The 144,179-nt window shown below is 46.3% G+C and overlaps 1 protein-coding gene across 1 annotated transcript; it reads right to left on the reverse strand.

Annotated features, from left to right (window-relative positions):
• Positions 1–398: 398 nt before the first annotated feature.
• On the reverse strand, positions 399–84,846 carry RIPK2 (receptor interacting serine/threonine kinase 2). Its single transcript, XM_075316271.1, has 12 exons — positions 84,457–84,846; positions 55,413–55,566; positions 48,190–48,345; positions 39,042–39,193; positions 38,584–38,633; positions 35,170–35,331; positions 20,544–20,623; positions 18,883–18,972; positions 10,227–10,278; positions 10,055–10,141; positions 5,960–6,037; positions 399–3,174 (listed from the first exon to the last, which is right to left on the reverse strand). The coding sequence occupies exons 1-12, from the start codon at positions 84,717–84,719 to the stop codon at positions 2,888–2,890; spliced, it is 1,611 nt and encodes a 536-aa protein (XP_075172386.1). The 5' UTR covers positions 84,720–84,846; the 3' UTR covers positions 399–2,887.
• Positions 84,847–144,179: the final 59,333 nt, after the last annotated feature.

Genomic DNA, 144,179 nt, shown 5'->3' on the forward strand with positions numbered 1-144,179 from the left:
TGTAACAGATGTGTCATATTACAGACCTTGATATAAAATATGAAAATCAGAATGAAGATATTTGTGTAGGACTTGTGAGTAGGGAACTATTGAATGGCTTTAAAATAGCAATTAAATTTGGCATGCAAAAAATACAGCACCATTCACTCTGTAAAGGTAACACATAGGATGTGCTCTGCTTGGAGAAAAGTCCATTGAAAAATTCAGAGAAAATGGCACTCACCAATGGTGTCTTGTATCTTTATTTTAGATAAAACATAGCAGCTTGGATACATTGGGAGGGAGTTGATTCATGTCGGCCTACATTCACCAACTTCCTCCCACTGTATCCAAGCTGCTATGTTTTATCTAAAATATAATGAACAAGACACCATTGGTGAGTGCAGCTTTTTCCTACTTCAAGAATTTTTCAGAATGTAGATATGACTTATCATTGCTGCTTAAATCACACCTTTGTCCATAGGAGGCATTTTTAAGATCCCCACTACCACGAGTACAGACTCAGTCAGATCTCCAATATGGTAGCATAGGAATAAACTCTAAGTATTTAGTTACATATGTTAGACATTTTAAAATAATCCTGTTGCTATATATCTAATGAGTGTTTCCAACTGCAGATTTTTAAGGAATAATGTAGACACTGTTCAATAAGGAACATAATTTCCTTGATGTTTGAGTCTGGCGCCGCTAGATATGGTCAATCCCCGGTCACCATGACCCTCATAGCCGTCTCCACACTTGAAATGTTTCCTTATGAAAATTAGAGACCACGTTTTGGAATGAATTGGTTACAGCAGCCATTTATTGAAAACAAAAAAAACATATAACACCAAGTACTAACTTACAATAACAAAATAGGCCAGCATCACCTTGAGATAGATTAGGTTCTTTGTACCATATAGCTAATAGACATGTACAAAAACGGGAAAGGACGGGTATTTTTTTGGTGCCTCATATATACCTGTCCTAACTTCTTATAAAAGAATACATTTACACCAATTGTATCATCCAATGGATATTCACAGAACAATGACTAATGGTTCTTGGAGCTACAAAGATCTGGCTACCAAAAGTTCTAATTTGCCAGTTTTAACCCAAGCTATTTTTAGTGGCATCATCATAAGCCCTGTAAAATGAGTCTTAACATTCACAAGATGAACAAAATTGTTCTCCATAAATTCAGTGGCCCATACCCTCCCCAGATCGCCAGACCACTGCATTTAAACCAACCACAAGGTCCCAACAACAACAATCTCAATAACCCACATATAACCCATTTCTCCACTAGGTTAAGCCAATCAGACCATTGAGAAAATAAAGCAGGATTACCCATAAAATACCCAAGGCTATTCAAACAAATAGAGGGCATTTTTTTCTCCGCATCCAATCTTTTATAAAACTCTCCCCAACCTTGCCTATTATATTGCCCAACCTATTTGTTCTTGTCTCCATACACTACAAACCCCACTCATGTTGGGCCTGCTTCTATGCCTTTCTGCCTGGACTCCAGTTATCTAGGCAAAACGTTGTCCATTTGCAAGACCCATTTTTGACCAAGCTTTATGTTCCTGGCTGATGTCTTGAGATGTTGGTTCAGTATTGCCACCTAATCTTATTTCCTCATGATGCCATCTATTTTGTGAAGGGAACCAGTCCCTCCTGCAGCAAAACAACCCAACATGATGCTGTCACCCCCGTGTTTCAAGGTTGGGATGGTGTTCTTAGGCATCAAAACTTCTCCTATTTTCCTCCAAACGTAACGATGATCATTATGGTCAAACAGTTCAATTTTAGTTTTGGCAGACCACAAGACCTGTCTCCAAAAATTAAGGTTCCTGTGTGCATTGGCAAACATTAATCTGCCTTTTTTATGATTTTTTTTGGAGTAATGGCTTCTTCCTGGCAGAGTAGCCTTTCAGCCCATGTTGATACAGTACTCGTTTCACTGTGGATAATGACACAATCTTACCAGCTTCCGTCAGCATCTTCAAAAGGTCTTTTGCTTTTGTTCTTGGGCTGATATACACGTGTCTGACCAAAGCATGTTCATCTCTGGTACACCAAACTCATCTCCCTCCTGAGTGGTATTATGGCTGGACATTCCCATCTTGTTTGTATTTGCATATGTGTATGTAAACTTCTGGTTTCAACTGTACATTTGTGCATGGTAAACCTATATTCCTGAACTCTATAAATACATATGAACAGCATTCCTATTAGGAGAGCTTTGGAAAATGGCATACCTGTGTATTTCTTTCATTCTCACTGGCTCCGTAGAATGAATCTCAGAAACCTTTAATTGGAGTTAGAACTGTTCCAACAACCTCATCCTCCAGACATGACTCTAGGCATAAGACACTTAGCAGTTTTGTCTTGAGTAATCCTAGTAGGAACAAACACATTGGGCCATTTCTGTATCACCCATTTATTTTAGTGGAGTGTGATTGTCGACTACTGTACCACACATAAGAAATAGTCCCCAGTCTTCAGTGGGACAACCCCTGTACTGTGCAGAAGTGACTTTGCTTTTTTTTAGTAGCTGGTTTAGTAGATACAATATTATGTAAAGGTTTTAGGCAAGAGTTGTAAAAATGCCGCAAAGTAAGAATGATTTTAAAAATAGAAATGTTAATAATTTATTTTTTATCAATTAACAAAATACAAAGTGACTGAACAAAAGAGAAATTAAGTTAAATCAATATTTGATTTAATTTCTCTTTTGTTTGTTCCCTTTGTCTATTGTTAATTGATAAGATAAATCACTAACTCTTCCAGTTTTAAAAACATTCTTATTTTGCAACATTTTTTTCGCAATTGTCTAAACCTTTTGCACAGTTTTCATATTTACAGATTATTTAAATAAACACAACCTAATATGAGAATTTCCTCAAATTTCTGGAAATGGGCAAAGATCAGTTTGCCTATTTTCTTTCAGTTTTTTTACAATAATCCGGGCAAACAATTCTCCTTTCAAGTCACAGGTGTCAATAAGTTTTCTGACTTTTCCACTTCTTGTGCTCTTTGATTTTATCAGTTCATAATCTTCCTTGAAAATAGTCCCATGTGAAATGAGAGCATCCAGGCACTGATTCAGACAGGCGTCCGTCATCTGATTTATGATTTGATCTCGCTTTTGTTGGACCCACATTAGGGCGACTGACTCCTGTTCAGGATCTAGTAGGAATACATTATGACAATGATTAGGACAAAAATGCCAGCATAAGATTCACTCTATGTTCTATATAATGGAAAAAAAATAAAATATATTCATAAAGTACTATGGTGGTCTAGAGCAGGGGTGGGCAATTAATTTTCCCAAAGGGCCACATGATAGATCATAACTCTTGAGGAGGGACAAACCAGATGAAACTTATTTCTGCTCATTATTATTAATGCTTTATATTAATTTTTTATTACTTAATATTGAGCAAACTCTACTGAAATTGACCAGCTTCTACTGATAATGCTTGTTACGATAGGGCTAAAGGCCACTTTACACGCCTTTAGCCCCCGTCGTTTGTGCGTCACGGGCAAATCGCTGCCCGTGGCGCACAATATCGCTAGGCCCCGTCACACGGATTTACCTTCCTAGCAACATCGCTGTGGCCGGCGAACAGACTCTTTTCTAAGGGGGCGTTTCGTGAGGCGTCACAGCGACGTCACACAGCAGGCATCCAATAGAAGCGGAGGGGCGGAGAGCAGCCGCATGAAAGTCACGCCCACCTCGTTGCCGGAGGACACAGGTACGGTGTTGTTCGTCGTTCCCGGGGTGTCACACGTAGCGATGTGTGCTGCCTCAGGAACGACCAACAACCTGCGTCCTGAACCAGCGATGACATTTGGGAAATGAACGACGTGTCAACAATCAACGATTTGGTGAGTATTTTACATCGTTAGTGGTCGCTCGTACGTGTTACACGCAACGACGTCGCTAACAAGGCCAGATGTGCGTCACGAATTTTGTGTCCCCAACGACATCTCATTAGCAATGTCGTTGCGTGTAAAGCCCCCTTTAATCAAAACTATATAATTCACGGCTTTTTAAAAATTTTATAAAACACAATAAATCAAACTTCTCCTGTTATTCAGCCCTTGTATCTTGATGAACAGCTCCTAACATGATATCCCAAAGTCCACTACACAGTATGATTTCTCCACACAGCCCCTCATATAGTACCATGTCTCCACACAGCTTGATGTCCCATCATGCATTATGATGTCCCCACACAGCCGCTCACAGAGAATGATATCCCCACACGCAGTATGATGTCCCCACAGGGCCTCCCACGTAGTATGATGTCCCCAATCAGTATAAGGTTTCTACAAAGCTCCCCATGCAGTATGATGTCCCAAGCAAATCACGCCTCACAGAATAATGTCCCCACACAGAACCACATGCAGTATGATGTCCCTACAAAGACCACCTGTCACATGGTGTTTGGATCTAAACTCACCGAGTATCATGGCAGCATCTGACACTGTTCACACTGAAGAATCTGACACACCACCCTATACCGCCTTTGGTGCTTCAGAGTTCCACAGACAAGCTCGAGTGTTGACCAGCTGTGTTATCATTAGTGATCGGTGTTACAAAGTTAATTTCTGCTAGTTACCTCTTTTGATCACATGTTGTGGAAGACCTATCAGAGTCACTCCCCACCTTTTTAAGATGGTGGAGCCTGTATTCCTATGCCATCTATAGCATTTTGCTAAATTGGTCCATATGCTGTTGTATCCCAGTCCTGCTGGTGATTGTAATACTTTGTGCATGGAGTTTTTGTGAAGTTCTCCTGTTGTCTTGTTGTTTTCTCCCTGCTCTTATTTTCCTCCCTGCTCTTATTTTCCTCCTTACCTCTTAGTGTCTGTGCTGTGTTATAGAGTTTTGATTTTCCATATTTGTCTATCTCTGTTGGTTTTATCACACTTCTATCCTGACCCTCCCCTGGGGTAGGGGGTACAAGATTTGGGCTAATCAGGAGCAGGGCCAGGAAGGTGGCTCAAACATCCTCACCTTCAGAAGTATCTCTGAGATTAGGAGCCCCCTCGCCTGAGATTCAGTCTAGGAGCCTTTGTCCCCAGCTTTCTCCATAACCTCTGTGACATTATAATCGGCCCAACCCTTTTATGTTGCTGTACTAGCGAGATGTTTGTAGACCATGTTGCTTCAGGTGGCTGAGTTAAAGGAAGCTGTACTGTAGTAAGTTCAGCCTATCACACTTGAGCAATCTTTCTGGGTTGTTGGATCATCTAAACCTAAACTGCCTCTCCCTGAGAGATTTTCAGGGGAGCTCTTAGCCAATTTGTCACTTTCAGGGAGGTATGTAAGTGGTATTTTCATTTACGTCCCCACTCCTTTAGTGGTGCGGAACTGGGGGTAGAAATTATTCTCTCCTTCTTGAGTGGGGACCCACAAGCATGGGCCTTTTCCCTGCCTGCTAATTCCCCTGTTTTTATGATGGATTTTTTTTTTCGACACGTGGTCTTATTTATGATGGTTCGGATAAAGCATGGGAATTGATTCACAGATACCAGTCCATCAGTCACAACAGCGGATTGTGGTCACTGGACAGGATCGGGAGAAGTGCCTCTTACCTGGCAGCTTTTGGTTAGCCGATTTGGCACAGCGTTATTGTTGCGACGTGACGCAAATCAATTGCATCATCATACATCATCTAAACCCACCAAAATAGAGTTTTTCTACAATTGTTTTTTTTCTTTATTGGCTCAAGCAGCATGAATATATCAAAATGAGAAGTCCCTCACCTTCTGCTGCTCCAGAGTTTGAGAAAACCATAAACTGTACTGCTATTATAAAGAGTTAAAAATAAATTCATAGCAAACTCAAATTCAGCCGTTTGGTCCAGTCCTTCTCAAAAGTCCCAGTTTCTGATGTGGCCAATAGATAAAATGATTTGCCCACCCCTGTTTTATTGAGTAGTTTAACACCTACTATACTTACATAAATAGGCAGTATACTCTGGTTCATCTATTGGTTTCCATTCATCGCCTGATTTCAATTTCGTTTTCTCGTATGCATCTTAAAATAAAAAAAAAAAATATTATTTCTACTCATAGGATCATAATTAGTCTTTTAATAACAGTGGAAGCCCTATGTCTGATCCCCTACGGTTCAGAAAGTTCAGTAACGAATACACTCTCCTTCCTTTCACTTCCTAAGCAAGCAGTGTTTTTAAGCCTTAAAGGGACTTTCCAATTTTGGAAAACCCCTGAAGCCTTGCCACTCCTCCTTATCTTTGTTATTGTCATGGCGGCACGGTGGCTCAGTGGTTAGCACTGCAGTCTTGCAGCGCTGGGGTCCTGGGTTCAAATCCCACCAAGGACACTATCTGCAAGGAGTTTGTATGTTCTCCCCGTGTTTGCGTGGGTTTCCTCCGGGTACTCCGGTTTCCTCCCACACTCCAAAGACATACAGATAGGGACTTTAGATTGTGAGCCCCAATGGGGACAGTGTTCCTGATGTATGTAAAGCGCTGTGGAATTAATAGCGCTATATAAATGAATAAAATAATAATAATAATAATAATAATTGTCTGCAGCGCTGAAGTCCCTTCCAAAATGTTGCAGCCAATCAGTGAGTTCATTGACTGAGCAGTTGACTGGCTGCAGTGCTGTCAATGTGATCTCAGCGCTGTGGACAATAATGTACACCTGAGAGCTGAGATTTAGTGCTGGACCAGTGGAGGGTAAGTAAAGACTGTCCAGGACCTGGTGACGGTGAGTAAAGTACCTGTTCGTTTTTTAAATATTGCAGCCTGGAAAAGGGGGTTTCTGAAACCACATAATCCCCTTTAGGGATGTAATGACCAGCGGTCCGAGTGAGATCCAGAGAGTCACAAACCGAGGCCCAGGCAGAAAAGTCTCAACACAATATTTACTGGAAGAGATGGGGAAGAGGTTCAAAATAAAATGCGCATTCAATTACTCCCCAGTAACTACTATTGTACATGGCCAGGCTATACGCCGAGGTCAGTGTGTTAGCTCCAGAGATCCTTTCAATGTTTATCACAAACTGTAGGAACAAATTTAATTAAGGTTCACAGAAGAGAAAAGCAGCGGCACACTAAGGCTATGTGCCCACGGGGACATTGTCCTGCGGATATATCCGCAAGACATTCCGCAGGTGCTCCCAGAAATCCGCAACAGAACTTTCTCTGTTTCAATGCTGCGGATATACAGCGGAATGTCGTGCGGATATGGTACGGGCATTCTGCATTGAGGATACAGTACCATGGCTTCGGCACTGCATCGTCAATGCAGAACAAGTGCTGCAGTGATCGGGGTGCTCATACTTACCTCCATCATGCAGCACCTCGCTTTCCGGCGGCCGGGTCACTGTCAGGCAGCGTCTGGTTCACTGTGCTGGAGGTGGGCGGGCCTGAACTAGCTCCGGCTGTCACATGACCGGAGCTCGTGCAGGCCCCGCCCACCTCTTCCTTCCTGTACCTGGCTGGATCCACCGCGCTGCTGTCGCTGCCGCTACACCGGACGGAGAAAGTGACTCGGGTCTCTATCAAGGCAGGTAAGTATATGGGACCCTGCGGAGAAATCCGCAACAATAATTGACATGCTGCACATTTTTCCGCACGAAAATCCGCACGATTTCCGCTGCGGAAAAATCCGCAGCGTGGGCACAACATTTCCCAAATGCCATAGAAATGGCTGGGGAGTAGCTGTACTGCAGTTTTCTGGAAAATCCGCGGCTTTTCCGCGAGAAATCCGCGGCAAAATCCGTGCATTTTCCGCAGCGTGGGCACATAGCCTAACACATCAGCAGACAGGTTGTAAATCTAATGAGTGTAACCTAGTGAGGGTCTCTGGAAATAACACACTGGCTCACAACTTAACAATCCTATAAATTAAAAATACAAACACAGCATACAAGTGCATTAATTGTTTGGATACCCAAGTAGTAGTAAGTGGTAAGTTCCGGCTGCAGCCACTCCCAGTGATCTTCGGCAACAAAAACCATGAAGAAAAACAATAATCACACAAAAAGAGTCCGTGTTCCTGCCTGCAGCAGGGCCCTGCAGATTCCCAATCACAATACACTTACAGTTCTGCAGGTTTCATAGCACTGCTCAAGATGTCACAAATGCTCTGATCCAAGCTCCTTCTTCCCAGGCAGCAATCCACTTGATTCGTGAGGGTCCCGGCCGCTTGGCCCAGTCAGCGTCCGATCTCTGCAGCATCAACCACCGACCTCCATAAAGCTCTCAGCTCCTCACAAGCCTGCCGGAAATATTTCCTCCTCTTTTCCCACTCTTCTCTGCTCACAGACCAGCCACTGTCCTCTCTCACAAACACACCCCCACCTTTTTTAAGGAGGATTCCTTTGGGTCCCACTGCCCTCACAGTTCTCTCTACACACAATGAGTCACACACAAGAATGTCAGCGTTTATGTACCGCCCTGCGGGCTCGGCTGCGACAGCCGAGCCGCTCGGATCCGTGCTCGCACTGCGGGTGGTGGCTCGAGCCTCTCACGGACCCGGGGGTCACGTCCCTCTGCAAGGGAGTTGGTGCTACATGCGGGGATGTGGGGTGTTTGGATTTGAGGTGATAGTTTGTGACGCCACCCACAGGTTGTGGTGATTGTAGACACCACTACTGCGGTGAAGGTGTGGGGGCCCCCCGGGAGCGGTGTAGTAGCGCAGCTAGGTGTTGACCCCTCCGTGGGTAGGGGATGTTGGTCCCGGGGCCTGGCGGGCCGAGGCCCGGGTGCAGGGTGAAGTGTTGCGGTGCAGCGCGGTGCCTGATGGCACTGGTGTACTCACTCTGACACAAAACACTGGAGTCACTGGTAAACCAAACGGAGTGATGAACGGGGCCCGCAGCCGGCTGCAGCTTTTCCCAGGTTAAGTTGGTAATGTCCGCCTTTCTCCTGCACCTTTGTAAGTGAAACTTGACTCCTGTGCCTAGCGTGTATCTGTCGTAGGAGCCCTTTTGCCCGCAGATGCTGGCCCTTTGGATCTCTGGCCCTTGGCGGTGGCACTTATCCGGAATGGTTGGGCTGTTGCCTTCAATCGGGACTTAGGTGGGAATGAACCCCTGAGGTCCAGACCGCAATCAGTTAATTTGACTATGGTGGTGGCTTATAGCCTTGTTCGGGGTCTGAGTACCCTGCCTGGTGCTCCGGTATCCAGTTGGCTCCCCGGTTCGGTTCCGGCAGGCCACTACCCTGTCCCGGTCCCTTACGGTTCCATCGGTCGTATTCCCGGTCTCCTGCAGGCGGCCACTACCGTCTGCCTCCTTGCCAATGGTGACTGGGCTCCAACCCAGCCACCGGGGTAGTCTTTGGCAGCCCTGAGCACAGGTCTGCTTCTGGACACAACCTCCTCCTTCACTGTCCAAAACCACACACTACACTGACTTGAACTTGACTACTGGGTTCCCGCCTCCAGGCCTGTGAACTCCTCGGTGGGTGGAGCCAACCACCTGGCTCCACCTCCCCTGGTGTGGACATCAAACCTGGAGGGTGGTGACAAGGCTTTTTGTTTGACTGCTGTTACCTAACTGGGAAGGGGGTGTGTAGTGTTGTTGTGTCTACCTGGGACGACCTGGATAGTCCAGGGCGTCACATTTACAGCACTTTGCACACTGTTACAAGGACACAACAATTTTATTGTATTTCGTTAGCTATTGATGTTCATTTTTTCCCTTTGATGAATTCACGCTTTCTGGCAAACCACTTCACCACTTCCTCAGTCAATAGTGACCACGACTTCTAAGGGATGAAGTGCAGGGATCGGAGTACTTCTTCCTTCCTGCAAACACCTGCTTTATCACATGCTGTATCACGGAGCTATTCTCTTCATAAACCACAGTGGGAAAAAGATATTTCCCACTAATAGCATCAAGCTACAAACAGCGTTTCCATGAGAAGGCAAATATTTGCACCATAGCGTGCATCACTTTCTTGAATTGACATTGATATGGTTCTAATCTATGTGTTACCTGCCAATGAAAGAGTTGAACCCTTGATCTAAATGTTAATAATGCAATGACATCCCTGATATTACTAGTGTACAATGATACCTGTCCATGGCAGGTCACCCACATCCGGGAGGTGTCGGGAGCCACGTCTGGTTTCTGAGTCATAGGTTGGGGAACACTGCATGAGAACTTTAATAAAAACAATAAAAAAGAGTTGTAAGTGTCTATAGTACATTGCCCCTTGACTCAAAAGGATTTTCTATTAAATACTTACCATGTGGATGTGAAGATGAGGAAGTAGAGCCAGGCCAAACCGGGCTGGGCATCTAATGCAATGAAAAGACCAAAAAAACTCATGTGACAAATAGTCTCATACAGAAATGATCAGTAAAACTAATTTGTTGCTGAAAAATCTTTCACAGTGGCATAAGACAGCATTAGAAAAGATGTAGGAGCTCTTCTCACCCTATAGGCCCCACTACACGCAACGACGGATCTAACGATATATCGCCGGGGTCACGGATTCCGTGACGCACATCCGGCATCGTTAGCGACGTCGTTGTGTGTGACAGCAAGGAACGACCGTTAACAATGGAAAATACTCACCTTATCGTCCATCGTTGACACGTCGTCCCTTATTAAAAAATCGCTGATTGTTGCAGGACGGAGGTTGTTCGTCGTTTCTGAGGCAGCACACATCGCTACGTGTGACACCCCCTTAAAACTGAAAGGGAATCTGACACCAGATTTGGCAACTATAAGCTGTGGCCACCACCACTGGGCACTTATATACAGTATTCTAACATGCTGTATATAAGAGCCCAGGCCACTGTGTAGAACGTAAAAATGATTTTATAATACTCACCTAAATGGTCGGTTCGGTGCAGACTGGTCAAATATGTGTCTCCATTCTCCGGGTGTGGCGCCTCCTCTTTCGGCCATCTTTGTCCTCCTTCTTCTGAAACCTGGGTGCATGATGCGTATTATGTCATACACATGCGCCGACATTGAGGGCCTGCGCAGGGCAGCTCAAAGTATTGTAGTGCGCCTGCGTAGGACCTCAATGCTGGCGCGTGTGCATGACGTAGTACGCATCATGCACCCAGGCTTCAGAAGAAGAAGGACAAAGATGGCCGAAAGGGAGGCGCCGGTACTGGAGAACGGAGCCACGCCTCCAACCAGTCTGCACTGTACCGACCCTTTAGATAAGTATTATAAAGTCATTTTTATGCTCTACACAGTGGCCTGGGCTCTTATATACAGCATGTTAGAATGTTGTATATAAGAGCCCACTGGTGGTGGCCGCAGCTTATAGACACCAAATCTGGTGACAGGTTCCCTTTAATAATAAACACCATGCTGGGCTAGACCTCGGTGTGTGGAATAGGCTTAGGAGTTGAGCCTGCTTCACACACTGCTGGTGCCAACTGTTATACAGTCACTATCTTCTGATCACGGACAGTAGCAATTAAGTGAAGCAATCAGTCCCTCACAAATGATCACTGGGTGCCACTGGACTGTCATGCTGTCATGGCAGTTGTGAGTCTGCTAAAGGCATCCATGGCTGCCATGCTGATCCATTTGTGAAGGTGAAGCTCATCAACAGGCTGGGCTTCATGGTGCTGCAGGATAGAGCAAGCAATCAGACAATTGTTGGCTCAACCTGTGGTGACTAAAACTAAACCATAAACATGAAAATCAAAATATATTTGAAATAAAAAAAATTAAAATTCACATCCAAAAGTCTGACCTATCAAGGTGTAAAATTATTTATCCCATAAATAATGTTAAGTAAAAAAGATTGAAATGCCAGAATTGCGTTTTTTGTTCTGTCCACAGACTCTTTTCTAAAATTGCAATAAGGAAGCTGAAGGAAGAGATGAAGCAATCGCAGCACCACTAAGAATTAAATTAGTGATTTTTATTTCTCAACGCGTTTCTGCGAATACTTTCGCCTTCTTCAGGACAAAAAAAAAATCACATATCAAAAATACAATAGAAATTATTAAATCATTATATTTATCCAATAATGCTATCAATAATAAAGTCAGCTTGACATGTAAAAAAACAAGTCCTTACAACAGTCCATTTACAGAAAAAGTATTTTTTTTTCTTTTACAGAAGTCTGATTTTTTTCTGCTCCACTTACAGTACATCACAAAAGTAAGTACACCCATCACACTTTTGTAAATATTTTATTACATCTTTTCATGGGACCACACTGAGGAGATGACTCTTTGATACAATGTACAGTAGTCAGTGTGCAGCTTGTAGAACAGGGTAAATTTGGTGTCATCTAAATAACTCAACATACAGGCATTAATGTCTAAACTGCTGGCAATAAAAACGAGTACACCCCAAAGTGAAAATAGCCAATTAATGCCCAAAGTGTCAATATTTTTGCGGCCACTATTATTTTCAACCACTGCCTTTACTCTTTTGGGCATGGAGTTCACTAGAGCTTCACAGGAGCCGCTGGATCCTCTTCCATCCTCCATAACTACAGCACGGAGCTGGTGGATGTTAGAGACCTTACGCTCCTCCACCTTCCATTTGAGGATGCTCAATAGGGTTTAGTTCTGGAGAGGCTTGGCCAGTCCAGCACCATTCATCTGTTTCTTTAGCATGGAGTTGTGTTTGGGGTCATTCTCATTTTGGAATACTGCCCTGCTGCCCAGTTTCCAAATGGAGGGAATCATGCTCTGCTTCAGTATGTCACAGTACATGTTGGCATTCATGGTTTCCTCAGTAAACTGTAGCTCCCCACAGCCGGCAGCACTCATGCAGCCCTAAATCATGACACTCCCACAACCAAGACACACTTGCCTTTGTACTAATCCCGTAGTTGCCACCACACTGCTTTACACCATCTGAAACTAATAAGTTCATTCTAGTCTCATGAGGCCATGTGACATGGTTCCAGTAAGCCATGTCTTTAGTCTGCTTGTGTTCAGCAAACTGTTTGCAGGTTTTTTTGTGCATCATCTTTAGAAGAGGGTTCCTTCTGTGATGACAGCTATTCAGACCAATGTGTTGCATTGTACGTCTATTTTGAAAAGACAACCTCTGAATATGACGTGAGCACATGCCCTCAACTTCTTTGGTCAATGATGGGAAGGCCTGTTCTGAGTGGAACCTGTCTTGTTAAACCTATGTATGGTCTTGGCCACTGTGCTGCAACTCAGTTTCAGGGTGTTGGCAATCTTCTTAGTTTAGACCATCTATATGTAAAGCAACAATCTTTTTTCAGATCCTCAGAGAATTCCTTGCCATGAAGTGCAATGTTGAACTTCCAGTGACCAGTATGAAAGAGGATGTGAGAGATAAATTTTGTGTTATCACATCTGCTCTTCATTCACACCAGAGACCTCCTAACACTAATGAGTCACATGACATCGGGGAGGGAAAATGGCTAATTGGGCAGAATTTGGCCATTTTCAATTAGAGGTGTACTTACTTTTGTTGCTAGCAGTTTAGACATTAATGCCTGTGTGTTAAGTTATTTAGAGGAGACACCACATTTACACTGTTATACGAGCTGTACACTGACTACTGTACATTACAGAAAAATGTCAGATCTTCAGTGCTATCTCATGACAAGATATCATAAAATATTTACATAAATATGAGGGGTGTACTCACTTTTGTGATATATTGGTGGTTGCTCACTCACCCCAGTCTCACAAGCTCGTTGCCTTGGAGTGACCCTCGACTCTGCTCTATCCTTCAAGCCACACATCCAAGCCCTCTTCAACTCATGCCGATTACAACTCAAAAATATCTCCCGGATCCGTGCTTTCCTTAACCAAGAATCTGCAAAAACATTAGTGCATGCCCTCATCATCTCCTGCCTCGACTACTGCAACCTCCTGCTCTCTGGCCTACCTTCCAACACTCTTGCACCCCTCCAATCTATCCTAAACTCTGCAGCCCGCTTAATCCACCTCTCCCCTCGCTACTCCCCATCCTCGCCACTCTGCCAATCCCTTCACTGGCTTCCCATCGCCCAACGACTCCAGTTCAAAACATTAACCATGACATACAAAGCCATGCACAACCTGTCTCCTCCCTACATCTGTGACCTAGTCTCCCGGTACCTACCTGCACGCAACCTTAGATCCTCACAAGATCTCCTTCTCTGCTCCTCTCTTATCTCCTCTTCCCACAATCGTGTACAAGATTTCTCCCGCGCATCCCCCATACTCTGGAACGCTCTACCTCAGCACATCAGACTCTCCACTACCGTGGAAAGCTTCAAGAGGAACCTCAAGACCCACCTCTTCCAACAAGCCTACAACCTACAATAGCCCTCAGTCCAGTAGACCACTGCACAACCAGCTCTGTCCTCACCTATTCTACCATCACCCATTCCCTGTAGACTGTGAGCCCTCGCGGGCAGGGTCCTGTCTCCTCCTATACCAGTCTGTCTTGTACTGTTAATGATTGTTGTACGTATACCCTCTTTCACTTGTAAAGCGCCATGGAATAAATGGCGCTATAATAATAAATAATAATAATAATAATATTGTAAATAATAACCAAAGCACATAGTTTTTGGCGTTGTTGACATCGTACTGCTGTGAGCAACAATGTTGCCAGGTCAATTTTACCTTAAGGACGAATGTAAAAAAACAGTACAGTAGTAGAATTCAGCGCTTTGTTTTTTACACAATTTTAGCACGCTTTGGAAATTATTTCCTTTTTTCGCCAGTATTTTATATTATAAAATGAATGATGTCATTCAAGAATACTAGAGATGAGTGAATCTGAGGTTTGGTTTTCGAACCAAACTCCAAATTTAAAAATCAAGGTTCGGGTTTGGAGTTTGGATGCTGTACGTGCGAACAAAACTCGCGCGAGCATCGCTGTGCTCAGGTACGCTCGGTGCTCAGCCCTGTGCGAGCCGCTTGCAGTGTTTGAACGGCTCTCACTAGGGGTAACAACAGCGTGATCGGATGTAGTGTGCAAAAAAAAGTTTGAAACTCCCCCGGAAGCAATCTGCTTATGGCTGGCTGTACGTGAACAGAGACTCAGACTAAATCAGTGACTTGCTCCAGGGTTCGGGTCACGTTCGAGCCTGTGGAGCTAAATTAGTTTGCTGCCAGCGAACCGAGCCGCCAAATTTTCACTTATCTTTAAGGACTACAACTCATTCCACAAGAAACGATCCCTTGTACGGCTGTGGTGACCGACAAATAAAAAGTTTACAAAGTGGATTTAAATAATTGGTCCCGCCATGATGCACGAGCGCCTGTGCTTGGTTTGAGCAGTCATTCTGTGCTGACAGAGGTCCTTTCAATAAATCCTAGCCCATTGTATTCTTATATTTTGGATAATTTTGGCTCATGTGACCATATTTTAGGTGCTGCTCATGAAAAAATTGACATTACATTGACAACATTAGGACCAATGTTATTTAATTGGGCCGTTCAGATAATTTTTGAACAGACCGAATTTGCGTTTAAAAAAATTGTTCCATGCATTAGTTTCTTCATGTTTATGAGTGCACAAAAATACCCGTAGCCTTTGTTTAGCATCCGATTTTTAAGGATACACTGCAGTTCTTATCAATGGGAACTGTACTTGCTCTTGTTAATTTTTTTAACTGCTGCTATAAAAATCAGATGCCATATACATTACACACTGGCCACCATGGGGTTAAAAACACCAGTTTTGTTTCTAGTTGAAACTCCCTGTGATTCAACCTTCCTCCATCCAGACTGATATTAGTTCCATTAGTCTAGCGAAACTCGGTTTTCATTGTGTAAGTCTTTGTCGTGTGATGTTCTCAAAAAATATTTTTTAGGTTACTGTTTTGAAAGAAAGTTCTTTCGAGGAAGTAATAAAAATGAAGAAGTATACATGTCGCGGGCGGGGAGGACACCGCCGCTGCGCTCGCTGACGCTCGGGTCCGGCGCTGATGCGGCTGCTCCCACCAAGGACACTATCTGCAAGGAGTTTGTATGTTCTCCCCGTGTTTGCATGGGTTTCCTCCGGGATTCCAAAGACATACAGATAGGGACTCTAGATTGTGAGCCCCAATGGGGACAGTATTGACAATGTATGTAAAGCGCTGTGGAATTAATAGCGCTATATTAATGAATAAAATTACTATTATTATTATTACTTACGGGTTAATCATGAAAGCTGTCTCATAGACGCTGCCATGATTAAGCCTGGACTTAAATGGCAGTGATCCGCTGCCATTTAACTCCTTATTACCTGGATTGCCACCGCATCATAGCAAACTGGAAGAGTCAGGGACACTCCAGGACTGTTGCATAATGGATGCGACAGTCCCGGGGCAGCTGCGGGTTGATATTCTCGGCTGCAGGGGGAAGGGGGGGAAGGCATTAACCCTGGCCCTCGCTTTCCCCAGCCTGAGAATACCGGGCCACCGTTGTGTGTTTACCTCGGCTGGACGGTAAAAATACAGTGGAGCCCGCGTTGGTTTTTTTTTATATGCACGTTTGATTTCTATGTGTATTCTATATGTCTGTGTGTGTGTGTGCGCGCAATATGTGTGTTTACTATATGTCTGTGTCTGATATGTGTGTTTACTCTCTGCTCCGCTTCCTCTTCCTGTCATAATGACATCACTTCCCTGCAAGACGCAGGCAGCGATGAACATTATGTCCTGAAACCGCGAAATACCGCAGGGAATAATGCAGGAAAACGCAATGAACCGCACATAATTTGCTGCCTGCGTTATTCCCTGCGGGATTTCACGATTACATTACAGTCAATGGAGTGAAATCCGCAGCGACGTGCGGAAAAGAAGTGACATGCAATTGTTTTTGCTGCGGGAATACCGCAGCAAAACATGCAGCTGTCAAAATCCGCCTAGTGCGCACAGGATTTTTTTTCCCATAGCATTTGCTGGTGAATCACTGCAGAGTTGTTATGAACATTTCCTGCAGCGAAACATGCAGCAAAACCGCAGGAAATCCATGGCAAAACCGGCAAGTGCGCACAGGGCCTAACATTTCTGCAGTCATTCCCCAGCAAAACCTATTAGTATAAAAAAATGCTGTGTGCACACTGAGTTTTTTTATACCTGCGGGATTTCTGCTGCGGAATTAATGTGCATGTCACTTCTTTTCTGCAGGTACCTGTGGTTTTACCATTAATTATTGGTAAAAATGTGACACCCTGGCTGGGCCAAGTAGTCACTGACAGCGCCCCACATTACACCTGTCCCTCATAGGTAACACACAGCCAAACATTTAAACCCTAGTCACCTCCCTCAGGTCTTGATGGACACACCAGGGGGCGGAAACAGGCGGTTGGAAGACGCCCACCGAGGAGTCTCAGACAGCCTGAGGCGGGAAAGTAGGAGTCTAGTCTAGTTCAGACAGTGAAGTGGAGAGTTCAAGTTGGAGAGGTGTGTGGGCTGGAGCTGTGTGCAGCTCCAGCAGAGGCGAGAATCCAAATTGGACAGGTATCAGGGTAGGAGCCCTGGTACCTTTGGTTAGGAGGCAGATGGCGGTCTCCATCTGCAGGAGTCGGGAAGACGGCTCGGTAGAACCTAGGTGGACCGGGATATGGTAGTGGCCCGCCGGTACCGACCCGGGGAACCGACTCGGAAACCGGAGCACAAAGGGGGGTACTCAGACCCTGACGCTAGGTCCAGAAGCTACTGGGGAGTAGCTAATTAACTGATCGCGGCCAGGACTAGAGGTCCTGTCCCACCCAAAGTCCCGACTGAAGGCAACAGAGCAATGAGGGGGATAAAAGGCTACCGCCACGGCTCATCCCACGGGCAAGCGTCTGCGGGCAACGGGCTCCTTAGGCGACCACACGCCGGGAGCGGACTCCTGAAGTTGCAAGTGCAGATAGTCCTCCATCAAACACAGGTGCAGGAGAAAGACAGAGACCACCAGCTGGGTGGGGGACCAGACCGCAGCCGGCTGCGGGCATTGACCACCATCATCTTGGTTTACCAGAGACTTGTGTGTTCATTAATAGTGAGTACATCAGCACCCTTCGGTCGCCCATCTCTCTGCACCGCCAAAAATCCCCCCAACGGGTCCCGGGGCCACCATTCCTGCCCACGGAGGGTTTAACAACTTGCTACGCAACATCTCTCCCGGGTGCCCCGTAACTGCAGCGGTGGTGTCCACCTTCACCACATCCCGTGGGTGGCCACACGAACTTAACACGGCTCCGGCCGTACATCTACGTCCCCAAAGCACCATCCCCTTTTGGGTTGAAGTGACCGCGAGGCCCCCGGGTCCGGAGACCCTCGAGCCACCCACTGAAGGTCCGGATCCGAGCGGCTCGGCTGCCGAGCACGGGGCGGCACAAAAACCTGCAGGGACCAACCTGCAGAAAAAACACAGAACTTTCGCGGCAAATCTGCAGCAAATCCGCAACATCCCGTGGAATTTGCGTGCGGATTTCTGCTGCGGGTGCGGGATTCTTCCAGATATCTGGAATTTTTTAAAGAAAATTCAATTTTCTAGTGCGCACATAGCCTAAATGACTAATAGTTGCTGAGCAAAAAACAATAAAACAGATTGCACACGGACAGCACACGGATGACAAGTGACAAAAAAATTGTCCTACTCTCCTGGATGAGAATGGGACAGTTTTTTCATACACTCGTGTGACCCCAGCCAAATAGTCATTCACTGCCAGAGTTGCGCGAACATGATTAGAGGGAGGATTAGTCTGGGCAAATCGCCTCCCTGATTAGTCACCTAGTAATTTCCACAGCGCGAACACCAGATTTAAAATTAATTTTATATTTATTCATCAATCGTCAAGACACAAAAAGGGGCAAATTAGATTGAAGGAAAAGGTTGAAATATAGACATTGAGGAGGTTTAGTGGGGATTATGGCACTGACTGATTCCCTTTAAACTTCTCACCCTGACATTCTCTATTCCTTTACTCATTATCATACCATGAAGCATGTTATAACCTACCGAACAGCCGCTGTGTGAGGAGATGACTGGATTTCTATATTCCTGCACAGGTTGACTTGACTTTGAGCTACTCGTAATATTGATTCTTGACTGAAAAGAAAAATATATATTGCCATAAAATAGTGATCTGCATTTACTGGTTAGAATCTTAGTATCAGTAGGACATTTTATGTTAAAGAAGCTATCCCACCCAACGTGATGAATGAATATGATCCAACCGCTGAGCTCTCCATGGTGTTGAGAAAGTGTGAAGGGAGCATACGTAAAGCACATGCATGACTAATGCGCTATTCACTTCCATGGATATGTGACACCCCAGGGCTATGGAGTACTCGTTCCCGGGCCGTATATGTACGGGTATGCTGTGTCACGGTTGTGTAATGGCCAATGCCCGGTTCCGTGACCCTGGGGGTCGCTTTTTAAAGGGATTATATACAGGGGAGATTAAAGAGTTTATACTGTGACACCACTTGCGGGTTGCGGTTATGGTGATGGAACCGCTGCACAGTCTTTTACCGCTGGGGCTGATGGTGATGGCAGCCTGAATGATAAGCCCACCGCAAGTAGGGCCGTGCCCCAAGGAGTGGATGTTGGGATCCGGCGCAGAAAGAAGGGAGACCACACTATGAGGATGCAGTGCAACTGTTGTTTAATCACAGCGGTATTGAGGCTGATGCACTGAGGACGGCTGGTTTCAACCCCTGGTCCTTTTTGTTCCAGTGCCGGTGTGGCTTCTTTCCCCGGCACCTCTCACTTGTGGGTAGAACCCCATGGCTTGGAGCGTCTGGGGGTACCCTACTGTCTGTCGGCAGTCTCTGGTCCGTACGGAGGGCAGTGTGAACCCTGTAGGGTTCGGTGTTCTGTTCCGGTCTCTGGCTCTATCTTTACTGCTGGTGCCCAAGGATTCTTGGGTCAATGAGGTCCTTGATGGTCCCCTCACTGTGCAGGTATTAGTCAGGTAGCCTGAAACGTTCGCCTGACCTAGGGCCCTGTGCCTCGTCGGTGCTCTGGTTCCAGGTGTTACTTGGCTGTACCCTCTCTGGCAGCCACTCTCCTACGCCACCTAGGTCACTGCTACATGACCCCATCTGGAGCCACGTCCGTTCCATTCAACTGTCACTACCGGACTCCTCACTGTCTCTCTCCTCCAGCCCCTGGGGTGTCATCTAGTGGACTGGACTGGACACACCCCTCGGTGGCCATCCATTGGGGCCCGGACTAGTCAGTCACCCATGATTGGGAGAGGGAAACTGGGGTTTTTATTAGGGATGATCGAATACCTCAAATATTCAGCTTCGCAAATATCTGACATATAGGTCGCCGCTATGTATGCAAGGTGTCGATTCATATTGAATTAATGATGCCCTATAACTTTGTAATTCACTTTTTTTCCCTATCTGATTCCGTTTTCAAGATAAAAATGCTAATTCCATTGTTTTCCACCAGGTGGTGCTATAGGTGGTTTCATTGCGTAGCGCATGACTACTTTACTATATCTAGACACCACTTCTATGCCTATAGCTGCCGCCGTTCTCAAGTTAATAGCGGTGAACAGGATATGGGTGAACACACTGTATACTAAACACAATGCCATGGCCAGAGCTGAGTGGAGGGGTGTAACGATGTATCACATCATTTAGCGGTAGACAGTAGTTACTTACTTTTTTAATTTGCAGTATCCCCTCTAGCATTAAGATATCATCATATTTTTTAATCACCGGCTCAAGATCCAGTAGACATTCTGAAAAAAAAAGTCAAAACAGAAAAAACTGTTATTGATCCCTTCACCACTGTTTTCACCTTAATGCCCGGGACAAATTTTACATTTCTGACCAGTGACGCTATATTGTTGGTATATGAAACAGTTGAAGGACTTCTTTGTTTGTGTGAAGGAGGACTTTGTGCTGATCTAACAGCAGATGTCGATGTTGTTTCCTTACTCACTGTACTGTAAAAATTCTTTTGTTTTCTTCTTGGTTTCACTTTCTTTCCCTGATGCAATGCTGTATGACTGTGCTTATCATTACCTCATCTTCTTCCAGAAGTAAAGAGTTTGTTATTTCATGTAATCTGCTCTTTGAACTTTCTTCTGCAACTGGGAAGCTAGAAGCTGTGCTGCCATGGCAAGGACCGGGCTCTCGTGATGATGTTGCAATGGCACTGATCAGATGGGAGCGCCATTGATCATGGCATTTAGGAGGCTAAACAGCTTAGGCAGGTGCTGTCACGTAAGCCAAGCTCCCAGTAGCAATTGCTCGGGCACAGCTCCTGTGCCCCGCATGATCGCCATGATGTACCCATACGTCGGAGGTCAAGAACCATTTCCGAACCATGATGTATAGAAAATTCAAAGGTCGTGAAGGAGTTAATCTCCTAAGGACTGTGTTTTCATTTTTGTGCTTTTGTTTTTTTCTTTCCATATTCCAAGAGGCATAACTTTTTTATTTTTTCATCGACTTAGCCATTTGAGGGCTTGTTATTTGTAGGACAAGTTGTACTTTTGAATGACACCATGCATTTTATTATATGATGTACTCGAATGTGGGAAAAAAAATCCAAGTGTAGCAAAATAGAAAAAAAGCGCAATTCTGCAATTGATTTTTTCTTATTTTTTTAAGTCTTTATGATGCTCATTTTACCAAGAAAATCACCTGGCAATATGACTCTCCAGGTCAGAACCATTACGGTGACACCAAACATGCATAACTTTTTTTTTATTTAAGTGGTGAAAAAAAAATTCTGAAATTTGTAAAAACAAAACGTTTTTGCTTGTGCCACCATTTTCCAAGAGCCTTATCATTTCCAGTTTTTGGGGTATGGGGCTGTGTGCATGATTATTTTTTGAGCCCCAAGTTGATGTTTCTATTTATATTATTTTAGAATAGATAGGACGTTTTGATTTCTTGTTATTATATTTTTTGTGGTGTTGTGGAATGTGTAATTCCGGGGTTTTATTTTTTTTGCTCCATTACGCTGTCTACTCATCAGATTAATTTATTTTGCATTTTGAAAGATTGGACTTTTACGAATGAAACAATGCCAATTTTTATTTTTTTAACATTTTTTCTTTTTATTGGGGTGTGATTTGAACTTTTATATATATTTTAAAACAGAGATGACAAAGGCTTGCGTCACAACGTGCATCGGGGTCTGGCGCCTTTCCAGCAGGAAGATACAGATAGGTAAGAAAGCATTTTTAACCTGTCACTCATGTACTTTATTCTTACGTAGCCTTATCCTTGCCACTTTTAGGCTATGTGCATTGTTACATTCTCCTGCTGGATTATGTCGCCCTCTAGTGTCTTCCTTTCATAAATACTTGTCAATTTGATACATTTTGTCATTTATTGTCGTCAATAAAAAATAATTTTTAAACTTCCTTTTAGCTGTAGATGTTCTTGTAGGTTTATTTAGGTTTTTAAGTTATCATCCTTATCCATACATGCTTTATTGTGATGCTTCTACTGGTTACTCATATATATATCTATCACCCTTTACTTACCTAACCATGTACTCGGCCTTGCTTCCTGCTTCATTGGTTTACTCATGTGGTCATTTAGAAGTATGGGAATCTGTCAGCAAGCTTCTACTATGTAACCTATGAGCACCATAATATAGAAGCAGAGACCGTGATTACATCAATGTGTCACTTACTAAGCTGTGTTTTGCTGTTTTAATATAACCAGTGTTTTATCAGCAGGAGATTATTATTACAGGACAACTAGGCACCTCCAGGGTAGTTCAACCACACTCCACCACTAATTAGCAGCTCTCTGTCACTATATAATGGACACAGAAAACTGTGATGTGGGCAGGATATAGACAGCAAAATAAATGAGCTCAGCTCAACCTGCAGCAGATGCAATCAGAGTCTCTGTCCCTACCTCATTGTGCTGCCAGATTACATAGCAAAAAGCTGCTGACAGATTCCCTTTAACACCTTCGCAATGGCCCAGAGGAAGCCTCAGCGAAACGCGCATGGTGTGTGTCATGATTCGCCTCCCTATCCACATGACTAGGGGGCGGAGCCTTCTCTTGGGCCTCACTTCCAGCCCCTGGATGCCTTAAAAGCTGACACTTCCAGTGAACCAGCGCCGGTTATAAGCTTAGCTCTGCTTTGCCTGTGATTGCTGGTCCTGTGAGTGATATCCTGATCTGTCTGTTCCTGTGCCCCCGTGCCCTTGTCTGTGTTCTGTCCCCTGGTCGTCCCTCCTGTCCTGTGTCCCCCCTCCTATTTCCCCACTCGGTTGCTTCCTCCGGTACTGACCTTAGCCTGACTTTGACTTCGCTTCTGCTTGCTCCTCCGGTCCTGCTTCTGCCCGTATGGTGTTTGGCCCAGCCTGTCCGACTATTCCTCACATACCCTGCAGTTCTGCCTCTCAGCTGTGCTGATTAGGCAGTGCATGAGAACACTGTGCATTTCCTTCCTGGTTCTCATTGCTCTGTGTAGTGTCGTCTGCTGCAGAGCTCTGGCTCCCCCTGGTGGCAGCATTACAGTGTGTTTTCAGCACAAGATGGGTATATGTACTTGATGTTGACTGGCTTTACTTTATAATAGCTATTAATTTTTACTAGAAAGTGTAGGTACTGTCACGACTTGGCTACATCTTGACTCAGTGGGATGGCTTTATGCTTTTTTGATCAAAAATAGTATTTACTAAGTACCCTATGCTTGTTATATGCACTGTGCTTTTATTTAGTTACAGCAGGGTGTATGTCCATATTAATTTTAATCTTGGGTTCTCTTTGTTTTATGGCCATTGTGAAAATGCACTTATAATGTGCATGTGTACCAACTCATGCTCAGGCTCATTTTTTTTTTTGGTTATTCATCTTCATTTTGCCTGACTGAGTGCTTTCTTGCCTATGGCTACTGAGCCACATATCTCACTCTCTGTGTGATTAGGTGAGTCTAACCACATAATCTATGCAAATGTGCAAATTTTGAATATACTGTATTTCCCCATGTCAGTTATGGCTGTGCCCCTTTTCCCCATTTTTAACTTATTTAGTTATTTTTAATTTTATTAATATAGTACCATGTATACATTTTATTTTCATCATATTTACCTCTTTGGCTTATCTTATGTATTGCTGTATATAGCACAAGCGATCAGACAATCGCAGCTTTAAGTCCCCTAAGAGGACTATTAAGAACAGTAAATAGTAAAAAAAAGTTTAAAAAACCCCACACAAATATAAACGTTCTAATCACCCCCCTTTTGCCCCATCAAAAATAAAGAAAAGAAAAAACCCTACACATTTGTGGTATTGTTGTGTTCAGAAAAGTCTGATCTATCAAGATATAATTTAAAATATAAAATAATTGACCTGATCAGTATAATGTGCAAACAAAAAAAATCAAGAAGACAAGATTAATTTTCTTTTACTCACTGAATACCCACAAAATATGTTGTATCAAAATATCATATCTATTCCAATATGGAACCAATAAAAATGTCTCTCCCCATAAAAATTAAGCCCTTAGGCCCTGTGCCCACGCTGCGGTTTTTACCGCGGTTTTGCTGCATGAATTGCTGCAGTCCTTCCCAGCAAAACCTATGGTAAAAAAATAAATGCTGTGCGCACACTGCGTTTTTTGTCACTTACAGGTTTTGCTTAATGTTTTCTGCAACAAAAAGAATGTTCATGTCAGTTCTTTTCTGCAGGTACCTGCGGTATTTTACACCATTGACTGTAATGTAATCATGAAATACTGCAGGGAATTACGCAGGTAGCAAATTATGTGTGTTTCATTGCGTTATTACCGCATTATTCCTAGGGTATTTCGCATTTTTCGGGACAGAAGATCATCACTGCCCTGCGTTTGCAAGGAAGTGATGTATTTAGGACAAGAAGAGGAAATAGAGCAGAGAGTAAATGTCGCGGGCGGAGGGGACGCACTCGCCACGCTCGGGTCCGGGGTTTCTGCTGCTGCTGCTCCTCGGTGGCTCGAGCGGTGGGCCGGACCCGGGGACTCGAGCAGCGCTCCTCACCCGTGAGTGAAAAGGGATAGTTTGGTTAGGGAGATTGTTCGTGACGCCACCCACGGGACGTGGTGATGATGGCACCACCGCTGCTGGTGATGGGGATCCCGGGAGAGATGGTAGGGAGCAGCTAGGATGTTGTCCCCTCCGTGGGTAGGGGGTTGGTGATCCCGGAGCCCGGTAGTATAACGGGGAGGCTGGATGGCTGGGGTGCAGGGTTGCAGGGACAGCGTGGCGCAGTGCCGGACGGCACTGATGTACTCACTCAGACAATCACTGACAGAGTCTCTGGTAAACCAAAATGGCCGGATGGACGGGTCCCGCAGCCAGCTGCAGTGTTGTTGTGCTCTCCCCGGACGGCTGATGGTGGCTGTCTTTCCCTGCACCTGTTAGAAGCGTTCTGACTCCTGTGGTTGCCCACCGGTAGTCCGCTCCCCGGCGTATAGGTGCCGTAGGAGCCCGTTTTGCCCGCAGGCGCTGGCCCTTGGATCTCTAGCCTGTGGCGGTGGCTGTATATCATCACAGTGTGGACTGTTGCCTTCTGTCGGGACTTGGTTGTTGGGGAACCCCTGGGGTTCCTGTCACACTCGGATTTGACTATTGACAGTGGCTCCAAGCCTGGTTGGGGTCCGATGGCCCTGCCTGTGTGTGCTTAGCTTTACTTCGCTCCCCGGTTCGGTACCTGTGGGCCACCGCCCAGCCCCGGTCCTTACGGCTTTGCAGAGTTCCACCAACTCCTGCAGACGGCCACCACTGTCTGCCAACCTTGCTGTCAGTGCCTGGGCTCCTACCCAGGCACACGCAGACATTTTACTCCTCTCACTTTCAACTCCTAAACTCATCTGACTGCCTTTTCCCACCTCCAGGCCTGTGAACTCCTCGGTCGGTGGGGCCAACCGCCTGGCTCCGCCCCACCTGGTGTGTACATCAGACCCTGGAGGGAGGCAACAAGGGTTTTTGTCTGACTGTTGTAACTGTCTAGGGTGGGGGTGTGTATGTTGTTATGTCTGTGACTACCTGGCTAGTCCAGGGCGTCACATAAACACACACAGATCACACTCACACACAGAGACACAGACATATAGAATGCACAGACACATAAAAATCAAAAACATACATATTAAAAATAAAAAACGAAAAAAAAAATGTCCAGCCAGGTAAGCACACAGCAGGGGCTTGGTATTCTTAGGCTGGGGAGGGTGAGGGCCAGGGTTAATGCCCTCCCCTTCCCGCAGCCAAGAACATCAGCCCGCCACTGGCTCGAAAATGTTGCATCCATTATGCGACAGTCCCGGCGTGTTACCGGCTCTTCCCAATTGCCGTGATGCGGTGGCAATTGGGGTAATAAGGGGTTAATGGCAGCCCATAGCTGCCACTAAGTCCAAGATTAGTAATGGCAGCGTCTATGACACGCTGACACTAATCTGTAAGTGAAAGGGAATAAACACACACACCGAAAAAATCCTTTATTTAAAATAAAACACAAAAAGCCCCCTCTTTCACCACTTTATTAAAATCCCCAAATACCCCTCCAGGTCCGACGTAAGGTCCCACGATGCTTGCATACTGATCCAGCGGCGTCTGACATAGCACTCAATGCAGCCTCGTTCCGTGAGCGAAGCTGCAGGGGTAACTCCAGGTCATTTCTCATAGTTGGTGCATACAACATTGTCAGTTATAAATGATTTAATAACAAAATGTAGAATTGGTGGAGGAAGGTTGAACTAAATCGATCTAGGTCTTTTTTCAACCTGTGTAACTATGTAAAATAAAAAATCTTTTGTTGCTTCATTGATTGTACTAAGGCTTTTGACTGTGTTGAGCGTTATAAGTTTTGGAAAGCTCTGTAGGAGTCAGGTCACATCTGACCAGTAGAAGGATGGACTGTGGTGCTCCAAGCCCCTGAAGACACCAATCGCGTCAAAGATTTGTAATGTGAATAATGTCTTGTGTCTTTTATACATATTGTGTTGTGATAATGTAATATAGAAAGCTGCATAGTGATGATAATGTATATACTGTATGTAGGATGTGATAGTGCAAGGTAATGTATATGATATAGTTGAGTATTGATTGATGTGTAGTACTGGGAAATGTGTAGTATAATGTAAGATATAATGCATAGTGTATAAGATGTGATAATGTAATGTTAATGTAGGTAAAGGGTTAATGTCTGCCCAGCAATAGACTGCAGAGGCCGACAGAGTTAATGTTGGAAAGTAATTTGGCAAACAAAATCGTGTAGTATAAATTTTATCTGTGACAATCCCATAATATATTGCGGTATCCAGCACACATTCTCTACACTTGTTTTTCTGTTACTGAGTAACTGCGTAATTCTCTTACTGTTTTAATAAAATAATGTTTTTCAACTTTAGACACAATGTCGGTGTTTTTTCCCAGTATCTTTCTGCTATATGTAATGTTGGGACTAGCTCACCCTGGGAGGGGTCAAGTAAAAGGTGACGGTTCCAACTAGACAGTGTAGTTGGGAGTAATAGCTGAGATTAACCTAGAAAGCCATGGAACCCATAGTGTAGAGGGGCGACATGACAAGAGGGAAGGAATGATGGGGTTAATAGGGTCAGGTGGTGGTTGGTACAGGGGCAGAGAGGGGATTGGTGGATAGGTGGAGTTTCCTGGAGGAAGAGGGGGGCAGATGAGGGGTTGTAAGTAAGGAACTTTGTCTTACCCCCTTTCTTGACCTCCGGACGTGGACCGATCCCCGAACACCCTCCCTTGTGGATTAGTACTGAGGGGAATATTAGGATGGGTTGTTTTCTTTGTCACAGCAGCGGGGGGTAGGTCTGGTCCAGAGGTGGTTGAAGGGAATGGTAACTGGACCAAGAGACACCGTCTTGGTGTGGTGGCTCCAGGTTCCGGGATGTTGCAGGCACGGGGTTCTGCAAATTTGGGGGTATTAATCCGTGGGTGATTAATACCTCATCTCTGGGTCGGTGTGTTGCGGCCAGGGATATTGGGGTGAGAAGTTGTTCCTGGACTGGGCCTACCCAGGTTTATATATTTACTGTATTGGTTACTGTGTTACCTATTGTTATTTGTTGGGGTCGGTCGTTGGACGGCACCCCCTTGTGTTTAGAATGTAAATAATAGGTAATAAAGGCTGCTGTGGCCAATTTGAACCAAGTTGCATGCAGTCCGTGTATTATTTACAGATGGTATTGGTGGGTAACACACATACAGGCCGACTGGAGAATCCTTCCTCAATGGTCATGTGTGAAGGACATTGGACTAATAGTCTGTTGGATATCAAGGCCATATCCATTGGGTGACTTGTACCAGGAGGAGAGAAAGACCAGACAGGGACGAGCGTGAACCCTCATAGTGGGTCAGGAATAAACAAACACATCGAGAGGGATAAAGTTAGACCCTCAAACGGAGTGGCCCAGGTGACTGGAGCTGGAGTCCAGTCAGAACCAGGCCCTTAATAACTGTAATGGAATTGGGTGAAGTTTACTGGTGTGTGAACACAGTATACAACCTGAGCTGGGTGTTCATAGATGACCAGAAGCCTCAGATTTTATTCTGGGAATAAAAAAATCTGTATAGAGACTGGACATGGAGCCGCTGTAGGGAAGGGAAACGTCACTATGGTACAGGTGTGTTGGAGTGAGTTGCACTGGGCCTTTTGGGACCAGGAATAATGGAGGCAACTCAGTGGAACTTGATACATGTCTGACAAAGTATGGCAAAACTGAAACGAATGCCCGTTATTTCCTGTGTAACCTTGTAACTGAAGAGATGGTGAAACCGTCTAGTAAAGAACTGTTGTGGAAAAAATAACTATTTGTCTCTCAAATTGCTGGTTGGTCCTGGCCCGGCAATAACAGGGGCAGCATGCGGCCTGCACCTTCACACAGTCCACACTACCGAAGTCCATGCACCCAGCACAGAATGTATCTAAGAAAATATGAAGTTACACACTTGCGTTTATTTCAGGAACATGGAAAATGTAAAAGAGCAATTTCGATCATAAAAATCCAACGTGTTTCGACCTTTCGGTTTATTCAGTATAATTTTAGTGCAGGAGATTGACGTTTTATATTTCCATGTTCCTGAAATAAACGCAGTGCCCATTGAACCATGAACCCGAGAGGGGGAGGATTCAATATGAAGGCAGTTAGCTGTCAAAACGTGAGCTTCGATAAGGTCTCAAGCCAGTTTCAGGCAGCATCCTCCTGCTAAGTGATCAGGCCTCTTTAGTGCCTGGTAGTTTACCAATCCACTATAAAAGTACACTTAAGCAATAAGAAAAGTCCAAATTACAGGTGAATGTCTTAATATATTTTTTGTTGGTTCTCTGCATCACACGAGCGAGGACTTCCAGCTAAAATGTTGCTCATAACTGCTTCAAGTCAGTTATCCCAATGAGTTTTGTGTAACATGGAATAAAGTAGACATTAATAAGACCAACATCAATTTGAAGTGCTGACTCAGTCGAGCATTGGGGTGCTCAGGTACGATCGGTACTCGATCAAACATTACGTGTGCTCAAGTGCCATGCTTGAGTCCCTGACTCGTATGTTTTGTGGCTGTTAGACAGCCAATAAACATGTGCCATACACTGTAATGCTGAAGTCATGTTGGCTACTGTCATTACTGTGATTGGCTGGTTGCATTGCATCATCGGGTCTATATAAGACCTGGTGATGTGATGCTCAGCATTTTGTTCTCTAGAAACAGTTCAGAGAAAGGTAGAGCTTTGATCGGAGCAAAAATATAGGCAGTGTTTAATTGCTATTGAAATACCTTGTATATTGTACACTTGCACCCTTTATTGCCTTTCATGTGGCACAAAAGGGTATTTCAATCTTGTTAAACTTAATAAATAATTGGAAAAAAAGACCCTGAGTCCTCTACTATTTTTAATAACTAGCCAAGGTAAAGCAAACAGCTGGGGGCTTAGAAGGTCCATGATTATTTGGCTCTTTGCAGCCCACAGTTCCCCCAGAAGTCGCACATCTATTAGATATGCCATTTCTGGCCCATTACTTGGCTCTTCTCGATTGCCTTGGCGTGGTAGTGTGTCGCCCTGGGCAAGCCAGGGGACACCACCACACCCCACACTCCAGGTAGGCACATCACAGCTAACCACAAATCCTTGTTGCCTTCCTCCAGAGGTTGATGATGCACACCAGGGGGTGGGCCAGGCGGTTGGCTCCGCCCACCGAGGAGCTCACAACACTGGAGGCAGGAAGTAACCAGGCAGATGAGTCCAGGAGGAGGAAGTGGAAGGAGATAGCTCAGGGAGGAGCAGGAGTGAGGAGCTAAAGTGGAGGAGTTAAGAAAGTGAAAGTAGAAAAGGAGAAAAAGCAAGTAAAGTGACAGAAGAGAAAGACAGCCTGAAGGGTCCAGCTTTGTGAGGGCCAGAACAGCAAGGTCAGCAACGGCGGTGACTGTCTGGAGGGGGACCGTTTGGAAGTTCCTGGAAGGACCCCGTTGGCTGCGTGCCCGGTGGTCTGGAGCAGTGTTCCGAAGGACAGTCAGCACCAGGGCAGGGGCCTCTCGGACCCCGGCAAGGCTAGGAGTCGCCAGATTTGCCAAATCCGTCAGTGACGGGGACGCAGATCCCCCAACAACCAAGTCCCGATTGAAGGCAACAGCCCAACCCGTATTGGAGAGACACCGCCACCGCCACGGCACCAGTTTCTCAGGGCCAGCGCCTGCGGGCAAAGTGTAGAGCTCCTCCGGCCCAGATTGCAGCTGGGGAGCGGGTAACCGGAGGGAATCCACCGCTACCATCAGTCAACACAGGTGCAAGGAAGAGGGACATCACCGTCACCTACCGGGAGTGCAGGTGCAGCCGTCTGTGGGACCGTCCTACCAGCCGTTGGTTTACCGTACAAACTGTGTCCGTGTGTCAGGCTGAGTGAGTACCATAGTGCCGCAAGGCACAGCGCTGCCCCCGCGTCCCTGCGCCCTCCAGGCCCTACACTTTACATCTCATCACCGGGCCCCGGGATCACCAACCCCTACCCACGGAGGGGCAACACAACACCTGGCTGCTCCGCATCACCATCCCCGGGACCCCCATACTGAGCAGCGGTGGTGCAATCACCACAACCGTGGGTGGCGTCACGAACTATAACAATCCCCACATCCACCCAACAAACACCCCCTTTCACTCACGGGCGAGGAGTGTCGCTCGAGAAACCCCGGGATCCGGCCCACAGCTTGAGCCACCAGGAGCAGCTGCCGGACCCGAGCAGAAGGGGTGAGCGCGGTGTGCTGACACCCTCCTCCCCGCCCGCGACAACTTGGCGTCACGAACAGGATCTTACCGCTCTGCCGTCAGGTAGAGGTGCGCCTTGTTACCGCCGGAGGCATCCGGCAGAAAAATTTCAGAAGCCGCCATCTTTGGCGCGAAAAGTTCCCGCTCGAGCGTCTTCTCGAGCAGTAGAGGCGCGAAGGCCAAAACCCCGCCCCGAGAGAGGAGGGGCCGGAAAGAGCTAAGGGGGACGCGATGGCGGCTGGCCGCATGTAAGCGCGGCTATGGAAGCAGGGACGCCAGGACCCTGCGGCCATTTACTGGTTCCTGGAAGAGGCCGCTGCTAAAGATGCTGAGTCCGACCAACAACACCGTGGTCCCCGCGCCTGGCATGGCGGCGTGGGTGGAAGTCCGGACCGTCCAGCTAAGCAGCCGTCTGCAGGTCCACAGGCAGCTCCTCCTGGAGGAGCGGGAGGCCGACATGGTGGAAGTGGTGGCTGCTATGTGGAGATGCGAGGTGGAGGAAGATTTGGAGGAACGGGTAAGAGACCCACGTCCCTGTATTCCCGAGGGATCGGCCGCTGCGGCTGAGGGGCCCGGCCTACACCCGTTCACCCTGCTGCCTCTCCCGCTACCCGCGTTAGCTGCTGCTGCCCCGCCACTAGGCCCGCTACCACCACCACCGGTAGCGGTACCCTGCCAATCCACCCCGGCGGACCGACCTGCAGCAGAAGCTCATGACCACCCTGAACCGCTTCTATGGAAGAAGCCAAAGGCTGAGCCCGTCAGCAAAGATGCACCGGAGGCACGGCGGGGATGCAGCTGCCAGGAGGCAGAGCAGGCCATGTCACAGCGGGGTCCCTCATTACTGAAGGTGCCGGTCGTAGCCGACACGGAGGGACTCTGGCTGGGCCCGTCCCTCGCACACGCTGAACCGGAGCAAAAAGAAAGTGCTCCCGGCTGGGAGCGACGGCAACAGCAGCTGCGCAGGGAGATCGATGCCCGAGAGGGGTGTAGAGCGGATGTGCATGCCCGCATGAATATGGAAGAAGATCGCCTGCAGCGAGCTACCATTGGGGTCCAGAGCGGTGCACCATGTGAAGGTGGCACTAGAGCCCCACGATTGAGGATGGACTGCTAAGCCGGCGGTCCTCCGCCTAAAAGTTGTCCCCGTTGGGACCCGAAGTCAGTGTGTTTGAAAGTTGAAAAAGTTTTGAAAAATGATAAGGAAAATGATTATACCGAGTTTTTCACCTGATTTGTTTGTTGATTTGCAACCGGCAGGAGCCGGCACCGTTGTCCCCGTGGGGACCGTTTAAGTTTAAAATGCATGGGAACTATCCATGGACAAGCCCGTGAACTTGCAGGGCACCACAAACGTTAAGTGGCTTGTAAATATGTTGGTTACCGTTACCGTTTCCGCAATGCCGCCTCCGGAGAGGCAGGTTGGAGGGAGGGCCCTGAGCAGAGCAGGCCAGGGCCCAGCCACCAAAAGAACCGGTGGCCACCCTCTGGAGGGGAAGGACAGATCCCGCTCGGGTAACTTGTGCTGGACTGTGGGTCAAGGGGTGCTGCCTGGGTTTTAGGGGCAGCATCAGGGCCAGGTTGCTTGGGTGGGAGAGAGCGGAAACCGTGACCGTATACCGTTGCAACGTTTAAGTAAATGTGCCTCCCGTCTTGGGAAGAGTTTTGATTAAAAATGTTATTTATGTTTTTCTTAACCCTGTTATCCCCTTTTTACAGAAAAATAAAACCGGTGTAGGATGGCAGCCCGCGGACGGTCTGCATTTTGCTAAGGGGGAATGTGTCGCCCTGGGCAAGCCAGGGGTCACAGGTCACAACACCACCACACCCCACACTCCAGGTAGGCACATCACAGCTAACCACAAATCCTTGTTGCCTTCCTCCAGAGGTTGATGATGCACACCAGGGAGTGGGCCAGGCGGTGGGCTCCGCCCACCGAGGAGCTCACAACACTGGAGGCAGGAAGTAACCAGGCAGATGAGTCCAGGAGGAGGAAGTGGAAGGAGATAGCTCAGGGAGGAGCAGGAGTGAGGAGCTAAAGTGGAGGAGTTAAGAAAGTGAAAGTGAAAGTAGAAAAGGAGAAAAAGCAAGTAAAGTGACAGAAGAGAAAGACAGCCTGAAGGGTCCAGCTTTGTGAGGGCCAGAACAGCAAGGTCAGCAACGGCGGTGACTGTCTGGAGGGGGACCGTTTGGAAGTTCCTGGAAGGACCCCGTTGGCTGCGTGCCCGGTGGTCTGGAGCAGTGTTCCGAAGGACAGTCAGCACCAGGGCAGGGGCCTCTCGGACCCCGGCAAGGCTAGGAGTCGCCAGATTTGCCAAATCCGTCAGTGACGGGGACGCAGATCCCCCAACAACCAAGTCCCGATTGAAGGCAACAGCCCAACCCGTATTGGAGAGACACCGCCACCGCCACGGCACCAGTTTCTCAGGGCCAGCGCCTGCGGGCAAAGTGTAGAGCTCCTCCGGCCCAGATTGCAGCCGGGGAGCGGGTAACCGGAGGGAATCCACCGCTACCATCAGTCAACACAGGTGCAAGGAAGAGGGACATCACCGTCACCTACCGGGAGTGCAGGTGCAGCCGTCTGTGGGACCGTCCTACCAGCCGTTGGTTTACCGTACAAACTGTGTCCGTGTGTCAGGCTGAGTGAGTACCATAGTGCCGCAAGGATCAGCGCTGCCCCCGCGTCCCTGCGCCCTCCAGGCCCTACACTTTACATCTCATCACCGGGCCCCGGGATCACCAACCCCTACCCACGGAGGGGCAACACAACACCTGGCTGCTCCGCATCACCATCCCCGGGACCCCCATACTGAGCAGCGGTGGTGCAATCACCACAACCGTGGGTGGCGTCACGAACTATAACAATCCCCACATCCACCCAACAAACACCCCCTTTCACTCACGGGCGAGGAGTGTCGCTCGAGAAACCCCGGGATCCGGCCCACAGCTCGAGCCACCAGGAGCAGCTGCCGGACCCGAGCAGAAGGGGTGAGCGCGGTGTGCTGACACCCTCCTCCCCGCCCGCGACAGTAGCAATCGGGGTAATACCTTTGGGGTTGATGTGAGATGTGTAATGTCAGCTGGCATCAAGCCCAGGGATTAGTAATGAGGCGGAGTCTATTACACACTCCCATGACTAACCCAATAATGAAAAAACAACACACGGGAAAAAATAGTTTGTTTGAATAAACACTCCACAACACTATCCCTCATTTACAAACTTATTATCAAAAATGTTCCCGCGAAGTTTCATCATAATCCACATTCCCCGAATGCAGCTCCGGTGACTATGAATAAAGTAAAGCTATTCATAGGTGCTGGGTAGTGACTTCACCTCTCATTAGAGCCGCTGGCTCAACACTCAGCAAGACTAAGCGATGCTGATGAGCATTGTCATCCCTACCCAGCGCCTGTGAATGGCGTACTTTAGTGCTATTCACAGTTGGGGAACGTGGACTACAAAGCATGAGGTTTGTTGGAACATTTTTGATAAATTTGTAAATGAGGGATAGCGTGGTGGAGTGCTTATTCAAATAAACTATTCTTTCCTTTCTGTGTATTTTTTTAACTGTATACTTACCGGGTTAGTAATGGGGATGTCTGATAGGCGCCTCTCCATTACTAACCCCTGAGCTTGATGCCAGTTGACATTACACAGCTGACATCAACCCCAAAAAATATTACCCTGATTGCCACTGCACCAGGGCAAACGGAAAAAGTCAGGCAAAGCACCAGAATTGTTGACTCTAATATGGTGTGCCAATTCTTGCTGCGGGCTAGTATTTTTAGGCTGGGAAGGGCCAAATATCCATAGACCTTTCTAGCTTGAAAATATCAGCACTCGAGCATTTTAGTACTCACTCATCATTAGTGCTAACCCTTTATTCTTAAATATAATACTGATAAAAGATTTTGGGGAAAATGTAAAGGCACATGTATAAATTAAATGTTAACATTTCAAATTTCTGTTTCTTTAAAGATCCCTAAACGTATTATATGTGGCACATCATCTCCCAATAGGACATTCATCTGATTATATTTACTCACTTAGAAAAGCAGGTCTATCATTTGGATCAGTGGCCCATCCACTCTGCATTAGTGATACAAACACGTCCCTGTCGGGAATACCAGAGGGCAGATACTCTTCACTAGTGTCTGGTCTACTTCCTTTTGCTACACTAAACATGATCTGCATTGGATTTATAGCACCTGTTAAAATAAATCAAAATTATATTAATAATCTCATAATGTAATTGATACCCATAAAATAGAACAACAGTAACAATAAAAAATACTCACTAGAATATATGTAGCAATATTCAAAACTATCTATTTATTAGATATTTAATGGTGTATACTTATAATACAAAATGCCTGTCTGAAAGGGAATCTGTCACCACGTTTTTTAACATCTAATCTGATGTATAATGTAGACCAAGTGGAGGAAGGATAGGAGAAGTAGTAAGGATGGGTTAGAATGGTCTATTTTTTATGTGTTTCGAAGCTTAGATAGCTTCTTCATTGGGAAAACCACAATATTAAATGACACATACATTGGAAAACGACTTAGCTTACAATTTCAAATAAAATCGACAAAATAAAATTGAAAACGCTCCTAAAACCTATATGTGGTTGGATAATGGTAACTGTCAATAAAGTTTGAGAGACATAAAGGGTAGAGAGAAACATAATTATGACATAAAAAAATATGCATAGAATGAAAATAGAAAACCTTTGGAGGGAGTTGAAAGTCCGTGTTGCCCAATGACAGGCCCAAAACATCACTGTTATAGAGGAGATCTGCATGGAGGAATGGGCCAACATACCACCAACAGTGTGTGCCAACCTTATGAAGACTTACAGAAACGTTTGACCTCTGTCATTGCCAACAAAGGATATATAACAAAATATTGAGATGAACTTTTGTTATTGACCAAATACTTATTTTCCACCATAATTTGCAAAAAAAATCTTGCCAAAATCAGAGAAGGTGATTTTCTGGATTTGTTTTCTCATTTTGTCTCTCACAGTTGTGGTCTATGATGTCAATTACAGGCCTCTCTCATCTTTTTAAGTGTGAGAACTTGCACAATTGGTGGCTGACTAAATACTTTTATTCCCCACTGTATGTAAACAGCATGCAAATGAAATTAATTAAAAAAAAATATGAAGAAATACAAATAATATTAAATAATAAATAATTAAATAAATAAATAAAGCAATCTTATTTATGGTTGAGAATATAAGGGTCAAAGATATTAGTGACAAATCTGTTGAGAAACAGGTCTTTATAAGCACACGACTCAATAAATTTCTCACTAATATCTTTGATCCTTATAATCTCAACCATAAAAAAGATTGCTTTATGTATTTTCTTTATTACTATTAGTATTATTTGTGTTTCTTCAATAAGGGGTGTTTTCCATTTCCTTTTGGTGGTTTTATTTGAAATTGTAAGTTATTTAAATAGTTTTTTTAATCTATGTATGTGACGTGAGCTGCCAGAGTCATGGAGCGTGATTTCACTTCCTTTGAGTTCCAGGGTGGAACGCATAGCACTATTTGATGGTATCTATCTTTGAGGAATGGGTGGAAGGGGAGCATACCCTGAATCGCAGTTTAGACCAAAATGATAAAAAAATTCTATTTTTTCTCATAAGACATGGAGGAGCTCTTATCAGCAGTAAAAGATACAATGGGAGTAGAAGAGGAAAAAACAACTAGTACAATCCATGAGGAACTGTTTGGGGTTTGAGATCAAGAAGGAAGATAGTGTTTCCTATTCATGATAATGTACAGAGTTTAATTCTGGATGAGTTGGATCTCCCAGAGAAATGTCTAAACATCCCATCAAAACGTAAGGATAGATTCCCATTAGATGAGGATATTGGCAAATATTGGACATAAATTCCTTAAGTAGATATCCTGGTGGCTAAGATAGCAAAGAAAACGATGTTGCCGTTCAAAGATTCTTCTCAGCTCAAGGACCCTCTCAATGGAGAGATGGATAGGCTGTTGAGGAAGTCTTGGGATATATCTGCAGCTTCTCTGAAAACAAATGTTGTTTCCACCTATATAACAAGAGCCATGATCCATTGGTTGCAGCAACTGGAATATCATATCTGTGGCAGCACATCTAAACAAGACCTGCTGACCTCACTGCCTCTCCTTCAGAAGGCAACGGGATTCCTAGAAGATGCTTCAGCAGAATCGGTGGGAATAGCGTCAAGATCTTCAGTCTCATCAAATACCACAAGGCGAACCTTCTGGTTGAAGATGTAGTCTAAGAAGTCTAAGGGGTACTTTGCACACTATGATATTGCAGCTGCGATGTCGGTGGGGTCAAATCGAAAGTGATGCACATCCGGCGTTGCTGTCGACATCGGAGTATGTGAATCCTTTTTGATACGATTAACGAGCACAAAAGCGTCGTAATCGGATCATCGGTTTAGTGTCCGACATCTTCATAATTTTGTTGCAGCGACGGCAGCACACATCGCTATGTGAGAAGCCGCAGGAGCGAGGAACACCAGCGTACCTGCGTCACCACGGCTGACGACGGCTATGCGGAAGGACGGAGGTGGGCGGGATCTTTACGTCCCGCTCATCTCCGCCCCTCCGTTTCTATTGGCCACCTGCCGTGTGACGTCGCTGTGACGCCGCACGACCCGCCCCCTTAGGAAGGAGGCGGTTCGCTGGCCAGAGTGACGTCGCAGGGCAGGTATGTAATAATATAATAATTTTATTCATTTATATAGCGCTATTAATTCCACAGCGCTTTACACACATTGGCAATACTGTCCCCATTGGGGCTCACAATCTAGAGTCCCTAGCTGTATGTCTTTGGAGTGTGGGAGGAAACCGGAGTACCCGGAGGAAACCCACGCAAACACGGGGAGAACATACAAACTCCTTGCAGATGGTGTCCTTGGTGGGATTTGAACCCAGGACCCCAGCGCTGCAAGACTGCAGTGCTAACCACTGAGCCACCGTGCCGCCCATGTGCATGTGAAGCTGCCGTAGCGATAATGTTAGCTGCGGCAGCTATCACAAGATATCGCTGCTGCGACGGGGGCGAGGACTATCGCGCTCGGCATCGCTGCCATCGGCTTGCGATGTCATAGTGTGCAAAGTACCCCTAAGTCTAAACTTTGGGCTATCCCATTCAAGGGAGAATATGTGTTTGGTCCAGCTCTAGATGTTCTGATATAGAAAGCTTCAGATAAGAAGTCACGTCCTGATCCGAAAATCTTCAAGAATAGATCATTTTGCCCGTCACAGGCCCACACCACACAGTACAGAAGAAAAGGCAAGTCAGGTTGCTGGAATTACCCCAAACTGCTCTCAGATAGGGAAGCAAAAATATAGTGAAAGATTCCCTTTAAGAACATAATGAATACTATAAAGTAGCTGTGTATTAGTGTTACATATTACAGTTTGCATGTTCTCTTTGGTTATTACCTTCATATGGTTGTCTTCTTGAGAGAACTTCCCACATAATAATAGCATAGCTAGAACATAAAACAGACATGGCGCTGAGTTAAACTCATCACAAAATAATACATTACTTCCTTACAAAATTCTAAGGGCAGATGTTTTGTGACTACAGCTCTTTTCTTTGCCAGAATTGTCACTCAAGGAGTAGTGCCTGCTCTGCTAGAAACGAGGAAGTAAGGAGACTGCATGGCTCTAAGCTGCTCAAGAGACAACTTGATAATACTCTTTTAACTGAGAAAAATAAATTGTATTCCCAGAGTTCTATTGTCTGCTAGATCAGAACCAGAACGCTTGGTATTTCTGTATATGTTTTCATGTATTTCCATTAGCTACTTTGCTTTCCTTAGTTTACCCTAAAATCAAATTATAAACTGTACTTTATGTGTGAGTCCACAATTTGTTCTCTTTCAATGAGTTCATACCTGTACATATCATGTTTAACACTTCCTCTGCTGTTTTTGATACTTGGCTCATACATCTCTGGCGGCATATAAATAATCGTTCCTCCTGGTGGATTTTGGTCACTGTATGATTGTGACAACATGCGCCATTTTGAAAGACCAAAGTCGGCAATCTAAGTTAAGAGGAAAGGAGAAGACACTGGCTTGTAATATACTTAGATATAATTATTGGTGCATCAATTTACATTGTATAAATAATTCTTAGAATTTGGATATCATCACTGCCAATACAGGAACCTATAAGACGCTCTGTGGGAAGAGAGGCGGCTGAATTATTCCTTCTACAACAACCATTTTTACTATTGCATTCTTTCTAAAATGCAAAAGGTCTTTTATTATGGTTTTTTTAAATCACTTTTTATGTACAACTTTCGTGTTCCTGCATTACCATGTTAACAGACCATATGCAATAATCTGATTCTGCCTTTATATACTCTTTTGTTTGTTAATTTTGTTAATACATTACTATTGCTAACATATCAGAGTGAGTAAAAAATGTACAAACTTTCATAATCCCTCATTAAAAAAAAAATATTTGAGCCACAAATGCATCCCTCTTCCCCTCTTCATCAAAAGTGAGTCTTCGTCCTCGTAGGGCTTCTTCCAAGGGCCATAGTTCACTGTAACTCGTCTATCTAACAGCATCAGTTCATCAGTCAGACAAGCGTCCGGTTACTTCTTCATGGCTGACACATTTTTTGAACTTCTCTATCCATTCCTACACACCTCTCGTCAAAACACTTTCCCATACTGTGCACAAAGCCTTCAATAAATATTGGCATCAGATCAAAACAAAATAATAAATCACTGCACGCTGCTCTTCTTTCTTGCAAATCATATGAAGCAGGCTTTATTTCTCCCATCACCATCACAAATGAACTAATCTAAAGGCCCCGTTACACGCTACGATTTATCTGACGATATGTCATCGTGGTCACGGTTTTCGTGACGCACTTCCATTGCCGTTAGCGACGTCGTTGTGTGTGACACCTACGAGCGACTCTGAATGATCTTAAAAATAACGAAAATCGTTGATCGTTGACACGTCGCTCCGTTTTCAAAATATTGTTCATCGTTTCAAATGCAGCAGACATATAGCTACGTTTGACACCCTGCCAACCATGAACAACATTGTTAGTGCGTCCGTCATCAGCGACATACGCCTCTACTATGCTGTGTGACGGTGTCCACACGACCACCTTGGTCAAACAATATGTCGCTGCACAATGTAGCGTTGTTTCTGAGATGGGTACGTGTGACCGCTACAAAATGACCTATGAGTGATCTCGGCAAATCGTAGCAACAATCTGGACGTGTCACATCGCCAACGAGATCGCTAGCGATATCATTATGTGTAAAGCGGCCTTTACAGATTAAAATCTGTACAACAGTGACTGGAGAGACAGCAACCTTCTACAGAAAACACTGATAAGACAGTATGGCCCACATACATTTTAATATACCCAGAGTGTGAACATGTTTGACTCAATACATGTGTCATGGTGGCTATTTTCTCACAACTGTGGCATTTTAATTTTGCTACAGTTGAGTGTTTTGTTAACAGTAACCTTGAAAAGAATGCAAAATGTGAAATTTTATCTTATTTTGATGTACAGCTGAAAGTAATCTATTATTGTCACGCCGTAGTGAGGGAATGCTCGACGTGCGGCACAAGAGGCGGGGTAAACCAGCGAAGATGTTAAATAAGGTCCTGATGATAGGGAGAGGGGCAGAGGAGTCACCACCTAACTCACCTGTAGCCCATCCCTTTAATCCATAGAATGGTCCTTCCTCCCATGAGTGATCACATGCCTAGGCCCTGGCTTACCCTGTACAAGTCCTGCCTAGTGAGCAGGCCAGCAAGACATTGTTCTAACTACTAATATAAAGAAGGGGGACAAACAAGGGAAACAAATTAAACAATAACTCCAATTCTTCTCCAGAGTGGGACTACACCGCATCCACTGGAAAGATCACCACAGCTTTCTCCAAGGACAGCTCCTTCATAGGTCAGTATAGAATGAACTATAGCAGGCATAGGAGAGATTAAGAAGTAGGTTTAAAACAGTGGAAGGGAGTGGCTGCAGCTAAGATTAACAACTACATGTCAATTACAGCAGGATAGAAAGGAACCTTAACCCCTTCTGCATCAAGGGGAATTAAATATGCTCCTACTCAGGATAAACAACGAGTGGGCACTAAAGAGTGCCTGCGATCACCTTCTGATTAGTGATGATTGAATAGTGAAATACGGGGTTCCGTTTATTCGTCTTGAATATTTCGCATTGTTTATCTATTTGTCATGAATAACATATCTAATGCAAGTCAATGGGAAACTGGAATAATTTTCCAGTGGACCCTCTCAGGATGTCTGGAGGGGCTGTAAAAATGCTGAAATGGTTGGAAAAGTGCCGATATTGAATGGCAACAACATGGAGAAGATGCCTGGATGCATTTCTGAAACGCAGGTCACTTTTGGGAACAATGTTGTCAGAGTAATATGCCACCTTGACATGCAGTCCTCTGCCTATATGTGATAACCAGCATAGGTAAAATAGACAGTTGTGGGCTGCTCTACAATTGTTTTTTTTAATTATTATTTATTATTATTATTATTATTATTATTATTTAAATAAATAATAAAAAAACATGTGGTCTCCTGCCCATTTTTGAAAACCAGTGCAGATAAAGCAGACAGCTGGGTATGGTATTCTCAGGCTGTGAAGATCCATGGTTAATGAGCCCTCCCCAGCCTAAAAAAAGCAGCCCACAATTGGCACATTCCATTGGATGCAATGTTGTGTAGATTACATTGGACCTGCAGGAATGTTTGTGGGTTAATAAATTGGTTAAAGAAAATGTGTTTTTTTATTATTTAAAATAAATGTTTTTTGTGTTTGTGTTTTTTTTTCTTTTTACTTACATTGTTGGTAATGGGGGGGTCTCATAGACACTTTTCCATTACCAACTCAGGGCTTGATGGCACCTATGATTTTTGACAAATCACAGCTGACATCACATCCATATATTACCCTGATTACCACCTCACCAGGCCAATCAGGCCAATCAGTAAAGCGCCACAATCCAATGGAATGCGCCAATTGTGGGGTGGCTGTTGGCTGTTATTTTTAGACTGAAGAGGGTTCAATAACTATGGACCTTTCCAGCCTGAGAATACCAATCCCCAGCCTCTCCTCTACCATTGTTGTTTAACAAAAAAGGCGGGGGACTGAACATTTCTGGCCACCTGCTGCCGCCAACGGCTGGTTGTCGGAACCCTGTTGATCAGACATTGATGACCTATCCTAAGGGGTCAATGTAAAAGTACTGGAGAACCTCTTTAATATCTCACAGAGTCTGCAGGCAAATATTGCCATCTCCTGGTCAGAAATGATAAAGGACAAGCAAGAACTTAACATTGAAGTGCTTGTTTCCTCAAGGCAGAGATTGGAAGAGACCCTCAGTCAGGTGACAGCGGTGGTGCAGTTACTAATTATAATTGGCTTGGAAGCATCTACGAGGGTAGGAGTTGGTGCCTGGACCAGTAGCAGGATGGTTGTGTGAGTAGTGGAGTGGGCTTACAACTACAGACCCGAGACTCAAGACCTGTGACCAGATCTGAGAGAAGATGTGAGACCATCCAAGAGATGACCTGTGACCAGATCTGATAGAAGACCCAAGACCAAATCCAAGAGAAGATTAGAGACCACATCCGAGAAAAAAACTGTGACCAGACATAAGAGAAAATCTGAGACCGGATCCTGGAGAAAACCCGAGACCAAATTCTGAAGAAGAACAGTCCCGATAGAGCCAGAATCGAAAGGGAGTAGAGACGAACTGGCAGTAGCGGAGGACCATTTGATTGAGCCACCGTTTCCTATGTGAACATATGGTACCAAGTGGGGGTTTAGGCCTTGCTTCAGAGAATGAAGGCAGTCAGTGTGCTCAGGATGCAGAGTAATTCACTAACTGGGACTTTCCGTCTAGCAAGTAGTATTGTTGTCTCCCGTTAGGATCTGTGTGACATTTTTGTATAACTTATGGAGTGACAAAGGTGATGTGTTCAGTAGTGACTGACAGCTGTGATGATAACTGTTATTTAGTGATAAGAATAGAACAATAGTGAGTAAATAATATTGGGATTATATCCTATTCATCAGGATTGCTGTTTTTTTCTGGGAATATATTCTGTTTCATTGCCATCCTTTTAACTTATCACTGATCCTGATGCCAAAGATGCCTTGTTTGTATCTAGCGAATAAACGTTTGTTGATTCAACTACTCATCGTCTGCGCTGCTGCATCCTGAACCTGATAACACATACACTGTTCCCTTTCATCCAGGACTCAGTATTAAACAGTATGTTTGTTTAAAAAGTTCCTTTAAAATACTGTTTGCAATTTTTACGGCAATGGGAAACAAAACGGGAATCCTTTTAAATAATTCCCGAAAAGAATTTAGACACATGGAAATGCAAGTGCAAGCCAAATCCAGGATGGGAACCTGGCTTTCGCTTAGCACCGGCAGCTGCGTGAGTAATCACAGATTGGCTGGGGTGCTATTAGCCTTGCTATTCTGGGCCTCGTCTCTCGTCATTCTCTGTGTGTGACTATGACTAATATCAGAGATAAAGGCAGTAGTTTGGTTTTGCTATAGACTCTAAACAAAAATATCATCATTGCCTACTCATTTGTGGGTAAAGGGAACTTGAAAAAAACACTGTGAAACTACCTTAAGAGGACCAACCATCAGGATTTTTCTATATAAACTAAAGCCAGTGCTATACTGGTACTATTATGCTGATTCTATACATACCTTTAGTTGTGAGATCGGATGTATAGTTTCTGAAATACAGGCAAGCAAAGTTTGTGAAATATACTGTTATTTGATTGATAGGTGCTGATGAATATCTAATAGATGAGTCGGGTTTTGCTAGTTATTCCTGCTCCTATTTGCTGCCTGTCCTTCCTTCCCCTGTCTCTGTTATTACATGGGGTGGAAGAACAGGGGGGAGGAAGGACAGGCAGGCAGATAGGGGCGGGAATAACTAGCAAAACCTGACCCACCTATTATATCTGCAGCACCTATCAATCAAATAACAGTATATTTCACAAACTTTATTTGCTTGTAGTTCAGAAACTATATATCCGATCTCACAACTAAAGGTATGTATAGAATCTGCATGATAGTGCCAATATAGCACTGGCTTTAGTTTATACATGAAAATCCTGATGATTAGTCGTCTTTAAACTGTGGACATGGCTGGCTCAGTCATTTCAACAAACTTTGTAAACCTGAATAATACAAGTGACAATTAAAAAACATTGTTATATACAGCTCTGGCAAAAATTAAGAGACCACTGCCAAATTGTGAGTTTTTCTGATTTTTCTCTTTATAGGTATATTTTTGAGTAAAATGTAAATTGTTTTTTTTTTCTATAAACTACTGACAACTTCAAATTTCCAAGCAATACATTTTGTATTTTATTTTCTGAAAATGAGAAATGGTCAAAATAACAAAAACAATGCATTGCTTTCACACCTCAAATAATGCAAAGAAAACAAGTTCATAATCATTTAGAAACAACAATACTAATGTTCTACCTCAGGAAGAGTTCAGAAATTAATATTTTGTGGAATAACCATGATTTTTAATCACAGCTTTCATGCATCTTGGCATGCTTCCACCAGTCTTTCACACTTGTTTCGGGTGACCTTTTGCCACTCCTGATTTTTTCCTCCTTTTTTGTTTGATGGCTTGTGACTATCCATCTTCCTCTTTATTACATTAGGTTTTCACTGGAGTTCAGGTCTGGATATTGGGCTGGCCATAACAGGGTTTTGATGTTGTGGTTCTTCATCCATACATGGATTGACCTAGCTGTGTGGCATGGCACATTGTCCTGCTGGAAAAAACAGTCCTCAGAGTTGGGGAACATTACCTGAGCAGAAGGAAGCAACTGTTTTTCCAGGATAACCTTGTATGCAGCTTGAGTCATACATCCTTCACAAAGTTTCTCTTGAGAAAGACAGTGAAATGTGCATTGGGAGCATCCCTGGGGTCCCTGGTATGTACCACTACTCTTATGGTAATTTTATGTGATGTCTAGTAATTATTATCCATCTATTTATACTGGGTTATTTTACATACAATATAATCTTTAATCTTCTATGATCTCTATTAGTATTTCTATATAGCTATCTTATACTAATATAAATATCGGCTCTTTTCAGTTTATTGTTATATGAATTTATATTAAATTTCAACAGATATGATCCATTACATACAGGATAGCAGATTGCATAGAATTTCCTATTTATAAATGAATAATCCTTTAACAAATATACACAGCCTGTGTGGGGTTCTATCCGGTATTATAGTACTAAACTGCAGCATTATTCATTTATTTATTTATTTATTTATTTACTATTTATATTTTTATTTAGTATTTCTGTTTGTAATGAATTAGACCGGACTTGTCACATGATTGAACTTGATGTTATATCAGTTACTTACAAGGATTAACTTGTTTTTCTCTTTTCTGTGCATCACGTTAAAAATGTAATCAACTTTAATGGGATTAACCTAGGGAATCTTTTCACCTGTATACCTTCTCCGTTTTAATACTGTCTTTGTTTGGTATTTTACAATATTTTTTAATCTTCAATAAACATTTTTGTGAATTATATATGTATAGTCAGTGCATTTTTTTTGTAAAAAAAAATCAAATATATAAAGCTGAGTGTATGTGTGTATGTATGTATGTATGTGTGTATGTATGTATGTATGTCCGCTAAAGGAATCTGCACCGTCGCATTTACAATCACAAAATTTTGCACAGATGCCTCATGTGACCCAGGGAACATTGTAGACTATGTTTTGACAGGAAAATGTAACCCTGCGCTTTACAGTTACTCTCCAAAAATCTGCCTCCATTAAAGTGAATGAAGCCTGGAACTATAGGTCAGTAATAGGAGCTGTGATTAGTTGCTATAGAAACAAAAGACATTGTTAGTATAAGAAGATTATGTGTGAGGTAATATGATGTCAGTGGGGAGATGGACAGAGAGATAGAGAGAGACAGACAGGTAGGTAAAGAGACAGAGAGATAGAGACAGACAGAGAGACAGACAGAGACAGACGGGGAAAGAGACAGAGAGATAGAGACAGACAGAGAGACAGACAGAGACAGACGGGGAAAGAGACAGACCTGGAAAGAGACAGACCTGGAAAGAGACAGACCTGGAAAAAGACAGGCGGGGAAAGAGACAGACAGACAGGGACAGAGACAAGCAGACAGGGACAGAGACAGGCAGACAGGGAAAGAGACAGACAGAGAGACAAAGACAGATGGGGAAAAAGACAGAGAAATAGAGACAGACAAGGAAAGAGACATACATAGACAGGCATACAGGAAAAGAGACAGACAGGGAAAGACACAGACAAGGAGATGGACAAAGACAGACAGTGAAAGAGACAGGAAAAGAATCGAGGAGACAGACGGGGAAAGAGACAGACCTGAGAAAGAGACAGACCTGGAAAGAGACAGATGGGGAAAGAAACAGAGAGATAGGCAGACAGGCATAGAGACAGACAGAGAGACAGATAAAGTCAGATGGGGAAAGAGACAGACCTTGAAAGAGAAAGACCTAGAAAGAGACAGACGGGGAAAGAGACAGATGGGAAAAGAGACAGATGGGAAAAGAGACAGATGGGGAAAGCGACAGACCTGGAAAGAAACAGACCTGGAAAGAGACAGACCGGGCAAGAGACAGACGGGGCAAGAGACAGATGGGACAAGAGACAGACGGGGCAAGAGACAGACGGGGCAAGAGACAGACGGGGCAAGAGACAGACGGGGAAAGAGACAGACGGGGAAAGAGACAGACGGGGAAAGAGACAGATGGGGAAAGAGACAGATGGGGAAAGAGACAGACGGAGAAAGAGACAAACGGGGAAAGAGACAAACGGGGAAAGAGACAGATGGGGAAAGAGACAGACGGGGAAAGAGAGAGACAGACAGACACACACATAGAGACAGACACAGAGATAGAGTGAGACAGACAGACACAGAGACACAGAGATAGAGACAGATAGACTGATACACATACAGACAGAGAGATAGAAACAGACAGAGACATAGACAAAGACAGACAAGGAAAGAGACAGACAGGTAGACAGACAGTGACACACAAACAGAGACTGGGAGAGAGATAGAAAGACAGTTACTATCCCAGGCAACACCCGGGTACTACAGCTAGTATACCTATAAAGAGAAAAATCAGAAAAACTGAAAATTTTGCAGTAGTCTCTTAATTTTTGCCAGAGCTGTATCTTATTGGAGCAATATGTTTCCTCTCCACTAATCAGACACATTTTCGCCATCTCCTATCTCCTGAACTCATCATTCATTTTGAAAAAGTACTAAAATACATCTTGGTCAAGACAATATGGACGACCAGCTCACTGAGGGATCAAATTTCAGTTATCATTTTGTTTGCCTTAATTCATTTGCTAATGATTCCTTCTGTTTCCTGTATTATTTCCTGTATTATTGTATTATTATTTTATTATTTCTTTAAAATTTAATAAAAATCTCTGGAATACAGATTATAGTTATCTATAAAGTCTATGGAGCAGAAAGGGAGAAAAAGGAGCAGTAAAACAAATAACTAGAGGCTCAGATACATGAAGAGAGTGAAGCTGCTTTCTAGTAGGTGCTTTATCTCACACCAGTGCTGGATTCACAACTACACTACTCAGTACTGCTTTAGAATGTCCTCCATGCTGCTGCTTCTGAACATGTGCTACATAAGACTGGAGAGCAGAAATCCCTGATGTCTCTGTTAACTGTGTATAGGACACATTGAGCTGAATATTACAAACAGAGCTTGCAGGAGGAAAATTGTTAAAAACGCAGGATCCAATTCACATGGTTATAAACATTACGCATATCTCAAAGCATATTTTGTATAGTCACTGATAACGACAGATAAGATAACACTGCACATATTTAAATGAGCATATTTGGATTTTATTTGTGTTTATTGGCCTTTTCTGGAGTTTATTAAATCATTAGAAAAATATTAAAAAAGCAATTGAACTTACCTTCACATGGAATTCACTATCCAATAAAATATTTGGTGTCTTTAAATCATGGTGCAGCAGCGGCGGGGACATATTATGCAGAAAATTAACCCCCAATGCAATCTCATACAGGATGCGGAATCTTAAGGGCCACACGATTTCCGTAGAGGGGTTGTTCTTAATGAAAAAAAAAAAATTATAAGAAGAATTAATAAAACCATATTTATCTTTAAACTATAGTAAACTCATATCTTCTATACCTTTCAATGCAAGATTGTGCGGATGGTGGATAAAGAACCTCGACTAACATCCAAACAAGTTCAAGCTGCCCTGCAGTCCGAGGGTACAACAGTGTCAACCCGTACTATCCATCGGCGTCTGAATGAAAAGGGACTGTATGGTAGGATATCCAGGAAGACCCCACTTCTTACCCCGAGACATAAAAAAGCCAGGCTGGAGTTTGCCAAAACTTACCTGAGAAAGGCTAAAGCATTTTGGAAGAATGTTCTCTGGTCAGATGAGACAAAAGTAGAGCTTTTTGGGAAAAGCCATCAACATAGAGTTTACAGGAAAAAAAAGAGGCATTCAAAGAAAAGAACACGGTCCCTACAGTCAAACATGCCAGAGGTTCCCTGATGTTTTGGGGTTGCTTTGCTGCCTCTGGCACTGGACTGCTTGACCGTGTATATGGCATTATGAAGTCTGAAGACTACCAACAAATTTTGCAGCATAATGTAGGGCCCAGTGTGAGAAAGCTGGGTCTCCCTCAGAGGTTATGGGTCTTCCAGCAGGACAATGACCCAAAATACACTTCAAAAAGCACTAGAAAATGGTTTGAGAGAAAGCACTGGAGACTACTAAAGTGGCCAGCAATGAGTCCAGACCTGAATCCCATAGAAAACCCGTGGAGAGATCTCAAAATGGCAGTTTGGAGAAGGCACCCTTCAAATCTCAGGGACCTGGAGCAGTTTGCCAAAGAAGAATGGTCTAAAATTCCAGCAAAGCATTGTAAGAAACTCATTGATGGTTACCGGAAGCGGTTGTTTGCAGATATTTTGGCTAAAGGTTGTACAACCAAGTATTAGGCTAAGGGTGCCAATACTTTTGTCTGGCCCATTTTTGGAGTTTTGTGTGAAATGATCAATGATTTGATTTTTGTTTCATTCTCTTTTGTGTTTTTTCATTGCAAGCAAATTAAATGAAGATAATAATACCAAAGAGTTTGTGATTGCAATCATTTTCAAGAAGAAACTGAGTATTATCTGATAGAATTGCAGGGGTGCCAATACTTTTGGCCAGCACTGTATATGCAAAACATCCTTCATCCACACACATCTGTGGCACCCTGAGGGTCCAGTCACCACAGAGGTACTGCACCTCAGCCAGAGGTGTGATACCCCATTCCTTGATAAGGAGGAGCACATAGACCACAGTACACACATGTGTACACACACACACACACACACACACACACACTCAATCACACACACACACACACACACTCTTGGTATAGCTACACTCCACTAGGCCGTGGTTAGGGCGAGATTGCTCCTTAGGGAGAGCACCTATTAATAGACAGGTGAATGATTTTGAAAATGGAAATAAAATTTTCAAAGCATTTTATTTTATCCAGTATTGCGTATCAGTGCCACACTCAGAAATATACAAACTTACACATTTTGGCTGCTACCAAAGAGGTTAATAAATGTTGCCTGAGCAATGTTTGTAAATCATCAAGATCCGCAGCTTGCAACTTCCTTTGCAATTGTCAGCCAATGACATTCGGCACTTTTCTAAATCCTGGGATTATGGTGGGGGTGATCGTACCACTGGCTCCATGGCCAAGTCAAAGTAATGTTGAGCTGTTAGTTTACATAGAATGAAGACTATAGGGATATGGCTAATGTACATTATGCTTGTGATCAATAAAAGGCCTTTGCGAGGTAACATCCCACCGGGATTATCATGTGCGGTGGCATAATGTAGCCTGACCCATCTAGTCTTCATTCCAGGTACACTAACTGCTTGTATTATTTGCAGGGGATTGAGGCTAGGTGCCTGGAACCCATCAAGGAGGACGGTCAGCAGCCTGGTCCTATCACCGGTCCGGGATCGAAGGCACGACGGGGTACACGGACCCTATGTCAGGGAGAAGCTTGAGGCGACCCGGCAATTAACCTGCGGAGGACAGGGTCTTTAAGTACTGTTCCCACCAGCTAAGAGATCGGGGTCACTAGCGCAACGAGGGGGATAGAGCTTTCCTAGCAAGCGGTCCACTGAAATCCCAAGCCTGAGCTCCTGAGTGCAGGCTCCTTCACTTAGCCACAGTGCGGAGTGGGGCCCAGAAAGCTCCAAGCTAGCGGGCCAATACGGACAATCTAAATTGGTGCCAGGAGGCAGGTTACAGACCACCGGCAGTGCTGCAGGGGACGGGACCTGGACGAGCTCCCCTCGAGAGACAACAGCAGTCAGAGATTTGGTTTACCTTGGTGTCAGCGTCTGCTTCAATGCTGAGTGAGTACCCGATTGACCCCTGCACTGCATCCCCGCATCACCATCCAGAGTCCCGGGGCCTACCGCTACCGGTGGAGGGTAACGTCATCTTGCTTCCCCCACTCAATCACCCCGGGTACTCCCAACGGCAGTGGCGATACTCCCAATGGCCGCATACCACGGGTGGTGTCACGAACTATATTTCACCTGTAAATAGCCCCTTCTTCATTTGAGTGTGGCCCCTACACCCCAGGTCCAGAGACCCTCGAGACACAAGCAATCACCCCCGGATCAGAGCAGTTCGACCGCTGCGGGGGTGGCACAGTATCATCTGTGAATTCTATTAATTCCCCAATAATTCCATTGTCCAGATCATTAATAAAAATACTAAACTGTACTAGGCCCAGGACAGAGCCTTGCGGCAGAGCCTTTTTGTAGCACTCCTGAGCCATTCAGGGCACTACAGAGAACTGCATCCTCCCAGGGATGCAGGACCTACCCCCTCGGTCCTGTAACACCAGTGCCAGCAACAGTAACACACACCTAAATTCCCAGTAGCCACTCACACCAGGGAATAGAGGGTTAACCACTTAAGGGGATGGTCGCCATGGGAACGAGTCCCTGGGATTAGCCAGCCATGTGGGAGGGGACAGAAAGAACATTAAGCAGTCTGCAGAAAAGTGGTAAAGGGAGCAGACATGCCTCAAGCTGGGTCTGTGTAACGGTGACCAGGGGGCACGGGAGTCAGGTTGCTAGCAGAGAGCAAACGAGTACCTCTGGGCTGGAGTCAAGACCCCAGGGACGGTACGAGGGAGCACCACTGGAATATGGGCACACGTGGGGCACAGGGCCCTAGGTCAGGCATCAGTTTCATACAGCCTGGCAATTACCTGCACAGTGAGGGTTCTCCAGGGGCCTCACTGACCTTACAGATCTGGGGGAATCACCAGTTTCAGTTCCAGACTGCGGAGTCTCAACTAAACAGAAAGTGCCAGGGATAGAGCACCCAGGTCACCAACTGGCACTGGCAATACTGGGACCGGAACCAGCGCCCAAGGGTCCACAGTGAGTAAGGACTGTTTAATACAATCTACAGACTGGTCTCCGTTATTGTCCCCATTACATCTCCCATGTGCAGCCCTACCTGCGCAGGGCCTACCATCACAGCTGCCTCTACCACCAGCCCTGGGAGTACCCACATTCAGCAGTGGTGGTTCACCATCATTAACCGCAACCCACAGGTGGCGTCACATGACAAAAACTCTTATCTCCCCTGTAAATACCCCTCATTAACAAAAGGGGCCCAGAGCATGGTACTAGGCAATGGCCACCAGAGTGACATTCCCATTTGTTACCGCCCGGGACCAAGTACCCCCTTCTCTGGGCGCTACATTTTCTCTTATAGAAGGTCTGCACATCTGATTTTCTTTGAGAAGCATCCAGCAGTATTTCTCCATCATGTTCACATTCCATTTACGTTGGTATCATCATTTAATTTCCTGGATATCCTGATTATATTTTTCTCCTTGCTCTTCGCAAACAGCACCAAGGTTTTCAGGAAAGTAGTTCAAATGGGAATGTATAAAATGTAACTTCAAAATCATCAGACAAAAAGCTTTGAAACATTTCAGCATGTTCTCCACAATGGACTTTAGACTTTGAATTTTGGATTTTTGTTGTTACCTATAAATGTCTTCACAGCTTTTTTTAAAAGAATCTTTTTCTAAACAGCTTTCATTTTTGTTTCGAACACTTTGTACTTCATGATTTTCTGAATATCTGGACCCATAAAAATGCCTTCCCTCGGTATTGCTTCTGACAGTCCTTAGTGAGAATTATTACCAAGGAATAGAACAATGTACAGCAAATGGCAATAAAGTTAAAATTTAGCTTTTAATTAAGTCTATTAAAAACGACTCATGGTCTAGTATTCACCCGTGCAAGAAAATCACACAATTTAGACGGACACAGACAAATTGGGTATTCAATTCCAGGAGATATTCAAAACCTCACTGGAGAAAGATAGGTCAGATATCAATTACTCCTATGGTACCTCATTATCAAATACTCTTATCCAAAGGGTAGTGCAATTACACACAATATCTGTTTTTTTACCTCAGATTGCTGTTTTACATCTGGCAGAAATAGGGTATCATATTTCACCCATCCTCTCTGGCAGAAAAAAATATATAGATATTACCTTAGATGGGGCATGATGCTCAATGTAAATTCAGCCCAAAGGTAATAGCTAGAATATGCTCAATGCCCTCCTTTTTTTTCTTCCCAACGCGTTTCCTCTTATCGATTCATCAGGGGAAAGTATTATTTGGAGGCTTATTAGAGGAGCATGGGACCTATATTGCCCTAGGTGTGAGCTTCATAACACACCGGGTCTGGGGACCACGCTTCTTGTGGAGTCCACATAAAATGCTTGGAACCAAGCCCCTGATGAATCGATAAGAGGAAACGCGTTGGGAAGAAAATAAAGGAGGGCATTGAGCATATTCTAGCTATTACCTTTGGGCTGAATTTACATTGAGCATCATGTCCCATCTAAGGTAATATCTATATATTTTTTTCTGCCAGAGAGGATGGGTGAAATATGATACCCTATTTCTGCCACATGTAAAACAGCAATTTGAGGTAAAAAAACAGATATTGTGTGTAATTGCACTACCCTTTGGATAAGAGTATTTGATAATGAGGTACCATAGGAGTAATTGATATCTGACCTATCTTTCTCCAGTGAGGTTTTGAATATCTCCTGGAATTGAATACCCAATTTGTCTGTGTCCGTCTAAATTGTGTGATTTTCTTGCACGGGTGAATACTAGACCATGAGTCGTTTTTAATAGACTTAATTAAAAGCTAAATTTTAACTTTATTGCCATTTGCTGTACATTGCTTCTGACAGTCCTTGAGACTCGGTGCACAGGTACTTAAAAGTCTCTTATTCTTTTAGTAGAGCTTTGGCAAACTGCTTCATCAGTCCCAGCTTAATGTGGAGTGGTAGCAGAAGAACTTTAGTTGAATCAAGTAAACTTTCCGTAACTATGCTCTTGAGTCCAGGCTGCGAATATTTTCTCATTGGCCAACATTTTTGGCTCCAGTGATGAGTTCTATCATGGCTGGTACATTAACAAAAAGCATGAATACTTCATGTATCCTCCTTGCTGCCCAAGGAGAAAAAATAGAACTTTCAGATCCCCACATGTTGACCATCCTTGATCCTTGTAGTTAAGGCTCTTGATATTAAATTCTAAATTCTCGTAGTTTTCCTTAAAGTGCACAGACTGTCCTACAGGAACGGAAACATACTTGCTGCCATTGTGCAGTAGCAGCTTTCAGACTTTTTTTGATGAATCAATAGAGTCTCCAATTGCTCACATTCTCCTCCTCTTAAATTTTTCCATCACCCCAAGATCATCACCGCTATACAGTAGAGTATCGTCCTGAGAAAATTGAAAAGGAATGCTATTTCTCTGCTTCAGTACCATGAAAAACAGGTACCAGGAGTGAGCAGATTCTATTTCTTTAGACTAGAGAATAAAAGTTCTGCAGAATGTTTTAGCAAGTTCCAAGTCCCTGACTAAATCATTTACTGTAAGTACAGCTGTTAAAAAAAAGATGTGGCTCATTGGGACAGGCATGAAATTCTTCATTAGAATCCTACTCTTCATTTTCTGAATCAGGTGTATCATCAAGCATGGTGCAAGAAAAAGGCTATGGACACCTTCTCATTCAAAGCGCTTTCTTTATTTTCAGTTGTTTCACAATTTTTGTTAAGTATTTCATTCCACATGTGTTAATTCATAGTTAATTCACAGTCACCAGACCTGAACCCAATCGAAATGGTTTGGGGTGAGCTGGACCGCAGAGTGAAGGCAAAAGGGCCAACAAGCGCTAAGCATCTCTGGGAACTCCTTCAAGACAGTTGGAAGACCATTTCCGATGACTACCTCTTGAAGCCCATCAAGAGAATGCCAAGAGCGTGCAAAGCGGTAATCAAAGCAAAAGGTGGCTACTTTGAAGAACCTAGAATATAAGACATATTTTCAGTTGTTTCACACTTTTTTGTTAAGTATTTCATTCCACATGTGTTAATTCATAGTTTTAATGCCTTCAATGTGAATCTACAATTTTCAGAGTCATGAAAATAAAGAAAACTCTTTTAATGAGAAGGTGTGTCCAAACGTTTGGTCTGTACTGTATATATATTTACTAAGCTCAGAGACTGAAAGTATATAAATATCACTGTTTAGTTTTCAATCAATTTTACCCTTACAGACCTGTGATATCAGAAACTGGAGCTTTCTGTGTTTTCTGCTATCAGAGGTGGACACCAGATGTATAACACAGCTGGCATCTGTCGAAAATAGGGCAGGTTCAATTCCTGAGCCTGCACCATACACACACATCCAACATAGCAAATATTATTATATCCTACAGCATCGGTATGTTGTATGAAATTATTAAAACATGGCTGCCTTTTTCCTTAAATAGGGCCATTCACCCATTGCCTTTGACTGAAATTGTAGCTCAGCCCCACTTACTTGACTGAGCTGGGGTGCAACGCCAGAGTAAAACCCATTGACAGCAGTGGTCCTGTGTCTGGAAGAAAACAGCCATGTTTTCCTAATCTTATGCACCTTTACAAATAGGTTTGTAAATTGGTCAAATCTAAAATAATCTAGTAACTTAAATAGAAATAATAATTAGGTCGCAGCAGGATCTTCTGCATGGACACCTACCTCATGTAACAGCTGATTTAATGATCCACTAGGCATGTACTCTGTCACAATCCCAATGTTATCTTCATCATAACAAATTCCCAAAATTGGAAGTATAAAGCTGAATCTGGCTTTATGTAAAATTTCTGCTTCTTTTAAGATTTTATTTCTTTCACTGCAGGACACAAACAGAACAGAAACCCTTTGAGAATACATGTCAGCGAAACGTGTGCGTGTCCTTATCTATACGGTAAGTTCTGGCCTCATGCATCTTACTAACATTTAGATTAAAAAAGTATCACATTTAAGCATTGTCCCCTAAAAACTGACAGTTTTAATGTAGTTTTGATAAAAACAAACAAACATCCCTTTGGTACTTTGGCTCCCAGAATTATCACAAAATCGTAAATGTTGGCAAATGTATTATTGTATAAGTAGCAGTACCCTAATTTATAGCTGCAAGTAGGTATAAAGTATGTAAACACCTTGGTAAAAAAAATTGTTCTTTCCATGCAATGGAGATATTTAAGGGGAAAATATCTCCCTAATCCAATGCATATATTACATACCATAGAATGGCTGTATTAGCATTTGCACCATTATTTTACTCGCTTATAAAGCACGATTAACTCCACAGAACTTTACAGACAACATCACTGTCCCCATTGGGGCTCACAATCTACATTCCCTAAGGTTTTTGGATTGCGGGAGGAAACTGGAGTACCCAGAGGAAACCCATGCAAACACCATGATAACGGGCACTTTTTTCCCACGATTTTTGTGAAATATTAGAGGCCAAAATTAATTAAGACCCCAGACCTGACCCCTAACTAAACATGCAGTCTAGTCTCCAAAGTAATTTATAGACTCCAGGCCAAACCTGAAAATAACTTTAGACCCTATACGAGACCTCAGTCTTTCTTCAGACATCAGATCAGACCCCAATATCTACATTTCTTCCCATCTATTGACTCTTTGACTGTGGGCTCAACACCACTGGATTCTGCTGATCGGCCCCCAGGGCACAATGCAGCAGCACTTGTAAGCTTTCATGTATTTTTAGACCCAGAAAATGCCCATACTTTGTAAGGCACAGCTCTGTTGGGGAAGGAAATCAGGGGTGAAAAGGATTAGAGACGTTTTTAAGAAGAATAAACTCATCAACACATCTGTGTTTGCTGCTTCTGCCGATATGTCTCCTCCATTGTGACCAATTGAAAATGATAATGACTGTAGGAACATTTTTTCCACACCTGCCCAAAATGTTCCTACAGTCATTATCATTTTCAAGGGGTAGTCAAATAGGAAGTCATGTATTGTACACAGGGAAGAAAGTGGAGCCGAGATCTTTGTACGAGCCACAGGTCAAGCCAGGAAGTAACGTAAGGTACACAGGGAGAAAGCAGAGCCAAGGTCAGGGTACGAGCCAGGGGTCAGAAGCAAAGGGAAAACGTCAGAGTCAGGAGCAAGGGCAGAGAAGGGTCACAAAGGTCCTGGGTAGCAAGACAAGATCAGAATGAAGCACTAACGAGAGCTACAGCACTCACTGCAGAGTAGGAACTACGACTGGTGGTGTCTCGGGGAAGTAGAGCAATCACCCGGAATGAGGTGCCTAAAACCAGACCCCTCCCAACACCAGCATAGGTCCCAGGGCTGGGAATGACCTGTCCACCGGAGCATCAGCTCTGCAGGAAATCAGAGCACCTCGGATCAGAACAATGACAAGTATTAGGTATGACCACCCTCTGCCCTCAAAACAGCATCAAAGCATCAACTCTTCTACATACATATTCACTCAATTGTTGAAGAACCTCGGGAGGGAGGTTGTTCCAAACATCTTGAGAACTAATCACAAATCTTCTGTGTATGAGGTTTGTGCACATCTTTCTGTCTCTTCATATAATCCCAGACAGACTAGATTAGGGCTCTGTGGGGGCCATATTGTCACTTCTAGGGTTCCTTGTTGCAGAAGATTGGCTGTATGCTTGGAGTCAATGTCCTACTGCAGAATAAATTTGGAGCAAATAAGATATCTCTTTGCTTTATTGAGCACAGAGATGTCTATCTGCGTTATTAAGGTCAACACGAAAGGGGAAACTTTGATATTATGAAATTTTAGTATGTCAATCAATTAGGTATTGATTTGATTTAGATTTCTTTGATCAATAAGGTTGCATTTTGATTTATGCAAATAAACTATTAACACTTGTATTTTTTTAAAAAAAATTATCTTATATTTTTCCATACCTGCCTAAAACATTTTCACAGTAATGTAACACAATGAAAATAGCTTCATACTATGATGATGTAAGGAGGCATTGCGAAGGTGTGAGTGCTGAGCCTGTTTGTAAAGCCAGCTTTACACGTTACAATTAAGCATACGATATCGTATGCGATTGTAACCGCCCCCATCGTACGTGCGGCACATTCAATTTGTTGAACGTGTTGCACAAACGATTATTTGCTGTCACGCATACTTACCTTCCATACGACCTTGATGTGGGCGGCGAACATCCACTTCCTGGAGTGGGAGGGACGTTCTGCGTCACATCGACGTCACGCAGCAGCCGGCCAATAGAAGCGGAGGGGCGGAGATGAGTGGGACGTAAACATCCCATCCACCTCCTTCCTTCCGCATTGCCGGCGGGAGCCGCAGGACGCAGGTAAGATCTGTTCATTGTTCCCGGGGTGTCACACACTGAGCTGTTACCTGGGAACATTGAACAACCTCACGTTCAATTTTTCGGAATTGAACGACGTGCGTGCGATGAACGTTTTAACGTTCAATCACAATCGCACGTAGCTGTCACACGTTACAATATAACTTATGATGCCGGATGTGCGTCACTTACGACGTGACCCCGCCGACACATCGTAAGATATATTGTAGCATGTAAAGCCTACTTTAAGTATATGTAAACCTTTGTAGAGGTTTCACTGTCAAGAAACAGGATTCTCAATAATTTGAAGATCTTACAATAGGAAGGTGTTTCACTTGACAACATTTCCGGACTTGAACTTTCACACATAAGCAGACACTTCCCACTCTGTGGTTTGTGGTGCGCCCTGCCTTACGACATCACCTTAAGAGTATGTGCCCACGTTGAAGATTTGGTTGTAGAAATCTTCATATCTCTTGGCAAGAAAAAACGCAGCGAGAAAAACACGGATTTTGCAGCGGTTTTCAATGCGTATTTGATGAGGATTTTTTCATATGTTTTTGGCATGCGTTGTTTTCATTGCTTTCAATGGGGAAAACTCAACGAAAAACGCAGAAAGAATAGACACGCTTTGGGTTATTTTCTGCACCAAATCTGCAATGAGAAAATCCTGAATGTGTGCACTACATTTCAGGATTCTCATGGACATTGCTGACACCAGGATATGCTTGCAGTTTTGTGACAAATCTGCAAGCAAAAACGCATCTGTGTGCACACAGCCTTACTCTGTCCCACTCTGAAGCATCCCTCTCTCCATGTCTTAGTGAAGCCATGTTCACACCTATACTTTTTATCTTCTTCTTCACTCGCATCTCCCTACAGTCCCACCTGCTACTTGGTTTCAGGGTGATCCTCTTCTGGAATCTTGTCTCTTACCAGTCAGATGCCAACAATCTGGCTATCATCTCAATAGTCCACTTCCACCCACCCAACTTCCTTCTCTAAACTTTGACTTGTATGTGCCCTTTGGTACAGGCTCGGTGTGTATGAAATACAGTTAGGTCCAGAAATATTTGGACAGTGACACAAGTTTTGTTATTTTAGCTGTTTACAAAAACATGTTCAGAAATACAATTATATATATAATATGGGCTGAAAGTGCACACTCCCAGCTGCAATATGAGAGTTTTCACATCCAAATCGGAGAAAGGGTTTAGGAATCATAGCTCTGTAATGCATAGCCTCCTCTTTTTAAAGGGACCAAAAGTAATTGGACAAGGGACTCTAAGGGCTGCAATTAACTCTGAAGGCGTCTCCCTCGTTAACCTGTAATCAATGAAGTAGTTAAAAGGTCTGGGGTTGATTACAGGTGTGTGGTTTTGCATTTGGAAGCTGTTGCTGTGACCAGACAACATGCGGTCTAAGGAACTCTCAATTGAGATGAAGCAAAACATCCTGAGGCTGAAAAAAAAGAAAAAATCCATCAGAGAGATAGCAGACATGCTGCATGGGGTAGCAAAATCAACAGTCAGGTACATTCTGAGAAAAAAGGAATTGACTGGTGAGCTTGGGAACTCAAAAAGGCCTGGGCGTCCACGGATGACAACAGTGGTGGATGATCGCCGCATACTTTCTTTGGTGAAGAAGAACCCGTTCACAACATCAACTGAAGTCCAGAACACTCTCAGTGAAGTAGGTGTATCTGTCTCTAAGTCAACAGTAAAGAGAAGACTCCATGAAAGTAAATACAAAGGGTTCACATCTAGATGCAAACCATTCATCAATTCCAAAAATAGACAGGCCAGAGTTAAATTTGCTGAAAAACACCTCATGAAGCCAGCTCAGTTCTGGAAAAGTATTCTATGGACAGATGAGACAAAGATCAACCTGTACCAGAATGATGGGAAGAAAAAACTTTGGAGAAGAAAGGGAACGGCACATGATCCAAGGCACACCACATCCTCTGTAAAACATGGTGGAGGCAACGTGATGGCATGGGCATACATGGCTTTCAATGGCACTGGGTCACTTGTGTTTATTGATGACATAACAGCAGACAAGAGTAGCCGGATGAATTCTGAAGTGTACCGGGATATACTTTCAGCCCAGATTCAGCCAAATGCCGCAAAGTTGATCGGACGGCGCTTCATAGTACAGATGGACAATGACCCCAAGCATACAGCCAAAGCTACCCAGGAGTTCATGAGTGCAAAAAAGTGGAACATTCTGCAATGGCCAAGTCAATCACCAGATCTTAACCCAATTGAGCATGCATTTCACTTGCTCAAATCCAGACTTAAGACGGAAATACCCACAAACAAGCAAGACCTGAAGGCTGCGGCTGTAAAGGCCTGGCAAAGCATTAAGAAGGAGGAAACCCAGCGTTTGGTGATGTCCATGGGTTCCAGACTTAAGGCAGTGATTGCCTCCAAAGGATTCGCAACAAAATATTGAAAATAAAAATATTTTGTTTGGGTTTGGTTTATTTGTCCAATTACTTTTGACCTCCTAAAATGTGGAGTGTTTGTAAAGAAATGTGTACAATTCCTACAATTTCTATCAGATATTTTTGTTCAAACCTTCAAATTAAACGTTACAATCTGCACTTGAATTCTGTTGTAGAGGTTTCATTTCAAATCCAATGTGGTGGCATGCAGAGCCCAACTCGCGAAAATTGTGTCACTGTCCAAATATTTCTGGACCTAACTGTACCTTTCAGTTGTCACAAGCATTTAGTATTAACTATAAAATCTTAAATTCTTTATTGAAACGTTGTTTTATAACCTGTGACCTGACCTGCCATTGGGTGGAATGATTTCCATTAAAAGGGTATTGTCATCTCAGTCCCTGTCCCTCATCGAGAAGACGAGAATATTTCTGACCAGCCTCGACCTGTAAGTGGAGCTACTGCAAAAATTTGTCTTTGAAACTTCCATTGAGATGACTAGAAGTTACAGAAGCAGCATAGCACAATGAGTAATACGGTATCCCTAACTACGAATTACTTAATCGGCTTAGCTCTTTGTGCTAAGCGGTTTCCATAACATAACTCTTGGAATCCCTGAAGTTAAACCACAGAGATTTGTCTCTAAGATTCTGACAATAACTATTCTAAGAATTTCACTATAGTAAATGAAACACTTAAGGGTGCTTTACACGCTGCGACATTGCTAGCGATAGCTAGCGATCTCGTGCGCGATAGCACCCACCCACATCGCTGTTTCGTCATGGGGTGATCGCTGCCGTAGTGAACAATATCGCTACGGCAGCATCACATGCACATACCTGCTTAGCGACGTCGCTGGAGACACCGAACAATCTCTTCTTTAAGGGGATGGTTAATTCGGCGTCACAGCGGCGTCACTAAGCGGCCGCCCAATAGCGGAGGAGGGGCGGAGATGAGCAGCCGCAACATGCCTCCCACCTCCTTCCTTCCTCATTGCCGGTAGGCACAGGTAAGGAGATGTTCGTCGCTTCTGCTGTGTCACACATAGCGATGTGTGATGCCGCAGGAATGACGAACAACCAGCGGCATGCACCACCAATGATATTATGAAAAGGAGCGACGTGTCAGTGATCAACGATTTTTGCCGTTTTTGCGATCGTTGATCGTCGCTCCTTTTAGTCACACACAACGATATCGCTAACGGCGCCAGATGTGCGTCACGAACACCGTGACCCCCGACGATATATTGTTAGCGATATCGTTGTGTGTAAAGTACTCTTTAGGGTGCGTGCCCACAATTAGGGTTCACAGCGTTTTGGATGTAGTGTTTTTTTGTGGTGCCCCTGAGGCTCTGGTCGCCACAGGGTACTGCACCTCAGTTAAGGTGCAGTATCCATCTCAGGTAAGGGGGGTTAATCACCGGTGTTCCACAACCATGCTCTACATACAGCATTTCAGCCTTCTAACAGGGTGGGATGGCTCAGGGTAGGCAGGGGGTGGCCACCACAATGCATTGGACTTCCCGGTCACTGAAGCCAGCCACCTGGGGGGCGGAGTCCACTTGGGGGTAGATATAGGCGCAAGACTCTCACATCAGACAGATCAGTCGGGACCAGAGTTCTGACAAGACATCATTTGGAATGCTTGGACTTTCCTACGCCCGGGCCTTGGAGCGGGTGCTCAGCCCGGGTTCTTAACTGCTGTGGCGGACATCCTAGGAAATGGACACTCTCTCTCTTTCTCTCTTCAGACATCGGTGGTGGCCCCTTTACTTTCTTGGGATTGACCGGAGTCAACTACAGCAGAGACCAGCACCTGGGTGCAGCTTTAAATCAGTGAGTAAAGAGAACCTGGAACCGCAGTTGCCGACTCAGATTCTGATTACCGGCGTCGCCGCCCCGCACTCCGGCGCTTCCAAGGGACTGCCATCCCTCATCATCCACCCCGGGGCTCACTCCACCTGTGGGGAGCGACACCATCCCGGCTGCCATAACACCTGCCCCGGCGAGGAATTCTGCAGCGGCGGCTACTCCCTGGCCTCATACCACAGGTGGCGTCACGACAAACTTTCCCCAATCACCCCGCTTTCCCTTTACTTTACTGCACGCCTCAGGGCAACGGAACTGGGCAAGGCCACCTGTGACATGGCCAGACCCGACCTTCAACAGTCCAGCAACAAGTAGGTTAACTACCTGCCCCGTGGGGCGCTGCATGTTCGCTGCGTCCAAAGAGCTGTGTTGTACAGTAGAAGCACAGTGGATGGGATTTCTAGAAATCCCATGTCCACTGTGCTTGTACATCCTGCGGCAAAAACTGACCTGCAGTGTGGCTTCCCGAGCCTCTGCATGTAAATTCTTTGCTGCGCAGAGGCAAGCATTTTCCTCAGAGAGAACACAGCAAGAGACCGAAACTGCCCGAGCCCGGGTCGTGGGCACGAGCAACTACAGTCTCCTGTGGTCTACTATGGAGGAGACTTGCGGCCCCGCAGGTCAGGACCCGTCACATCCAGGACGCAGTGGGTCCTGAACTTGTGCACATACTAAAGTGTAACTAAAGTTTTTTTTTAATACAGATGTATAATTTGCATGAATATTGTAATAGAGTTAATCAGTATATTTTGCTGCTTTAGTGCATAAAACAGATGCTGAACTATGCTGCAACAATCGCTTAGGTCTTAGGGCGGCTTTGCACGTTGCAACATCGCACATGCGATGTTGCTGGGGTCAAATCGAAAGTGACGCACTTCCGGCGTCACTTTCGAGATCGTAGTGTGTAAATGCTAGATGATACGATTAACGAGCGCAAAAGCGTCGTTATCGTATCATGGGTGCAGGCTCCGACTTTTTCATAATTATGCTGCAGCGACAGGTACGATGTTGTTCCTCGTTCCTGCGGCTGCACACATCGCTGTGTATGAAGCCGCAGGAGCGAGGAACATCAGCTTACCTGCCGCCGGCGGCTATACGGAAGGAATGAGGTGGGCAGGATGTTTACATCCTGCTCATCTCCGCCCCTCCGCCGCCATTGGCCGCCTGCCGTGTGACGTCGCTATGACGCCGCACGACCCGCCCCCTTAGGAAGGAGGCGGGTCGCCGGCCAGAGCGACGGTCGCAGGGCAGGTGAGTGCATGTGAAGCTGGCGTAGCGATAGTTTTCGCTACGCCACCTATCACAAGATATCGTACCTGCGACGGGGGCGGGGACTATCGCGTGCGACATCGCAGCATCGGCTTGCGATGTCGCAACGTGCAAAGCCCGCCTTAGATCTACTTAGTGTGCTCATTTTCCTACATACCAGCCATAGTGGGAGGAGAGCAGGAGAGGAGTCTGCACAGTGCCCTCTATGTGTCTGTTGCATCATTCCTACAGTGAAAGAGCATATTCAATTCCTGCTCTTCTCACTGCTATATAGGAGACTGAGCACACACTGTGAAGACTCTTATACTGTATGGAGGGCTGAGTCGAGGCCACTATAATGTGATGGGAAATGGAGCAAAACCATGTACAGTATGTTTTCTGGGTTTTCGGCAGTTAAGCACATCATGCACTGTATGGTGCTGTACAAATCTGGCCTTTAGCTTGGACCTTTTTGCATCAGTAGAGGGTTTAAATTATCACTATTTTGCTCCATCGTTTGTTGAACTTTTTTATTGTTTTTGGTTACAATGACATTATGATTGCTTATTGTGTTATGGACGTACTAAGCAATTATGTCATATTATAAATAGGCCCGGTACGAATGCGGTGAAATGAACATCTGTCTATGCATAGTGGTGCTGACAGGAGCAGTGGACATGTGTCACACTGTTTGTGCTTTGCAACATATCTCATGTATGTCATCCCTCTGCATTTGTGTATTGTATGTGCTGTGTCATTTGACCTCTTTCACCCCTGTGCTCTGTCTCTTTCTTGTTGTGTGCTGTATATTGGTATCTGGTGTTGTATTTCTTGAGCTGTGTTCACTATGTGGTGACTCCCCTGTGTGCTGTGTGTGTGTTTACACTATATAGTCTCTTGTAAGCTGTTGTGACTATAATTGGAGGTGGTACATTGTTTTGTGCAGTTTGATGTGTGTGTGATTGTTCGTTCCCAAAGTGGACCAAAAAACACAAAGAAATTGAAAGGATACAATTTATTCACATGTGAAAAATATGCCCACGCAGGCGCAGTACCGCCGCGTGGGAAGAGCGGTGACGTCACAGCTACTTGCAAACGCGCAGTGACGTGTGTGGAGACAAGGGGCTCAGTGGGTGCTCTCGTCCACTAAAACCAGCCGCCTTTAGAAAGACAGCGTGGCTCAGGGCTCATCCCAACTGAATGCCGGCCTCCTTAACCGTGGGCGTAACACTACTCAGACAACACAGGGTGAGGGAACCACAATAATTAGACTTTATTGGATCCCCAAACAATTAACGGCCCATAACACATAACCAGCAAAACACACAAATGTAACAGGCAACAGAGTCTCACCCTTCCGCTGGCTCACCAGGGATTTAGAATGTCCATGCCTCAGAGCTTCTAGGTCCACTTACTCCAATCCAGCAGCACCCCGCTTTTGGCGGGCACCCACCGAGATAGGAATAATGCCAGATTTAGGAATCTGGCTGAGGTCTGCAAAGTCTGTAACAGGTGACTGAACTGTCCCAACCTGAGTGTCCTCCTTAGGTAGTCCTGGTATGATGATACAATCCTTGCAGCCGGAGTCGAAATCCCTAGGCTGTGGATATGGTCTCCAAAGGGAACCGGAGTCCCTATATTGAAGCCATAAGATATCCTGATCCTCTAGTCAGCTCCAAAGAGCTTAGACTGGATCCATCAGCATCCATCAACAACCTGGTGGCTTAACCCCTTCAGCCCCCGGGCACTTTCCGTTTTTGCGTTTTTGTTTTTTGCTCCCCTTCTTCCGAGAGGCGTAACTTTTTTATTTTTCCATCAATCTTGCCATATGAGGGCTTGTTTTTTGCGGGACGAGTTGTAATTTTAAATGAAACCATAAGTTTTACCATATAGTGTACTGGAAAACGGCAAAAAAAATGTATAGGTTTACTTGTATCTAAAGGGTTAAAAAAAATTCACAAGCTTGTCCAAAAAACGTGGCGCACGTTTTGCGCCATTTTCCAAAACCCGTAGCGTTCTCATTTTTTAGGATCTGAGGCTCAGTGATGGCTTATTTTTTGCGTCTCGACCTGACGTTTTTAACGGTACCATTTTTGCGCAGATGCTACATTTTGATCGCCTGTTATTGCATTTTGCGCAAAATTTGCGGCGACCAAAAAACATAATTTTGGCGTTTGGAATTTTTTTGCCGCTACGCCGTTTACTGATCAGATTCATTGATTTTATATTTTGATAGATCGGGCATTTCTGAACGTGGCGATACCAAATATGTGTGTATTTTTTATTTTTTTAACCCTTTAATTTTCAATGGGGTGAAAGGGGGGTGATTTGAACTTTTAGGTTTTTTTAATTTTTTAAAACTTTTCTTTTTACTTTTTTTTTTATTTTACTAGTCCCCCTAGGGGGCTATAGCGATCAGCAATCCGATCGCTTTGCACTATCTGCAGATCTCAGCTACAGAGCTGAGAACTGCAGATTTGCTGCTTCACTTTCAATGCCGGCTGTATTCCGGCGTCATCACATGACCCTGTGCTACCATGGCAACCGCCGAAAGTCACGTGATCATGTCACGTAACTTCCGGTGGGGGCGGGGGAAGTGACTGTCATGGCGGCGCCCATATACATATCGCTGCCAAGATTTTGGCAGCGAAATGTAAGGGGTTAATGGCCGCGGGTGGAAGCGATTCCACCCGCGGCTAGCAGGCACACATGTCAGCTGTTGATAACAGCTGATATGTGCGCGGATCGCCGCCGCCTGCCGGCGGCAGGGGGCGGGGCTTGCCGGCACACGATCCATGACGTACCCAGTACGTCATGGGTGGTTAAGGGGTTAAAGAAGTCCCTTTTATAGCCACAGCCTTCCACTTAGATACACTGCGTCCTCATCAATTGGTTGGACAAGATCGCCTCTCCCATTGGATGAATCTCAAGCTGCATGGACAATGTTCATCCACATGATGTCTACAGAAAGACTGAGGGTATACATGTAGTCTGGGAGTCACCGACTAGACAATGGCTTCTAAGGTAATTACATTAGCAATACACAACTACAATACAATGATAACTGGAAAAGTCTGGAGAAACAATACGTCTGGCTTTCAGTGGCCAACACAATTACATGAGCCCAAAAGAGTCTTGTAAAAACAATGAGGGACTTAACAATCTATCATCCTGTCTGGCTGAATGTTAAGAAACTTTAACCCATGAGAGTCCATGTCGTCACAACGTGTATGTCACTTGCACAGGCGCAGTTCGAACTGCGCCTGCGCAACGGACAGTGCCGCGGTGCATGCTGGAATAGGGTTACAGAAACTGTCAATTATGTATGTAGATGTACGGGGTCCGCTCATTAACCCTGTGTGTGCTGTGTGGGGTCCACTTATTAAACCTGTGTGTACTGTGTGCTGAGGGGTGTCTGGTCATTAATTCTGTGCGTGCAGTGTGGGGGGGGGGTGTCAGTTCATTAACCCTTTGTGTGGGATCCGCTCATAAACCATTTGTGTGTGGTGAGGAGTCCACTCTATTAACCCTGTGTGTACTGTGTGGTGAGGGGCCCACTCATTAACCCTGTGCATGCTGCAGGGGGTGTTTCACTCATTAACCCTATGTGTGCTGCGAGTGGGGGGGTTGTCCACTCATTAACTCTGTGTGTGCTGCATGGGTCTGCTTATTAACCCTGTGTTTGCTGCTGGGGGAGTCCACTCATTAACCCTGTGTATGTTGGGGGGGTCTGCTCATTAACCCCATGTGTGTGTGGGGTCCTGATTTGTAAACCAGTTTGCTGCAGGAGGCGCGGTTGGTACTGCGCCTGCGTGGGAAGAGTGGTGATGTCACCGCTACTTGCGCATGCGCAGTTCGTGCACACACATCAGAACACAAACTCACACATCAGAATGCACACTCACACAAAATCGCACATACCGATACAATCGCGCTCACATATGTGGCGCCCTGGAGTAGCCAGGTAGCCACAGACAAAACACACACACACCCCCACCCCCAGACAGTTACATTAGTCAGACACAAAATCCTTGTTGCCTCCCTCCAGGGGCTGATGTCCACAACAGGTGGGGTGGAGCCAGGCGGTTGGCCCCACCCACTGATGAGTTCACAGTCCTGGAGGCAGGAACAGTAGTCAGTTGGAGTTTGGAGGTTGAAGTGAGAGGAGTAAAGTGGAGAGACTGCTGGTGTCAGGGTCAGAGCCCAGGCACTGACAGCAAGGTTGGCAGACAGTGGGGCCGTCTGCAGGAGTGGTCGATCAACGCGGAACCGTAGGACCGGGGTCGGGCGGTGGCCCGCCAGTACCGAACCGGGGAGCGAAGTGAAGCTAGCACACACAGGCAGGGCCATCGGACCCTGACTAGGCTTGGAGCCGCCGTTAACAGTCAAATCCGAGAGTGACCAGAGCCCTAAGGGTCCCCTAACTACCCAAGTCCAGTAAGAAGGCAACCATCCGCACCGTGAGGGTATACAGCCACCGCGACAGGCTAGAGATCCAAGGGCCAGCGCCTGCGGGCAAAACGGGCTCCTCCGGCACCTATACGCCGGGGAGCGGACTATCGTTGGGAAGCCATCAGAGTCAACACAGTACACAAAGGTGCAGGGAAAGACAGCCACCATCACCTGTCCGGGGAGAGACACTGCAGCCGGCTGCGGGACCCGTCCATCCAGCCGTTTGGTTTACCGGAGACTTTGTGCATCTGTTGCTGAGTGAGTACACCAGTGCCATCCGGCACCGCGCCGCGCTGTCCCTGCAGCCCTGCACCTCACCAACCCTGCCTCCCCGTCACACCACCGGGCCCCGGGACCACCAACCCCAACCCACGAAGGGGGAAAACAACATCCCATCTGCTCCCTACCATCGCTCCCGGGATCCCCGTCACCAGCAGCGGTGGTGCCCATCTTCACCACAACCCGTGGGTGGCGTCACGGACTAAATCCCCAAACAAACCACCCCCTTTTCACTCATGGGCGAGGAGCGCCGCTCGAGTCCCCAGATCCGGACCACCGCTCGAGCCACCAAGCAGCAGCAGCAGCGCCGGACTCGAGCGTTAGCGAGCGCAGCGCCCCGCCGCCCGCGACACATACACTCACCACATCTAGTGATACCACGTGCTTGATCATCCCGCTGGTCCTGGAAGCTCAACGCACAGCGTCACAAGTCCTTATGCTGCCGAGAAGCAAGCGATATCGCTGGATGTGGTGAGTGTGTGGATCCGATCTGTGGTGTGATATTGTGTGTGTGTGTGTGACGCCCTGGACTAGTCAGGTCGTCCCAGGTAGTCCCATGCACACACACCCCCTCCCTAAAAAGGTGACAGCAGCCAAACTTCAAAACCTTGTCACCACCCTCCGGTTTTGATGTCCACACCAGGGGGCGGAACCAGGCAGTTCGCCCCACCCACTGAGGAGTTCACAGGCCTGGAGGTGGGAAAAAGCAGTAGTTGAGAGTAGATGATTAGTGTTGACAGTGGAGGACAGAAGTCAAGTTCAAGGGCAGACCTGTGACCAGGCCTGCCATAGTCTACCAGGTGTCTGGGTTGGAGCCCAGTCACCTCTGGCAAGGAGGCAGACGGTGGTGGCCGCCTGCAGGAGCTGGGTTTATAGCCGGTGGAACCGTAGGGACCGGGGTCGGGCGGTGGCCCGCCGGTACCAAACCGGGGAGCCGATTGGAAACCATAGCACCAGGAGGGGTACTCAAACCCAGTACGAAGCCCAGAAACTACCGGGCCGAGTCAAATCAACTGATTGAGGACTGGACTTTAGGACCTTTCCCACACAAGACCCGACTGAAGACAACAGCCCAACCATTAGGGTAAAGCCATCGCCAAGGCATAGAGACCCAAGGGGCCAGCGTCTGCAGGCAAACAGGGCTCTCCTGACACCCAGCAAGCCGGGGAGCGGACTACCGTTGCTTAAGCATAGGAGTCATACCATTTACATTAAGGAGGTGCAGGAGAAAGGTGGAAACCACCAACCTGTTAAGGGAGAAGCTGCAGCCGGCTGCAGGCCCCGTTCATCATCCCATTTGGTTTACCAGAGACTCCATTGTGTTGTGTCATAGTGAGTACACCAGTGCCTTCGGGCCGCGCACCGCGCCGCACCGCACCAGCACCCAGCACACACCCGCTCCCCCGCCTCAGCACCTCCCTCGAGCCCCCGGGACCATCACACCCCTACCCACGGAGGGGTCAACACCAAGCTGCGCAACACCATCCCCGGGAGGCCTAGTCAACGGCAGCGGTGGTGTCCATCCATTCATCACAACCCGTGGGTGGCGTCACAAACTTACACCCTTTTCAAACAACCGCGACCCCGGCCGTGGAACTCCCCACCAAAGTCCCTGCATGTAGCGCCAACCTCCTTGCAGAGCGACGTGACCCCTGGGTCCATGAGGAGCTCGAGCCACCCACCGTACGAGCAAGGATCCGAGCGGCTTGCTAGCCGGCCGAGCCCGCGGGGCGGTACATGTGTGCTCTCGTGTGTGTGTGTGTATGAGATGTACTACAGTATATGGCTACTACTGCACGTGTGTGGGAAGAGCGGTGACGTCACCGCTTCTTTCCGCAGTGCATGCCAGAATAGATGGACAACTGGCAATAATGTATGTAGATTCCTTCATGCAAAACATGGGCAAGACAAGTATGTATTATTTATTAGGCATATGTTATGTTACTCACCAACTGTTAGAGAGCAAACCCATACCAACACCCACAGAAAAAGTAAAATTGTAAATTTATAATACGATCATAATTATGGGTATGGGGGTATATGGGATCAATGGGACTATTCATTCGGGAATTAATATACAAAACCAAAAAAGAAAAAACAAACCAGAGGTCACAAATAACAATATCTTTATTGGTATTCAAATAAAAGGAAATATTAAATATTAAATATTTTTAAAAAACGCAACCATTGGCTGGAAGGTAAAAGGGCGTCACAATGTGGTAACCTGCAAACCCCAGTATACAAAAGAAAGGGGATTTTTGTATATATGTGCAAAAAGAGGGGGTAGTACAAAAATTAACAGCAAAGGGAATAAAGTGTCACGTGCTGAAATAGAGTAGCCTTAAATTAAGCCACAGAATGTACACCTAGACCTAATTCTTGCCTTAATATGCAACAATAGTGAAACCACAAGGGGTGGGCGTCACACACAAGGATTAGTGCTCCAACTTCCTTCTGGTAAATCTTCTCATTTACTTCTACTTACTTTGTGCCTATTATTGGCTCTATATGATTCCATATGACTATTTAGCATTTGGCTATCATTCATACTATGAAGCAGTTTCCTCTTACAATTTTTTACCTGCAACCCCTTATGGCTAGTATATATTCTATTATAGCCACATATTTGGTGTAGGCTACACATATATTTGGGTAAATACCAGTAAATCTGTGGTTTCACCATTGTTGCGTATTAAGGCAACAATTAGGTGTACATTCTGTGGCTTAATTTTTAGCACGTGACACTTTATTCCCTTTGCTGTTAATAGTTTTTGTACTACCCCCTCTTTTTGCACATATATACAAAAATCCCCTTTCTTTTGTATACTGTGGTTTGCACGTTACCATATTGTGACGCCCTGTTTCCTACCAGCCAATGGTTGTGTTTTTAAAAAATATTTAATATTTAATATTTCCTTTTATTTGAATACCAATAAAGATATTGTTATTTGTGACTTCTTGTTCCGTTTTTCTTTTTTTGTTTTATATGTTATGTTACTGTATACTGTTTGTGTGGATGCAGGCTGCAAAGTTGGGCTATTTCTGGGTCAAAATGAGGGCACTCTCTAAATCAACCCTACCCTGTGTCCCCTGGGCAGCATCAGTTGGAAAGAGGAACTAAAAAAAGAAGAAAAGAAAAGGGGAAGAGTCGCATTGGTCAAATGGTGAACTACAGAGTAGTCTAGCAGAATAAATGAATTTATCTCCTCAGAAGGTGCAGTAGGAAGACTTGAAGTTTCTCAAGGCCAGACATGTTTGGCAAGAGAAGCCTACGCTGAATAAACAGCTTGCAGCATTAAGATGTATCAGACTTGAGTGAAAGTCATGGCATGATGGTGGCAATGGTATTCAGAGAGCATGTACTAAGTGGTGGGCAGGAGGTCATAAGCAAGACAGTGAAACTGTCACCGACTTCATGGGGCAAAGTACAATTCATGTAAAACAAAAGAAAAAGCTGGCACAGCTTCACACGTTAATTAGTAACAGGTTATACTATTTTCAGAGTTTTTCTTAGACACTGTGGTACTCAACTTTGTAAGCTTTATTCGTAATGTAGTCTCATAATCAGAAATAGAAACAAGACAAGAGCTGTTATACATGTAATCACGTATCTGTGCCCAGAAGAAGCATGCCTACCGGCGAAACAGCTCTTGACTTGTTTCTATGTTTCATCTTGCGACCAGATATGATAAATAAAAGATAATATTGGCTTTGGAAGTAGTTTAATTTCCTTTTTACGTTTTGAGGGAATATATTGTACCATTACTGTTGTTAAAGGGGACATAATCGCAATACACCGATTCTATATAAAGGTGGTGTCCAAGGACAGCAACACAGCAAAGTGAGCTCTCTGAAAGGAGCAGTACTATGACAGTGAGGTAGTACATGTGAGTTGATTTTGTTTGCCACCTACTGTTCGCTACCTCAGTCTCTGTGGTTGTTATAGGAGAATGCTTCACCCTCCATGCTTGTTGCTTCTTGGGGAAGCATTTTAACCACCACGTGTGCCATGTCCCATAGCTTGGGAATCCTATAGTATTGTATAGTATTGTATTGTATGGTCATTGTATTTTTCCAGTTAGGCTGCTTTCACATCAGCGTTTTTTTGCCGGTCGGCAAAAAAACGCAAAATGCATATGACCGGATCCTTTTCAAATGCGTTGTCATTTCAATGCATTTGCAATGGAATCACAGCAATATGTGGTCACTTGCGGTTGCGTGCGGCACACACTGGATCCGGTGAGATGCAGTATTTTATCTTTTTTCAAAAACACTGCTTGTAGCGTTATTGACCTCGGACAATATACTGCATCTCACCGGATCCTTCATATTGCGGTGGTAGCTGCAATGCTTTTCAATGAGCCGGATCCTGCTCTACCGGAAGTCACCACATTCTGATAGGCAGGATCCTGTTTTCAGTAATGAGCATGCCCAAAAAGTAGTTCCTACCCTGTGCTTTCTAGTTGAGCTTCATCAGTTGAAGAAAGAAGACAGATGAAAGCACATGAGGATCATGGAGGGGTGATAGGGAGTAATAAAGATGGAGTCTCTAAGTGTGTCTGTGTATTTATTTCTAATAAAATATTTTTTCTCTGTGTGATGTCTATTTTTAACCCTTTATTGGAGATTCTTAATGGCTGGGTCAAACTTGGCCTGACATTAAGAATCTTGGGCTTTATATCAGCTGGTAAAACAAAGCTGGCATTAACCCCTTATTACCCAGCATGCCACCCGGCACTAGGGCTGCTGGAGGAGTTTGATACAGCGCCAGAAGATGGCGCTTCTATGAACGCCACTTTCTGGGGTGGCTGCGGACTGCAATTCGCAGCAGGGGGGAGGGAGGGAGGGGGGCAGAAAGCTTGGGCTACCCTGCCCTGCAGATTCCAATCCCCAGCTGCCTAGTTGTACCTGGCTGGACACAAAAATTGGGCAAAGCCCACGTCTTTTTTTTTTTTTTTTTTTAATTATTTCATGAAATTCATGAAATAATTACAAAAAGGGCTTCTCTATATTTTTGGTTCCCAGCCAGGTACAAATAGGCAGCTGGGGTTGGGGACAGCCGGTTCCTGCCTGCTGTATGTGGCTAGCATACAAAAAATATGGCGCAGCCCATGTCATTTTTTTATTTAGTTTTTGGCCAAAAGAAAAAAATAGGCTTCCCTGGATTTTCCATTGCTAATAAAGGTAACACCAAGCAGTGGGGGTTGCCAGTAGCTGCTTGGGTTACTCTTAGCAATAGAAAATGCAGCGGGAACCCACGCATTTTTTTTTATTCCTAACCCTAGGGTTAGGGGTTTGTGTTTGGGTGTTTTTTTTTTTTGTTTTTTTTTTAATGAATTAAAAAAAAAAATAGACATGGGCTTTGCCCATTGAGCATTTTACTGCTCACTCATCCCTACTCCTGACCACACAGCCAGCAGAACAAGTAATCAGATTAGCTGACTCCAGTGTCGGCCGATTACTTGTTCTGTGTCTCTCTGCATCCATCGCAGCGTGTGCGGGCTGTGAGGTCAGCTGAGTTCGGCTGGCACTGGAGTCAGCTGATCTGAACTAAGCTGACCTCACAACCCGCACACTCTGAGATGGATGCAGCGGGACACAGATCAAGTAATAGTCCGACACTGGAGTCTGCTGATCTGAACTCAGCTGAACTCCTGACCACACAGCCTGCACATGGTCACACGTGATCAGCAGCAGACAGTGACTGCTGTTAACCTGTATCTATCGCAGCGTGTGTGGGCTGTGAGATCAAGAGTCAGCTTACTCCAGTGCTGACCGATAAATTCTGTGTCCCGCTGCAGTAGGATCCGGTAAAATAACATCTGCGGTTGCATGCGTTGCACATGCAATCCACAGGATCCGGTCATATGCGTTTTGCATTTTTTTGCCGATCGGCAAAAAACGCTGATGTGAAATCAGTCTTACAATGCTATGCAATAGGTTTGCCTTTTAGAAGTTTGTCCTCCCTCTCTCCCTATATCTCTGATGTAAGCTCGGATGTCAATAACCCCTCCCTTCTTATTGCCAGATAGTGTATGTCAGCCATGTTATGAGTCTCAAGTCTTTGCATTTCTGGTTCAGAATGTTTTTTTTCCTACTATAATTGTGCATTACAAGAATTCAGCTGAAAATAAACCATGTCTTCTGGAATCTTCATACATGTACATCTGCAGTCAAGTCAAGCTATCTGCTGAAATCTCTTTGTGTGAGTGCTGGTACATACAGACATCCAAAGGAATGGTGTCTCAAGCACACTACACTCACAGTGTATAATTAATAACGTTAGTTGCCTCTTATTGAGTAAACAGTTTAGTTATCCATATGTTTGACTGTATGTTTGTATATGTTGCTTGTTTTCGCTAGTAAATCCTGGTAAAATCTGATTTTCCTACACATTCATAGGCTTGTCCATTATTGACTTTAGCTAAACAGTAATGTACATGCATATTCAGGTAAATTAATGTGCTGGTAACATCGGTCATGTATGGAAATTGGTCTTCATACCATATGAATAAAGAAAAATAATTACTCATGAACATATATGTAACTACCAATATGTTGGTAGTCACAGTATATCACAAAAAGGAGTACACCCCTCACATATTTCTAAATATATCTTTTCATGGGACAACACTGGTGAAACTTTGATACAATGTACAGTAGTCAGTGTACAGCTTGTATAACAGGGTAAATTTAGCTCACACTGTGTATAAGGAGATTATTTGGGGGCTCATACTGTATATAGCTGTTCATACTGTGTATAAGGATGTTATGTGGAGGCTCATACAGAATATACAGGGGCTATGTGGGGGCTCATACTGTGTATAAAGAGGCTACGTGATGGCTCTTACTGTACATAAGATGACTGTAGGGGCTCATACTTTTTTAATTTTATTGGTTTCAAAATCTGGTGTTTAGGTTGAGCACCGTATTTATGATTCCTTGAGCAACATTTCTGACATATAGGAATTCAGAGTTGCAAAACAACTAAATGACTCATTTACATGTTCACAGGGGCGGGTGAGAATGGTTCTTTGCTCTTCTTGGGGACACCAAACTTACTGCGTCTTCCCCTATATACTCTGCAGTGGAATGTACAGTATTATTGTTATGTCAAGTTATAGGGCGTCAAAAAAGTATTGCACTGTAGCATGACAAATCCTAGTATTGTATGAAAAGTGGTGGAACAAGAAGAACTCGCTCTGCTTGGAAGAACTTCAGCATATTTTCAGTTTTCCTAAATCAATTCTGCAAAGTATCTGTGGCATTGTGCAGGAAACGTAATCTGGTACCTGAAGTTTTCTGTGTGTAAAAATGCTGTACTACAAGGGTAATGATATCGGTGGATGAGAGATTATAATTGGGAACTGGGATTATACTGTAAGAAGAAGATAAATAATATGGAGTGGTAGGGAAAATTCTGGAGTAAAAGTTTATTCTGTGGGTGAAACGATACTGATCAGGAGAAAAATAACACCGAGGGAGACAGATGATACAGGGAAAATAATATTATGCGTGATATGAAACCTTGGGGGTGAGAATAACTGGGATAGGATCTATCGGCCAGACATACTGTAGATCTCCCTGAGATTCTGCCTCCAGAGCTTCTTGTAAAGGCAACCCTTCAGGTAAGAAAACACTATAAACCTGCAGATATGGGGTTAATAGCATTTTGAAGCTGCCTGGCACCGCCACAGAGAGATATGATTGGGGAAGGAAATTAACATGCTATGATTCTAATGTTATTCACCCTGGGCTTTCAGTCATAGTGCGTGGCTGCAGTAACCACGCCTCCTGGCACTGACTGACAGCCAGCTCTAACGTTCAATCAGTGCCAGAGCAGCGGACATAGTGACACGTCACTATGCACTGAGCTGTGATTGAAGCCATACCACCACCAACCCTATGACCAAAAACCTGAGGCTGCCAGGAGAAATAAAGTTAATTTCTTCCCTGCAGCAGTGCTCTCATTGTGGGTACTGGGCAGTTTTCAGAATTGTATTAACCCGCAAATTGACCCCAGCAGGTTAATAGCATGTTTTACCTGACAGGTTCCCTGTAAATAAAAGGAGGCATTACCACTGTGAGACATGTAATAACTGACAGTCTGCACTGATCTCACTGCAGACTTTTGTGTGATTATAACTATCACAGTATAGCAGAGCTGAGCTGTCGGAACACGGATAAGGTATAATTTTATTCACTTTTCTATGACTTCCAAGCCCATATAGATGGCTTGCAAGGGCTGATCCTACTGACAGATACACTTTAACGGAACTTTCAGACAGTTGAACATAATAGGGGATAATTTAATGATAGAACGCTTTCTGAATGGTATGGAAGTGCTCAAATAGATAGGTGATAACTTTCAATTCTTTAACATTTTATTATAATTTATTGGCACAGCTAAAAAGAACACGTTGACTGTGAGGTGGACATACTTTTTAATGATTTTTTTCCTTCTATGGTGGTTGTGTATATAGGAGGACCACCTAAGTGATTATTTACAGGGCGCCATATAACTAAGGGACAGCCATGCAGTCTGCACTTCAGGTGACCAGGAATCTGTCACCAGATTTTTGCTATGCAATCTGAAGGAAGCCAGTATGCTGTAAGGGTTTACATATAGATTGCTGCCATGCATCTCTTATCACAAAGTGTGTTTTTTGTTTACCTGTAATATTAGTTTAAGCTTCAGTAGCTTTATCATTAGTGGACTGAGGAGCGAGTGAGCTCAAGTCCAACTCCACCCCCCTGTGATGAGCAGTTTCTCTGTACAGAAATGTACATAGCAAGCCTGGTGTAAACTCTGCTAAAACTAAAATCTTTGAATAATAATAATAATAATAATAATAATCTTTATTTCTATAGCGCCAACATATTCCGTAGCGCTTTACAATTCAGGAGGATCATATACAAACAAGTAACAGTTATAGAAATACAATATTTAGAGGGGAAAAAAATACAACCCTGCTCGTGAGAGCTTACAATCTACAATGAGATGGGGGGAGAGGCAAGGTTCAAGTGCTTATTTACAATGACAATCCAACCATCTCACGGAAATGGGGCTGGATAATGGTTTCCTGGACCAGTGGGCCCGAGCCTTGAGATGCCTTTGGGTGCCATGGAGTTTGATGTGGAATGTGTCAGAACCATTACACACAGTAATCTAAGTGAGACACTGTTGGATTCAGGATCTCTTTCCCTACATCATGCTGCTCTCATATGAAGTAGCAAAAACTTGCTAACAGATTTCCTTTAACTTGGATGTTAACAGATATAGCATATTTTATTAAAGCCTGCATTTGTAGTACCATATAGTGCCCAAATACTACAGATATACATTGTAGAAATAAGCCTGCTGTAATATTACTGCGATGATGTAATAGTACCATAAGGTTTACTTTATTAATACTGCCTAAGGCCAGCCCTGCTAGCAACTACTGATATTGTTATCACAGGCACCATATAGTGTAGTCAACAATAGAGGAAGTGACTGACAGCTGGGAAAGAGAACAAGGATGGAGGGCTGGGTACTAAATAGCACAGTAGTTATGGTCAGAGGCAGACATACAAATGGTGCAATATACAGTGCCTACTAGTAGTCTTCAACCCCCTGCAGATTTAGCAGGTTTACACATTCGGAATTAACTTGGCATTGTGACATTTGGACTGTAGATCAGCCTGGAAGTGTGAAATGCACTGCAGCAAAAAGGAATGTTATTTCTATTTTTATTTTTTTTTAAATTGTGAAAAGTTTATTCAGAGAGTCATTTATTATTCAACCCCTCAAACCACAAGAATTCTGTTTGGGTCCCCTAAAGTATTAAGAAGTATTTCAGGCACAAAGAACAATGAGCTTCACATGTTTGGATTAATTATCTCTTTTTCCAGCCTTTTCTAACTAATTAAGACCCTCCCCAAACTTGTGAACATCACTCATACATCGTCAACATGGGAAAGACAAAGGAGCATTCCAAGGTCATCAGAGACAAGATTGTGGAGGGTCACAAGGCTCGCAAGGGGTACAAAACCCTTTCCAAGGAGTTGGGCCTACCTGTCTCCACTGTTGGGAGCATCATCCGGAAGTGGAAGGCTTATGGAACTACTGTTAGCCTTCCACGGCCTGGACAGCCTTTGAAAGTTTCCTCCCGTGCAGAGGCCAGGCTTATCCGAAGAGTCAAGGCTAACCCAAGGACAACAAGGAAGGAGCTCCGGGAAGATCTCATGGCAGTGGGGACATTGGTTTCAGTCAATACCATAAGTAACGTACTCCACCACAATGGTCTCCGTTCCAGACGAGCCCGTAAGGTACCTTTACTTTCAAAGCGTCATGTCAAGGCTCGTCTACAGTTTGCTCATGATCACTTGGAGGACTCTGAGACAGACTGGTTCAAGGTTCTCTGGTCTGATGAGACCAAGATCGAGATCTTTGGTGCCAACCACACACGTGACTTTTGGAGACTGGATGGCACTGCATACGACCCCAAGAATACCATCCCTACAGTCAAGCATGGTGGTGGCAGCATCATGCTGTGGGGCTGTTTCTCAGCCAAGGGGCCTGGCCATCTGGTCCGCATCCATGGGAAGATGGATAGCACGGCCTACCTGGAGATTTTGGCCAAGAACCTCCGCTCCTCCATCAAGGATCTTAATATGGGTCGTCATTTCATCTTCCAACAAGACAATGACCCAAAGCACACAGCCAAGAAAACCAAGGCCTGGTTCAAGAGGGAAAAAATCAAGGTATTGCAGTGGCCTAGTCAGTCTCCTGACCTTAACCCAATTGAAAACTTGTGGAAGGAGCTGAAGATTAAAGTCCACATGAGACACCCAAAGAACCTAGATAACTTGGAGAAGATCTGCATGGAGGAGTGGGCCAAGATAACTCCAGAGACCTGTGCCGGCCTGATCAGGTCTTATAAAGACGATTATTAGCTGTAATTGCAAACAAGGGTTATTCCACAAAATATTAAACCTAGGGGTTGAATAATAATTTACCCACACTTTTATGTTGAAAATTTATTAAAATTTAACTGAGCAACATAACTTGTTGGTTTGTAAAATGTATGCATCTGTTAATAAATCCTGCTCTTGTTTGAAGTTTGCAGGCTCTAACTTATTTGCATCTTATCAAACCTGCTAAATCTGCACGGGGTTGAAGACTACTTGTAGGCACTGTATGTAGCTGAGCAGGGGTCCAAGATGAAAGGGAGCCTACTTCTACCTCCAAAGCAACACGTACCCTCTTTAGAAGACACATAGAGGAGTAATTTTTGATAAATTAATGGGCTGCAAAGGGGCCATATATTGTTCTTGCACAAAGACCCACATTTGTTTGTGTTTGCCTCTAGTGGGGGCAAAGAAAATAGACATATTGCCCACTTTCCCCCTTGAAGACACCAGTGTTATTGTTATTATATGTAATGTATAATGTAAATTGTGAAATACTTGAGAATTGTTTTGTGTCAGAAAATAGGGCAAGAAAAAGTTAATGTTTGAGACTAGCCCATAGTGGAAGGGGCTGGACTGAAGGGACAGAGACAATTTCCTGTTGCAAGGACAGATAGGGCCCACCTTGCAGTGGTGACGGACCTATGGTCTGGCTAGTGAGCAGAACCACATGTCATGGGTGTCCCAAGTGTGAGTGGAGACCGATGAGGTGAATAGTGTGATTGGAGAAAGAGGATTGACTGAAGAGGCCGCGTTATTGAGTGGAGACTGTTCCTGGGACAAGACGCCTAGTAGTATGACTCCGAGTTTATAACTCTTAATGTAACGGGTTAGGACGTAACAGAAACATGAGTCAAAGTAAGTGCCTTGGGCAGGAGATCCTTAAGCATCAGGAAGCTTGAAGTTAAGTTCAGAAATATTAGCAAATCAGCTCCTTAAAGAGGAGAATTGGACGCGGAACCGTGGGTGGAGGACATGACTTTCATGGCCTGTCCTGTGGTGCTAAGCTGGGCTGTGGTGAAGCAAGTGAGACTATTGGAGGCAAGAACAAGTGAGGTTGAAGATGTAAAGAGAGTGTGTGTAGAGATATTCTATGTAGAAGAAGAAATGTACTAGAAGTTGTGTATCCGCTCTCTACTGTACATAGCTGTCATGAAATGGCTGTTAAATAAGACATCATCTATTAAGAACTGGTGGTCTCTCTCAATGAACAGGTTAACATCTGGTCCTGTCAAGCTGAAGTCAACGTCATAATGCAGCCTGCAAAGGAGTATCGCTTCCACAGCACAAGTCCACACACCAGCTAGGATCCCTCTATCATGTAGTGTAGTGGGCCGTAAGAGATGACCACATTGCTCACGACTACCGCCCCATGCTACTTTGCAGGTGTAGACATGCCCCAGTAATCTTTAAAGGTAAAGTGTTTTTTTATTTTTGTAGTAATAATAGTGATTATGAAATGAAGTATTTTTTAATACAAACTTAAACTCACTGTTTATTTAGTTTTAATTTAATTCTAGTTTTACTGAAACACTGGGGTCTGCTATCTTGGATTTGCTGTGTGTAACGACAGTTACTTCAAGTACGGCAGTCTCTGTGCATAACAGTCAGTTATCGCTGTCCGACCTTATTCTCTAGCACAGAGGCAGCTTCTGCTGTGAGAAAGACGCGCCCCCTGGGCTGTCCAGATCACAGCAGAGGGTGTACAGATCACCACCATCTTTGTGGAGTTCACAGCGTATGCTACCGTGTTTCCCCGAAAATAAGATCTCCCCCGAAAATAAGACCTAGCAGGAGTTTTCGGGGATGCTTAAATATAAGACATCCCCTGAAAAAAAGACCTAGTCGCGGTTCAATAATGACGTGTCCATGCAGCAGTAAAAAAGTTAAATAACCCTGCAGGACACTTCATTATAGACAGCGGAGACCCCCTAAAGAAAGAAGAGAGAAGATCCCCAGATCATACTCACCAGACGCCAACCAGGAGCAGGGGAGCGCATCAAGGTCCTGCGGCGGAACATACACATCAGATTTCATATACACACACATCAGATCACACACACACACACACACACACACACAAACACACACACACTACAGATCACATCCACACACTCACCACATCCAGCGATATCGCTTGCTTCTTGGCGCTCGTAAGGACCTGAGATGCTGTGCACTGTGCAGTGAGCTATCAGGACCTGTCCTGCATCACATGGCCGGAAGTACGTGGTATCTCCGGATGTTGTGAGTACGTGCGCACGATTGTACCTAAATGTGCGATTTCGTGAGTGTGTGTGAGTGTATGCGATCGGATGCGTGAGTATATGCTGTCTGATGTGTGAGTGTCGGCAAGAGGCAAAGGAGCGTGCAGCATGGCTGCCTGGAGCGCCCACCGGAGATCACAAGGAGGAATGATGTGAAGTCTGATCTGTGTGTGTGTATGCTATCTGATGTGTGAGTGTGTGTGTGTGTGTGTGTGTGTGTAAGCATGCTATCTGATGTGTGAGTGTGTGTGTGTGTGTTTGTGTATGCTATCTGATGTGTGAGTGTGTGTTCTGATGTATGAGTGTCAGTCAGATGCAGGGGAGGACAGCATGCTGCACAGAGATCACAGTGAGGATGATATGGAATCTGATGTGTGTGTGTGTGTGTGTGTGTGTATGCATGCTCTATGATGTGTGAGTGTGTGATCTGATGTATGTGTGTCGGTCAGACGCAGGGGAGGCGTGCAGCACAATTGCTGAGAGATCATAGGAGGATCTGGGAGACACACAGACGCCCGGGACTGGTAAGTATGACGATCCTGGGAAGGGAGGGGGGGTGTGTCTGCTTTTTGTGGGGGGTAAACTTACCCCCAACCATGTCTCCTTGAGAATAAGACACCCCCTGAAAATAAGACCTAGCGCTTTTTTTGGGGCAAAAAAATATATAAGACAGCGTCTTATTTTCAGGGAAACCGGGTATGTGCTGAACTTTCCCCCTGTCACCCGCCGGGATGCGTGAGTATCGGCGCCCCCTAGTGTTTAAGAGTGGAAAATATCAAACGTTTTAATTTTTTTTTATATTGTGCTCAATTAAAAACAAGTAATAATATTAAAACAAAACATTAAAACAATAATACTTTACATTTTTTCAGTTATTGATTTCTTTTTTTTTGGATGACACCTTCCCTTAAAGCTACAGTATTCTCTTGAAACAATCTTACTAGGATTGTGTCACCAAGCAGGGGCATAGCTGAGAAAGCAGCAAGTGGTATGTGTGCCCTGCCCTGTGTGCCAAGGAGGGCGCCCACAATTGTCTGTGCCTTGGCCTGGATATGTAGGCATGGGGAAATTAATTGAGCTTTTAGCCTAAAGGCCCCGTTACACACTACGATTTATCTGACGATCTCTTAAACGATGTGACACACCCAGATCGTTGTTACGATTTGCCAAATTGCACATAGGTCGTTTATTTTGCGGTCAAACGTAAGGATCTCACAAACGGCGCAACAGCGATCAGCGATATATTGTTTGACCAAGGTGGTCGTGTGGATGTGGTTCGTCGTTTGCAGGGTGTCAAACGTATCAATATGTCTGCTGCAATCCAAACGACGAACAATATTTTGAAACTGAACGACGTGTCAACGATCCACGATTTTCAACCTATTTGCGATCGTTCGGAGTCGCACGTAGGTGTCACACGCAACGATGTCACTAACGATGCCGGATGTGCATCACGGAATCCGTGACCCCGACGACATATGTCGCGGGTGGAGGAGGGGACGCCGCGCTCTCCCTCTGCTCGGGTCCGGCGGGCACTGCGGCCTGCTGCTGCCGCTGCTCGGTGGCTCGAGCGATGGGCCGGATCCCGGGGACTCGAGCGGCGCTCCTCGCCCGTGAGTGAAAGGGGGTTTTTGGGTGTGGGGATTGTTTATTGTCCGTGATGCCACCCACAGTTGTGGTGATTTGTTGGCACCACCGCTGCTCTGTATGGGGATCCCGGGAAGGATGGTATGGAGCAGCCAGTTGTTGTGTTGCCCCTCCGTGGGTAGGGGTTGGTGATCCCGGGGCCCAGTGATGAGTTGGGAGATGCAGGGCTGGTTGGGCGCAGGGACGCGGGGGCAGCACTGTGCCTTGCGGCACTGTGGTACTCACTCAGCCTGAGATGATGACACAGTTCTCGGTAAAACACACGGCTGGAAAGACGGTTCCCACGGACGGCTGCACTTGCTTTCCCCATTAGGTGACGGTGACGGTCCCTCTGTCTTGCACCTAAGTTGACAATGGTTGCGATGCGTTCCCACTGGTAACCCGCTCCCCGGCTTGGATATGGGCCGGAGGAGCCCTACTTTGCCCGCAGGCGCTGGCCCTGAGAAACTGGTGCCCTGGCGGTGGCGGTGTCTCTCCTCAATGGTTGGACTGTTGCCTTCAATCGGGACTTGGTTGTTTGGAGACAGACGTCCCCTTCACTGACGGATTTGGCAAATTTATGGCGACTCCTAGCCTTGCCGGGGTCCGAGAGGCCCCTGCCCTGGTGCTGACTGTTCTTCGTATACTGCTCCAGACCGCCGGGTCACTACCTGTCCGCGGTCCTTCCAGCAACCTCCGAGCAGTCCCCCCCCAGACTGTCACCGCCGTTTGCTGACCTTGCTGACACTGTCCGGGCACACAGCCGGACCAACTTCAGGCTTTCTTACTGACACCTTTACTCTTTTCTTCTGCTCCTCTACTACTTCACTTCCACTTCACTTAGCTCCTCACTCAAGCTCCCCCTGAGCTAATCTCTGTTCTTTCCACTTTTCCCTCCAAACTCTAACTCTGTTCTCCCCGCCTCCAGGGCTGTGAACTCCTCGGTGGGCGGAGCCAACCGCCTGGCCCACCCCCTGGTGTGAACACCAGCCCCTGGAGGAAGGCAACAAGGATTTTGGTAGCCTTGGTGTTCCTAACTGGGGTGTAGGGTGTGGTGGTGTTGTGACCTGTGACCCCTGGCTTGCCCAGGGCGTCACACATATCGTCAGATAAATCGTAGCGTGTAACGCCGTCTTTAGTGATGGTAAGCCTAACCATGGCTGTACTACTAAGTGTCTAAACTAGTGGTGTCTCCTAGAGTTCAATATTTGAAGCTTTAGTTTGGCATCTTAGTGACCCCTCTGGTTTACAGACGTAAATAAAACTCACCTGTCCACTAGATGGCGCTCTGCTGGGAAGAACTTTACAGCCACATGTGTCCTCCAATCAGAATGTAAGGCGCTGTGTACAGTCCCATATGCTCCCTTGTTGATAAACGCAAGTTCAACAAGCTTCTGATATGGTATATCCTGTAAGTTGCTGCTGATACTTGTAGACCCTGTGTATGAATTCTCCGCCAAGTAATGTGCAGGACAGGAGGATCCATGCTCCTGACTGCTGCTGGTGCTGGTGCTGCTGCCGCTACTCATCATCCTGTAAATTACTAGTCTTATTTATGCCGACAACCATCCAGTCTGTCATAGACCTGCAGCTCTCATACAAATAGTCTCTTCTTCCTGGAAGAACTTGGTTCCCTCCTTCTCCAGCCCTCACGTAACAATGCATTCATTTGCTAGGTGAAAGTGAAAGAAAATCAGCAGTTCCTGTTGTGCAATTGTCAAATACTGAACAAACGACTCGTCATGAGATAATTTCTTAAATCAGCATATACACCATATTCTTCCACGCCGGTGCATGACGGCTGGAGGGACTACCAGGTATTCCCCTGTCACTGTCTACAATGTATTCATCATCTCTAGGTTAATAAATCTATGAGAAATTCCCAGATTGTGACAGAAGTCTAAATCAGAAAATGTGAATATGCGCTTCAATGATCATGGCGAATTTTCCATCTCCATTCTACAGTATCTGTGTTTCTGTCTATCGAAAAGAGAAGCAGTGCTCCAAAACAGATTATTGTAACATCCGACCATGGGAAGGCAGGCATTTCAGCTCAGTGTTGCATTTTTAAGCAACAAATGGTGTCATGCTGTCATAGAAATAGTTACATCCATTAATCAAATTAAGGGAATGAGTGACAAATAACGAAGCGCAAATGTAGCACCCAGGGGGCAGCAGGTAGTCAGGCATGGGTCTCGTACCTGCTTTACCCGTCACCGGGATGGTGTGGTGGTCTGGGATGTGGCGGTGGCATTCCCGGATTTGTGCGCCGAGGTGTACACCAATAAGAAGGGAGGATGATGGGGGTTGTAATAGGATGATTGTCATAACGCCACCTGTGGTACGCGGCCAGAGATTAACCGCCGCTGCTGTCGCTGTCCTCCGGGGCGGATGGTAATAGCAGCCAAAGATGGTATCGCTCCCCACAGGTGGAGCGGGTCCCGGGAAGGATGATGAGGGGAGTAGTGATGGCGAAGGCCTTTGGTGCCGAGGCGCGGGGCGGTGATAAGAGTCCGATGCTGCTGTTCCAAGTGTCTTTTACTCACTCTTTGTGCCGCTCGCCCGGGTGGTACTGGTCACTCGCTGTGATGGGCTCCGTCGAACCCGGATTCCTTCGGAGGTCAGTCCAGTGTTGTGCTTCATGGGTCCCTTCCTCCTAGAGCCTTGCGTGTTGGATCCCCGTGGCTTAAAGCTACTTGTGGACCCCAGTTCGTCTCGAGTAGTACTCTTGTCCTTATTTGCAGGTGCCGCAGCTCTGCATTGGGGCCTGGTTGTGTCCAAGGCCTCAGATCCTATCTAGCACTGTGCTTTCGGGCTCTGTGTGGCCAGGGAAGCTTGCAACCTCCCCGTCCCAGATTCTGGAAAACCAACTTGAAGAATGATATTCCCTAGGGTCCTACACCCTGTGTGGCGCCAGTTCAGAGGGAGCAATGAAGCTCTCCCCTCGGCAACCGCATGAAATCCTGTGTCCCACCAGAGCACCGGTAAGACACGTCTGCTCCTTTCCTCTCCTGCTGGAGAACTCACTAACTGTTGTGTTGGCTCCTCATCCCCTCTGGTGGCAGCTCCTCCCCAGGTCCCTGTCACTAGTGGGTGGTGCCCCCATGTTTGAAGGCAACCTTAAGACCCTACCCTAGCCCAGTCCCCAGTGGGAAGGGCAACCTGGTTCTGTGTTTGAGTTCTGTAAGTGTTGAAACCGGTACCAACCTCCTCTGGATCCTGGTTAAGCACTACACCTTAAATGAGGTGCAGTATTCTGTGGCGACTGAAGCCTCAGGGGTGCCACACAAGCACTAAAGTCGTAAAGTGCTCTTTACTCGAATCGAGTAGGTCTGATGCTCGGACCGGCTTGATTTGACTAACTCGTATAATGGAAGTCTATGAGGAATTTGAACAGTTTTATGGCAAATACCACTAGAGGGTTGGGGAGGCAGGAAAAATGCATGGCAAAGATGCCTGGATGCATCTCTGGCTCCCAGGTTGCTGCTAGGAAGTAAAAAACGTAATAAAGAAAGAAACGTGGGATGCTGTCTTTTTTAAAAATTATATAAATAATTTAAAAAAATTGCATGTGGTCCTATTTTTGATAACCAGCTAAGGTAAAATAGACAGATGGGGGCTGGTATTATCAGGCTGGGAAGGCCCATGGTTATTTGGCCCTTCCCAGCCTAAAAATACCAGCCTGCAGCCACCCCAGAATTGGTCAGTCCATTAAGTGAGCCGATTCTGACACTTCGCCCCGGATCTTCCTGATTGCCCTGGCGCAGTGTCAATGGGGTTGATGTCAGCTGTGAATTGACAGCTGGCATCAAGCACAGGGGTTAGTAATGGAGAGGCATCTCTCTGACAACCCCATTACTAACCCAGTAAGTGTAAAGTAAAAGGAAAACACACTAGGACGCACAGATGAAAAGAAAAAACTAAATCTGTGCATGCACCAATGCCGCTCATAGTTTTCACCACATTGTCTTCAATAGAATGGCGCCAGAGATCGCGGTACACGCAGGTGTCAACTCTGGCGCCATTTTAATGAAGACAATATTCCAGACGCGCCTCCAACAGCGGAATTGGTGGTGCAGAGCAAAATTTAAATAAAGAAAAGGGGCCAGCCAGGAAGACTTAGGAGGAAGAATTTACACAGTGGACCCGACCCACAATGGCCCGCACTGCTGCACACATCATTCCCAAAACGCACCAATTTCTGGACCTCTATAATATATAATATAAATTATCTATCACTGTACAGGAGGAGGTGAGCTGTGACATCTATTGTGGAAGGCGTATACTGTATATAGAGGGATTATCTATCATTGTACAGGAGGAGGTGAGCTGTGACATCACCTATTGTGGACACACACGTATACATACATGCACACACACATGTATACATACATGCACACATACACACACACACACATACTCACACATGCACACACATGTATACATACAAGCACACATACACACACCTACACACACATACAGTGCCTACAAGTAGTCTTCAACCCCCTGCAGATTTAGCAGGTTAAGATGCAAATAAGTTAGAGCCTGCAAACTTCAAACACGAGCAGGATTTATTAACAGATGCATAAATCTTACAAACCAACAAGTTATGTTGCTCAGTTAAATTTTAATAAATTTTCAACATAAAAGTGTGGGTCAATTATTATTCAACCCCTAGGTTTAATATTTTGTGGAATAACCCTTGTTTGCAATTACAGCTAATAATCGTCTTTTATAAGACCTGATCAGGCTGGCACAGGTCTCTGGAGTTATCTTGGCCCACTCCTCCATGCAGATCTTCTCCAAGTTATCTAGGTTCTTTGGGTGTCTCATGTGGACTTTAATCTTGAGCTCCTTCCACAAGTTTTCAATTGGGTTAAAGTCAGGAGACTGACTAGGCCACTGCAACACCTTGATTTTTTCCCTCTTGAACCAGGCCTTGGTTTTCTTGGCTGTGTGCTTTGGGTCATTGTCTTGTTGGAAGATGAAATGACGACCCATCTTAAGATCCTTGATGGAGGAGCGGAGGTTCTTGGCCAAAATCTCCAGGTAGGCCGTGCTATCCATCTTCCCATGGATGCGGACCAGATGGCCAGGCCCCTTGGCTGAGAAACAGCCCCACAGCATGATGCTGCCACCACCATGCTTGACTGTAGGGATGGTATTCTTGGGGTCGTATGCAGTGCCATCCAGTCTCCAAATGTCACGTGTGTGGTTGGCACCAAAGATCTCGATCTTGGTCTCATCAGACCAGAGAACCTTGAACCAGTCTGTCTCAGAGTCCTCCAAGTGATCATGAGCAAACTGTAGACGAGCCTTGACATGACGCTTTGAAAGTAAAGGTACCTTACGGGCTCGTCTGGAACGGAGACCATTGCGGTGGAGTACGTTACTTATGGTATTGACTGAAACCAATGTCCCCACTGCCATGAGATCTTCCCGGAGCTCCTTCCTTGTTGTCCTTGGGTTAGCCTTGACTCTTCGGACAAGCCTGGCCTCGGCACGGGAGGAAACTTTCAAAGGCTGTCCAGGCCGTGGAAGGCTAACAGTAGTTCCATAAGCCTTCCACTTCCGGATGATGCTCCCAACAGTGGAGACAGGTAGGCCCAACTCCTTGGAAAGGGTTTTGTAAGCCTTGCCAGCCTTGTGACCCTCCACGATCTTGTCTCTGATGGCCTTGGGATGCTCCTTTGTCTTTCCCATGTTGACCAAGTATGAGTGCTGTTCACAAGTTTGGGGAGGGTCTTAATTAGTCAGAAAAGGCTGGAAAAAGAGATAATTAATCCAAACATGTGAAGCTCATTGTTCTTTGTGCCTGAAATACTTCTTAATACTTTAGGGGAACCAAACAGAATTCTGGTGGTTTGAGGGGTTGAATAATAAATGACCCTCTGAATAAACTTTTCACAATTTAAAAAAATAAAAAATAAAAAAAAAGAAATAACATTCTTTTTTGCTGCAGTGCATTTCACACTTCCAGGCTGATCTACAGTCCAAATGTCACAATGCCAAGTTAATTCCAAATGTGTAAACCTGCTAAATCTGCAGGGGGTTGAATACTACTTGTAGGCACTGTACATATTTGCACACACAAAAACGCACTCTCACACACCAGTTTTCACTGGCATTTATGGTCGTTGATGTAATTCTTGGCTCATTGGACACTTACAGCTTAACCTCAGCTGAGTCTGACCATCTCTTACAGGAGTCTAGAATTTCCATTTTTAATAATAAAACCATATTCATTTATTTATATTTTTCTATATATTTTTTCTAGGACTTCTAATCTGTTACTTATCTCACCACTGACTTGAATGTTCTTGTATCTGGTGCCATCTAGTGGAATTTTTCAGGAATAGGTTTTGGTGAGATTTGTAAAAATCGAAATATTTTTATACAACCCAATGTTCATAATTATACATGTTTATAAGTTCGTAGTAAAGCTCAAGCTAATCCTAGCCAACTGTATACAGTTTTACAAGCAATTTCCTATATTGTTTTAACTTATTATAGGCAGAAGTGAAATAAATAATCGCAAAGAGAAACATCAAGAAAATTGGATTAACATGTGTGTAGTACTTAAAACCTGCATCTCGCTTTCCATAATTGTATGAATGATTGATCTGAATGAAAGACTTAAAGCATACCTGTACTTTAATGCAAAACCTATAAAATCATGGTCTTGCTTAGAGGTGTAATTCAAAATGGCTGATCTACATTTCAAACTATTGTTAGCTTTTAGTTTCAGTTATTTGACTTGTAGATGTGGCTGTAATATTGATGTTAAAATCAGTTAAAAGTTAATAAGTTCATGGATAGATAGATAGATACAGTGAAGGAAATAAGTATTTGATCCCTTGCTGATTTTGTAAGTTTGCCCACTGACAAAAACATGAACTGTCTATAGTTTTAAGGATAGGTTAATTTTAACTGCAAGATATAAAATATCCAAAATAAAATTCAGAAAATAATACTTGGTGGCAAAACCCTTGTTGGCAAGCACAGCAGTCAGACGTTTTTTGTAGTTGATGATGAGGTTTGCATACGTCAGGAGGAATTTTGGTCCACTCCTCTTTGCAGATCATCTCTAAATAATGAAGATTTTGAGGCTGTTGCTTGGAAACTCAGAGCTTCAGCTCCCTCCATAAGTTTTCTATGGGATTAAGGTCTGGAGACTGGCTAGGCCACTCCATGACCTTAATGTGCTTCTTTTTGAGCCACACCTTTGTTGTCTTGGCTGTATGTTTTGGGTCATTGTCGTGCTGGAAGACCCAGTCACAACTCATTTTTAATGTCCTGGCAGTGCATGGTGCATGGCTCCATCCATTGTCCCATTGATGTGGTGAAGTAGTCCTGTGCCCTTAGCAGAGAAAGGGTATGTGCGCACGTTGCGTACTAGCCCAGCACCGAAAAGGTGCGCTTCAAAGCGCAGCTGAAAAGCTCCGTTCTGAAGCGCATGGTGTCGGCGAGAACGTGCGCTCTGCCTGCAGCTCCTGCCATAGACAGAGCAGGAGCTGCCGGCAAAGCGCACGGAAGAAGTGACATGTCACTTCTTTTTGCGCAGTGCTTCGGCAGTAGCCGAAGCGCTGCGCTCTGAGACGCCACGTGCGCACGGCCCCTGCACAATCTCCATAGACTGTGCAGGGGACGCAGGACGCATGCAGTTATGCTGCGCTGCAAAGCGCAGCGTAACTGCATGAATTTACGCAACGTGCGCACATAGCCAAACACCCCAAAACATAATGTTTCCACCTTGACAGTGGGAACGGTGTTCTTTGGGTCATAGGCAGCATTTCTCTTCATCCAAACACAGCGAGTTGAATTAAGGCCAAAGAGCTCAATTTTTATCTCATCTGACCATCCTACTAATCACTCTCAGAATCATCCAGGTGTTCATAGGCAAACTTCAGATGGGCCTGCACATGTGCCCTCTTGAGCAGTGGGACTTTGTGGGCACTGCAGGATTTTAAGCCATTACAGCATAATGTGTTACCAATGGTTTTCCTGGTGACAATGGTCCCAGCTGCCTTGAGTTCATTAACAAGTTCCCCCTGTTTAGTTTTAGGCTGATCTCTCAGCTTCCTCATGATCCTGGACACCCCACGAGGTGAGATTTTGCATGGTGCCCCAGATCGAAGTCGATTGACACTCATTTTGTATTTCTTCCATTTTCTTACTATTGCACAAACAGTTGTCTCCTTCTCACCCAGCATCTTACTTATGGTTTTGTAGCCCATTCCAGCCTTGTGTACAGGGGCAGACTGTCCCACCAGGAGGTCAGGAGAACCACCAGTGTGCCCCTGCTATTGATGGCTACGCCCCCTAGCCCACTCCCCCCCTACCACCCCTGGGCCCCTATGGATATGTGAGAGAGGCTCCCCGGCCGGTAATTTCACTAATCATATGGGCACATTGCCGATATGATTAGTGACAATCCCATTCCCTCTGCAGGGGCAAGCAGGGTGAGCGATCTCCCTGCTCTGCCTGCTGTCACTGTCAGTGCCGCTCTAACTTCTCTGCGCAGTGACACTGCAGGAGGAGGCAGTCTCAGAGCGATTTTGTATGATGCCCCAGATCGAAGTCGATTGACATTCATTTTGTATTTCTTCCATTTTCTTACTATTGCACAAACAGTTGTCTCCTTCTCACCCAGCATCTTACTTATGGTTTTGTAGCCTATTCCAGCCTTGTGTACAGGGGCGGACTGGCCCACCAGGAGGTCGGGAGAACCCCCAGTGGGCCCCTGCTATTGATGGCCACGCCCCCTAGGCCACGCCCCCTACTCCCCTGGGCCCCTATGGATATGTGAGAGAGGCCCCCCCGGACGGTAATTTCACTAATCATATCGGCACATTGCCAATATGATTAGTGACAATCCCATTCCTCTGCAGCGGTAAGCAGGGAGAGCGATCTCCCTGCTCTGCCTGCTATCACTGTCAGTGCCACTCTGACTTCTCTGCGCAGCGACACTGCAGGAGGAGGCAGTCTCAGAGCGATAACTGCTTCCTTCCTGTGCAGGTGACTGCAGCATTGCGCTGCGGAGGACGGACCCGGCGTCGCCCCAGACCAGGCTGCATGAGTAGCAGCACGTGAGTATAGAAGGCGGGGGCCCAGGGGGGCAAGTGGGGGCCCTGGGGGTCATGCAGGGGCCCCGGGGGGGGGGTTCGCGGGGGCCCGGTGGTGTGTGCGGGGGCTCTTTACCCCGCCAGTCACCTGCCTGGGGCCAGCCCTAGGCCAGGGGTCCCCAGACATTGCTCCAGCCACCTCCACCATCCCATCTGTCCTGCTGCTGTGAGCTTGTAGTGCAGCTGTCCCCTCACAGTATGGTGCCCTCAGGCAGCTCCCAGGCCACAGGGCATCACGGGCCTGAGTGGGCCCCGGCCCCCGTGATCTCTATGTACGTCCCTGAGTGGGCCCCGTAATCTGTATGCACGCCCGTGAGTGGGCACCGTGATCTCTATGCACACCTGAGTGGGTCCCATAATCTGTATGTACACCCCTGAGTGGGCCCCCTGATGATCTCTATGCACGCCCCTGAGTGGGCCCCATGATCCATTTGATGTCTGTAGCCACAGTATGGTATATGTTAATCTGAATACTGGCTGTGCTGTATTGTGTGCCCCCCCCTCAGCCTGTGCCCCCAGAAAATCTATAGGTCCTATCCTGTAATATAAGGTTCCCAGTCTGTAATAATATTCCCTGTATGCCCCGTCATGTAATGATGCCCCCTTCCTGGCCCTGTATGTAATAATGTCCCTGTCATGTAATAACGCCCCTTTCCTGACAGTGTATGTAATAATGTACCTGTCCTGGCCTCTGAATGTTATAATGTCCCCGTCCTAGCCCTTTATGTAATAATGTCCTCATTATGTCATAATGTCACCGTCCTATATACCCGTCTGGGGGCATATTGCTAATTCCTGCCTAACCATCCTTGTATACAGTAGCATAGATAATGAGATCTTTAGAAAAAGTATTTCTAAAGATCTTTTATCATACAGTTAGATCCAGAAATATTTGGACAGTGACATAAGTTTTGTTAATTTAGCTGTTTACAAAAACATGTTCAGAAATACAATTATATATATAATATGGGCTGAAAGTGCACACTCCCAGCTGCAATATGAGAGTTTTCACATCCAAATCGGAGAAAGGGTTTAGGAATCATAGCTCTGTAATGCATAGCCTCCTCTTTTTCAAGGGACCAAAAGTAATTGGACAAGGGACTCTAAGGGCTGCAATTAACTCTGAAGGCGTCTCCCTCGTTAATCTGCAATCAATGAAGTAGTTAAAAGGTCTGGGGTTGATTACAGGTGTGTGGTTTTGCATTTGGAAGCTGTTGCTGTGACCAGACAACATGCGGTCTAAGGAACTCTCAATTGAGGTGAAGCAGAACATCCTGAGGCTGAAAAAAAAGAAAAAATCCATCAGAGAGATAGCAGACATGCTTAGAGTAGCAAAATCAACAGTCGGGTACATTCTTAGAAAAAAGGAATTGACTGGTGAGCTTGGGAACTCAAAAAGGCCTGGGCGTCCACGGATGACAACAGTGGTGGATGATCGCCGCATACTTTCTTTGGTGAAGAAGAACCCGTTCACAACATCAACTGAAGTCCAGAACACTCTCAGTGAAGTAGGTGTATCTGTCTCTAAGTCAACAGTAAAGAGAAGACTCCATGAAAGTAAATACAAAGGGTTCACATCTAGATGCAAACCATTCATCAATTCCAAAAATAGACAGGCCAGAGTTAAATTTGCTGAAAAACACCTCATGAAGCCAGCTCAGTTCTGGAAAAGTATTCTATGGACAGATGAGACAAAGATCAACCTGTACCAGAATGATGGGAAGAAAAAAGTTTGGAGAAGAAAGGGAACGGCACATGATCCAAGGCACACCACATCCTCTGTAAAACATGGTGGAGGCAACGTGATGGCATGGGCATGCATGGCTTTCAATGGCACTGGGTCACTTGTGTTTATTGATGACATAACAGCAGACAAGAGTAGCCGGATGAATTCTGAAGTGTACCGGGATATACTTTCAGCCCAGATTCAGCCAAATGCCGCAAAGTTGATCGGATGGCGCTTCATAGTACAGATGGACAATGACCCCAAGCATACAGCCAAAGCTACCCAGGAGTTCATGAGTGCAAAAAAGTGGAACATTCTGCAATGGCCAAGTCAATCACCAGATCTTAACCCAATTGAGCATGCATTTCACTTGCTCAAATCCAGACTTAAGACGGAAAGACCCACAAACAAGCAAGACCTGAAGGCTGCGGCTGTAAAGGCCTGGCAAAGCATTAAGAAGGAGGAAACCCAGCGTTTGGTGATGTCCATGGGTTCCAGACTTAAGGCAGTGATTGCCTCCAAAGGATTCGCAACAAAATATTGAAAATAAAAATATTTTGTTTGGGTTTGGTTTATTTGTCCAATTACTTTTGACCTCCTAAAATGTGGAGTGTTTGTAAAGAAATGTGTACAATTCCTACAATTTCTATCAGATATTTTTGTTCAAACCTTCAAATTAAACGTTACAATCTGCACTTGAATTCTGTTGTAGAGGTTTCATTTCAAATCCAATGTGGTGGCATGCAGAGCCCAACTCGCGAAAATTGTGTCACTGGCCAAAGATTTCTGGACCTAACTGTATGCTAATGAGTGAAGGGACTAGTTACAAGGGCGTTGCTTCCCTTGCTAGTCGCCCCCATTAGCATGTTAGTATGCCCCTGTAGGTGACCTAACATGCTAATTAATGTGCAGCATCAGAGGATGATCTCACTCACCTCACCCACCTAATGAGCGCAGGCGCTAGTCCCAAGGGCATTGCTTCCCTTGCTAGTCGGCTCCAATAGCATGTTAGTACTATCATGCTAATGAATGTGCAGCTTCAGAGGATGATCTCATTCACCTCTCCGCTGCCATCTCCACCTGAAGCTGGATTACGTCTCAGTGCATATGAACCTGGAGTTTGGGTCATGCACACTATGAAGCTGGGTGTACATGTTCTGGCTTCACACTGAAGTAGTGCACAAGACCGAAACTCCGGGATCATGCGCACTGGGCCGAAATCCAGCTATAGGTGGAGATGGCAGCAGAGAGGTGAATGAGATAATCCTCTGAAGCTGCACATGATAGTACTAACATGCTATTGGAGCCGACTAGCAAGGGAAGCAACGCCCTTGGGACTAGTCCCTGCGCTCATTAGCATACGATATAAGATCTTTAGAAATACTTTTTCTAAAAATCTCTTTTTTTTAATGCTGCTATATACAGGGACTGACTTGCAGGGATTAGCAATATACACCCAGAACTGCTCGTGGTTCTGGGTGTGACTCGCCCACCTCAGGGCTATGGGACACCCGGTGCCGGGCCGGACTAGTCCGGTGGTAGTCAGTGGTGGCTGGGCCCGGCTCCGTGGCCCTGGTGGGTGTCAGTAGAATATGTGGCTTGATGAATAAAGTTTGTGTTCGTGACGCCACCTGTGGTCTGTGGCTATTAAGCCGCCGCTGCTGTGTGAGGCCTCCGGGGTGATGATATAGCAGCAATGGTGGTACTGCTCCCCACAGGTGGAGCAGAGCCCCGGGGACACTGTTAGTGCTCGTGAAAGTCTATGGGGTTGTGTGGCTAACACGGTGCAGGGCCGACAGGCAATGAAAGAACCAGGCACAAGCAACAGTCTCTTTACCTATTCCTCTTTTACTTTGGGAACAGTCCAGTCCTGGGAGACCGTTACAGGTGGTGATGGGGATCAGCTCGGCCTGGAAGTACTTGGGGTGATCTTTCTGGCCAGCTGAGTATGAGGCCTACTCCTGTGCTTTTCTCTGTTATGATAGGACCCTGCTTCTCTGAATCCAGCAATGGCCCTCTTTGCTGCTGGGACCGATGGTACGTCCCTTTCCCTCTGTAGCAGGCTGCGCAGGCCCTCTCTGGTGCTTCTCTGCTGGAGTCCACACCGGGCCCTGATGCTGCAGCTGTACCTTCGGGATGTTTATGGGCCAGGTGCTTGCAGCTCTCCTGCCCTTCGGATTCGGCTACCAGGGAGTATTTTAAGCCCTGGTGGCCACAGACTCCGATGTCCGAGTCTCTCTGCTGCCTCTCTGCTAACCCTGCTTCCCTGGGCCAAGCTACTCTAGCTCTAGGCCCCAGATTCCCAGGACAGCACACTCTGCGTCTGCTCACTATCACTTCTCTCTACAGACTGAACACTACTTCCTCCCTCAGGTCAGACTTAAGGAATGCTCCCTGGAATCCCAGGTTCAGAGCTCCCCCTGCTGGCCGGAGGGAGAACTGCGTTGGATGTTAAACTTGCTGGCCAATGGACCTCCCATTTACCTCCAGGCTCAGCATTAACCCTTTGGGAGGGCAATGCTGTTGTGGCGACCAGGTCCTGGGGCGCCACACTCCCCCTTAGTTAAATTCAGTACTCCCGGACTGTAGAAAACAAAACAAGACATACATGTTACAACCTTAAACAACTATAAGAGTCCAGTGTGGCTCCCTGCCGGGTGTCCATTACACTGCTCCATGTGGGACCCGCCGTGATAAAACCCCCAACGTAGGCTCTGGGCGTGCGTCAGAGCATTGATGACCCCACTCTATGCACGCCGGACGGGTTTTTCTTCAGGGGTGCTGAGCACACTGGTGCTAACTATGTACAGCTAGGTGTTGGCCACCCATAGTCCAGTGCCCCAGTTGTCTATTTTCTCAATCAAAAAAGAAAAACATTTTGTACACAACATTACAGACATTTCGCATAACTATTTACATTCTAATAAGTACTCTTTCTTTTTACTCTCTATACCTTGGAGGGGGCTGTCACCGAGTGCTGCGTTGAGACCTGCGTAGCTCTGGTGTTTGTCCCTGACTACTTGGTGTGTCTTCTACCTCAGCACTACAGGTAGGCCTAACCCTGATAGGTAAGCGTGATGATTGCCTATGTGGTCTAAGAGTCGCCAAGGGTATGACAGGTTCACCACTGACAGGGGGTTGATTCTCCTGTTCCACTGCTGGCGTGTCATCTCGTGTTGGAGCGGACGGTTCTTTAGGTGGATCTGGAACCTCTTCTGTTTCTGGCTCGACCAACTGCGGGAACGTCAACACTGGTACCACTATGGCATTGTTTATTCGGGTCCAAGTTTTGGGGAATTTTCCAAGGATTGTTTGGATCATCTCCTCCTCTTTTTTTGGACTTTGGGGACTTTCTTGTACTTCTTCTACTTCTTTTTGGATTCTGCACCGTTCGGGGCATGCTTTCAGCGGTCTCGAGAAACTGCTTGATAGGTCTTGCCTTCATCTTTGCTTATGAGGCATACCTTACTATTGTCAAAGTTGGAGGGGATAATGGTGTAGGGTTCATTCTCCCACTGATCATCTAATTTATGCGCCCTCCGCTTTTTCTTGAGGACCTGTTCTCCAGGTGCTAAGGGAGTTGCTGGAGCTGTTTGATTGTAATGCTGCTCTTGTCTCGTTCTTGCTTGAGACAGGCTCCTTTCTACGCATTCCTGGACCTTGCGGTACTGCTGTTGTCGCTCTGTATCCCAATCTTCTATCTCCTGAACCGCTTCAGGTGACACAGTCCCCATCTCAAAGTCTACAGGTAACTTGCCAGGTCTTGCTCGCATCAGGTAAGCAGGGCTGCAGTTGGTTGAATTTACCGGGATATGGTTGTACAGGTCTACCAGATCTGGTAACTTCTCTGGCCATTGGTTTCTTTCTTCCAGAGGTAGAGTCTTGAGCATATCAATAACCACATGGTTCATCTTCTCGCACAATCCATTGGTTTGGGGGTGGTACGGTGTGGTTCTGATTTTCTTACAACCGTACATGTTACAGAACTCTTGGAACACTTCTGCCTCGAATGCAGGACCTTGATCAGTCAGTACCCTTTCAGGGTAACCGTGAGGTCGACAAAAGTATGCCTGAAATGCTCTAGCTGCTGTTCTGGCTGTCTGGTCCTTCACGGGCACTACTACCAGGAAACGAGAGTAATGGTCCACAATGGTGAGGGCGTACACATAGCCTGACCGGCTTGGTGTTAACTTCACGTGGTCCAGGGCCACCAACTCCAGGGGCTGCTTCGTGACAATTGGCTGTAGGGGAGACCTCTGGCTGGCATCATCTTTCCGCCTCAGGTTACACGGACCACAGTCTCGGCACCACTTCTCGACTGTCTTTCTCATGTGCACCCAGTAGAACCGATCACGGAGTAGGGTCTCCAACTTCTTCCACCCGAAGTGTCCTGCGTTATCATGATAAGCTGCTAGGACCATTGGAGCATCCCTCTGTGGGACCACTATCTGCCAGACGAGTTCATTCGTTCGCCAGTTGACATATCTCTTGCAGAGCTTGCCTTGGTATGTGAACAGTCGTCCCCTCTCCTTCCACAGCTGCTGGGCTTCTTCTGGAGCATCTGGGCCAAGATGGGTCTCAGCTTGTGCTAGCTTTTCTTTGACCAATCGCACGGCCGGGTCACCGTTCTGTGTCTCTTCCCAATTATGGTGGAGTAATGGGTTGACCGAGACCTCGTGCTGGCTCGAGCGCTGCACTCCTACAGCATGCTCACACTGGGAAACACCTTGGTGATGGAAAGCCGGGAACTCTATCTCTTCGAGTTCATCCAGGTCTTCTCCAGACTCGGGTAAGTGAGGCATTCTGGACAGCGCATCAGCATTGTTATTCTTCTTGCCAGCCTGATACTTGATGGTAAAGTCAAAGTTAGACAGCCGGGCCATCCATCGCTGTTCCAACGCACCTAACTTGGCTGTTGCCAGATGTGTCAGCGGATTGTTGTCCGTGAAGATGGTGAACTTGGCCGATGCCAGATAGTGCTTGAAGCGTTCAGTCACTGCCCAAACAATAGCGAGGAACTCCAGCTTGAAGGAACTGTAGTTTTCTGGATTCCTTTCTGTGGGCCGAAGCTTCCTACTGGCGTAAGCTATCACCCTCTCTCTGCCTCCCTGCACCTGGGACAAAACTGCTCCCAGTCCCACGTTGCTGGCGTCTGTATACAGTACAAACGGCTGGCTGTAGTCAGGGTAGGCCAGAATTTCTTCTCCCGTGAGAGCCCCTTTCAGCCGGACAAAGGATGTTTCTATTTGGCTGCTCCATTCAAATGGAGGGCTCTGCTTCTTAGCCTGCTTTGGCTGGCCCACCAGGAGATCTTGAAGGGGTGCTGCTATCTTTGTGAAACCATCAATGAACCTTCGGTAGTAGCCCACCAGCCCAAGGAACTGCCGCACCTCCTTTACCGTGATGGGTCTTGGCCAGTCCTTGATTACGGTGACTTTCTCCGGATCAGGTGCCACACCTTCTGCGCTGACCACATGACCCAGGTACTGTACCTTTGGCTTCAAGAGGTGACATTTGGACGGCATTATCTTCAGGCCATATTTCGACAAGGACTCAAACACTTCTGCTAAGTGCCTCAGGTGGTCTTCATAAGTCTTGGAGTAGACTATGACGTCATCCAGGTACAACAGCACGGTTTCAAAGTTGTGGTGGCCCAAACAGCACTCCATCAACCTTTGGAATGTCCCTGGAGCGTTGCAGAGCCCGAATGGCATACAGTTGAACTCGCAGAGGCCCATTGGTGTCGTGAATGCAGTCTTCTCCTTGTCCGCCTCTGCCACGGGAACCTGCCAATACCCACTGGTGAGATCCAAGGTGGAGAAATAGTTAGCTGACTTTAAGGCTGTTAGTGACTCCTCTATTCTGGGTAGTGGATATGTGGCGCCCCTGACCTGGTCAGGCACCACTGAGTACTGCACCCATGCTGGGGACAGTACAATACAGGTAATCCAGAAGGCTGACCGAGGTGTGACTACACAGGCGCATAGTGATCAGGTCTCACACATGTACCTTTGGGAGGACCCCTGGGGATCCCAGGAGGGGGCAAAGCCTTCACCTCCACTTGAGGAGTGGAGGGGGCGAAGCCTCCATCTCCACTCAAGGGGTGTGGTAGAGAGCCTGGTTGCTAGGTGGCGTAGGCAGGCACAAGGGGAAAAGAGAAGGAGGAGTAAGGAGTCTGAAGCAGAGTGTGGAGGAGTGAGGAGCATGGCAGTGGAGCTAAGACAGGAGCAGCAGTGCAGGTCCCACGAGTGAGCCAGTTTAGTGTGCAGAGTCCAGGGAGAGCAGACGTGAGGAGCAGACCCCTGGGGCTGTGACAGTCTAACAGCGTCCGCGCAGTGACTACCGACGGGGGAGAACGGTCACCTAGTAGTGCTACCCGAAATCCATCTTCAGCTAAAGAGAGAGCAACGGAGTGGGAAGTAAGGAGACTGCTAGGGAGTACCAGGCCCAAACGGGCGGCAGATCCCGGTGCGGGGATAGATCCACCTTTCCTTGCTAAACCTGCCGGTGTGGGGCCCTCAAAGCCCACGCCACAACACCACAAAAGCCGCAGCCACGTAGCCACAGTTAGGGCCCATAGTTCACAGGAGGCAAGCAGCTGGAGTGATCTGGTCCAGGCGACAAGCAAACGGCAAACAAACGAGGGGAGCAGTTACTTCCCTGGGTGACCCCCATAGGGACTAAAAGTCGGGGTTACCCCAAAACGCAAAGGGCTAAGGAAGGCGAGTCGGTAGTCACCCTCATCAGTCAGCCTGAAGGACACCTGGTTCCAGCCTGGTTCATCCCAGCTACGCCCGGGTTACTCACTCTGCCACCTTCTGTGAGTAAAACCCCTGAAAGACCTTCTGCTTGTGTGGAGTTATTCTGCGCCTTGTGGTTCTACACATCTACACAGGGCCCTGGGGCTTGCCTCACTCTCAGGAGGCTATTACAACTGACTGCACCCACCATCAGCCCCAGGCGTCCCTCAATCTGCAGTGGCGGTCCCCACTGACCGCAATTCTGAGAGTGGCGTCACGACAATCCTAAATAGAAGATCTCCTACCTGTGACAAGATCCAGCTGCGTGGAGTCCCTGAAGGTAATGCACCGACACAACACTGGAGGGGCTTCACAGATAAGCATCTTTATGTGTAATGCGGTTAATTTGCCTGTAATCTACGCACATTCTCATTGTACCATCTTTTTTCTTTACGAGCACTAGTGGAGCTGCCCAGGGGCTACAACTATCTCTGATAACCCCAGCCTCCTTCATTTCCCGTAACATCTCTTTGGCACGCTGATACTGTGCTGGGGGTACAGGGCGGTATCTCTCTTTAATGGGATGATGATCACCCGTGGGGATTTGATGTTTAACCCCTTTCACCTGCCCAAAATCTAGGGGGTGTTTGCTGAAGACCCGCTCGTACTCCTGTACCACCCGGTAAACCCCATGCTTTTGGTGTGAGGGGGTGGAGTCGGTGCCCACATGTAATTTTTGGCACCAGCCTTCCAGCTGCCCCTTGGAGCCATTGTCTTCCGCCTGGTCGGACGGGATCAAGGGTTCCACTGCTTTGATGGTATTGTTGCTGACAGTGTACAGTTTTGCTACAGTGGCGTACCGGGGCAATTTGGCTTCCTCCTCCCCACAATTCAGGACACGGACGGGCACTCTCCCCTTGCGAACGTCTGCTACCCCTCTGGCTATCAGGACTCCAGGCCTACTGTCTGAATACACCGGTTCTACCAAGGCATGGTAATCCTGACCCTTGAGGCCTATTGCTGCCCGACACCATATCAACATTTCACTTCTTGGGGGTATTGCAATAGGGAGGGGGTCACTTACCCTCACACTGCCAATTTCTCCTCCGGCCAGCTCTACCTGCTGCCTCCTCATCAGGGCTCTGATCTCCCTCTGTAGGGCACGCTGCTGCTCGGAGCTGGCAGTTTCAGACGCCTGTTGCAACAAAATTATCACTTCGGCAATACAATTTTATATCACATTTGTACCAATGGTTAGCAGTGGGTCAGATTCTTTGCGATCAATATCTACAATTATCATCCCCTGACATGGCAATTCTACCCGCCCCACTTTAATGGTTACTTCTTTATACCCAATTTGAGGCAAGGGCTGACCATTACTGGACACAATTGTTAAATCATCATCTGGGCCATGGTCAATGTCTGAATCAGCCCAATATCTTTTCTACAGTTTATAAGGGATGGTTGTTACCTGGGACCCCGTATCCAGGAGGGCATTCAAAGGGATCCCATCCAGCACAATAGGAAGGACCGGTCGTCCTCCCACATACTTGCTGCGGCTGGGGGTTGAGCCGGGCTTCCTTACACCTGGGGGTTGGCTCCTGGCCCCAGGCTCGGCCCATTTAAAGGACAGTGTCGTGCAATGTGGCCCGCCTTGCTGCAGCGGCGGCAGATCGGTTGTCCCGTTGAATCATACCGGTCTGTATCTTTTCCTCGGGTCGGCGGAATCCTCCTCTGTCGCATCCATGGGACGTCATCTGGGCTGGAGGCCAACTCGATTCTTGCAGGCGATGGGGTCACTTGTAGAGACTGCACGGTCTTGGCAAGGGCAGCTACAGTCTTGGTCAGCTCCTGGACCTGCTGTCTGAGCTCTGCAGTGGGATCCTTATCCAGGGACTGCGCCTCAGCCCCTGCAGCGGCTCGTGTTGCAGGCACCACCCCGCGGTACGTGATAGCAAGAGGCCGGAGGGGTACTAGGTCATTCGGTGTAGATTCTCTCAGTACCCGGATGGCCTGGTCCTTAAACTTTGCAAAGTCCAGAGCAGGGTTCTGCAGGACCATGATACGCAGCTGGGTCCTGTGGGCATCTGACAGGAGCCCCTCTATGAACTGCTCAGTTAGGAGTTTGTCTTCTTCACGTACACTCTCTGGGTCCACCTGTTTAACTGCTTTCAGGGCCTCCTGCAAGTTTAAGGCATAGTCCCGTATGCTGTCTGTGGCCCATTGTTTGCACCCAAAGAATCTCATCTTTATTTCTGCTGCGGTGCGGGTGTCAAAAGTACTCTTTAGCTTGGCCAGTATCTGGGTTGCTGTCCCTTTATCTGTATCAGGCCAGGACTTCACTTCACGCTGGGCCGCGCCGGCTAGCTGCCCCATTAATATGCCCACCATCTGGCTCTCAGTCAGCGGATACACCCGGAACAAGCTGTGAAGGCTTTCCCTGAAGTCGCTCAAGGTATGGGACTCCCCGGAGTACTGCGGCAGCCATTCCGCTCCCGGGATGTACGGCATTGTGATCGGCATTACCGGCGCTACAGCGGGGGCTGGGGCGACGGCGACTGGGATTGCTTCGGCTGGTGCCGCGGCGTCTCGGGCTATGGCAGCCACCTGCCCTCCCTCCAAGTCGGACATCTTCCTCCCCCTTAGTGAACCTTACCAGGCTCCGTTCACTTTTCAAATTCCCTTCTGGGTCACGCGGGGTTAACAGCGCTCTGCTCTGATGGCGCGCTCCCTTCGCGCTCTTTGTCAGGCACGCCCCCCTTCTTCCTGCGCTCGGCGAGGCTAATGGCGGCTGCAGTTTGCAAACAGTAACACAGTCTTTTAAGCACAGTTTCTGCAGGCGCACAGTACCCGGTGGGAGCGGGCACGAAATCCTGTTCGTGACGCCAAAGTTGACTCGCCCACCTCAGGGCTATGGGACACCCGGTGCCGGGCCGGACTAGTCCGGTGGTAGTCAGTGGTGGCTGGGCCCGGCTCCGTGGCCCTGGTGGGTGTCAGTAGAATATGTGGCTTGATGAATAAAGTTTGTGTTTGTGACGCCACCTGTGGTCTGTGGCTATTAAGCCGCCGCTGCTGTGTGAGGCCTCCGGGGTGATGATATAGCAGCAATGGTGGTACTGCTCCCCACAGGTGGAGCGGAGCCCCGGGGACACTGTTAGTGCTCGTGAAAGTCTATGGGGTTGTGTGGCTAACACGGTGCAGGGCCGACAGGCAATGAAAGAACCAGGCACAAGCAACAGTCTCTTTACCTATTCCTCTTTTACTTTGGGAACAGTCCAGTCCTGGGAGACCGTTACAGGTGGTGATGGGGATCAGCTCGGCCTGGAAGTACTTGGGGTGATCTTTCTGGCCAGCTGAGTATGAGGCCTACTCCTGTGCTTTTCTCTGTTATGATAGGACCCTGCTTCTCTGAATCCAGCAATGGCCCTCTTTGCTGCTGGGACCGATGGTACGTCCCTTTCCCTCTGTATCAGGCTGCGCAGGCCCTCTCTGGTGCTTCTCTGCTGGAGTCCACTCCGGGCCCTGATGCTGCAGCTGTACCTTCGGGATGTTTATGGGCCAGGTGCTTGCAGCTCTCCTGCCCTTCAGATTCGGCTACCAGGGAGTATTTTAAGCCCTGGTGGTCACAGACTCCGATGTCCGAGTCTCTCCGCTGCCTCTCTGCTACTCCTGCTTCCCTGGGCCAAGTTACTCTAGCTCTAGGCCCCAGATTCCCAGGACAGCACACTCTGCGTCTGCTCACTATCACTTCTCTCTACAGACTGAACGCTACTTCCTCCCTCAGGTCAGACTTAAGGAATGCTCCCTGGAATCCCAGGTTCAGAGCTCCCCCTGCTGGCCGGAAGGAGAACTGCGTTGGATGTTAAACTTGCTGGCCAATGGACCTCCCCATTACCTCCAGGCTCAGCATTAACCCTTTGGGAGGGCAATGCTGTTGTGGCGACCAGGTCCTGGGGCGCCACAGGTGCATATTGGACCTGACAGGTTCCATTTAATGCCCTCGTCCTGTATTAATTCCCCCATCCTTTAATGATGCCGCCGTCCTGGCCCTGTATGTAATTATGTCCCTGTCCTAATCTCTGACTGTAATAATGTCCCCATCCTAGCGTACTAGCCATGTTTGTAATAATGTTTTAGTTCTGGACCCTGTATGTACTAATAGTCCTGTATGTAATAATGTCACAGTCATGGCCCTGTACATAATAGTGTTCCCTGTCCTGGGAACTATATGTAATAATGTTCCCCGTCCTAGCCGTTCATGTAATAATATCCTCATTATGTAATAATGTCCACGTCCTAGGCCCTGTATGTTATAATGTCCTTGTTCTGGGCCCTTCATATAATAATGTCACCGTCCAGGAGCTTTCCTCAAATACATTTTAACACTATAAATAAACAATTCCTCTCATCCTTCCTTGATCCCGCAATGAGCAGCTTCTTCTGTCTCCTCTGAGTGGAGTGGTGAGCGTCACATAACAGTGGCATCATGCACAGTATGCAATAGGCATGCCAACATCAGCTGCAACAACATTTTGGATATGAGCGGTTGCTGAGTATTTGGTTGCAAACATTTCTGCACCAAGTCTGCATCTCTTGGCAGGAAAAACTTCGTTTTTTCAGTGCTTTTTTGCCTTGTTTTCAGTAAATTTTTATGTGTTTTTTACATGCGTGTTTCCATTGTGTTTTTCATGCATTTGGGGTGGAAAAACACTGGCAAAAACGCTGAAAGAATTGACATGCTTCAGTTTTTCTGCTGCAAATAAACAAAAGCAACATGTGCATAAACACACCAGGGGGCGGAGTCAGGCGGTTGGCCACGCCCACCGAGGAGTCCAGAGGGCCTGAGGCAGGAAAAGAGTTAAGCCTGCTACACACGCTTCAATATATCTCACAATCCGTCGTTGGGGTCAAGTTGTAAGTGACGCACATCCGGCATCGTTTGTGAGGTATCTGCGTGTGACATCTACGTGCGATCAGGATTGAACGCAAAACCGTTGATCGCAAACACATCGTATCATTCTCTAGAATTGAGCGTTTTGTTGCACGAACCTAGTCATTTGTAACGTGTGACATCCCTCATACGATTTTGGTGTCTGATGCTATGTGCGCAGGTGTGCGCTCTGCACCGCAGCTTAAAAAAGGTCCGCTTCAGAGCGCAGCTGAAAAGCCTCACAATGTCTGTCATTCACTAATCTCTGTCAGTCGGTCACTATCTCTGTCCCTCTCTCTCTGTCCATGTCAGTCTATCCCCCTCTCTCATATACTCACCAATCCCCGATCCCCGGCGCTGCACGGCGTTCACACTGCTCCGGCGGCTTTTACTGTTTTGAAAAAGCCGGCCGCCCATTAAACAATCTCGTATTCCCTGCTTTCCCCGCCACCGGCGCCTATGATTGGTTACAGTGAGACACGCCCCCACGCTGAGTGACAGGTGTCACACTGCACCCAATCACAGCAGCCGGTGGGCGTGTCTATACTGTGTAGTGAAATAAATAATTAAATAATTAAAAAAAACGGCGTGCGGTTCCCCCCAATTTTAAAACCAGCCAGATAAAGCCATACGGCTGAAGGCTGGTATTCTCAGGATGGGGAGCTCCACGTTATGGGAGCCCCCCAGCCTAACAATATCAGCCAACAGCCGCCCAGAATTGCCGCATACATTATATGCGACAGTTCTGGGACTGTACCCGGCTCTTCCCGATTTGCCCTGGTGCGTTGGCAAATCGGGGTAATAAGGAGTTATTGGCAGCCCATAGCTGCCAATAAGTTCTAGATTAATCATGTCAGGCGTCTATGAGACACCCTCCATGATTAATCTGTAAATTACAGTAAATAAACACACACACCAGAAAAAATCCTTTATTAGAAATAAAAAACACAAACATATACCCTGGTTCACCACTTTAATCAGCCCCAAAAAGCCCTCCATGTCCGGCGTAATCCAGGATGCTCCAGCGTCGCTTCCAGCGCTGCTGCATGGAGGTGACCGGAGCTGCAGAAGACACCGCCGCTCCGGTCACCTCCACGCAGGTAATGAAGACAGCCGCGCGATCAGCTGCTGTCACTGAGGTTACCCGCTGTCACTGGATCCAGCAGTGGCCGCGGGTAACCTCAGTGACAGCTCAGCACAGGCAGAGAGATCCCACGGGCCAGCGTCTGCAGGCAAACGGGCTCCTCCAATATATACAAAGCCGGGGAGCGGACTCCCGTCGCTGAAGCGCAGGCAGTCCACAGATACACAAAGCGGTGCAGGAGAAAGGCCGAGACCACCAGCCAGCATTAAACGAGCAACCCCTGAGGCCAAGGGCCAATCCTCAGGAGTAGACCCTCAAGGCCCAGCTGATTGGCGGGATCGATATGTTGGAGGCTGCCCCATCATCTCCCTGGCGGTGGATGGTGTCCTGACCATGGCCCTGCTTGCCACCGGATCACAGGTAACGACTATGCCTTACTCGTTGTACCAGCGATGTTGGGCTGATAGTGAACTAGCCCCTCCGGACGATAGCCTAACTATCATTGCTGCCAATGGGCTCCCTATGATCCAGGTGGGGTTCAAGGAGGTGACCCTGACTGTGGGATGCACAGAGCTGAGACGTCAAGGGATGATTGTGGTGCTGAATGATTCCAGTGACCGTAACCCAAAAGTGGTCCTGGGGACCAATTTGATTGAGAATTGTATGGGGGAAATGTTGAGCCTGTTGCAACAACTGTCTGCCAGTGTGGGAGGGGGCCAGCAGAGGGCACTGCAGCGTGAGATCCGGGCCCTCCTACAGCGGCAACAGGTGAACATGACAGGAGGTGAGATTGGTGGTGCGCGGGTGATAGACGCTGCGCTTTTGGTGGTGCCGCCGCGGAGCGAAATGATGATTTGGTGTAGGGCAGCAGTAGGACCCCAAGGACAGGATTACCCGGTAATGGTAGATCCCTTGCCTTCAGAGCACCGGCCTACAGTAATGGCAGCCAGAGGGGTGATTGATGTCAAGAAGGGGAGAGTGCCCGTGAGAGTGATGAATTGCGGAGAGGAAGAGGTCAGGCTCCCCCGCTACGCTATCATAGCCAAATTGTTCACTGTAGACGCACACACTATTCACGAAACAACCCCCACAACTACCACATTGCAATCGGTTAGCGACCCTCCACCCAAGCAGTTAGAGGAGTGGTGCCGCGAGTTGCATGTCGGCACTAAGTCTACACCCATACATCACAAAGAAGGGGTATACAGGGTAGTGCAGGAGTACGGGCAGGTTTTCAGCAAGCACCCGCTAGATTTTGGGAGACTTAAAGGGGTCCAACACCATATCCTCACAGGTACGCATCCACCCATTAAAGAAAGGTACAGGCAAATCCCACCTGCACACTACCAGTGTGCCAAAGACATGTTGAGGAACATGAAGGGGGCAGGGGTTATCCGGGATAGTTGTAGTCCCTGGGCAGCTCCATTGGTGCTGGTGAAGAAGAAGGATGGTACCATGAGAATGTGTGTGGACTACCGGAAGATCAATCAGATAACGCATAAAGATGCCTACCCTCTCCCTCGCATTGAAGAGTCATTGGCTGCGCTGAAGACTGCTAATTATTTCTCTACCCTTGACCTTACTAGTGGCTACTGGCACGTGGCGTTGCACAAAAAGACCGCGAGAAGACTGCGTTCGCCACCCCCATGGGACTCTGCGAGTTCAACAGTATGCCGTTTGGGCTGTGCAATGGCCCGGGGACCTTCCAGAGGCTCATGGAGTGCTGTTTGGGGCACCTCAACTTCGAGACTGTTCTGCTGTATTTGGACGACGTGATTGTGTATTCCAAGATGTATGAAGCCCATCTGGAGCACCTAGGAGAAGTGTTCGCGGCCCTCTCCAAGTACGGGATGAAGTTAAAACCCTCTAAGTGCCACCTGTTGAAACTCAAGGTGCAGTACCTCGGGCATGTGGTGAGTGCGGAAGGCATAGCCCCCGGCCCTGAGAAGATTACCGCTATCCAGAGCTGGCCGCAACCAACCAAGGTGAAGAAGGTGAGCCAGTTCCTGGGCCTAGTGGTCTACTACTGGCGTTTCATCAAGGGGTACACGAAGATGGCCGCGCCCATGCAAGACCTCCTCGTGGGACAGACCAAGAATGGTAAATCTCCTGGACCCCCGTTTGTCTGTGGTGAGAAGCATGAGGAGTCCTTCCAACAGCTGAAGTTGGCCCTGACAGGGGAAGAAATCTTAGCTTATCCTGATTACGGCCTGCCGTTCATCCTTTACACTGACGCCAGCAATGTAGGCCTGGGTGCAGTCCTGTACCAAGTACAAGAAGGAAGAGAGAAGATGATTGCCTATGCCAGCAGGAAGCTCCGGCCAACAGAGAGGAACCCCGAGAATTACAGCTCCTTCAAGCTCGAGTTCTTGGCCCTCGTGTGGGCGATAATAGAAAGGTTTTAACATTACCTCGTGACGGCGAAGTTCACGGCCTACACGGACAACAACCCATTGACACATCTGGATACGGCCAAGCTGGGCACCCTGGAGCAGCGGTGGATGGCTTGAATGTCCAATTACGATTTCACCATCAAGTACAGGGCCGGCCGCAAGAACACCAACGTGGATGCGCTGTCTCGGATGCCACACTTGTCCGATGAAGGGACGGAGGAAGACAGCCTGGAGGAGATCGAGCTACCCACATTCCATCGGCCGAGGGATGAGAAGCCCTGTGTTAGCCAACAGCAGGCGAACCTTGACCCGCTGCCTAGCCAGGGATGGCGAGAAGCCCAGGATCAGGAGCCTGCAGTTCAGCTGGTCAAAACTATGATTGCCCAAGGCTCCTCCAGGATGGACCCCACAGTTCCCTCTGAAGCTCAGCGGTTGTGGAAGGAGAGAGACCGTCTTTACCTGCATCAAGGGAAGCTGTATAGGAGGTTAATCAACCCGAAAACTCATGAAAAAGTCCGCCAGCTGGTGGTGCCCCAGGCATGCGTGCCCAAGGTCCTGCAGGCCTACCATGATGGCGTAGGACACTTCGGCTGGAAGAAGCTGGAAATGCTGCTGAGGGAACGCTTTTACTGGAGTGGATGCGGGAGTCCGTGGAAGCCTCGTGAGTGTGGTCCCTGTACGCTGAGAAGACAGGACGAAAGCAGTCAGAAGGCTCCGCTGCAGCCGATTGTCACCCACCAGCCGCTGGAGTTGGTCGCCCTGGACCATGTCAAGCTCACGCCCAGCCGGAGCGGGTATACCTAAGCCCTTACCATTCAAATGTTACATTTGTTTCCCAACTATATTGCTTTGAGCCAAATTTTTTATTTTCACATTGATGGAGAAGGAGAAAATGGATGCCACAATTAATTTTGAGTACTCCGATGCCTCTTATGTGAGCCAAAAATACTGCTGGGTCACATGGGAGGGCTCAAGAGGGAAGGAGCGCTACTTGACGTTTTGAGCACAGATTTGGTAGGAAGAGGCTGCAGACACCATGCCACATTTGAAGAGTCTCTGAGGGGAATTTCCCTAAAAGTGACCCCATTTTAGAAACTACACCTCTTGAGGAATTTGTTTAGGGTTGTAGTAAGCATTTTAAATCCACAGATGGCTCAAAGAATTGTGTAACAATTGACGATGCAAATTAAAAAATATTTTTTTTTTCCACTATAACTATTGTTTGAGCACCAAGTTTTTAATTTTCAAAAGGGGTACTAGGAAAAAATAGATTCCCCAAAACAGCAGAATCTTCTTCTATGAGTTACCCCCTTTTACATATTACACCCCTTATTGAATACATCTAGTGTTGCACTGTGCATGTTAACACCACAGGTGTCACAGAATTTTATAACATCGGGTGGTGAAGAAATAATATTTTCATTTTTATTACTAAAATACCATTTTAGCCCAAGATTTTTATTTTTTAGTTTGGAAATAGGTAAAAAAGGCCTTGTCATTTGTTACACATTTTTTCCTGAATATGGAAATAACATGTGACTATACTATACTATTTGGCCACACCGTAGGGTTTGGGTGGGAAGGAGCACTATTTGACTTTTGGGGTGCAGATTTTCATTGAATAATTTTGCAGACTCCATTTGCAGAGCCCCTTAGTTTTAGAACAGCAGAAACCCCTTCAATTGACTGCTTATTGGAATTTACACCTTTCTAGGTATTCATCTTTGGTGTAGTGACGATTTTGACTCCATGGGTATTTTCCAGAAAAAAGTATGCTGTATTTGCAGAGAAAAATGCAAATCAGCTATTCTAGTGTCTAATACTTTGTAGTGCTCAATACATTGTGCCCAGTTAGTGCTTCTGGAACCACGTACCTGTAAATTAGGTGGGTCTCCTCGCTACAGTACTAACAAATATGTGGATGATAGCTGTGGCTTAAGAACACTGTGGGGCTCAAAAGGAAAAGAGTCATTTAGAAGCTCATAGTGATGAGCGAATAGTAACTATTCGAGTTCGGATTATGTGTAATGAAGCTCAAAATATTATTCCGATATTTGTCAGGAATAACAAACCTAAGGCAACTCAATGGGAACTTGAGCATTTTTCTTGTCTTGATGAATACTGGAATAGCACTCGGTATTCTGTAAGCATTATCCAAATACAGCACGCTGAAACGCACGTTGGTGCCAGGGATGTCATCATACATTTAGGTACTAGCTTTATACTCTCTTTGCACACCACAATGCAGCAGGGTTCATGTTGAATATTAATTCCTCTCATATACTAAGCAGCATAACTAGGAATCAGAAATATTTTACTACTACCGACCTATTATTATCTTTTTCATGTTTTGAATTATAATCAATAAAAATTATATATTTTTATAATTTACCTAGCCTCAGTGCGCAGTTTAGTAGGTGCTATCTTCACACACACACACACATATATATATATATATATATATATATATATATACACAGTGTGTCCACCCATATCCTGTCCACCGCCATTAACTTGAGAACGGCAGCAGCTATAGGAATAGAAGTGGTGTCTAGGTATAGTAAAGTAGCCATGCGCTACACAATGAAACCACCTATAGCACCACCTGGTGGAAAACAACGGAGTTAGCATTTTTATCTCGAAAACGGAATGAGATAGAGAAAAAAAGGGAATTACAAAGTTGTAGGGCATCATCAATTCAATACGAATCGACACCTTGCATACAGAAATGCTATGATAAGAATGTGTAAAACTCACAAGGCTGTGGACTTGAAGTGATACCTCATGGAGATCTTCCTACAAGTCATTGGGTATGGTGGTTGCATGGAGTGGCCTCCACGCTCACCTGACCTGACCCCATTGGACTTCTTTCTGTGAGGTCACATCAAACAGCAGGTGCATGCGACCCCTCCACCAACATTGCAGGACCTATGACAACGTATTACAGATGCTTGTGCAAACGTGTCACCTACCATATTGCACAATGTGCAGCAAGATACAGTATGCTGTCCAGAATCCAGTGTGCATTGCAGCTGACGGTGGCCACATTGACCATCAAAGTTAAATGAGCGCCATATGCGTGACCAGCATTCAATGTTTTGGGGGGGTCATGGGTTTCATTTCATAGCATTTCTGTATGCAAGGTGTCGATTCATATTGAATTGATGATGCCCTACAATTTTTAAATTCACTTTTTTTTCTCTATCTCGTTCCGTTTTTGAGATAAAAATGCTAACTTCTATTCCTATAGCTGACGCCATTCTCAAGTTAATGGTGGTAGACAGGATATTGGTGGACACACTGCATATATACATATATACAGTATCTATCTATCCATCTATCTATCTATCTATCTATCTATCTATCTATCTATATATATATATATATATACATATATATATATATATATATATATATAGAGTTTGGGCACCCCTATTAATTTTAACCTTTTTTCTTCATAACAATTTGGGTTTTTGCAACAGCTATTTCAGTTTCATATATCTAATAACTGATGGACTAATATTTCTGGATTGAAATGAGGTTTATTGTACTAACAGAAAATGTGAAATCCGCATTTAAACAAAATTTGACTGGTGCAAAAGTATGGGCACCTCAACATAAAAGTGACATTAATATTTTGTACATCCTCCTTTTGCAAAAATAACAGCCTCTAGTCGCTTCCTGTAGCTTTTAATGAGTTCCTGGATGAAGGTATATTTGACCATTCCTGTTTACAAAACAATTCCAGTTCAGTTAAGTTTGATGGTCGCCGAGCATGGACAGCGCGCTTCAAATCATCCCACAGATTTTCAATGATATTCAGGTCTGGGGACTGGGATGGCTAGTCCAGAATATTGTAATTGTTCCTCTGCATGAATGCCTGAGTAGATTTGGAGCGGTGTTTTGGATCATTGTCTTGCTGAAATATCCATCCCCTGCGTAACTGCATCACTGAATCTTGCACATTATTGTCAAGAATCTGCTGATACTGAGTTGAATCCATGTGACCCTCAACTTTAACAAAATTCCCGGTGGCGGCATTGGCCACACAGCCCCAAAGCATGGTGGAACCTCCACCAAATTTTACTGTGGGTAGCAAGTGCTTTTCTTGGAATGCCGTGTTTTTTTGCCTCCATGCATAACGCCTTTATGTATGACCAAACAACTCAATATTTGTTTCATCAGTCCACAGGACCTTCCCCCAAAATGTAACCAGCTTGTCCAAATGTGCTTTTGCATACTTCAGGCGACTCTGTTTGTGGCATGCTTGCAGAAACGGCTTCTTTCGCATCACTCTCCCATACAGCTTCTCCTTGTGCAAAGTGCACTGTATTGTTGACCGATGCACATTGACACCATCTGCAGCAAGATGATGCTGCAGGTCTTTGGAGGTGGTCTGTGGATTGTCCTTGACTGTTCTCACCATTCTTCTTCTCTGCCTTTCTGATACTTTTCTTGGCCTGCCACTTCTGGGCTTAACAAGAACTGTACCTGTGTTCTTCAATTTCCTTACTATGTTCCTCACAGTGGAAACTGACAGTTTAAATCTCTGAGACAACTTTTTGTATTTTTCCCCTGAACAACTATGTTGAATAATCTTTGTTTTCAGATCATTTGAGAGTTGTTTTGAGGAGCCCATGATGCCACTCTTCATAGGAGATTCAAGTAGGAGAACAACTTGCAAGTGGCCACCTTAAATACCTTTTCTCATGATTGGATATACCTGCCTATAAAGTTCAAAACTCAATGAGGTTACAAAACCAATTTAGTGCTTTAGTAAGTCAGTAAAAAGTAGTTAGGAGTATTCAAATCAAGAAATTGATAAGGGAGCCCATACTTTTGCATCGGTCAAATTTGGTTTAAATGTGGAATGCACATTTTCTGTTAGTACAATAAACCTCATTTCAATCCAGAAATATTACTCAGTCCATCAGTTATTAGATATATGAAACTGAAATAGCTGTTGCAAAAACCCAAATTGTTATAAAGAAAAAAGGTTAACAATAATAGGGGTGCCCAAACTTTTTCATATGACTGTATATATATATTTATAGATATATACTGTATATATATACACAGTATAAAGTTAAGAACACATTTGTTGTCTTCAAGGGTAGGAACTCGATCTCCAACTTACAGCTGCCTTAGGTTCTGGGAGCTCATCATTATGTAATCCATTATGAATTAAACTTTGCGAAGGACGTATGAATGAAGCCGCATACAAGGTTATCCTGGAAAATCAGTTGCTTCCTTCTGCTCAGGCAATGTTCCCCAACTCTGAGGACTGTTTTTCCAGCAATAAAATGCGCCATTCCACACATCTAGGTCAATCAATGTGTGGATGAAGGACCACTACATCAAAACCCTGTCATTCCGAGCCCAATCTCCAGACCTGAACTCCATTGAAAACCTCTGGAATGTAATAAAGAGGAAGATTGATAATCACAAGCCATAAAACAAAGAACAACTGCTTAAATTTTTGCACCAGGAGTGGAATAAGGTCACCCAAAGACAGTGTGCCATACTGGTGGAAAGCAGCCAAGATGCATGAAAGCTGTGATTAAAAATCATGGTTATTACCCAAATACTGATTTCTGAACTCTTCCTGAGTTAAAACATTAGTATTGTTGTTTGTAAATGATTATAAACTTGTTGTCTTTGCATTATTTGAGGTCTGAAAGCAATGTGTTTTTTTGTTATTTTAACCATTTCTCTTTTCAGAAAATAAATACAACATTTATTGCTTGGAAATTCAGAAACATGTTGTCAGTAGTTTATAGAATAAAAAAACAATTTACATTTCACTCAAAAAAATACCTATAAAGAGAGAAATCAGAAAAACTGATTGACCAGTTGACCTGACATCACTTATCCTGGTCTCAGTCTTTATGAGTGACTGGGCTGTGGGTGACGTTTCACCGCTCATCACAGACCAGCACCCTCCTTCACTGCAGAGTGCCGCAAGCAAGGAGATGCTGGGCTGTGACGCTGGGCTGTGAGGAGCGGTGAAACGCCGCCCACAGCCCAGTCACTCAGGAAGACGGGGGCTGGCCACGGTGATGTCAGGTCAACAGGAAGTTGACATGACATCAACAGACATTAGAGGTCACACAATGGGGATGAGGAGACCAAAATAGCACCGGTCACAGGTACTATTGGCAACACAAGGTATTTGAGAGAAATCTTGCTTCTCAACATAATATTGATTTGCCTATGAAAACTAACTAGTGAACGACACCTTTAATATCCCTTATTATGCTCTGGGGTCTGCAGAGACTAAAGCCTGCTTTACACGTTGCAATTTCGCATACGATATCGTATGCGATTTGCAACGCCCCCATCGTATGTGTGGCACGTTCAATTTGTTGAATGTGACGCACAAACGATTCACCCCCGTCACACGTACTTACCCTTCCATACGACCTCGATGTGGGCGGCGAACGTCCACTTCCTGGAGTGGGAGGGACGTTCGGCGTCACATCGACGTCACGCGGCATCCGGCCAATAGAAGCGGAGGGGCAGAGCTGAGCGGGACGTAAACATCCCGCCCGCCTCCTTCCTTCTGCATTGTGGGCCGGGAGCCACAGGACGTAGGTAAGATCTGTTCATCGTTCCAGGGGTGTCACACACTGCGATGTGCGCTACCCCGGGTACGATGAACAATATGACGTGCAATTCTAGAGAAAGGTACGATGTGTATGCGATGAACGTTTTAACGTTCAATCGCAATCGCACGTACCTGTCACACACTGCAATGTAACTTACGATGCCGGATGTGCGTCACTTACGACGTGACCCCGCCGACACATTGTAAGATACATTGCAGCGTGTAAAGCAGGCTTAACTTCCCCACTAAATGAATTTTCTAGGAAAAAACGAGCAAAAGGCAAATCTGAATGTTTCTGTTTATCGTTATACCTATCTATCTAAGCACATTTTTCGTCTCCCTCGCTCTCTCTCACATTCTCTTCTCCATTAGTCTGTCTTTTTTTTTACACTTTCTGCTGACTTTTTTCCGTGTCTCTGAAGAACCAGTGTGAAGAATGACCATGCAAATGTTAATGAATCTTGGCATAAGTGCACACAATCTTGGTTTAATTAGAGGAATGACAACTCATTTCGGAAAGTGCTGATCACACGTACTTTGTAAGATTCATACCACCCTGTGGGCTCAGTTGTTATTTGCTCTCTGTTAATTTTCTCCACTCTGAATGCTCTTAGGATTCCACAGGCTTCTTTAACTGCTCCTGCATCTTTTGTAGGCAATGTGGCTTTTGGCAGCAAAGTCTTGAAACTTCTGATTAAACACAGAACATTTTAGTTCCAATATCTTATCTGAACTGACCAATAAAAGTAAATTATACATTGATGGTGATCTGCAGCATTGCATTTGTTTGTTTCTGGGCTGACTAATAAGCTTCAGGTTTCTCTGCTTTACTAGTCAACAGTAAACTACTGATTTTGTCAAGGAACTGGCTTCATTTTTTTAGTAATAGCATGGAATAAATGAAATTTGCAAACCATGATTTACAACTATGAAATCGGCCATCATCTTACAATAGCATCAAGTGACAACCAGTAAATGGAAATACACAGGACCCTCAAAAAATCCTAAAGGCAATCGCAATATTAATACGCTTCCTCAAAGGGATAATTAGTTTCGCCAAATTTTCTTTTAATAAGGAAAGAAAAATCAAAAGAAGAAAAATAGAAGAAAGCAAGAAAACTAAGGGGGAAAGATTTATGGGATGGAAGAAGAGGAGGGAAGGGTAGAAAAGGGGAAGGGATTAACATGAGGTCCAATCTAGCAGACCATCCAACCACGCTCTAGAAGCACAGCCAAGTAAAGACATCAGAAAGAAAAAGGTTTCCATATTCTCTAAAGCATTGAAACTCTAACCAAGTTTTATATAAGGCATCATATCAGTTGTAAAGAGAAGTCAGCTGTTTTTCCATGTACATTAAATCATTGACCTTGGAGATCCAAAGGGACATACTAGGAGGATTAGTTGACTTCCAAAGTGAAGGAATGCAGGCTCTGACAGCCATCACTAAGAACCTAAAGAGAGTGTTTAAGGAGGAAACAAGTATTGCAAAGCTGAAGAAGAAACAATTTAGGACACATTTGTGATGTAAGGCCAGTGACCAACTGGATTATACTTTTAATCTCAGTCCAGTTGTCCTCATGCCATCTACTTCTCCAAGACATTAGATGGGAAAATTTGTTCAATTTAGTTGGAACCCCGTATTATAATTTAATTACTGCAAATATAAGCTTATTGAAGATTTATGAGCCAAGGACAGAACCTTAGTCCTCTGATCTGAAGAAAGAGAAATGCCCAATTCATCCTACCACTGGGTCAAGAATCCAGAAGGAGGCTAATCCAATGGATGCCCATACCGGCATCCCCACACTGTCCTGACCCTCTCTCCTGGTGGGCAAGTAGGTTCTCTCACCTGTCCGGCCATCCTGTAGTAGTTGCCTCATTCTCAATTCATGCTGCTGTCTCTTGCGGCCTGCTCACACCAAACAGGCCTACTGGAAATGCCCATAGGGTGCATGCACGGCCACACCCCTTTTCTTAAATGGCCAGGGTGCCCTAACCCAGAAGTGCCTCTCAGGTCAGCTGAGAGGTTTCAGGTATTTAAGGCACCTTCCCTTTGAAGTGGGTGCATGGGCAACAAGTTAGTTACATTGCAAGTTCTTAATTCTTCAGTGCTGCACTTGCTGCTGGTATTACTAAGGTATATTCTGCTGCTGATCTGTGTTTTTGTTTCAGTGCACTTCTTATCTGCTGCTGTTGCTACTACCATCGACATTGGCCAGCTAACACGTCATCAGCTTCTGCAAGTATCAACGCCGGCCGCCTCGCACGGTACCCACTGCTGCAAGTATCTCCATCGGCTGCTGCTAACACATCCATCCATCCATCCATCTATACCAGCAGAATCCATGACAACGACTGCTGCTGCTGTTCCTATATACAGAGACTGTCTGTGTTCCTAGCCCTAAAGCCAGCTATTGCAGCATCAGTGTTCCTTAGTGGCACCCGGTCTCACACCTTCAGTGCAACACCCTCATCATTAGAGGCCCTGTGGAAAAGCAGGTGTAATTCCGTAGTCAAGCACCTCTGGGTTTTCTGTGTGCTGTGGCCTAGTGAGTCCGCTAATCGCTTGCTCGCCTTGAGAGCATAAAAATAAGTAAGGAGTAGACCATAGAAAATTTATAGTGGATTAAACTTTCTCCCACACAGAGATTTTGAAATAAAATTATACTATGTACATAATGAACAAAATTTGGGAGGGAGCAGAGAAAATTGCGAAGTTAAAGAGAGCGAAAATTCCCAAAGGGAAGATTCCACTATACTTTGTAAGTCCTCTAAAAAACGCTAATTCATGTCCACACTGATCTGGTTCATTCTAAACTTCCCCTTAGAAATTGAGTGTATAGCGCTGAGAAATCTCCTAGGAATATATTGAACCCATTTTGAGCTCTGTAATGCAATACAGCCTTTTTAATGTCAATGTGCCTTTAACCTATTTGGCATGGGGTAATACGGATGGTAAGGGGTGCTAACCAACAGCCTACTTAACAACATACTGCAGTTTCACAATTTGTAGGCTACATATAGTGTATATGGTCCATATGTATCCCTTTAGTGAGCAGATGCATGCCATGCTGTTGTTTGTTCACTGGTGATGCGAATGGAAGAATCCATGGCATTATCACAAAATTTGGTGCAAAACGTATCGTTGTTTAGGGGGTTTCTAAAGCTTAGCACTTTGCTAAACAAAGAAGCCATCACACAGCTCCATATCCCAAAAATTGAAAATGTTACGGCTCTTAGGCCCCTTTCACATTGCGTTTTTACTCACGTTCAGTGGTACTGTCGGCACATCCGTCAGAACCTCCTTCCCCCGCAAAACGTGTTTCGGACGCATGCGCCGACGGGGCCATTGGCTATAATGGAGCAGACACCATTAGCGTGTGCTCTGTCTTGCACCATTTTTGGGCATATACGTTTTCTGCAGGCGGACACCTGAATGTAGTAGACTACGTTTTGGTGTCTGACTGGAGGGGGGGAGGGGAGGTTCAGACAGATGCCCCGACGGGACCACTGACTGTAAGTAAAAACACAATGTGAAAGTGGCCTTAGAGAGTCATGACACCTGCAAGATTTTTTCTTCAGAAATTTGATTTTCTTTTCCCACCATTTAAATAAAACAAATACTATACAAGTTTGGTATCTACTTAAATGTACTGACCTAGAGAATCATACTGCCAAGTAATTTTTATGGTAAAATGAAGACTGAAGACTATAAAAAAAAAACAATTGCGTAATATTCCCTTTTTTCCTATTATGTCACACTTGCATGTTTTTTGCCACTTACTATTACATCACATGTTAAAAATGGATGATGTCATTCAAGATTAATACTTATTTTGTAAAAACTAAGCTCTCACAAAGCTATATTAACACAAAAATAAAAAAGTTTTGGCTCTTAGAAAAAGGGAAGGAAAAAGGAAAAGCGCAAAAATGAAAAATCACTAGGTCCTTTAGGAGTTAAAACAGTCCCTATCTTAAAACAATGGCTTCTTTCACTTTCAACACCAGTCCAATGGACCTGACTGGTCTCAGCTTCACTTCTTAGAAGGGCAGGAACTGGCTCCCCCGCTTAACATGGCCCCTTGGACCAATCTGAACAACCTTGAGCTCCTTTTGCAGCATCCTCTGAGGATTCCGCTGCTTTTGAAATTACTGTTTCAAATCTCCTCAGCCTCCCCTCCTCCTCATCATTAATCTCCATCCACCAGCTGTACTGCAGCTGTTCACTTTCGCATCGGCTCGCCATTCCAGTATAGATCCTTCTATCTGCTCATTACTGCTAGCAGGTGGCAGACAAATGTAGTGGGTGGGCCTACCCCCTACTAGTTTAGCATAGTTACCCGGCATTGTGATTATTAAAAGTGTTGATTTTTATTATTGTATATGATGTGTTAGGGCACCCCCTAGTGGCCGGGTGGGACGGCTGTTGCCACCGGGGAGGAGGAGTCGGCCGGATATCTAGGCAAGGTCTGAATGTGTGTAGGGAGAGAGGATCCGGGGCAGCGGAGAGTGCACATCTGCAGCGGCAAGTGTGATTGTGTGAGCGGACCATCAAGGGACACCTGAGATAAGGAGGTGAACGCAACCTCAAAGCCTATTCTGCCGGTGTGGGTCCGGTGTATGCTTGGCTGAAGAGTGGAAGCCCGTAGGAAGTGGAGTACTTTGGGCATATTCCCACCAGAGGGTGCGTTCGGGCAGGGTGTCCCCAGCTCCACTAATATTGCCGGAATCTGCTGCCCGGAGTGTTTTATCTTTGTGAATAAATGTCGTTTTTATTGCATCTGGACTTTTGCCTGCAGCCTTTTTGTGCATCGGCCGATGAAGACACCGACATACACTCTCTCAACATTAAAGAAGTGATGAAGCCAGGGATGTGCCTTGAATACAGTGCTGCCACGACTACACAGCCAGAGGCCTCCCTGGCTAGTCGCTTCATGTGGCGTAGTCGGCAGGATACGAGTCCCTTGCCGGAGAACCAGGAGTCTGAAGACCAAGTAGTGCCTGAAGCACGGAATTCGGATTATAAAAGAAGATTCCCAGTCCCATGGTGGGAGGAAGAAGTGCCCAAGGTGTTGGACCGGGCACAAGATGGCGGCAGGATGGCCGACGTCTGTGAAGAAACAGAAAAGGCGCGGAAAATTGGCGCCGAAAGAAGAGCCTGGGGCTGGCTGGTGCCGAAGAGAAGGCATGGAGTACTCCGCCCAAAGAGGGGAGGCGCCAGCTCCAGGGCATGGAAGAAGAAAAAGAAAAAGAAGTACCTCAGCGGAGGAGTCGAAATGATGCGTGAGGCTGGGGGTGGAGTTCGTTTAAGAGCGGGAAATGAAGACCCGCCTCCACTTCCTCCAGTCTCAGCGTCGACACCACCGCCATTATCAGCGATTCTGTTGAGAACCGAGATGGAGAACTTTGGGCAACCTGCGGAGTTGGCGACGACTATGGCCCTCATCAGCCTTGGCCGAGGCCGACCCCGGTTCGCCCCTGCTAGCGAGGCCGCGATAGCGGATCTTCCCATTGGGCCGGGAGGCTCTACAAGACCGGACAAGGTCTCTTGGAAGACCTCATGGGACGCTCAAACCGGGAGCACCATTACAGAGGTGAAGGCGACCTATGCTACCCCGCCCATGCCAAGCCGTCCGGGGGTTGCTGCTTTCCCATGGGACACCCCGCAGCTTAACGCCGTCGCCACACCATTTGTCCCGGCGCCAGAGTCGGCTGAGGAGTTAGCCGGGCGTCTAGAGGAGGACCACCTGGGCTTCTTCTGGGACCCAGTCATCGCCCCGCCGGAGAAGTCGCACCCCAGGGTTCCGCCCTCGAAGCCTGACCCCGTCCAGGAACGGCTCCTGGCTGAGACCATTGTTCGGGAAATGCTGTCCGGTTCCGGTGGCGAGAAGTTAGCCCAGCAGTTTGTGACCGGGGTGGTAGTCAAGTTTAACCAGCAAGAGGGATACGGCTTCATCCGAGAAGTAGAGACCGGGGATGACTATTTTTATAACCGGGTTCATCTCGATGTCGAAGGACTCCCTAAGCGATTGCACACCCTTTGGCCGGGCGAAAAAGTCACCTTTCTGCCGGACGCCGGTAGCCGCGGCCTGTTTGCTGTCTGTGTCTCCCGCATGCCGACCTCCCGGGAAGCGGAGCAGTGGCAGGAGGAGATTGAGTGGGAGGAGCAGCAAGAGCGGCGCCGGAGTCACGCTAGGCCGAGTCTGTCTGAGCCCTCTCACCCCAGGCGCATCAAGGCTGTCATCCCAGAGGCAGTGGCTGAACCGACCCCCGATCCGGAGAGGGTTCCAGCCGTGGTAGCGGTGACGCAAAATGTCAACAACAGACCGGTTTTCATGCTGGACGCGTCGCCCGCCGCGCCACCACCGTCCCGGGCAGAAACGCCATCACCGCCAAGAGGAGCTGCAGCAGCTGTGCCGGAGGAACCGTGCTACGCTCCGGTGTCTTTCAGGCGAATTCGCCGCCAGCCGGGACAATCTCTGGGGGCCTACATCCAGGCTCAAGCGGAAGAATGGAAGAGAGCCTGGCCCCCAGAGTAAGTTGTTGCCTCCAGCACTTGCCGAGACCGGTGTTGTTCCAGACCGGCAGAAAGTTCCATTGTTGTTGAAAAGTTTTACGGGCCCGTTGCCCTCCAGCAAAGACCAGGAGCGCTTTTGAAGCCTCCGGGCACCTTCAGCAAAGACCGGGAGCGCTATTGAAGCCTCCGGGCGCCCATCTAAGACCGGGAGCGCTGTTGAGCCTCCGGGCGCTATCCAGAGACCGGGAGCGCTGCTGCGCCATTAAGCGCCCCTAAAGACCGGGAGTGCCGCTGAACTGGTGCCGCTGTTGAGGACTGACCCAAAAGGTTTTTATGTGTCAATATGTTTAAAGTTTTAGAGCCTTGCCGGGAGGCTCGGATTTTAAGAGGGGAGGCATGTAGTGGGTGGGCCTACCCCCTACTAGTTTAGCATAGTTACCCGGCATTGTGATTATTAAAAGTGTTGATTTTTATTATTGTATATGATGTGTTAGGGCACCCCCTAGTGGCCGGGTGGGACGGCTGTTGCCACCGGGGAGGAGGAGTCGGCCGGATATCTAGGCAAGGTCTGAATGTGTGTAGGGAGAGAGGATCCGGGGCAGCGGAGAGTGCACATCTGCAGCGGCAAGTGTGATTGTGTGAGCGGACCATCAAGGGACACCTGAGATAAGGAGGTGAACGCAACCTCAAAGCCTATTCTGCCGGTGTGGGTCCAGTGTATGCTTGGCTGAAGAGTGGAAGCCCGTAGGAAGTGGAGTACTTTGGGCATATTCCCACCAGAGGGTGCGTTCGGGCAGGGTGTCCCCAGCTCCACTAATATTGCCGGAATCTGCTGCCCGGAGTGTTTTATCTTTGTGAATAAATGTCGTTTTTATTGCATCTGGACTTTTGCCTGCAGCCTTTTTGTGCATCGGCCGATGAAGACACCGACATACACTCTCTCAACATTAAAGAAGTGATGAAGCCAGGGATGTGCCTTGAATACAGTGCTGCCACGACTACACAGCCAGAGGCCTCCCTGGCTAGTCGCTTCACAAAATTGTGCCAGCTCTAACTTCCAGGAGGTCTTTTTCCTTTGACCATTCACTTCCAGGGAACATCTTTCTGACGCGTCCACAGCATCACTTTTCATTCTTGATGACTCTACCTTTGGCCAAACTTCCTGCAGTCACCAATCATTGCCCGATTGGAAGATCTTCACTTTGCACTGCACCCTCTTTCAGCATGCACCTCCCCTATGGGGCCATATCTCCGTGAGAGCACACCCTCTTGGGCCGGGACTAGGCTGCCAGGCATAACCTTTCAGGCCGACACTCCAATGGGCAGGACACTTTTTATAGCATCGAAGCGCTGTCTACTCCCATAAAAGGCAGATCTTCCTCATTTAGGGCAATGAGTCATTGCGATATAAGAGCCTAGGCTTCTGGCCACTACCTTGGGTTGCCCAACTTCAGGCGTTATTCCACTTGCACCACAGGTCATCCCTACCCCAATTTCTCCTTGCAAGGAACTCACATTGTGCTGACTATGCCAAATGTAACATGGCCTGGGGTGGTAGCAGTGGGCAAGATACCTTCTTTCCACATTCTGGCATCCTACAGGAATATGGGGTTCCTGGGTGTGTGTTGTGGTGATTCCATGGAGGATATGTCGCGGGCGGGGAGGAGGGTGTCAGCACACCGCGCTCACCCCTTCTGCTCGGGTCCGGCAGCTGCTCAGTGGTGGCTCAAGCGGTGGGCCGGATCCCGGGGTTTCTCGAGCGCCACTCCTCGCCCGTGAGTGAAAGGGGGTTGTTGGGTGTGGGGATTGTTATAGTTCGTGACGCCACCCACGGTTGTGGTGATTTCACCACCGCTGCTCAATATGGGGCTCCCTGGGATGGTGATGCGGAGCAGCCAGTTGTTGTGTTGCCCCTCCGTGGGTAGGGGTTGGTGATCCCGGGGCCCGGTGATGGAGAAGTAGGTGCGGGGCCTGGTGGGCGCAGGGACGCGGGGGCAGCGCTGTGCCTTGCGGCACTGTGGTACTCACTCAGCCTGAGACACGGACACAGTTTGTACGGTAAACCAAACGGCTGGTAGGACGGTCCCACAAACGGCTGCACCTGCACTCCCGGTAGGTGACGGTGATGTCCCTCTTCCTTGCACCGATGTTTGACTGATGGTAGCGGTGGATTCCCTCCGGTTACCCGCTCCCCGACTGCAATCTGGGCCGGAGGAGCTCTACACTTTGCCCGCAGGCGCTGGCCCTGGGGAAACTGGTGCCCTGGCGGTGGCGGTGTCTCCCCTCTAATGGTTGAGCTGTTGCCTTCAATCGGGACTTGGCTGCTGGGGGATCTACGTCCCCTTCACTGACGGATTCGGCAAATTTGGCGACTCCTAGCCTTGCCGGGGTCCGAGAGGCCCCTGCCCTGGTGCTGACTGTCCTTCGGAACACTGCTCCAGACCACCGGGCACACAGCCAACGGGGTCCTTCCAGGAACTTCCAAACGGTCCCCCTCCAGACAGTCACCGCCGTCGCTGACCTTGCTGATCTGGCCCTACACAAAGCTGGACCCTTCAGGCTTTCTTTCTTTACTGCCACTTCACTTGCTTTCCTCCTTACAACTTCACTTCCTCCTCCCTGACTAGACTCTGTTGTTCACACTTGCCCTGCCTGGGCTAATCTCTGTTGTTTACTCCTTCATGTCCCTCACTGGACTGCCTGGTTTTCCCGCCTCCAGAGTTGTGAGCTCCTCGGTGGGCGGAGCCAACCGCCTGGCCCACCCCCTGGTGTGCATCATCAAACTCCTGGAGGAAGGCAACAAGGATTTGTGGTTAGCATTGATGTGCCTACCTGGAGTGTGGGGTGTGGTGGTGTTGTGACCCGTGTCCCCTGGCTTGCCCAGGGCGACACATTCCCCCTTAGCAAAATGCAGACCGTCCGCGGGCTGCCGTCCTACACCGGTTTTATTTTTCTGTAAAAAGGGTCAACAAGGTTAAGAAAACATAAATAACATTTTTAATCAAAACTCTTCCCAAGACGGGAGGCACATTTACTTAATCGTTGCAACGGTTTACGGTCACGGTTTCCGCTCTCTCCCACCCAAGCAACCTGGCCCTGATGCTGCCCCTAAAACCCAGGCAGCACCCCTTGACCCACAGTCCAGCACAAGTTACCCGAGCGGGATCTGTCCTTCCCCTCCAGAGGGTGGCCACCGGTTCCTTTGGTGGCTGGGCCCTGGCCTGCTCTGCTCAGGGCCCTCCCTCCAACCTGCCTCTCCAGAGACGGTATTGCGGAAACGGTAACGGTAACCAACATATTTACAAGCCACTTAACGTTTGTGGTGCCCTGCAAGTTCACGGGCTTGTCCATGGATAGTTCCCATGCAAAACTTAAACGGTCCCCACGGGGACAACGGTGCCGGCTCCTGCCGGTTGCAATCACAAGCAAATCAGGTTACTGTTCGGTAATTATCATTTTTCATCATTTCAGAACTTTCAAAACTTTTAACAACAACAAAGTGGTGGTCCCAACGGGGACTGCTGTTGCGGGCACCCGCTGCCCTACTCGTACTTTTCTGCTGAGGCGGACCCATCCTCTGCCACCGGCACATCAAACATGCACTGACATGCCTGCGGTGACAGGGGCACCCGGTACCCATTTCCACCGGCACACGGGGTATGGACAACCGCGGGGTCCCACACATAGCGGGAACGCTCACTTGCCTCTTCAAACTCAGCAGCAGACCCGGGACTAGGGCCGGAGTCGTCATCCCGTGTTCCTGCGTCAGGCGGGTTGCCGCCAGCTGTCGCAGCCTCCTGGCCTCCAACTTCCAGCACTTCAGCCCCTTCTGCGGTGGCACGGAGCAGCAGATTTGGCGAGCTGACATTAAGGCGCCTCATAAGTAACGGCAAGGGCGATGCACAGGCCGAGACTAGGCCGGGCCCCTCAGCCGCAGCGGCCGGTCCTGGTAGGACATAGGGACGTGGGTCACCAGTCGGTTCTGCTACATCCATTCCCTCTCCGTACCTCGGGGCAGTTGTAAGCAGCTCCTCCATCTCGTTGGTCCACTGCTCCATCATCCGGAAGATCTGATCCTGCTGACGCTGGTGGAATTGCATCACCCGGGCCTTCATCCAGGCCACGGTCTCGGGCTCAGGGTCTGGCACAGTCTCTACTGGGACTTCTGGCACCATGCTGTTAAGGGGTCGCGGTTCCAGCTGTTCCCCCTGGCATACTTCAGGGATGTCCCGGACGTCTGCAGCCGGCAGGTCCGCCGGAGCGGCTGGGCAGGGTATCGCTACCGATTGGGCAGGTAGCGGGCCTAATGGCAGGGCGGCAGCAGCTATTACGGGTAGCAGGGAGAGAGGCAGGGTGAGTGGAAGCCGGCCGGGCCCCTCAGCTCCAACGGCCGATCCCTCAGGAATACAGGGGCGTGGGTCGCTTACCCGCTCCTCCAAATCCTCTTCTGCCTCGCGTCTCCACATAGCAGCCACCACGTCCGCCATGTCGGTCTCCCACTCCTCCAGGAGGAGTTGCATATGAGCCTGCAGACGATTACTCAGCGGGACAGTCCGGTCCCTCAGCCACGTCGCCGTGCCGGGCGCGGGGGCTTCCTCATTGGGAGTTGGGTTGTACATCTTGGCAATCGTGCCTTCCAGGAACCCAGTATTGCTGCAGAGTCCTGGCGTCCCTGCTTTTATAGCTGCAGCTACATGCGTCCAGCCGCCATCTCGTCCCCCTTAGCTCTTTCCGGCCCCTCCTCTCTCGGGGCGGAGTTTTGGCCTTCGCGCCTCTACTGCTCGAGAAGACGCTCGAGCGGGAACTTTTCGCGCCAAAGATGGCGGCTTCTGAAATTTTCCTGCCGGATGCCTCCGGCGGTAACAAGGCGCACCTCTACCTGACGGCAGAGCGGTAAGATCCTGTTCGTGACGCCAAGTTGTCGTGGGCGGGGAGGAGGGTGTCAGCACACCGCGCTCACCCCTTCTGCTCGGGTCCGGCAGCTGCTCAGTGGTGGCTCGAGCCGTGGGCCGGATCCCGGGGTTTCTCGAGCGACACTCCTCGCCCGTGAGTGAAAAGGGGTATTTTGGTTGGGAGATTGTTTATTGTCCGTGACGCCACCCACGGTTGTGGTGATTTCACCACCGCTGCTCAATATGGGGATCCCGGGGATGGTGATGCAGAGCAGCCAGTTGTTGTGTTGCCCCTCCGTGGGTAGGGGTTGGTGATCCCGGGGCCCAGTGGGGTGCAGGGGCGCAGGGGCAGCACTGTGCCTTGCGGCACTGAGGTACTCACTCAGCCAGTAAACACGACACAGTTCTCGGTAAACAAACGGCTGGTTGGACGGGTCCCTCGGACGGTTCACGGTGCTGCGGTTCCCTGCAGTTAGCGGTGACGGTCTCTTCCCTGCACCTTTGAAATGTCTGTTTGGTAGCGGTGGATTCCCACCGGTTACCCGCTCCCCGACTGCAATCTGTGCCGGAGGAGCTCCACACTTTGCCCGCAGGCGCCGGCCCTGGGAAACTGGTGCCTTGGCGGTGGCGGTGTTTCCCCGTTGTGGTTGGACCTTTGCCGTCAATCAGGACTTGCTTGTTGGGGGATCTACGTCCCCTTCACTAGCGGATTTAGCAATTTACAGCGACTCCAAGCCTTGCTGGGATCCGAAAAGCCCCTGCTCTGGTGCTGACTGCCCTTTGTATACTGCTCCAGACCCCCGGATACACACAGCCTCCGTGGCCCTTCCAGCAACCTCCAGACAGTCCCACTGCAGATCTTCACCACTGTCTGCTGACCTTGCTGACTCCATCTGGGCACACAGCCACAGACCAACTTCAGGCTTTCTGTCACTTCTACTGCTGTTTCACTTTGCTCTAGCTCCCTCCTGAGCTACACTCTGTTCACCTCCTACTCCTTAACTCCTCACTCCTGCTCCTCCCTGAGCCTTCTCCTCTCTTAGACTTCACTCTTGCCCTGCCTGGGCTAATCTGCCTGGTACTTCCTGCCTCCAGAGCTGTGATCTCCTTGGTGGGCGGACACCAACCGCCTGGCTCCACCCCCTGGTGTGAATCATCAGCCTCTGGAGGAAGGCAACAAGGATTTGTGGGTTAGCTGGTGTACCTGCAGGGAGTATGGGGTGCGTGTGTGTTGTCATCTGTGTCCCCTGGCTTGCCCAGGGCGACACAGATACCTTTATCTTCAGTTCAGCCACACTTTGCGTGGCGCCAGCTCCTTTGGACCACAGGATAAGGAAACCACACCAGCTTTTGAAAACAAAGTTCTTTTTACTTATAACCACACTTAAGTAGAGGGAGTAACAGGATATGAGCTTTCCATTCTCTTCTACACAGTACAAAGGCATGTTTCCAACAGTGATCGAAAGTGCAACAGTACTTGACACAAAAATAACCATTTGATGACACAGCAACAGGGGTGACTCCATTCTTTAAGAATTAACATAAGGGAGCTCTTGCTAGCTACCACCTTACTAAGGCTGGGGCCACACGGGGACTACTGCGATCCCCTTGCATGAGACTCGGCTCGTGCTGGCAGTACAGCAGAGCCGAGTGTCATGCTTGTGTCCTTGCAACTGAGGTCCGTTCGTGCGAGCAGACCTCAGCTGCGGGGGGCGGGCCGGCGTGGAGGAGGGGAGGGAGGGATTTCTCCCCCTCTCTCCTGCGTAGCCGGCTATAGCCATTCTCGCACTGCACTGGCAGTACACCGGTGTACCGCGAGTGCAGTGCGATTTTTCTCTCGCCCCATTCACTTGAATGGGTGCGAGAGAAAGAGTCTCAGCTTACAGTCGCAGCATGCTGCGATTGTTTTCTCGGTCCGATTAGGGCTGAGAAAATAATCGCTCATGTGTGCTGACACACAGGCTAGAATTGGTCCGAGGGGAATGCGATGTTTTATCACACTCCACTCGCACCGATTTTCTCGCCGTGTGGCTTAGGCCTTAAGGCACCACTGGTCTGTCCAAATCCACCTTCTTTTCAAGACTGTTCCCAGAGTCCAATAGACTACTGCTACATTATAGCTGTTTATGTCCCAGAGTACCTCCATTCGCCTGCTTCAGAGAACACTGCCATCCCTGTAGAGTCCTGTTTGCCTCTTGCTCCCTGATCCTCTTCACACACACACCCAAGGTTCTTTTTCTGATGGTGTTTTTACTCTCTTACGGCTCACCAACAACTTTCTACCTCCCTTTGAAACAGGAACTGACTCAGGCATAACTTGTCTCTATCACTCATGCCTCTCCCTGGCTGAGGAGTTTATATTAGAGTAAAAAAGAAAACACTGACCTTTTAAGGCGGTTGGTTAGTACTTCAGTCCAGGGTCGGACTGGGGTGCCAGGGGCCTACCAGGGAAATTGCCTCTAGGGGCCACACTATGGCTACCATAAACGTTTTTATTGCTTGTACATTTTCGGCTTCTCTCAGTATAACGTGCGCCTTTTAGCAAACTCTACAGTGCGCAGAAGAGCCCTGTCCTGTGCCTGCATATTGCACAGTATTTCTTGTAGCCTCTTATTTATTGCAGTTAATAATGGAATCTGTTATTTACAGTCAGTCGCAGTTTTCTTACACATGGACATTCCTTGTCCTATGAAAACCACCGAATTCATCAGCCAAACAATATTCAGAGAGAAGCAGAACATTATCCAGCAGCTTCACATGGAAATGATTACTAAAATGAATCCACCTCTGCCTCCATCTATTCCCCCCATATAGGGTCTGCCCTAACTGACTTGGGAAATCCCCTATAGAGTCAGTGTGTGGAGGTGTGAGTCATTACCCTCCATACACTCCTCCATGTGGAGACTGGTGAATTCTCTTCTCTCTTCACCCTCACACATTACATAATTATCAGGCAATGATCGGCCCTCAGTGTCTGTACTGGATGTGCCCAGTCATTCTGTGGAGACAGAGGCCTAGAAAAGCTGCACTATGGTTTCCACATTAGTGTTACATGTTGGATAAACACTTTATTAGTCCTAAATAAAACGAAAAAGGACAGAATATGGAATCATTACTTATTCTAAATGACTAAACCCAAGTTCCAATCATATTAAACAGAGGAGAAGACTGGGAATCATAGTCTGCACATATAATAAGAATGGTCAAAGCTACAATCTTGCATTAGAAAAGTTTTTTATTTTTCCAAGAAAAATTATTAGCAAGATTAAAAATACATCACATTTAATAATTTTATAAATCACATATAGGTTTATACAGGAGGGGAACCTGACATAATGCACTATGGTCCGACACCAAACATGGGAAAATTCCAATATCCTGGGCATTCAAAGTATCAATAAGAGTTGAATACATGCTGCCGCAGGAACAGGGGAATGTCAAATAATCATTATGATGACAAAATCACAAAGTGGAATATACTTATTCCCCAATCCAGCGTGCAGCGATGCACAGGTTAAACATAATTACCCATATTCAGGTGGAGGCCAGTGTGGAGAACGTGCCCCGACGCGCACGTTTCGTTAGCTTCCTCGGGGGGCCGTGGTGTAGTGTGTACATCTTAGAGCGGCTGGTTTAAATGCAGGCAAGGGGAGTATGTGGCAGCATTTGATTGGACGCGCGGGAGGTGTGTACTCCCGACAGAGGGACGCGTCATTGGGCATTCCCGGAAGTGACGCGGTTGTTTACTGTGTCGTCACACAGACACCCGCGTCACACCGTATGGAAGCCGGCAGACGCAAGCATGTAGGGAGCAACACTGCGCACGCGTCGTACTACCACGGGCACCCTGATGCAAGGTAAAATATTGGGACTGACAGCAGCATATTGTGATAGCGGTAAAGCTACATCCTAGTCATAAGTAGCCAGAGAAAGATAATCTTAATGAACCAAATGGACACACAGTGCTGTCAAGACATGTATCAAACAACTCCACTACAGCACTGTGGATACCAAATGATGCATATATCATTATATGTTAAATATACATATATTGCAGATCACATGTGGTACACTAATTTCATATGACTAAATAAAATCACAATTTTATTTATTGATCCAAAAATATCCCCTGGCCACAGTTTTGACTGGGTCATCATAGGCACATATAGCTATATAATAAGCATATTTCACCGAATATTAAATAGAAAAAAGGGAAAATAATTCCCAAAACATATAGTTGTCAAGTACATGTGTCATACGGCAGAAACATTGAAAACTACATTTAAAATTAGACTAAATGCACGCCAAGAGATCCAAGGGACAGCTTGCAAAAAAAGGGGGAAAAATCCCTTCATTACAAAGGAATATTCGTACAATCATGGTCCCTCATAATAGATATTATTGATGAACAGGATGAGATGCAGCTTGATTGCTTCACAATTCGCCAAGGCTATTTAGAGAGTTAAAGGTATAGCAGTCCAACTTATCGAGGAGAAACCTACGCCCAAAAAATCTTTTTGGAAAAAAGAGAGAAAAACCTACAAAAAACACACAAAACACAAAAATTTAAATGAAGCCAAAGGCAACAGGAACAATCATCAAGTCCAACAATCAAACAGAAGACAGGAGTCTAGCGGATCAAAGAAAAGAGGCAAACGACAATTGTTCATTTATTAGTCCTGTGTATTCTGACAATACTGTTCTATAGGCAGATCATGTATTTTTTTTTTAACATATACAGTATTTATACCGAAGCCCCCTCCTGTACTACCATCACATATAGAGACCCCCTGAAAAGTAATTACATATAGCCTAAGATACTAACACTGGGGGTACAGGATAATGACACTGACACTGAGGTACAGGATAATGACACTGACACTGGGGGTACAGGATAATGACACTGACACTGGGGGTACAGGATAATGACACTGACACTGAGGTACAGGATAATGACACTGACACTGGGGGTACAGGATAATGACACTGACACTGGGGGTACAGGATAATGACACTGACACTTGGGGTACAGGATAATGACAGTGACACTGGGGGGTACAGGATAATGACACTGACACTGGGGGTACAGGATAATGACACTGACACTGGGGGTACAGGATACTGACACTGACACTGGGGGTACAGGATAATGACACTGACACTGGGGGTACAGGATAATGACACTGACACTGGGGGTACAGGATAATGACACTGACACTGGGGGTACAGAATACTGACACTGACACTGGGGGTACAGGATAATGACACTGACACTGGGGGTACAGGATAATGACACTGACACTGGGGGTACAGGATAATGACACTGACACTGGGGGTACAGGATAATGACACTGACACTGGGGGTACAGGATACTGACACTGACACTGGAAGTACAGGATACTGATACTGGGGTACAGGATAATGACACTGACACTGGGGGTACAGGATAATGACACTGGGGGTACAGGATAATGACATTGACACTGGGGGTACAGGATAAGGACATTGACACTGGGGGTACAGGATAATGACATTGACACTGGGGGTACAGGATAATGACACTGACACTGGGGTACAGGATAATGACACTGACACTGGGGTACATGATAATGACACTGGGGGTACAGTATAATGAAACTGGGGGTACAGGATAATGACATTGACACTGGGGTACAGGATAATGACACTGACACTGGGGGTACAATATAATGACATTGGAGGTACAGGATAATGACACTGACACTGGGGGTACAGGGTAATGACACTGACACTGGGGTACAGGATAATGACACTGGGGGTACAGGATAATGACACTGGGGGTACAGGATAATGACATTGACACTGTGGGTACAGGATAATGACACTGGGGGTACAGGATAATGACACTGAGGTACAGGATAATGACACTGGGGGTACAGGATAATCAAACTGGGGGTACAGGATAATGACACTGGGGTACAGGATAATGACATTGACACTGGGGTACAGGATAATGGCACTGACACTGGAGGTACAGGGTTATGACACTGACACTGGGGGTACAGGATAAGACACTTGATATCAAAGAATGGGAAAGCTGAGGACAAGATGGATATCTATCAGACCATAGAAAAGATGGATGATTAGGAGGAAAAGAGCTTCTTTTCCTCAGCACAGCACTCAGCTTTCCCAATCCCATCCCATGCTGTGACTGCTGCTATCCCTCTTTCCCTAATCCCTACTACTGATATATGGCTACTGTGTGGACTTCACTCATATCATGCAGCACCCCCCCAAATCACACACACACACCCTTTTCCGTTTATTATTATTATATTACCCCTCTCTCAAACACTGAAATCGCATGTGTCACACACCCTGTATCCCTTAACACCCCTCTGTCACAGTCTGGAACCCCCCCATATGCCATTCACCCTGCAGCCCTCCCCCATATGCCACTCACCCTGCACCCCCCCATGTCACACTCACTCCCCCCCTCACCGGACACTTCTTCTTCCGGCACATCATCACTGAACGGCAACTCCTGCCCGGCTCCTCCCTCATGGTCACATGGGCATGAGTCATCGCAGGTCCTGCACCACTAGAATACATCTTCTTCCTCTCAGATGGATCCTGCTCTGCCCCTGCCGCGCTGCAGCTCTCATAACCTCCGGGTGCCTCCAGGTCAGGAGCGCGCCTCCCCCCCTGCTGTCATCTGACTGCTGCCCCTGCATACAATATTATCACCTGCGGTGGCGTCTGGTGAGCCGCGGCAGCAGGTCATTGTAATACACCCGGCAGGGGGCCCTGCTGGCTGCCGGAGACAGCATAGATTACAGACAAGGGCGGGGCCTACCTGGGGTTTCCCCGGTACCCCGCCACGCCAGACCGAGCCTGCTTCAGTCCACAGGGAAATGAACACTTGTTACGACAGGAATACATTGCAGAAATACAAACATTACACAAATACGATTGGTGTTTTCAGGGTGAAACATGACAGTTTGTCCACCTCCTTACACACTTACCAAAAGATGCCGAAAATCTGATCCAAAACAGTGATCAAAATTGATCAAGTAATTTCACATATAAGACTAAAATGGACATCTGAATGAGGCCTTAATTGATAAATATTTCCCACTCTGAAATACAGTAAAATCTATGTCACGCTATCACCTAATTGTTTTCTTAGACAGAACTAAATTTGAAAAGCAATTTAAGAAAACATTTGTTTGGACTCGCTGTTAATAAAAAATCACGCTGTACAACTAATAACACAACTGTGACCAATTCCCTGTCATTACTACCTGCAGGAAAAAGAGACATCATTAAATGATTCTTATGCTGGAGATGTAACACATTTCGCAGGGGAACGATTTAAATTTTGGATAACATTTCTTATTAAGACTGGCATTTCATATGCGAGTTGTTAAAACAAAATACTGTCGGACTCAATTGCACCAAATTTATTCAAATGTGCAAGCATCTTAATAAATGAGGCACATTCTTTACAGAAATGACGTGTGCAGAGGGATGTCGCAATATTTTCCAAAACAATAACTGGCAACTTTTTGGGGCTTCAATTTACTCAAAGCTGTGGTAAACAGATTAGTATATGTGGGTTGTTGATTCTTTGAACCAACGTTTTGAAAAATATTTCTATTTTCTATACCATGATGTACAATGCTCATGTGACACTAGCGCACTGTTAGCGGGGGAGGTAAGTATGCTTTTTTCTTATTTTTTTTGGCACACTAGGGGCATTCAAAAAAGGGTAGGGAAATTTTACTCTCAAAATTTCTTAAAATAACAGCTCCATGTTTGGTATTCCATCTCCACTATCAGTGGATCCTTCTAGATTTGATGCATTTCTGAAAAATATGACAAAAAAAGTTCGCTTTGCAATTCTGAGCCCCTTTTTTTAAAAAAAAAATGGATGCCAAAATTAAATGTGCCAACCTTTATCATTAGTTACAAGTGAAAAGGTTTCGGTACCGTGCTAGCCAGTTGAAAAATTATTGAATGTTCTCAGTGAGAGGAACAAAATTATAATCTTGTAATACAAATTCATTAAAATGTTTAACTCTGTGGACACAGGACTCAACCTGTCAGAAGGATTTATGGCCCATTACAAAATCTGAGGACTCTATTCCAGAGATTCACCAGACCTCTGATCCTACATGGATATTGGGACAATAAACCTTTCACACCACTAATCAAAGCTAATTAAGGATTCACTTTCTAAGCTCAGTGTTTATTTATTTAAATGTCTTTTATTATGCCATCCCTCTGCTGTTTGTGCATATATTTGTGTTTCTTCAGATATTTTGTCATACCGTGCCTGATGAAGGGACCTGAGATGTCTCGAAAGCTTGCTTTGTAACATCACTTTATTTTAGTTAGCCATTAAAAGGTATCACAAGATTATAATTTTGTTCCTCTCACTGAGAACATTCAATAAACCTTCATCATGAGACAGTTAAATACATTTTTCTAAACTGTGACAATTAAAGGATGAAGCAAGTAAAAATGACCCTAAATAATCCCAACATAATAAATTCACCTGAAAATAGATATTGTCAGAGCATTTCATAGGAATTCTGAATAAAAGCTAGCTGAAGGCCGGAGAGGCTATCAATTAATGATCTTGGTTCTATATTTAAATCTTCCCAGTCTTCCCTTAAGGTACCGTCACACTAAGCAACTTACCAGCGATCCCAACAACGATAGGGATCGCTGGTAAGTTGCTAGGAGGTTGCTGGTGAGATGTCACACTGCGACGCTCCAGCGATCCCACCAGCAACCTGACCTGGCAGGGATCGCTGGAGCTCACCAGCAACCAGTGACCAGCCCCCAGCGCAGCGTGGAAGATGCTGCGCTTGGTAACTAAGGTAAATATCGGGTAACCAACCCGATATTTACCTTGGTTACCAGCGCACGGAGCTACACGTGCAGAGAGCAGGGAGCAGCGCACACTGAGCGCTGGCTCCCTGCTCTCCTAGTTACAGCACACATCGGGTTAATTACCCGATGTATGCTGCAGCTAAATGTGCACAGAGCAGGGAGCAGCGCACACCGCTTAGCGCTGGCTCCCTGCTCTCCTACTTACAGCACACATCGGGTTAATTACCCGATGTATGCTGCAGCTAAATGTGCACAGAGCAGGGAGCAGCGCACAATGCTTAGTGCTGGCTCCCTGCTCTCCTACTTACAGCACACATCAGGTTAATTAACCCGATGTGTCCTGCAGCTAGCTACATGTGCACAGAGCAGGAGCCGGCAGCACAGGCAGTGAGAGCGGCGGAGGCTGGTATCGAAGGTAAATATCGGGTAACCAAGGACAGGGCTTCTTGGTTACCCGATGTTTACATTGGTTACCAGCCTCCGCAGAAGCCGGCTCCTGCTGCCTGCACATTTAGTTGTTGCTGTCTCGCTGCCACACACAGCGATCTGTGCTTCACAGCAGGACAGCAACAACTAAAAAATGGCCCAGGACATTCAGCAACAACCAACGACCTCACAGCAGAGGCCAGGTTGTTGCTGGATGTCACACACAGCAACATCGCTAGCAACGTCACAAAAGTTGTTCGTTAGCAGCGATGTTGCTAGCGATGTTGCTTAGTGTGACGGGGCCTTAAGTTGCCAGTTGTTCTCTACTCCATACTGCTCTGGTGCACATATTTTTTAATTGACTTATGTTAATAACCAGGGTTTGTTTCTGATTAATATGCTGTTTCGCTCTAGATGTGCTCTGACCCTTGAACTGGTTGACCACTTATTTGCCTTAAGCAGGCTTTACACACTGCGATATCGGTACCGATATCGCTAGCGTGGGTACCCGCCCCCATCTGTTGCGCGACACGGGCAAATCACTGCCCGTGCCGCACAACATCGCCCAGACCCGTCACACATACTTACCTACCCGGCGACGTCGCTGTGACTGGCGAACCGCCTCCTTTCTAAGGGGGCGGTCCGTGCGGCGTCACAGCGACGTCACTGAGCGGCCGCCCAATAGTAGCGGAGGGGCGAAGCTGAGCGGGACGTGACATCCCGCCCACCTCCTTCCTTCCGCATAGCGGCCGGGAGGCAGGTAAGGAGAGCTTCCTCATTCCTGCGGTGTCACACGGAGCGATGTGTGCTGCCGCAGGAACGAGGAACAACCTCGTTACTGCTGCAGTAACTATTTTTGAGAATGGACCCCCATGTCACCGATGAGCGATTTTGCACGTTTTTGCAACGATGCAAAATCGCTCATCGGTGTCACACGCAACGGCATCGCTAATGCAGCCAGATGTGCGTAACCAATTCCGTGACCCCAACTAGTTTGCATTAGCGATGTCGTAGCGTATAAAGCCCCCTTAATAACTAGTGATCAACAAATCCGAATGTACCGGACACCTAGTGTCCTGCACGGACCCTGAACACACACTTCTTAGAGAAGTCCGTGTTACTGCTTGGGTTCGGCCACCCGGATAAAAATTTAAGGAAAAAAGAAGATGCTTTTGCAACACCCAAGCCCTGTGAAATATGTATGGGCGAATAAGTGTGAGTAGAATTGCATTCTACTAAAAATTATTAACAAATCTGGATTTGCCAAAATGTGGCTTTGTAGCAATTCATTTTTTGCGCAGATTCAGCAGAATGACAACTGCTCAACGCCATTTTTCTGAAATGAAAACAGTCATTAAAGAATAGAAAATAACTTTTTTTTGTTCCTACATTCTTTGCCATCAATAGTTCAGTCCTCACATTTTTTGATCCCCTCCGCTTGGGCCGAAATCCCAGGCCATTCACACTAAGCTTGGACTTCAAGGCTTGTAAGGCTAGAGATAGTTCTGTGCAAGCAGGAAAAGCCACAACGCACGTTGTGTAGACATGTCATTAGGAGACTTTGTGTATTTAGGCAGAACCCCCTGGGATCTCACCAGAGCTAGAAGTCCCGGCTTATTATGAGTGGCCCAGGAATTTCACCACGAACAGAGGGGTTCAGAAGATACAACGAGGATTAGCTGGGTTACAGTGAGGAGTGGAGGACTTGGATGTCACGTTATTGAACGTGATGGGCGTGTTCAGATCAACAGATGTCTGACGCACAACAACAGCAGACTAGTGATGAGCGAGTATGCTTGTTACTACTCGGTACTCGCACGAGTATCACTGTACTCGGGCTACTCGGCGGGTACCGAGTAATTTTGCAATACTCGTGCTTTACTCGTGGTCTTCATCCCTGCATGTTGGCGCTCTTTTGAGAGCCAGCCCTCATGCAGGGATTGGCTGGCAGACCACTGCAATGCCACAGCCCTGTTAGTTGTGGAATTGCAGTGATTGGCCGGCCCGCACAGCGTGACCGAGCCTTTATACCGGCGGGCGCGCTGTGCTCTGTACACAGCCATCTCATATTCCCTGCTTTCCATGCCCACAGGCGCCTATGATTGGTTGCAGTGAGACACGCCCCCACGCTGAGTGACAGGTGTCACACTGCACCCAATCACAGCAGCCGGTGGGCGGGTCTATACTGTGCAGTAAAATAAATAAATAAATAATTAAAAAAAACGGCGTGCGGTCCCCCCAATTTTAATACCAGCCAGATAAAGCCATACAGCTGAAGGCTGGTATTCTCAGGATGGGGAGCTCCACGTTATGGGGAGCCCCCCACCCTAACAATATCAGTCAGCAGCTGCCCAGAATTGCCGCATACATTATATGCGACAGTTCTGGGGCTGTACCCGGCTCTTCCCGATTTACCCTAGTGCGTTGGCAAATCGGGGTAATAAGGAGTTAATGGCAGCCCATAGCTGCCACTAAATCCTAGATTAATCATGTCAGGCGTCTCCCCGAGATTCCTTCCATGATTAATCTGTAAATTACAGTTAAAAAACACACACACCCGAAAAATCCTTTATTAGAAATAAAAAACACTAACAAAGTCCCTCATTACCAATTTATTAACCCCGACAAACCCTCCATGTCCGGCGTACTCCACGGACTCCGGCGTCGCGTCCAGCTCTGCTGCATGGAAGTGACAGGAGCTGCAGAAGACACCGCCGCTCCGGTCACCTCCACGCAGCTAATGAAGGGAATAGCGCGATCAGCTGCTGTCAGTCAGGTAACTCACGGCCACCGCTGGATCCAGCGGTGGCCGCGATTAACCTCAGTGACAGCAGCTGATCGCTATACTCACCTCAGTTGGTGCATGGAGCTGACTGGAGCGGCGGTGAGTAGCGCGATCAGCTGAGCTGTCACTGAGGTTACCCGCGGCCACCGCTGCATCCACCGCTGGATCCAGGTAACCTCAGTGACAGCTCAGCTGATCGCTATACTCATCTCATTAGCTGCGTGGAGGTGACCGGAGCGGCGGTGTATTCTGCAGCTCCTGTCACTTCCATGCAGCAGAGCTGGACGCGACGCTGGAGGACTGTGGAGTACGCCGGACATGGAGGGTTTGTCGGGGTTAATAAATTGGTGATGAGGGACTTTGTTAGTGTTTTTTATTTCTAATAAAGGATTTTTCGGGTGTGTGTGTTTTTTAACTGTAATTTACAGATTAATCATGGAAGGAATCTCGGGGAGACACCTGACATGATTAATCTAGGATTTAGTGGCAGCTATGGGCTGCCATTAACTCCTTATTACCCCGATTTGCCAACGCACTAGGGTAAATCGGGAAGAGCCGGGTACAGTCCCAGAACTGTCGCATATAATGTATGCGGCAATTCTGGACGGCTGCTGACTGATATTGTTAGGGTGGGGGGCTCCCCATAACGTGGAGCTCCCCATCCTGAGAATACCAGCCTTCAGCCGTATGGCTTTATCTGGCTGGTATTAAAATTGGGGGGACCGCACGCCGTTTTTTTTAATTATTTAATTATTTATTTCACTGCACAGTATACACACACCGGCTGCTGTGATTGGGTGCAGTGAGACAGCTGTCACTCAGTGTGGGAGCGTGTCTCACTGCAACCAATCATAGGCGCCGAAAAGCAGGAAAGCAGAGAATACGAGATTGATTGATGAGCGGCCGGCTTTTTCAAAAGAGGAAAAGCCACCAGAGTTTGAACAGCTGTGCAGCGCCGCGGCAGTGATCGGGGAACGGTAAGTAAGAGAGAGGGGGGGGAACTGACCGACAGACTGTGAGAGGGGGACAGACAAGACAGAGAGAGACAGACCAACGGGAGATAGAATGAAAAAAAAAATGACCGACATCGTTAGTAAAAAGCACAAAACGTGCGTTTTGGACATCGGAGTGCCACACAAGGTTTTCACGTAAAATCTTTCATGTATTAATCTCAAAAAGTAACATACACCAGCTCTATCTCACTATTGGGTATGTGCCCTTAACATTTCCGCCATGAAAATTCATTTTGGTGTCATTTTGGAAGATTTTCTGGTGAGTCCGTAAAAATGGCGTAAAACTTGGACAAAATTGTTCACAGCTGTGACTTTTGAGTGATAAATGCTTCAAGGGGTCTTCCCCATGCTGATGCCATGTCATTTGAGCACTCTTCTGAGACTTTTGTGCCATTTTTAGGGTTTCTACATGCTGCCGGGGGGTCATTTCACAAAAATACTCGGGTCTCCCATAGGATAACATTGGGCTCGGTGCTCGGGCCGAGTACACGAGTATCTTGGGAGGCTCGGCCCGAGCTTCGAGCACCCGAGCTTTTTAGTACTCGCTCATCACTACAGCAGACAACAAACAAGGGGGACACTGGGAATACAGTTACAACGGTGGGCCCTGGCTCTAGTGACAGGGTACATGGGACACCTCCTGCCATTACCTGATGCTGTACCCTGCACTCCTAGCTAGACCCTATACAGGTTCCTCAAGTGTCACCGAGCAGGAATACCTGAAGCCCTGAAAATCCCTACTATAGACCTGGCTAGAGAGTGGGGGGTAAGGTATACTTGACCCACCAGTGCACAAATACAACAAGAGGGTGGGTGAGGCAAACAGGAGAAAAACAACCAAAATGGAGAACATACGATATCCGGATGAATTCACAGCAGCTCCTTCCACCAAGGTGGATAGCATATAAGTGGCTTTGTATAATCAGTAAGGCTTGCTGGGAAACCCTGCTAATTAAACACCAAGGGGCATGGCTACAGAGCAGCTACAGCTGACCTGCACTGCAAGAAAGCTGCTAGCAGCAAAACTGACATTAAATGTTTCTGCACAAAGGGAAACTAAACAACATTTAAATGATGAGTCCAGATGGAGATGAGAGGCTCCAGTCCTAAAGCTGACATTAGTCTCCAAACACAGGGAGACGACCATCACACTAGAGCAGTGAAGTGAGTATTAGTATTTTTTTTGGTTTTACATTTTCCGTTTATTTTTCTTTGGTGTCTAACAGGATCTGCAAATCAAAGTTAATGGAAAAAATTTCAGACTGCCAATGTTTTTGTTCTCTGAGAGAAAAGTGGCCACCAGAAAAAAATGGAGCGCTCTATAGAGTGACCACTCCTGTGCATGGAAGAGTCGGGTACGATAGCTACAGGATGATTTATTTGCTGAAACATCATTCTGCCATCAGCAATCTAAAATATATATGGAGGGCTTAACTAATAAATAGAGATGAGCGAACAGTAACTATTCATGTTCGGATAATTCTTACCAAATACCAAGTATTCGGCTTGACAAGAAAAATGCTCAGGTTCCCCATTGACTTGCATTAGGTTCTTATTCGTGATGAATACCGGAATAGTACTTTGGGATTTGTTACGTATAATCCGAACAAAAATAGTTACTATTCGCCCATTACTACTAATTAATTAGTGCTGCTAAATGAAAAGTGCAAATAAAATTAAGAGGGAGAATATATATATTTATATACTTATATTTTATTACTCAAAATGTATGAATGATAATAATATAATTAAATTATTACATAGCCTTTCCTCTGTCCTCTCCAAGGGGGCACTACTGGATCATTATAGGTGCAGACATAACTTGTGTTTTATTGTTTCTAATGAATAGAAGATGAAATATGTAGAAGAAATCCATTCTGAGCTTAATTAATAATATATAGGAAATGGTAAACATAGCTCATCACACTCAGCAACCCCCACTGCTCTATGCTAAGTGATGTTCAGTGTAGGACACTACAGCCTGAAGGGAATAAATCACTTTAAATCACTTATATTTTTACTAACTAAAACCAGATAATTACATTTTTTGAATTCTGTTCTTATTTTCTAAATATACATATGCATAATGCTGTGTATATATATATATGTATATATATATATATATATATATATATATATATATATATATACATATGCTTATACATTATATATACATATATATATATACAGTACAGACCAAAAGTTTGGACACACCTTCTCATTCACAGAGTATTCTTTATTTTCATGACTCTGAAAATTGTAGATTCACATTGAAGGCATCAACACTATGAATTAACACATGTGGAATGAAATACTTAACAAAAAAGTGTGAAACAACTTAAAATATGTCTTATATTCTGGGTTCTTCAAAGTAACCACCTTTTGCTTTGATTACTGCTTTGCACACTCTTGGCATTCTCTTTATGAGCTTCAAGAGGTAGTCTCCGGAAATGGTCTTCCTACAGTCTTGAAAGAGTTCCCAGAGATGCTTAGCACTTGTCGGCCCTTTTGCCTTCACTCTGCGGTCCAGCTCACCCCATACCATTTCGATTGGGTTCAGGTCTGGTGACTGTGGAGGCCAGGTCATCTGGCGTAGCACCCCATCACTCTCCTTCTTAATCAAACAGCCCTTACACAGTCTGGAGGTGTGTTTGAGGTCATTGTCCTGTTGAAAAATAAATGATGGTCCAACTAAAAGCAAACCTGATGGAATAGCATGCTGCTGCAAGATGCTGTAGTAGCCATGCTGGTTCAGTATGCCTTCAATTTTGAATAAATCACCAACAGTGTCACCATCAAAGCACCCCCACACCATAACACCTCCTCCTCCATGCTTTACGGTGGGAACCAGGCATGTAGATTCCATCTGTTCCCCTTTTCTACGTCGCACAAAGACACGGTGATTGGATCCAAAGATCTCAAATTTGGACTCATGAGACCAAAGAACAGATTTCCACTGGTCTAATGTTCATTCCTTGTGTTCTTTAGCCCAAACAAGTCTCTTCTGCTTGTTGCCTGTCCTTATCAGTGGTTTCCTAGCAGCTATTTTACCATTAAGGCCTGCTGCACAAAGTCTCCTCTTAACAGTTGTTCTAGAGATGTGTCTACTGCTAGAACTCTGTGTGGCATTAACCTGTTCTCTAATCTGAGCTGCTGTTAACCTGCGATTTCTGAGGCTGGTGACTTGGACAAACTTGTCCTCTGCAGCAGAGGTGACTCTTGGTCTTCCTTTCCTGGCGCGGTCCTAATGTAAGCCAGTTACTTTGTAATGTTAGATGGTTTTTGCTACTGCACTTGGGGACATTTTCAAAGTTTTCCCAATTTTTCGGACTGACTGAGCTTCATATCTTAAAGTAATGATGGCCACTCGTTTGTCTTTACTTAGAATTTGTATTATGGCAAGAAAAAAGCAGCGAACAGTATATTCAGTAGGACTATCAGCTGTGTATCCACCAGACTTCTGCACAAAACAACTGATGGTCCCAACCCCATTTATAAGGCAAGAAATCCCACTTATTAAACCTGACAGGGCACACCTGTGAAGTGAAAACCATTTCCGGTGACTACCTCTTGAAGCTCATCAAGAGAATGCCAAGAGTGTGCAAAGCAGTAATCAAAGAAAAAGGTGACTACTTTGAAGAACCTAGAATATAAGACACATTTTCAGTTGTTTCACACATTTTTGTTAAGTATTTCATTCCACATGTGTTAATTTATAGTTTTGATGCGTTCAATGTGAATCTACAATTTTCAGAGTCATGAAAATAAAGAATACTCTTTGAATGAGAAGGTGTGTCCAAACTTTTGGTCTGTAATGTATATACAGTATATATATATATATATATATATATACAGTTTAAACCAGAAGTTTC

This window comes from Anomaloglossus baeobatrachus, chromosome 6 (assembly GCF_048569485.1).
Source record: "Anomaloglossus baeobatrachus isolate aAnoBae1 chromosome 6, aAnoBae1.hap1, whole genome shotgun sequence".
Lineage (NCBI taxonomy): Eukaryota > Metazoa > Chordata > Amphibia > Anura > Aromobatidae > Anomaloglossus > Anomaloglossus baeobatrachus.

Coding starts and splice junctions, on each gene's coding strand:
- RIPK2 (XM_075316271.1), bottom strand. CDS start 84,719: ATGATGAGTAGCGGCAGCAGCACCAGCACCAGCAGCAGTCAGGAGCAT. Junction 20,624..35,169: donor TGATAGACCTGCTTTTCTAA/GTGAGTAAATAT, acceptor TTTTTTTTTCAG/AATGTCTACTGGATCTTGAG. Junction 18,973..20,543: donor GGATACTGCAAATTAAAAAA/GTAAGTAACTAC, acceptor TTTTCTTTTCAG/TCAAGAATCAATATTACGAG.